Source organism: Anomalospiza imberbis, chromosome 3 (assembly GCF_031753505.1).
Source record: "Anomalospiza imberbis isolate Cuckoo-Finch-1a 21T00152 chromosome 3, ASM3175350v1, whole genome shotgun sequence".
Taxonomy (NCBI): domain Eukaryota; kingdom Metazoa; phylum Chordata; class Aves; order Passeriformes; family Viduidae; genus Anomalospiza; species Anomalospiza imberbis.
The window spans coordinates 112627897-112772075 of record NC_089683.1 but is presented as its reverse complement, the minus strand read 5'-3'; the positions used below and the strand labels follow the sequence as shown (position 1 = coordinate 112772075).

The 144179-nt window shown below is 41.3% G+C and overlaps 1 protein-coding gene and 1 long non-coding RNA gene across 15 annotated transcripts in view; one reads left to right on the top strand and one right to left on the bottom strand.

Moving 5' to 3' along the window:
• LOC137470002 (uncharacterized) overlaps window positions 1-2686 on the bottom strand; it is a 13885-nt gene extending 11199 nt beyond the window's left edge. The window contains exon 1 of the long non-coding RNA XR_010996866.1: window positions 2313-2686. This is a non-coding gene — a long non-coding RNA (uncharacterized lncRNA). The remainder of the gene's footprint in view (window positions 1-2312) is intronic.
• A 49435-nt stretch (window positions 2687-52121) lies between these two features.
• On the top strand, window positions 52122-132092 carry FSHR (follicle stimulating hormone receptor). 14 transcript variants are annotated; one of them, XM_068186553.1, is made up of 10 exons: window positions 52128-52427; window positions 81595-81666; window positions 105087-105161; window positions 105552-105626; window positions 113332-113403; window positions 115533-115634; window positions 119077-119145; window positions 119254-119328; window positions 124141-124326; window positions 130090-132092. In XM_068186553.1, exons 1-10 carry the CDS (start codon window positions 52165-52167, stop codon window positions 131315-131317), a joined length of 2217 nt encoding a protein of 738 aa, XP_068042654.1. In that variant the 5' UTR covers window positions 52128-52164; the 3' UTR covers window positions 131318-132092. The 14 variants fall into 14 exon arrangements, with proteins under 14 accessions (XP_068042662.1, XP_068042656.1, XP_068042659.1 ...); XM_068186554.1 differs by having other exon boundaries at window positions 52134-52427; window positions 115557-115634; XM_068186564.1 differs by lacking the exon at window positions 52128-52427 and adding an exon at window positions 53421-53711.
• Window positions 132093-144179: the final 12087 nt, after the last annotated feature.

Here is a 144179-nt window from a genome sequence, read left to right as displayed (position 1 = left end):
AAAAAATTTGGAAAACTATTGTTTTTTTTGAAGTGCTGTAGTGGTGCTGTGGGGTCAGCGGACGCCTGCAGAGCTGGTGCACACAGAGAGGTTTCTCTGCAACCAGGAGGAGCCTGGAGCACATGAGATCCTCAAAAGACTTTCAGGCAATCTCACCAGGGTGGTTTCCTCACCGCTGCACACCTGTTCCTAGTCCAGGGAATGCTCCACATCAGTAGAGACTTGCTGCTATTCACAGGATTTCTTTAGAAAGCAGGAAAGAAAAACATTCCTGTCAAATGTGCTACTCCTTTAGGGCTGAAACCATATTCAGCTGCTGTAGCTTTCCCCATCTCCTGCTTGTTTGATGTCAGATATTTCACCTGCACTTTCTGATCAGAGGGAAATGATGTATTCAATCGAGGTTTTGAAGAGCATCCTTCTTCCCATTCCCCTCAAGAGGTCTCATCTGAGCCTGGCTGTCTCTGCACTTTTGAAACCATGAATGTTCTTAGGAGCCCCACTAATGTGAGGTTCATTGGTGCACCCCATGTTTCTAGTAATTTTTTTTATGGTAAATTAGACTTCCTTTGTAATCATAGTGAAAGAGGGAAGGAATGAACTGCAACATGGGCAAGGTTTTCTGTGCCGGTTTTTGTGTCTGGATAGCTTTGCAGATGGTACGGGGTTTAAAAAGATCAAGAAAATTGATCTTCATTCTAAGCCCCTGAAAAAAATAAATCTGATTTGTGCCTTGTGGAAATCTCCCAAGACAAATAACACAGAAATAAAGGGAGAACTGCTGCAGTTTCTGCAGCCTTATTTTCCTGAAAGAAAGCATGGTAGCATTTTTTGAGGGTTATTTCTTGGTTGGTTTGTCTTTCTTAGCTTTGTCTTGCATTTACAAAACTGTTGGGACGGATTGCTGTAATGTGTTTTATCTTCTCATCTACATGATAAATTTCATGCCAGCCAAACTCAGATAACAGAAAAGTGATAGCAGATTAGACCTGCTTGTTAGTTTCTACTTGATTCTAGTAACTGAGAAATACTTGGGACAAATTGTGTTAAGATAACTTGCCTTTGCATTTTAAATTAATATATTATCCATACTGGAAATGTTAGCACCCTCCAGCAATGCTGAGAAGGGCAGTGCCAGCACTGCAGGTGGTTCAAGGGACATTATTTTTTTTATGTTAATGGAATTAAATTTTATTGTTGAGAGGAATCTGATGGATAAAAAAGCCCCTTGTTAAAATGGCATTGAAGAAAGCAGTGCTGAACATAACAATTTATTTCTGCATAGCTAGGGGGGGATTAATGTATTTGCCTTGAGCTCTTGCATTAGTATTCCCAGCTACTGAAAAACAAAAATCATAGGGCTACAGTTTGGTTTGGTTTTTTTTTTTTTTTCTTTTAAGCAGTTTGCCTATCCCTGGGTGATATGCTTACTAGTTAGAATTAAAAAAGCCATTAATTTTTACCTAATTTATTTCTACCCCTCTAGGCTCTTACTTTCTCACAGGAAAAAAGAAGGGCTCTTAGCAGCCTTTATTTGGATGTATTATACATATTTTCTTTTTTTTTTTTTTTGTTCCCTAAGCATGCAGAAGCTGTAGTGGCTGGGCACAGATCCTGACTCTGAACCCAGACCGACTCATTTATTACCACAGACTCATGTAGGTCTCAAAAGCCTTTTCTTTGTTCTGATACATGTATCAGTAATGCAGAGATTTTGGCATTACTACAGGGTGAAACCAGGTGAACAAAATCTTTTTTTCTTTTTCCAGTAAAGCATGTGACCAAGAAAACAGAGACTCAGGTCTCTTCTGAGCACTTCTTTCTCCCCTCTCCATAACAATTGCAGCATTTGCTCCCTGAATTACTTGGGGGACGTTTTATCACAAACTGCTGCTGCTTCCCGATGCCAAAATGTGAGTAACTCAGAGAAGGCTGAAGAGAAAATATTTCACACACAATATACAAGATTTTGGGCTAGCCCAGTATTTGGACTCCCACTTGAGACAAAAGGCAGAGACTTTAACAGGAAGAAAAGTGCTCGTTGTGTCTCCCTGTATGCTTGTGTTTGTCATGATACACGTAACTCCTACTAGGTTTTTCCTTTCTTTCTTATTATTTTGGCTAGGGGAACATGAGAGCAGAGCATTTGAGAAGGCGTGCACAAAGATGATGGCCCGTGTCTCTTGCAGGCAGTGATCTGGGGTCTGCTGTTACCCTCTCGTGATCACTGCAGGTGTGATGGTGGGAGCCCTGCTCCCACCCAGGCATAAGAATCCAGAGAGAACACGGTGAGAAAGGGGCTTAGCAGTGACCTTTGCAGGTGGCAAAGAGACAGGCTGAAACACCCACTGCCTGCTCCTCTGGGGAGCATCAAAATTCGCCTGGGCACAAATAGTTCAGATGAGTGAGGATGGAGCTGGGGAGCTGTTCCAGTTTTGCTGCTTCAGCACAGCAAGGAGGTGTGAAAACAAGGGCACAGCTTAGCCCAGCCTGCTCAGCAGTGCCAGGATAACCCCCTGCAGGAGCTGCAAGGCCAGTGGCAGGTTGCTCGTGGGCTGGGGTTGGTTTTGGGAGCGTGCTGGTGGTGCAGCCGTACCCTTGGGAAGCACCTCTGCCAGAGGATCCTGCTGTGAACTGCATTTTCCACAGATGTGCATGAGCACCTGGCCTTTGGTTAGAGAGTCTGAGCTGTGTTTATTCCCTTCTTGGGAATCAACAGGCACTTTTCCTGGAGAAATTTGTAAAAATGGGTGACACAAATTCATAGGGCCAGCTCCCTCCCTTCTTCTCTGCCTGACTCCAGTAGCAGTTCCAATCTGGATTCCTTTGGAGAGACATTTTTGGCAGTATGCAATACCAGAAGCTCTTGCTTGTACTGGGTAAAATCCATCCAACGTGCTTTGCAACCATGGATTTGATGGTTGTCTGAGTCTGAAATGCTCAGGGAAGTGGATATTGGTGGACGCTGATTGCTGCTTGGCAACCACAGCGTGTCCACACCCTGGAACACAGGAGGGACACTTTCCAAAGATAAAATGGTGTCCCCCCATAGTGGCTTGCATTTGTGACATCGGGTTCTTGGGCATGAGGCATTACAGGTGCCTCTCATGTCCTAGGAGACAGTTATGGCACAAGAATTGTACATCCTGAAGGATGCCAATCTGCTAAGAGAAATATTGCCTTTAAATATAAGGGTTAAAGTGAAAGACATGAATTCCTAAATTCTTGTAACACAGTTAATAAGAAAATTGTGGCTGTTTATTTGTATTTTTAAGAGGCAGCAGGTACTTTGGATGTATTTTATTTCAGGATATGGTGCATATAAACTGAATAACTTTGTGGTCTCTGTTAAATCTAATTCACATTATATTCATTTTGCTTTCCATTAGAAACTCAATTCATAAAAATGTAAACAAGTTAAACAATTAGACATATTTATGCATTTATTCTACCTCATTTACTCAGACCTACTCAGGTTCCTTTTGGTGCTGCCCTGAGATCCACCTGCCTTCACCAAAAACCCACCAGAAGAAAACTTTAACCAGGCTCTGACCTTGAACATTATTGTTTAAGTTCAAGGAGGAGCAGCCTCTGCTATGATTTAAATGTTCCGTTGCTGTAAGGGTTTCCAATCAGGAAGGGAAAGGAGCCCATCTGGAGAGTTTTGTGTGGGAGGCAGTCAGTGACAATGGCATACACCTGGTGGCCCCTCAGGTGCATCACTGCTTCACCAAATCAACTCCTTGTACCAAATCCAAGCCAAAGAATTATCAGTCCCTTTCCTGCCTGGACTGCCATACACAAATAATGCTACAATCCAGCACACTGCTCTCATCCAAATGCAGTTGTACTTACTTTCTAGAAGCAGAGCTTCTACTTGCTGTCAGATTGCCTCTCACTAAATTGTCTCAGCTGCCTCTGAGTAGCCAGCAAGCAAAACCGTCTCTCCTACCAATTGAAGGGCATTGCTTGTGAACCTACTCATTGAGAGCTGGGTCAAAAAGTGCTGATGTTTGACACTCTTGTAGCATATTGCCTTTTTTTTTTTTCCTTTTGTGATTGTAGCTGTTGTAACTGTTCCATTTTCCTGGTAAATGATTAAGCATGTACTTGTTCTAATTTTCAGTGCCTGCAGGTGGTAGTGAGCAGAGCTGTCTCCAGCCCTGCTCTGTAAACAATACAAGTATTATTCTTCATGAAAATCACAGTGTAGCTTTCTATAGCACAGAAAGTAGCTCTAGGCACTAGGCTTTGAATTGTGAAATAACTTTATAATTTAAATGTGGGCTCATGTTTACAAAAAGAAATACCACAGTCAAAGTGGCTACTATGGCACAAATTGTTCATTCTGGCCAAGAAATCATCTGTAACTTGTATTTTTATGAGCTGATAAATTCAGACTGGAGCTGGTGAATACCTGGAAAAGGTACTTGAACCAGCAAGTCTTTTCCTGCATGTCTGCTATGAACCCCCGTTTCTGGCCTTGTAGGGGATGGCTTTTGGTTGCTGAGCTGGTTCTGCTCACCAGCTTTCATCCAAAGGAAAAGGCTTCACAGCTGTGCCATGTACACTTCAGGATTGCACTGCTGTACTTTGAGTTGGAAACAAAGGAGGAAAATGTATTTGAGCCTGGGACTAGCTTTCAAATGCTTTATAGGCTTGCATGGTTGGTTATAATTAAATTGTCTCATCATTTCGGCAATTAAATATAGTGGTGGTAAAAATAACTGAATCCAAGGCGTGTTTGTTGTCTTCACAAATGGTTTTGAAAACTGCAGCTCCAGAGTTGGCACAACAGCCTTTCAGCAGTTAAAGATGAGTATAAAACACACCCCCTAGACTATGAATTAAACTAAACAGGGGTAGTTTGCTGGGCAACAAGCAGATGATGAGATAAGTGTAATCTTGCCTGTAACAGCCCTTCTGTATTTTCTAGCTAAGGATTGATAAGTACTTAAAGGTGAGATTTGTTTTGATGAGAGGGACGATATTACAATTTTGTCTGTAGATAAACAAGTAACAGTAAAAAAGGAAATTCAGCAGCTGTATGCATCAATTCTGCCCAAACTGAGAGGTGTGTGGTCTGAATTCTGTTTCTGTTCATACACTTCTGATCAAGGTTTGTAACCACAGTGTCACTATCACACAGAAGTGGAAGTCTGAGTGAGAGGACAGTGCAGAGCCTTTCTAAAAAAAAAAAAAAAACAAAAAAAAAACAACCAAAGCAACAGTGCTTAAGTCAATTATAATTGTCCTTTCTCTACAACAAAATATTAGGCATCACTAGAGAAATTCTGCTCTTGTAAAAACATTAAAATATTAATCTCTTTTTACCTTTCAAGGGACTGTGGGAGGGAGAGAATGAAAACCAACCTTTTAATAGAATGGGATCTTGTCTTTGTATTTACTGTAGTAACTTTAGACTGAGCCCTTGCTTCAGTTAATGTTCATTAATCCATACGCTAATTGCTGTGTCCGGCAGTGGAGATGTGTAAATAGTGAATGCAAAGTGTGGACAGATAAAAGTGGAGCTATCAGTGGTGCATTTTCAGGTGAGTAATAATTGATTATGAGATTAACAGGCTTAGCTTTCCACAAGGTGTCAAAAATGGGGCAAAAGTGATACTTATCACAGGGTGTTAGAGACTAACTGGTGTAGAGCAAATTTCCTCTTTCAAGAGGAATTTGCTCTGACATTGAGATAACAAAGCAGCAAATTATTAGAAGCAAACAATGTAAATTCATTGACATATTTGCAATTCTTTGCAAACTCAGCAGTAACTTCTGAGCACAAAGTTATCTCCACACATCTTTTTGACATTAAGTATCTCTAATGACAAACATAAAGAAAACATGCAGTCTTAAGTCAATTTTTTGTGACTTTGTGCAGACTAGTGCAATGCATTTTCTACCCAGTGAATTACTTTTTTTGTGCTACATATATCCACAGTGTAATGGTTACAAATAACAGAGATTTTTCTTATGGTAGCTGGTCTGAGAATTCCACCTTGATATGCTTTGTTCCTTTATTCAGTTGGGAAAAGGAGATGGGAATTAAAAAGGGTGCATTTTCATCACTTGCACATTGCACACTCACTCTGCAGGAGCACTGCCTCTCCCATCCAGGGCTGGTGGCAGAAAAGAGCCCACAAGTCCTCTCCATTGCTTCAGCAACTTTATGACAGAAATAAGATTTTTAAACCCTGCTTTCTGTTTTAAAAGCCATAACATGTCTAATAACAAATGCAGGTCAGGTATATTTTGTGACCAAGAAATTAAGAAATGCCCTATAATCCAAAAGGATAAAAATTGTGAGGAAGTCAAAGTTTGTGTATTCCCCTTCTCAACAAACTGCTTCCTTGGGATGGGATAAAGTATTACATTTCTCTAGGAGTGAATAAGACTTTTCTCTGTTAATCCCAAAATGCATAAAAAGTTTAAATCCTTTTGGGGTAGGGGTAAGGTAGAGGAGGCTCGATAGTATCAGAAAATGGCAAGCAACATAAAATGAGGTTAGAACAGAAATTCTGAAAGCACTGTGAAACCCAAGCAATGTTTATAATTCATCTAATAAGTCTGAATAGTTCTTTTTTTATAAAATATGATGGGGTTTTTCCTCCTCTGTGCCCTTTAGTTACCTGGAATGGCAATACCTCACTCCTATCCACAGCCCAGCAGGCAGCTGCCAAAATGCAGCTTTTTCTGAGATGTGTTGCAGTCACTCCTTCAAGAAATTAAATGTTACTTAAGAAACACTGAGTAAAGGTAAGGGCTCTCACCAGGCTTCAGGAAGCTTTTGAATATCTTTATTTGACAGAACACCCGACTACACAGAAAACATGCTCGAGCTTACAAGGTGCAGGAATGAGGATTAAAAATTACAAGAGGGATTATCCCTCTGAGACAACAGATGAAAGTAACATGGGACTTCAAGTAATGATTTTTCAAAATCTACTGCTACTAATGGATTGTTGATGTGTGGCTCCTAATAGTCCTGGCAGTTCAGCAGAGGTATTGACACTGTTTGGTTTGCATTGAAGTCATTACATTCAATCTCACTTTCCCCCCCCTCCCTTATCTGTTTCTTTTTTCTTCTTCTTCTTCTTATTGCATTAGCAAGTGGCAGTTTATTGAGTTCTTTATTTTCTTCAGACACTCACTAGACCTAGGCATACTGATAGAAGAAAGAGCCATGGAGTTTCACAGTGGTGAGCCATCTCCAGCTGCTGCACCTTTAGAGTAATGAGTGGATGGTTAGTAACTTGCCCCTACATAGCTTTGGCAGGCAGCACGATTTGGATTTGTGCTGCACTGTGCTGGACTATATCAGAACTCACTGCCTTTTTCTTTAAGGCCAAAACATGCCAAGCAGATGACAGTGCTAGTGTTCTTGAAGCTGACAAAGGAAAAGAGTGGTAAATACCCTGTTCTGTGTAGGCTGTGCATCATTTTTCATCAGTGGCAGGCACTAAAGAGACTGGATGTGGCACTCAGTGCCCTGGTTTAGTTGAGGTGTTTGGGCATGGGCTGGATTTGATGTTCTTGAAGGTCTCTTCCAACCTGGTCATTCTATGAATTCTGTGATTGCTGTATTTAAATACAGAATATATGGTGTATGGGTATGACCAGGCTCCTTGCTTTGTTCCACTGTGAGGACAGACAGCAGTTGCACTCCAGCTCTTATCAGACAGCTATCAGCTGGGTCAGCACTGGGTTCCCGTGGCCCAGCCCTTGAACAGCGGGATGGACCCACAGCAGGGGCTTCAATCACAAAAGCACAGGAGCTTGCACCTTTCTGTGAGGACAATAATTGTGATAAATACCTGTGTGAAGGCTCCATGTAACTCCCTGGGCTGGTGGCTTATAGCAAAATGCAGCGATCTCTGGATGTGGGAAGAAATGATGATGTCTGGCTCCAGATCAGGAGGCTGAAGGATAGCTTTAGTAAAACTATACTATATTACATTTATATACTGTTTAAAGAGAACTATACTATTTTACATACTTATTTCTTACTTACCTATCAACTAGCAGCTCTCACTAGTTTGGTAAGAGTAGCTCTCCTATAAAAAGGCGTCCAAGCTGAATGCTCCGCGTTTGGGTGTCTGATTCACTGAGGGTGATTCTTCCCTGAAGGTTTGGTCCATATCAGAACAAACACCACCAAATCAGCACACAACATTTACAATTAAAATTCAAATGTCTCACATTCAGACTCTCTCTAACGTCAAGATTTTTTTTCTTTAAATCACATGATCAGCTGCAACTTTAATTATTGTCAGCTGAGGACTAACATAAAAAATGCTCTTGTTCTTTCTTCAGCATTCTTGTTTTGAATAAGCTGTAAGGACACAAAAAACTGAAGAACAAAATAAAAAAAGTTTGAACTCGTGACTCTCTGCTGGAAGCTGTGGCTCAGGCTCTCAGCAGAGAGTCACGAGTTCAAACTTTTTTTGTCCCATTGGTGACTGACCCCAAACAACCTTCACCAGAATCCAACCCAGCAATCACTGCAGGTAAACAATCTCCACACCACGTTCCACATGGGGAAAACAAAGGAGCAGAGGTAAAGATTGTTTTCTCTTCTCTCTGTGCTCCTCCAAGAAATCCCAAGAGACAGAATTACATCTCTCTGTCCAGGGAATGTGAGTGCCACTGTGGCTCACACCTCCTGTGAGTGTAACACGGTCTCACTTGCAAGAGGCTCCGAAGATGAAAGGGAACCTTCATGGGGCTGAGCATGGCACTCTCCCCACGATCAGGAATCTGCAGTGGAATAAATGCCTGGCTCTGTACGAGCCACTCGTGCAACTGCACTATTGTGGTAGCCCCCAGTGGGTATTTTTAGAATTAACACAGCATTTTTAAAGGTCTGCTCTCTATGAAGCAACCTTTCTTTATCCCAGACATGCTATTTTTTTTTTTTTCTTTCTTCTGGATGTCAATCTCTCATTCCCCAGAGTGCAAGCTCTTCTCTCCAGCACAGCATATGCTACAGTAGCCGAAATCTTCTGACCTCTGAAAGGCCCATGTGTGATATATAATGCCATGAACCTGCCGTGGTATTTTCATTATTTGGATAAAAATCCCTCTAGTCCAGTGAGACTTATGCTTCAATAGGAATCCAGGAACAGAGAAGTTCCCATCAGCTCCCAGAGCACACAGGACATCTGAGGGAGGAGTAAAGGCACAGTCAGCATCTGTAGTTAATTCTGTAACTTTTTGTAAACATCACAGCACCTCCCGGCTTGCAGCTGGGCTCACCTCTCCTTCTTCTAGACCAGCATTAGAAGAGAATTCATTAGTAGGAAAGCTAAAAGAAAATAAGAAAAAAAAATTTAAAAACACCCAAAAACCCCCACAACTAAGGGGAAAGGAGAGGGGAGTAAAGGGATTTATCAGATGGGAAGTAATGTCATGGATCACATCTTCATTGCAAAACGGAGCCTTCCCAAGGTTAGCAGCTGGAGCCTGGGGTCAGAGGTAGCCCTACTGCTCATCACACCTACCTGCTTTCTGGAAGGGGTGTATTGGAAGGTCTACATTGGTTGATACCTTAAAAGACAGGAGAAAAAGTAAATTCCTGGACCAGCCAGCTCCTCCATTTTCTATGGCACATAACTTACCAAAACTCAATTTACTGATCCTCAAATTTCCAGAGTCACTGAGGGCTCATTTCACCACAGCATCTGTGCCAAAAAGAAACATCAGATTTTTGGTAAGGCAGTACTTACCTTCTATTCTGTAAATATTCTCTGAAGTGGATAAATCGGGAGACAGCTGCATTGAATGATATAAAAGCAGCAATGTAAATGTCTTTTGAACGATGTCCTTGCAGTTTCAGTAATAAAGAAACTGGCCTAGAAGAAAGGATGGGAAAGAAGGAATGCTGCTGTTTATATGCAGACCTGTAGGCTTCATTAGCAGCATCAATTTTATGCAAACCCGTCAACCATCCTGAAAATTCACCAACTCTGCAGTTCCACTGAAACCTAAGCTGTAGGTGCAGTTTTGATTTGAGGTTTTTTTTTCAGCTATGCACACTTCAGACAGATTAAAACTCACCCATGTCAAACAAACATGAACAGGCTATGACAACAAAAGCCTGCATCTTTTAGAAATAGAGCCAGTTTTCTCTCAGCTATACTTTGAACCTCTCAGTATAAATGCAGAAGAGTGGTGAAAACATCCTGACAAACTTGGCTCACCAGGACAGGATTTAACACCCTAGACACTGTTTTTAAAAGGTGTTCATCTCAAATTGCGTGGCTTAAAGAGGAAAATGTAATGATATGTGGAAAAAGTAATTTAGCAAAAGCTTCTGTTAGTCCTCTGTGCATTTCTTTGTTGTCTGTTTGCTTTTGGCTGTTAAGACAAATGAGTAGTTAAATCACTCTCTGGGTCAAGTTGTCTTTTGAAAGCTTTTCCTCTGGGTAAAGACTGCGTGTGCTGGCTTGGTCAGTTCTAGACACCAGACAAACAATCAAGAAAAGGGTATAAAGAGCCTGTCCTGGTGTGTGGTGAGTGACGGCCAACAAGGAGGAGCACGCTGGAATGGAGGCAGTGGGCTGAATTTGTGTCTGTCTATGACAGGGTACCTAATGGGTGATGGATGACGACAGCTGATAAGTGCAGCCTATAGGGGGATTTTTGGGGGGTTTATGATTTACTTTTTCATCTAACTCTTTGTCTGTAATACACAGAGTGACACAGAGCTTTCTGAAAGCTAATGGGGGTCCAGTTTCTCATCCCTGCTGCCCCTTGAAAGAACACAAAGGCAAGTACTTGTGCCAAGGTCAGCTCTTTGGGGGCAATCCCAGTGAGTCACCATGGACTAGGAAGGCAAAATCTCAGTCCTGGGGTAAAGGAAAGAGGTGATCCTGGCAAGAGAGGTGTGGGTTTATACATGGAGGCACAAATAGGAGGCAGGCAAAAATTTTAACTGTAAATTATGGCACTCGGGTTTTCTTTTAAAACCATGGTGAGTTGCAGTTTTACCCTGATATCAAAGATTATGAAAGGAAGCCTATAATAATAATTAGTTTGACTCAAAGCATGGTAATTTACGTGAAATGAGCATAAAATTTCAACACTGAATCACACCTACAATTCAGTATGAGAGGATGGTTCATTAAGTCAGGGCAATCCCATCCATAAGTTGATAGAGCCCAAAATATTCATTTTTAAGAAGATATCTCATCTTTTCCATGGCTCAGCAGCACATGTTTACCAAAGAGCAGAAGCTGGTCACAAGAAGGGGAACATCTCCACCTGATACTTCACCCCTTAGAGGCTACTGGCTCTCTGCTTATAATTAACACCTCCCTGGTGTGTTAAACACAACGGCACAAGTGTGGGGTCAAGCATTCAGCTTCTAGCAGCTCATCTTATTATCACCCTTATGTGCAGCATCTCAAGCCACGTGAAAAAGCGCCAAGACCACATGGCCCGAGGCAGAGCGCTTTGCTGCAGATGGGCTTCACAGTCCCTGGGCTTGTGCTGCCAGAAACAAAGCAGCATGAAATTCCCTTAACCTCTCCACTTCTGAGACTGAAGGGATGAATGGGCTGAAACAGCTCTCACTAGTTTGGTAAGGGTAGCTCTCCTGTAAAAAGGCGTCCAAGCCGAATGCTCCGCGTTTGGGTGTCTGATTCACTGAGGGTGATTCTTCCCTGAAGGCTTGGTCCATATCAGAACAAACACCACCAAATCAGCACACAACATTTACAATTAAAATTCAAATGTCTCACATCCAGACTCTCTTTAATGTCAAGATTTATTTTTTAAATCACCTGATCAGCTGCTACTTTAATTATTGTCGGCTGAGGACTAACATAAAAAATGCTCTTGTTCTTTCTTCAGCATCCTTGTTTTGAATCAGCTGCAAGGACACAAAAAACTGAAGAACAAAACATGAATAGAAATTTAATGTCCTCAACTAGAGAACATGCAGTACAAAATTGAAACAGAACAAAGAAGAGAATAAACATTGGAAGGCAAATTATTTTCTTCACCTTAATAAGGCAAAAATATACATAAAAATATATATACATATATAAATATAGAATATTTTTGGACTAAATGCAAATACATGTCAAGAAAAAAATTTTACTTATCTGCTAAAAAGCATGTGTTTAAATGAAAGGTATGTTAGATTGTTTCTACACCATTTCTCCTGTCAAGTATATTGGGTTTTACTTGGCCAATTTAGAGACTTCCTGACTTCCACTGCTTTCCAGCAGAGGAGGTTCTGACATCTGTAAGTCTCTATTAATTCCTCAAAGGAATTAATCTCTTTTTAAAACAAAATGCAATAAAACTAATAAAAAAAAATGTGTGAAGGCAGGCAAATATTTCTAGACAAAATGTGTCAGCAAAACGACACCGTCTCATCTGTGACCAGACACATGGCTGATGCTTTATTTTGTGTTGTGTGCTTGAACTTAGAAAAATATTGCAGTGGAAAAGAATGGCCTATTCTGAAATCAAAAGTAATTAGGAAAATTGCAGATTGTGTCTTCACACATGGTAAAGTACTGCTTTAAGTACCTCAAATACCAGGAAGAGTAAAAAATTAACAATTTCAGGACTTCAGGCTCAATGCTATCATTGTGTCATCTCTCCTCAGATAGAATATCATGGTTGTCCTATTAGTGGGCCTCAAAGTTTCTGTTTAAACAGAACTGGAATCTGATTCTCTTCTCTCCTGGTAATGGGCTCTGGCTGATAATTTCTTATAAAATGCTTGGTCTAATTTGAGTTTTCAGTACAGGGCTCTTGCCAGCTTGTCTGGTCTAATTAGCCCCTTCTGAAAATCTAGTCAAGAAAAAGCATGTGCCTTTTATTATGTTGAACTGGTTGATTTAAATCCTTGTAAGGAGGGAACAGTCATCTTCAACTCTGCTGTGTGATAAATTCATGCATGTTCCTTAGTGGAAGCAAAACTTTTCAGCAGGCAGCCAACAGCCCTCTGTTCAGATGACCTGTGCTGCATGGAGTGTGTTTGTTGTGGGGCAGGGGGTGATGTGGCACAGCCCGTAAGTCTCACATAACTCACTGCCGAGTCCTAGAGAGAACAAATAGCTCTCATTTTTAACGAGGACACAGCGGGATGAGGAGAGCCACAAGTACTCTTCACTTGATCTCCCTGTCTCCAGATAAGCTCCACAAGGCACTCTTTTGCCATTAGGGTTTCGTGGAGGTGGCTAAGATGCACTTGTGCTGGGAAGAACCAACTGCCCTTTTACAGCGAAGCCGAAAGCATCTCTCTGCTGAGGGAGAATTGCATACAGCTGAGTTTTACCCTTCAGATCTGGTCTCTCACATCCAAGAGCAGATGGCTGCTCCTGCTCTCCCAGTAAAACGGGACTGTCTCCTTGAAACACCCTGACAGGGCAGCACAAACCTATTGCTACATGCCCAAAGGGGAGGAGGAGGATGAGGAGGACAATGCTCACAGTGCAGCACTGGTTCTGCTAAATGAGGGGACAAAGTCAAAGTCTCAATTTTGTGTCTTGCTTAATCTGGGCTAGCGACCCCAACACAGTGAGTACTGCAAGTCTCTTTGCATGAAGGGACTTGCCAGACCCTGAGGAAGGAGAGCTGTGAGAGTCTGAGCTCCCTCTCCCACTGTTACCCAGTGTTAGCCCCCCAGCTGGCAAGCTCCCCACCTCAGGAGGATTTCTGTGTCTATCTCTGCCTACTGATATCAAGTGGAAACTCAGAGGAGCAGACACCCAAGAAGGGTATGTCTGATAGCTTGGTTGCAACTCAGCAAACTGCCCAGTAAGTCTGCCTACCCATGGGAGCAGGACATTTAACTATAAATGGTTAAAGACCTCGGTCTCAAGGTGTTCTTTCCCTTCAAGGGCAACAGAATCTCTCTGAGAATGGGCTGAATTTCACCAAGAGTAGAGAAAAGAGTTGCCTCAGAGAGTTGGTTCTTGTTTCTTCTGTTTCTCAGCTTCTTCACTGGCCTCCCTTGAAGGGATACCTCAATACTTGTGTTCCTTGGTTTTCAGTTCCCCACCCCAACTTTTCCTGATGCTCCCTCAGCTCCTTCCAGTGCTGGCATGTTTGGAAAGATCTTCCAGCCCTGACTGTGCACTGGCTGATTCTGCCACCACTTCCTGCTCGTAGCTGCTTCCACTTACTGGAGCCTCCTGTGCGCCAGAGTTGTCCTGGAGATTAGCAAAGTGACAGGTTTTGTCTTCTCTTGGCCAGGAACCTTCTGTCTCTCTCTCTGTTTGCTGAATGTCAGTGCTGGTGATGCCCAGCATGCAAAGATGGGTCTGTACCCTCAGTGTATTGACATGAGCCATGACTTCGGTGCCCCTGGGATTTTGGGAATTCCTACCAGTGCTGCAGTGTTTAATTGACATGGGGACAGAAGCCAGCAACATGCTCTCCACAAAAGCTCCTCCCCAGCTAGCGCTGATCCCAAATGCAAATCTGATGCTTCAAAGCAAAGACTGGGAAAGGATGGATCTTTTTTTGCCCAGTTTTGTGACAAAATTGTATATATATACACTAAGTGAACTGAATTTTGCTCTACCAGCACACATCATACTCTTCTCTGGAGAGAGATACATGTTTTCAACCAGCCCAAGTGTTGATTCAGGGCTCTGAAACTCGAGGTACTCTGATTCTAGGGCCAATGATTTCTGCCTAGTAATACTACACCGAGCCATTGGTTTTTTTCAGTATTTTTGGCTTTTTCTCCTGAGGTCTCTGTCAAGTGGTACAGGAAGGGATATGAGCTGTTTCTGCTGCTGATGCCAAGTAAAACACTGAATAAATGTCAAAATATTTGCATCCCAAATAAGCTGCCCATCCTTATTTTTCCTGTAGAGCATAATCATCTTTATTCCAGACAGGTTCTCTCACTCCATCAAGATCAACCTGGCCTACTTTATATGTAAACTTAAGTTTGCCTAGCTAGATGCTAACACATTTTTATTTCAAAACCAAATTGGATCCATGAACATCCAGGAGGAGTGAATATTGCAGAATCTGATTCTCCTCTTCTCCTATGGACACTTCCTTTGTCCTGTACAAAGCAGGCTTGAGTTTTGCCAGTCTGGGATTCTCTGGGAGAATTTACAGCCACACAGGGAAACAATCACACAAGTCACAGGCAAAACAAGCTGTCGTCTTTAGCAAGGAATTACCAGTGCGCTTTAATCCCCATAGAATGTTGCCTTGCTCCCCAGATATGATCAATTCACTCTCTTGTAATTGTTAAATGCAACCATGGCTGTTATTGTGCTCAGAATGATTTCTGTATTTTCATTATTTTGTTGCTATTACTAATGCAGATTCACTTGTTCCTGTGGAATTGCTCTTGGCTTCTATGCAAATGCCTGTCATCTTTGTGTCTCAATCAATCTCATTAGAAAGAGAAGGTAAAAAAAAATTGCTTTTTTTAATCTTTTTTTTTTTTTCTTTTTTTTTTTGACCAGCAGATGCTACATTTCAGCTACTGTTCTTTGGTAACTAAATGTTATAAAAATGATCAAAGAGATGGTGAAATATTAAGCAGTTACTTTCATTGCCTCAAGGACAAACCCAATGAAGCTTTAGTGAGCCGCTGGAGTGAGTTATGCTACTTGATATGCAGTTTAGTGTTTACCAGTTACTATTCAATCAGATATCTTTATGAGAGGCAGCCTGCAAACCCTAAAAATATTGCTGGGTCCAAATGAATTCCTGCATGACATCATGCAATAATTTTCATTGGACTCGTTGCCAGATGAGGAGAAAAATGAAATAAGACCAACTGATGAAATAAGCTAAGAATGGGGATTTAGATTAATGGCAAAAAAAAAAAAAAAAATCAGGCACAGGTGGGAAATGATGAATCCCGCAATTTTTCAGCATTAAGACAAGGAATCGGAAGAATCCTTCGAGAGGATGTACATGATGTTTATTTGTGCAAAGTGACCTTGCGAGCCCAAAGCCATTAATTTGATAGCACAGAACACCATCGCCACCCTGTGGTTGCTGGGAAAGTTAGGCAGATGTAACGCACTGCCTAATTAAAAAAGGCAATTAATCCTACCTGCCGTCTGAAGCGAAGGGGTTTGCATGCGCTTTTTGGGAGCTTGGAGGGGATGGAACAGTGCTGCCTGCTCCCTTGGGAATGGAGGTTGAGAGGTAAGGTTCTAACGTGGCTGGGAAGAGAGGATTTAGTCTGAAGGTGGAAGAGTTTTATCTCTGTGTGTGAGCTATATGTTTTATAGGTTCCTGAGTTGACAGAATTTGGCTTGATTTTTGCAAGATGATGAAAGACATGTCCCAGACAAAAGCCATATGGGAAAACTGTATTTCTTTCTGTAATTCTATGTCAAAAATTCCCCAAACTTTTTTTCTTAAAATTTCCCCTGAAAATATAAGCATACTATAGTGCCTAGAAGGACTATTAACAACATTGGTCATAGCTTAATAAGAAAGTAGCCTTACACTTAATTTTCTGAGAGAAAGCCCTGCCTCCCAAAGGCAGTATTATTCATGAGGCTGTCTGTATTGTAAGCTACTTTACCTGGGAATTCTTTTTTTCTGTAGAGGAAGAGTGAGGAGATTGTGCTCCCACCCTGGGAGTGCTCCTGGCCAGACTAGATGAGTCTCTGAGCAACCTGGTCTAGTGGAAGGTGTCCCTGCCTGTGGCAGGGGTTCGGAATTAGATGGTCTTCAAGGTCCCTTCCAAACCATCCCATGATGCACATGTTAACGTTCAGTGGATAAACATCCTATCTTTAAGCTTCAGATCGGTTTAACAAAATTATAAGCAACATGAAAGAAAATTCTCCAGTAGGAAGTGTTGGGTGATGTTTTCAATGGAGCTGGATTCCAGTACTATCTGTATTTTTGTGAATGCTTGTTGCTCATGTGAGAGACCCACTATTATAGGCCAATAAAGCCAGGTGCAGTGCAGACAGGTGGGAAATTAATTTTCCACAGAGCAGCAGCACATGAACAGTTTGAGCTGCACGGGGGACAATTGGGCTTTCTGAGGCTGTGGACAATCTCCACATCTTGTGGTCCTAATCTGCAGGAAACTTCTGCAGTGTGGACAGCAGCTTCAATGAAGGACAAGGTTTCATGTTTGATGCTGCTGGATTGGCTTTCTCCGCCTTTGTGTTGGATGATAAATGTCTCGTCTCTCGGAGGAGCTGGAGTTGGTCTCTTTTCAGAACACCTCTCTAGTGCCATACTGTTCCTAAGCTCCTCAGACAGGCAACTCAGGGGTGACCAGCACAAACTTTACTCGCCTGTAGTTTAATTTAATTTAGAACTGAAAGACTTTAAAAGTTAAGTGTCTGCATTTAACCCACTGCACACTTGACCTTCAGCACAAATTAGCCACTGTGGGCTCCCCACTTTACACTGGGAGCTTATGCTAACATTTTTCTTCTACCAAATGCTTTTCCATCACACTGAGATCCTGTAAAGGACAGGAATAAATATAGCCACTCACCTCAAAATCAAGATTGGAGGTGAAGAAATATAACAGCAGTGCAGTGTTACCATAGTAACAAAAGCTCTAAAGTGATCTAATCTACTGTTAAATTCCAGCTCAGAGATGAACAAAAATCAACATAACAGAATAAACGTTATATTAAAAAGGGGACGAGGATATTTTGAGACTGATATTATATTTGTGTCCCAAAATATAACATGAAAAACATATTTTAAAGGAGAGGAAATTTTTAGCCATTAGAGTTGCACATTTGCCATATTTGTTTCTAATTTGGACAGTAATTAATCTCTGGTGAGGTTGGCTGTCAGATGACTTTTTGCCATACTGCCCAAGTTTACTCACACAGATATATTGCTTTCCAGAATATTCCCCTCCTGTCACTCCTGTAACGCAGATGGTGAACGATGGCCCATACGCTTTATGTCCCAGATTTTTCCAGCCATTAAAGCCTCACACCCATCAGTGCTGCAGGATCTAAATGAGTGCGAGCACAGAATCTCTTCAAAAATTGGTTTAGAGCAGGAGGAGCCTCTGAAGGGTCTTGCATTGCAAGGCAGAGCTGTTGTCAGTGTGTGTTTCTCTTTCTGGTGAATGTTGATATGTCAATAGGTGTTTTCATTCTGTTAAAAAAAAAAAAAAAAGCAAAAAAAGAACATTATTAAAATTTCCCTTGAGGTTCATTACCTCCCTCCCCCAGATAAAAAGTCACTTTTGAAAAAACAAAGTAGAAGCTCTAAAATATGGCTATTTCCTGCATCTTTTCATGGCATACCACTCTGAGCATTGACACCAAGAACAGGGTGAAGTTACAATTTTCTTTCAAGCTTTGTTTTAATATCCTTAAGGACACTGTATCTTCAGCTGCTAGTGAAGATTCAGTCATTTTGGTCTGGGGAAATGAAAGTAGAGGTTTTTTTTATGTTAAGCTATCTCTATTTGTGCTGCATGTTTGAAATTTTAAATACCTGCTATTTAAGCATTTCCAGAGTAGATAAGATAAGAAATTCATATGAGTAGTCTAGCTGAGTTTGATGTAATTTTGACATATGCATAACAATGGGAAAATAAAAAGAAATATATCTGAACCAGCACCAATACATTTGAAATAATTTCTGAAGGAATTTGATAACAAGGTATGTTTTAAAATGTCCAAGCTAAAGAAAATATATTCTAGTGACAGAGTTTGACCCAAAAAAACCAGTCCCTCTTAATCTAAGCACCTGGCATGTATTTCATAATGAGATATGTCTTCATGATCAAACACACCCCAGAATCTCTCTCTGCTTCATACAGAAGAATAAATTAACTTTGTGTATGTTTTAAAAGTAGGTCTTTGAGAGTATTTCAGCAGCAAGAAACAGATTAAAATAGAGTTTGCACAGCATCACTTTCAGTCTACCTTAATAGCTTACAAACAGCATGCGAACAGCATGCTTTTCAGTTAAGTTTTCCTTTTCTAATGGGAGGAGATGTGATCTTAGAAAATGACAACTCATTTGCATGCAATTTGCACACTGCTTTTTTGCAGGAATACATTTGACTTTTTGCATTTTTCTCTGGTGGTTGCATTTCATTTTCTCAGTGCAGAACAGAAGTGTTAAGATCAGATTTTACCTTAAGAGCATTATTTGAAAAGACAAGAGGCTGCTCTTTCCAGCTCTCTCTTGCAAGCTGTGTAAAATCCAATATTTTTTTTTCCTGGTATCAAATCATGTATGTGTTTCTTTCTCCTTTATACCATGCACCAGACACTGTCAAATCTTCCATAAAGTTCTTGCCTCGTTATTGAGAGATAGGGAAAGTAGAGCTATTTCTGAGGCAATAATCTTTGCTTTTATGGTCTATTCTCCTTCACATTGATTGCTTGAATTTGAAACTCTCATGGCATTTTGGAGGCAATAAAAACCAGAGAAAGAATATGTTTCTTTTTGCCAGTGTATTATTATTAAGCCAGGCCGATCTGCTTACAAACTTGGTGCAGTCACTGCCACCAAATTCAGGAAAATGAGGAAAAAAGAGTAATTTCCATGGAGGATGGAGCTGGAGCTTCCTTCAGCTGATACACAAGTACCCTTTGCTGCTTTTTTTTTTTTTTTTTTAGCTCAATTTGCCCTCATTCTGTTTAAGTGGACTTGAAAGCATGAAATTCACTTGGAAGTAAAAATGAGATCATTCTCTTCTCTCAAGCTGGCCACTGAACCAATGTTCTCAAGTCCAGTGCAGTTTCCGAAGGGACAGGGAAGGCTAGAAAATCTCTGCCCCTCTATGTGCATCGGGATATGTTACCCTCTAATGGACATTTCTGAGGTTTTGCTGTATTCTTCACACTAGTGCAGCCAAGTAGAGTGCAAGATGATCTATACTGATCAGAGGAGCAGAGTCAAATTTATGGTTCAGTTTTCAGGCATGTTTCCTCAACAGGGTTAAGATTGGTATTGCATGTGGGAGTCACAGAAGGATGCAAAGAAACCAGTTATCCTGCTTCTTTATATGTATATCTATACATATATATATATATATATATATATATATATATATATATATATATATATATAGTGTGGATTCAGGTAAATGCAGCAACATGAAAAGAATCTTCTGGGTGAGCACCACCTTGACATCTTTTTCTCATCAAATTTTAATCAATATTTTAGTTACCTTTAAGGATTACAGCTAATATTTTAACCCCTATGCTTCCCATATTTTGAAATCATATTTTAAATAGAATAGTCAAAATTTGTCAACTGGGAAAGGCAAGATCTCAGTGAGAGCAAAGTGATCTGGGTTCACTACAGAAGAATCAAATGAGTTTATGATGCCATGGCAGGCTACAGATCAAGCCTGTTCTTTCAGTCACACCTTTCAGGCCCTCATAGGTCCTTCCTTTCATTAATTTATCTTTTGTTTATGTGGTGCTGGCTTGCCTGTTTAGATTCTGGTTCCCCCAGTGTCTTTGGAAATTAATATTGACATTTTAGTTCTAGATTGTGGTCAAAAAGATAAATCTGCTCTTTTTCCTAGATTTAATGTGCTGCCTGATAATGTTTAAATTAAGAAGCATCAAATCAAACTGGGACATAACTTGTTCTCTAAACTCCTTTGCAATGATATTCCTTATTTTTACAGAAATCCCTCCTACCTTTCCTTGACCACTGCTTTCCAAGTTTAAAAAACATTAGTCTGTGTGATCCTTCTTTGTATGGATACTGTATTTTTTCTGGGATTTTTTGATTGTTTTTATCTCTTTTCTTCTGCTGCTCTATCCTGTTAGAGGTGGGGTGCCTAGAAAGACATGCAGAATTCAAGCTGTGGGAACACCAAGGGTTTATAAAGTGGCATAATGATGTTTTTGCTCTTGTTTTTCATCCTTCATTAATATGATTCTTGCTGATCTGTTTTCCTTCCTCACTGCTCCTGATCCATGAACTAACATTTTCAAAGAACTATCAATAATGACTCCAAGAGCTTTCCTGAATGCTGGGGGGTAATTTAGGGTACATTTTTATATATATTTAGACTATTTTCCCCTCAAGTGTTATTCTTTAAATTTCACCTGACATTGATTGATTGTCCCATCATTCAGCATTGTGAGATCATTCTGCTGCTTCTCGTAATCAGTTTTCATTTTTAGTGCCCTGAATAATTTTGAATCATAAAGAAATTCTGTCACCTCACTATTTATTCCTTTCCTGAGCTTTAAATGCATTGGGGGCGATTCATATGAGCTCACAGTTTCATTTCCCTACATTATGAAAATTACTCTTTATTTTCATTCTCTACATTCTGCCTTTTAATTAGTCATTTATCCTGGAAAGGACCTTCCTTGTAGTTCCATGCAGTTTAATTTTTTTTTAAACCCTTTTATGAGAAAACTTGTCAAAACCTCATTGGAAATCCAAGTATAGAAGATCAATCGACATGGCCTCATCCCCATTTATCATTTCATTCAGAGAGCCTGAATACCCTTGTGAGACATGGCTTTGTGTCCTGGCTTTGCTGTGTTGCATTTATTTGTCTGTGTGTTGCTTATTTCTTTATTAAAATTTTTATTAGTTCATTTAGTATAAAAAGTGAGATTTGCTGGTATAGGTTTCCACTGATCTGTAAGGGATTACTCAGGATTCTCTATGTATGAAACCTGTTTAAGCTAGGAGTACTTCCCCGTGTGATTTCTTTCAGGACTCTTACTGAAATACCACTAACTTACTCTTTTCTGATCTAAAACCTTGCTTGTTTACATTTTGGTTTGAGGCAGTTGCTCTGGCTTTTCTCCTGTAGAAAAGCTATATTTCATCTCTCAATTATTTCCTAACAGCCACTGTCTGCATTGATTTCACTCCTCTAATAAAGCACAAGCCTTTTGACTAATTGCTGCTTCTAGAAACTCTTTGGCAGACATGCTTCTATTGATACATCATTTTGGAAGAAAATCTTTGCTTTTTGTAAATTGATCCTTGACATCTCTTTTGCCTGTCCATACTATGATTTTCAGATTTGACTCCCTAACATGCCCTTTACCATTTTTTTCAGCTGAGTATAGCTTCCAGTTCTTGATTTGTTGAGTTTGCTGGAAGCTCGAAACTAGATTCCAATGTGATTTGTTATCGTCCTTCCCTCCCTTCATAAGAAAAAATGAAATGGTTAACAGTATTGACGTGTGAATTATCTCTGCAAGACACTCAAATCAATCCTGTGCTGAGGGATTTCACATCCCCCCACCACTCTCTGGAGACTTGATGAAACATGAGGATAAATGAAGACACAGCAGCGTGGGCTTCAGTCTGTTGCTAATGCGCTGCTGGCTGAAGCCAGTGCTGCTGGATCTTCAGTGCTGCCACTGCTGGAGATGTTTAGATTAAAGCCCAGCAGCTCTGCTGCCTCCTCTCCTGCCTGCAGTGCAGGCATTGCTCCAGCATTTCCTACAACAGCACCTCTTGCCACCCCAGTTGCCAGAGACATGTCACCTCAGAGGGTCACTAACTCCAAACCCAGACATCGTATTCAAAGTTCACTTTGTGTGTGTCGTTTCTACCAAATATCTGAGTGTGCTCTGAAATCAGTATCATGAAAGCAGCTCCATGAAAGCACTTGTTATTAGTGTGCCTCGTTTCTTTCGCTGTTAATATGCCCAGTCCTGCTACTGGCATCAGTAAAACACCTTGCAAAGAAAATGCCCCTTGAAAAGGAGGCTCTGCATGCTGGCTCACCACCTCAGAAATACCAAGGGAGAAAGCTGCAGGTACACATTCTCTGGCTCTACAGGTCTCTTGCTCCTCAGTTTTGAGAAGGGGAGACTTTATTAGTATCTTGGTCAGAGCATGCAAGGGCAATGACAGGTGGTGGAAGTAAGGGAATGTTTCTATAGAAAAAGGTTTTCCTGGCAGCAATCAGATTTGAGTTTTCACCTTAAGCCAGTTCATGGAAAAAAAAAAAAAATAAACCAACCCCAAACCAAAGAGAAACTCAAAAAAGCTCCTTCCCAAACCAGGTTTCATCAAGGAAATATTTAAGGATTGACCCCATATCGAGCTTCTGTGACAGAGATACTCTCTTTGCATGTATTTAAGGTTTGTTTCCTCTCCTGAAAGATCTAGCAACTGCTTTTTAGATAGACTATTCTGCTGAGTGTCATGGCATCTTTGTGATGAGGCACCCTGCTGCCTGCCACGTCAGCAAACCTTGACCTCGGAGCATTTAAACTTCAGTTTCATATCCTAAATGCAGGTACTATATCCACATAGCTAAATTTGCCTCAGATTTACAAGACACAGGAGTTTCTAAGGTCGTGAAGGAACATCCAGCATGTTCACTCAACTCTGTGAAAATGCCTTTCCAAGAAGACATCTAGTTCAAGAATCTTGCAAAGTTGAATAAGTTATTTAGGAAATAACACTGCAAAATTTTAAGAATGCAATGTATGAGTGAATTAGGAGTTTATGATAAAGACTTATTATATAACTGCCTGGATGCTAATAAATGCAGTATTTCAGTTTTCAAGATCATGTTCTGTGAATATACTCAGTATTTAGGGACTGTAAGTTTGGAGTTTTCCAAAACTTTTTATGAGTTTGTCTTGTACTTTCTGTTTGACACTAATATCAGTTGCTTTTAAAATGATTAAACAGTCCTTACTAACTGAGTATGGTTTCTGAAGTCTAAACTTGCACCAGCATTGGTACCTTTCCATGTTATATTATTGATATTTGTTAGCTACATGTCATTCTTTATCAGTTCTTCCTATTCACTTCAGCTCCACTTCTGCATGTGAAAGACTATTAGGATTGGAAGAAATCTCCAATGGCTTATTTAATCTCCTTTTAACTCTAATAAAAGTAACTTCCCCACTGCAGACCTTCTCTAATCCATGGATATCCCAGTCTAGGATATTGCCAGGATATTACTAATTTGCAGGATAACTTATTCACAGTGCTATGTGTTGCTGTCTGTATTCCACTGTATCTCTTCACAATTTTGATGACAAAGTGGGTATGGGTGCTTAGACATCTGGTCATACATTTTCTCATGGACAAGCAGGGTGCAATTTAATAATTTCCACAGTGTTTTAGGCTTTTTTTTTTCTATTTTTTTTCGTTCATCAGACAGCTCTAGTCTAGTCTTTGGATTGGAACACTGGTTTGCATTTGCTGTTGGCCTTGAAAGTAACTTTTATTCCTTATCCTACTTGCACCCTCAAAATCTGCTCCACCTATTCAGGACATGCATTCATTTCTCATAGTTTTTAAGATCTGTAGGGCAAACCTTGAGTATGGAATAAGAAAAAGAGGATTATTTTTTACCTTAAACATTCTTTTCAAATATCTTTTCTTTAAACTCCATTTCTGCTGGTCTTTTACATATTTATACACAAGAATCAAATACGTTTTTGAAATGTAAAATATTTTCACATAACTTTGAAATTATTTCCTTTTCCACTAAGATATCTGGAACAGCTGCCTCTTGTCTTTTACTCAGCCAGGGTCCTTCTCACGTCTCAAAGGCAGAACTTTGATACTCTGCTTTTGCTACATCCAAAGTAGCTCCCTGTCCATGCACCAGTAGATAAGTAGAATATAAATGTTGAGATCTGTGATGCAAATGTCACAGAAAAGGTTGCACTAAAAGCTAGTAGGGAAACTACTGGAGCTCTATAAAATTTCCAGCAATTTATATTAAAAATCTGACTTTGTGGGTAATTAAGCTGTTACCCTGTCAGCTCAACATGAAACTTTTTTAGCAATTTGCATGTCGACCCTTATCCACAAACCATGTAACACAAGTAATGATCTAAAGGCCTGTCTTAAAATGATAATGTTTTGACTACTGCACCCTTTTTCACAAAGTTAACAGGAATTTTTATGGATCTGGAGTTTCCTCAAGTAACTCAATCATAGCACAGATTAGCATGTGATTCAATCCCATTCAGGGAGAGAAAAACAGGTTATGCTTGCACTTTTTTCTCTGTTGGGAATACAGAGCAGGTTGGTTGCACTTTTTTTTTCCCTAAAATAAGCCCAAATTTCTGTGTAATGCAGAATTCAACTCAGAGCATTCGCATACAACAGAACCAGCACCGTGTGCTTCAGAAAGCTGTAAATCCTAGTGCTGGGCTGAAACACAGCCCGGGGGAATGCAGCCTCAGCTGGCAGTGCCTCTTCAGGCTGACAGCTCCTCTTCTCAGAGAGGAGCAAGCACCTTCCCCTGCTTCTCCTCCGGTAAACTGGTGTGAGTTAGTATGCTGCAGCTGTGCAGATTTTCATTTCTGATAAAACTTAGCCTGAGAGGTATTTGTTGATGATTGTCAACAATCAGATGAATTATAGATGATGTTGGTAAACAAAATGCTGCCTTGATGAATGATGACTTGGCTATACTATGACACGACTGCTAAGTCATTCAAAGCACTGATTAAACCCATTACAGTAAAATAATCACCATCCATTACCTTTAATGTCGTGAACTGACAACCTAGTTAAGGCAGCTGATGGTGTCAGCAAAATGATTTGTTGGTCCTCATGTCCAATGACAATAAATCACTTCGATAAATCAATGAACAGTAGCAATAAAACAATATATTTTCATTTTTCTTGACATTCAATTACAGAGTGTGTATACAGACTTATTCTTAAACATTCAGTGATATGGCAGGATTCAGCATCCACCAGTAACTAATACATACAGTTCTTGAGATCTTGTTTTGTCCAATCGTGTTTTACCCTTGGTTTTGTTTTCTGCTGCATCTGCTGCTGTGACACATCACTTGTCTTACAGTGCCAGATTCATTCTCAGGTATAAAGGCAGAATTTTTATATTCCTTTTCACTTTGTCTGAAGAAGTTTCTTCTTCTAAATTGGTTTCTCTAAGTATTGCATCTTATGCAAGACTTCAAGGATAATGGTCATATTCCTCTTTTTTCACCTTTCTGGTTTCACCTCTAGGCAAATAAAGTCTGTCATTTGGCTTGCAGGTTAAACAAAAAGTGAACTTAATCCTTTGATCAACCTGTCCTGGGCTGAGGCTCCTGTGCTGCTCATGAATAAGCAGTGGATGAACACTGCTAAAAGCCCATTCAGCCAACAGGCATTATCTCCTCCCTGTTCTGCTGTCACTGGGGCTGTGCTGAACGCCAGTCCTGGCACACAGACAAACAGATTTGGGAGCACCGGATTTTATCCTAAAAGTATACATCTGTATCTACCCATTTCTCTCTCTTGTCACAGATATGTTCATGAGGGGATGTGTGAGCAAATTTTGGGCAGGCAGAGAAGTAGCAAACCCTAAAACCAATCCTACACTCACCAGAAATTGTGAAAGGCAAGACACTTCCCAGATACTTGATTCATGCTTACCTCAAGATTGACAATTGTCAAAATCTATATTTATTCTTTTTGGCTAAAGAAAATGAAAAATAATTTTTTTTCTCTGGGTTCCTTCCTCTTCCCCACGTATGTGCACACACTCCCCCAGACTGTAAAAATACCCTGAGGAATTCACAGGGCATAACTTTTTAAAATAATTCAGGTTACCAATTACCCAGGAGGGTCATAAGAAGGCAGAGATGGAAAACAAGATGGCTCTGGATTCAGTGGATTGTCTTTTCTGAGCCATCCCACCATTCATGTGGCCTGAGTCTCTACCTGCTTGGACTCGTTTGTTCCATACTTGCATTGTAAGAAGTTTGCTGCTCATCAAGAGCAGGTGTTTTCCACATTTGTGCAAAGAGAAGATTTGTTTTGGTTTCTCTAGTGACTTAACATGGGATCTGTTTCCTTGAGCACTTGCCTGCTGCAGACAGAAAGAGCATCGAGATGAAACTTTTCCATGTGGCTACGTTGCAAGGCATACGAAAGATTTTTTCTCATTTCTTTCTAAAAATGGATCTGTCAGTGGAGAATGATTGGTCTCGGTGGACATATGGGCAGTTAGAACTAGGAAAGCTGAATGTCACTACGGGAAGGTAAAAATGAAATGTTTGACTGTAAATTATGTTTTATGTCATATTTAGATTACAATATAAAAAATGCAAGTAGTCAATATGAGTTATGTAGCAGACATGAGAAGGTGTCAAGAAATGCTCCATTTTTGATGAAAGTGAACTGTAATGGAGACTTGCAGTGACTTTGCAGGAGACATAAGTTGATCCTTATTCCAAAGGTAGTTTGTGCAGCAAACACTTCTGAAATGGTGACTTTCAGAACTTTGTGGGCTATGTGCTGCGTAAGAGTTATTAAGAGGTCATTTGAGATAACAATCATCATTTTGGCTCTGCAAAACCTCAGCAGTTGCTCAGAAGAGAGGCAGTAAAACAGACTGCTGTCCGGTACTGAATTGTCTGTCTGTGAGGTCTGTACAGGCAGTTAAAGCTTGTAAAAGGAAGGATGCAAGGATCTTTTGTGGAAAACTTGAGTGTTTTCAAAGCTTCTATTAAATGCAAGAGATTATCTGTGCTACCATGGGTGAGTACTGCATTTTTTTCCTGTAACAGTGATTCATTTAGTTGATGATATCCCACCCTCCAAACTCTACACATATCTGTATGTTCAACCTCGTGGCCTTTTCCAGGAGCTTCTTGACACTGAAGCCTTGCCTTGCAAAGCAGAGCCAGTGCCTTTAATCACTAGGTGTGCTTTCATCTAGAAATTTGTGCTTTTGGGGCCTGTTTTGGCTGGTTCATACTTTCATACTTCATCTTAGTTTATCATCTTGGCTTCAGAATGGTCAGAACAGAGCTGGGAGCATAGCCTGGAGACTGAGATTCCTTCCCTGCTGTCAGAGGTCCACTTGGGCATCACGGATCAGTCAGTGCTCCCTCTCCATGTCATGATGCTGTCACTCCTGCTGTTGGTAGGATAGGAAGGGAGCAGGCCCTCCACAGACCCTCTGTTCTCTTGACTCAAGCTTGAACCAAAGCCTGCAGAACAGCAGGCTCAGGTGTTCCCTCATGCCAGCTTTACCTGAAACATGATGCCAGTGGCTTCTGGCAAGGTAGCTCATATTCAAGCTGAAATCAAATTACCCCACAAACGTTGAGATGAGCGTGGTGCTTTAGAGTCCTCACCAGAGACTGACAGCACCAGCTTCTGCAGCTCTGGAGAAAAGTTAAGATGGAATTTCATTTTAACCTGGGTCAGCCTGGCCAGCTCTTACGTTTGACTAGGCTAGGTGGTATTTCTGCTGGTGTAGACAATTTATTAGACAGTCTGCCCGTGGGGAACGAGAGGATCTAGAGAGCAATTTTCAGGATGTGCTGTTCTGTACCTTGTTAAAACTGCAAAGGACAACAAGAAAATGTGTGATGCACAGTAGATGAGCTTTGAAAATAACATTCATCTGATGATTCTTTATAGGGTCCTAGCTCTCTCTGGGGAGTTGTGTCATGCTTTTTTTTTAAAGCGAAGTGATCGTGTTTTGTACCGTCAATAGCTAAATTATGAGATTCTTGTAAAATGGTGGTACTTACTGTACCTTTGGAAAACGTTCAGCACTGTGTACTGGCTCTGTCTGAGAACATATACCCCAAAAGTGTTGTTTCAATGAGGAAAAGAGGCAAGTTGTTATGAAATTTGCTTTCCTACATTCGTTTTAAACTTCCGAGAGATCACACTTCAATATTCCTGTTATCATCACCTTGAGATTAACTGGATTATAGCAAAAAAATATTGATTTAAAATGTGTATTTTACTTAGGTATTAACATTTGATATAGTTTTAAAGTTTTCTATAAAACTACTTTTACTCAGTATATATATGAAGACAGCCTATTATATGATGGTCTGTGGTCCCCCTTAGCTCAAAATAAGATGAATGCATTAACCTTTTTCAAATGTCACCTATAAAATCCATGCAATGGAATAGTTAAGCACATAAGCCTCAACACAATCAATATTTCTTGGTGAAACTGGCTCTGCAGCATATCTTTGCCATCTCTATAAACATTTGTATAGCAACTTTAACAGTTGTGTCTGTTTCCTTTCAAAGCTGATGCAGAATTCCTGAAGGTGTCCTAGCTTGTTAATAGCATCAAATATTGAAAGCTGACCCCAAAGTTTCCTTCCCAAAGTCCTTCAGGTCTTGCTCATGGCTGCAAGAAATGAAAAATTAAACACTGAGAACACACAGATTCTGTTATTCAGCTTGAAAGCTCTAACAAACCCTGGTGATCCCTGCAGTGCAACATTCAGTATTGCTGCCTGTGGCACTGAAGAGACTGGGCAGATTTGGCTCATTAGGGCAAGTACAATTTAAAGGCTTGTCCTAAAATGGGAGGAGAAAGAAAAATAATGCAACCACCATCAACAGATTGACAGGGGATTTAAAAAAAAATGCAGTGAACAGCATCTGAAATGTAGCTGGTACTAGCTTTTTGGTCATATTTTATCTCTCCATGGGCCACTGTCACCATCAGAGCAGCAGCATGTGGAGTGACTTGTGCCACAGCTGGCAGCCAGCAGGGGCTCTGGGCACTGAAGCACCCCCAGAAAATGAGCATCTCCACGGACTGGAACAAACACCAGGATAAGGGCAGAGAGGGGAGCAAGTACATCCAATTTTTACAACTCTCCCAGTGCTTTTCCTTTCTCTTTGACACCTGCTCCGGAATACACACAGTACACTGCTGATTCACATCTTGTCACCAAGACCAAAGCAATGATTACATTCTGATAAGAAGGCAATTTTATTTCACTCTCGTCTAATAACTTACAGCAAGTAACTGCATGGTAAAGATGATTTTCTGTTGAGAGAATGAGAGGTTCATTAAATTGTCCAGGTTTTTTTAATACCTTCCCATTGAAGCCTCCAGAGTGCCATACTATAGTCCTCTAATAATATATTTAAAAAAAAAAAAGGGCAAAACAACAGAAAAGCCCTCCTCCCCCACCTCCCCCACCTCCCCCCGTTCTCTTTTCTACTTTGTCAGGTCAGCATAGGATGCTCAAAACCTGATTTTTTTTGTTTGTTAATTCTGGTAGGGGCTGGGGTGGAAAGATGTAAACAGATTTTAAAAGCATTCATCCCATGACTTGCTGGGAAAAAGAAGTGAAACTTACATTTCATCACTAAGTTTGCTCTTTTGACTAAAATGTAAAAGTTGTTCATTTTATTACCTTGTAAGGCTCCCCCATTTGCCAATAATCTCAATTTATTCATTTCTCCCATAAGAGGAATGTATTCAGGACTGGAAATATGGTATACAATGAGGCTATATTTGTATTTGAATTCTGAATTGGTAAATTGCAAATATTTCCCAAAATATTGGCAAGATTCAGAGCAATTTAATGATCATCTGGAAACGCAGGGTTAAGCAACTATCTGTTTATATACAACCTACCTTGCAGAATGTCTTGCAGAATAGCTTTTCTATTAGATCTGTATTGGAATATCTCTGGTAATGGAGTTTAAGAGCACATTTACCTTTCTCACAGCTGTAGCCAATTGGTGACCCATAGTCCCCGTGAAGTAAATTATGTTCTCGTTATTTGCGCTGCTTCTGGCAGCGAGACATCATTTACTTTAGAGGCAGGAGGGGGAAGGAGGAGAGCTTCAGAGTAAATGGTGAGTGAGCTCTGAAAAACATCCTCCAGCAGATCCAGCTGCACCTGGGCAAGATGCTCCTGGCTGATTCTGGGTACATGGGGTGCTTGGGCAATGGGACTTGGAAATCCCACTTTCATTTCTCGAGCCTCTTGACTCTTGTTGATGCTGGGAGTTTAAACTCATCAGTAAGTTAGTGTTGCTGTGGCACAGACACCTGTCCCACTGAGCCATCCTTGGTTCTGGCTGGCCATTTTGGTGGGAAGGGCACTTGTGTGACAGCTTTTTAGCAGAGCCTGGAGCCTGTCTTGGCTCTGGCTCAGTCCTCAGGAATGTGGCACCTGTGAGCAGCTGTTACCGGTGTGGCTGCACACGAGGCTCCCCTTACAACCTGTTGGTACAGAAAGATTTTTGCTGGCATTAAACAAACTGATGAAATGAAAAGGCTGATAACCATTTTGTTGGCTCCAGGAAGGGATCTGGTTCCCCTTGTCTGAAAAAAGTGGTGATTGTTAGAAGGTTTTATCAATATGAAGAAGTCCACCAGTAAATTCTCTATTTTTACACTATCCAGAAAACAAAAAATATTTGTTATTTGTTAGGATTTTTTCCTGCTATCTGATTTTCCAGTGGTGCCTAAATAATCAGCACAAGTCACAGTATTTGTGCCATTACATCATTCCCTGCACAGCCTTGTCCAGTAGAAAGATTAACAAATGTTATAAAATACAGGGACTCTCAAGCCAAATGTTCATTTATACAGGGAGCCACATTATCTGTCTCAATTCACACAGGTTATGTTTTCCTTTTCCTGGTGGCCATTCTGCCATGCCACTCCCACAGCAGGAAGCAGCCAACAGTCAAAGCGAACGGCTCACAGATCAAGCATGGGTCCTTTAATAACATATTTTCTTCCAGATTACCTGAAAAATATTTGCAGACACACTCAAGGACGGTCAGGCTTGATTAGGGAAACCATTTGTGTCCAGACTCTGACATGCCATGATTGAGGGCTGGCAAATGCAATACAGATGTGGCCAGGTGTCCAGCAGGTGTGTTTGGGGATTAAAACCTTTAGGTTTTTCTTTCTTTTCTTGTTTTTCTTTAATGATTATGAACTCCATTAGCACAAAGAGACATTAATTGTAATCCCTTCACTCCACCTGACCTGTTTTTGTAATAATTGAAATTTCAGATAAGGAATTATGTGCATTCATGGCAGAAAAGAAGCATAGTGGTTGAGGAAAGTCAAGGAGTTTGATGTTCTTTGGTTTTTTTTAGTGGATAATATGGATTATTCATTACATCCTTTGCTTTGATGGTTAACAAGACACATTGAGCTCCAAGGAAGAGCATGGGATTAAATGGCTTTGTCAGAGGCATGGGATTAAATGGCTTTGTCATGTTAGTTCTCATGAACCAGAAGTCCATAGGTCTCCATGCAGAACACCTCCACAGGCACTAGAATTTCATTGTTTTTCACATATATTTGTTTCATTTTGTTGTGCCATAGATATTTGAATTCCTCATTGTCCTAGAGCACAGTTACAGAGGTTTGCTGTGTTGAGCAAGGGTGGAGAGCTCTGGGGAACTGAATTTTGAAGATGTTTCTGCTGCAGCTACCAGGAACAAGTTACTGCATAGCAAAGAGAATGGCAGGTTCCACCGTGAGGAGGAGTCCAAATTCAGTGCAGAGTGAAGCAGATTTCAGCAAGCCTGCCAGCTTCACATTGCCCTCTGGTGTCCCTCCTGCCACACAAAAGGAAGGCAGCACTGCTTCATTGTGGTGGTGTCATGGTTTAATACAGGAGTCTGAGATTTGGTAAACTGGTTAAAACCAATCTGTAGCCTGCAAACAAAGCCAAAGTAAAATGGTTTTTAATTCAAACACATACCCTCAAAGTAAACTCATGAATATTCAGATTGAAAGTACTTATCCAGCTGTCTTGAAAGGTTCCTGAGAGTTTATGAACTATTCCAACAGTGACACCAGAACGGGCTGAATCCTACAAATCCTATTTCAGAAAATGAAAAGATGCTGTAGCAAACTGGTAGCATTATTTATTCTTGGTCTTATGAGATTATGGTTACACATCCTTTATCATTGCTTTTAAGTTCTGTAGTCTCTTTAAACTATCACTGAAGTACTTTCACCATCCTCTTTCTATGACTCCATGCTAGGTCTCACATGCATTTGAAATTGAATGCATGGTTCCCTTAGTTAATCATTCTGTGAAAGGCCTGTGGTTTGTTTGTTTCTTAGGTATGCAGTTCCTGTGGTTCTTAATCAACAAAGAGATAAATCTGAAAAAAAAAATAGAAAAAGCCCCAAAATCCTACAATTACAAGGTTTAAGTGAGGCAGTTAAAAAGCCAATGAATGCTGGAAGAAACTTTATTATATATTGTCAATAAATATAACAAAAAAACTTTTTAAATCTCTGGAATCCTACTAAGATAACATCCTCTTGCATAATAAAAGAGATTTGGGGTTAGGGTTACCAGTGTAAGATACACTGCAAAATGATGCTGCCTTCGTGCAAGATGGATGTGCAGTGAGCACTCCTGCACTATTTAGGTGTCTAAATATTGGTCCTGTTACCATTATGGTCTCTAATACTATTATGGTCCCTAGGCACATAAAATTAAATGGGCTGTTTGCGAAGAAATCTGTTTGTAAAGGTGCCACAGCTGGAGCAAGTCAGCCTGGGAATGGCTCTGATGCCTCTCCTGGTGCCTCCGGGAAAGTTCTGCAGTGAGCAGTTGTTCCACCCTCCTTACTGTGCTACATCTTTGTTTTCACCATGATAATCTTTGTGCATTTGGGGCCAGTTTTTGCCTGCCTTTTATTAATTGCTGACGTGAACATTACTAGTTCCTCCACCGTGGGCACAGCCTTTTTTGGCACAGCTTCACATCCTGGAGTCTCTTAATTCTGTGATGGCAGCAGGTACTTCTGTACAGCAAGTGGGTAGGAGCAGTGCCTTGTCCTCTGGCAGAGTCTTGTTGGTCCTCTGGACCATTCACATCCTTTCGTAGCAATTCTTCTATCCAAGTTTAAGCTCTGCCATGTTTTCTTGCCACTGGTGACGTTCACTCAATTTTTTTAGCTAAGGAGCACTGGGATTCTAAAGCCTTCACTGCTGCCCAAAGTCCATATCTGCCTCATATAGACCAGTCCCTTGGTAGTTTTCCTTTTGCCTTTGTTTTGAGCAGCTATTTGGACCAGACCTGAGCTCTGCCCAGGGTCCCCAGTCATTGACACCTCTGCAGAAAGCTGCTTGCTTCATACAATACTTCTGTAGGCAAGCGTAAACCCTAAACAAGATCAGATTTCATTTTTGTGCAGCTTTTAACCACAGCCTGCTGCTGCCAGCTGGCCTCAGAAGACTTATTTTCCATCACCTGCAGTTGGTCACGCTTGCCCAGCCTAAGATTGCTGCTTATCACTGTTGTTTTAACAGTATTACATCTGGCAGCACAGCCCAGCTGGAATCAAAACATTCATTTAATAGTACAGCTGCAAATATGGCAGCGGAGTGGCAGGTGCCTGGCCTTGGCTGTGCATGCACTCCTGGCTTTTCCTGGAATTGCACTGCAGACATCATCCTCTGAACTAAAGCCCTCTGCATCCTTGGGCTGTGCATGCACTGCTCACTCCTTTCTTCCTGAAATAGCTGCAGCACTGGGGATTACAGATGGCTCTATTTCACATTCTCCTTGCACCTCTCCCTTTCTCACGCCTCACGGCTTTCTCTAACTTAAACCTCTTTCTTTGTGTGTGTGTGAAGTTTTTTGGTTGGTTTTTTTTTATTATTATTGTGTGGTTTTGGAGGGGGTTTTTTGCCCCCAAACTGTGATTTTGCTGTTTTTTTTCTAATCACTTGTGTGGTCCAAATGGGGCAGTAATATTTGGATGTGCCTCTCTTGAGAGAAAGCACTGCTCTCTCAGCAAACTCTCCTCTGGCTGGGATCCTAGGTTGGTAGGGAGTCACCTTGAAAATTACAGGTAAATAAAGTTTAAAATTCTTGCTGCTTATTTTTTTGTAAGTACATAATAGGTCTCTTCTGGCTTATTTTTTTGGGGGGGATCATAATGCTTATGCAGCATCTCTGTTAGATGTCTGGTGTTTCTGTTATTGTTCTTAGCAACGTTTTTCATCTTAATTTTCTTTTTTCTTCCCTATGTGATGGCTAATACACATCTCCCTTCTGGCTTTCTGTTCTTTATCTTTATTGCATCTATCACCAGATCTGTATACAGACTTTGCTTTCCCTGCATTTCTCTTTGTGCCAGATTCTCTTTGTTAGAAATTCAGCATGGCAAATGATCTCAGTCACTCTGTGCTAATAACTTTCCCTGCCTTCCTGAGCATCTCCCTGGCCTGCCTTCCCCACATTTCACACACCACACGTTGGCTCATAAAGCAAGAGGGCTTCATGCTGGCAAACCTAAGAGGCTCTTTCTCTGGCAGCTTATTTCAGGGGTGCTGCAAATGCAGCGCAGACTCCTCCTGCAATAAATAGATCAATGTCATGGTTCTTCCCTCAGCCTTTCTCCTTTTTTACACTTCAGGTCTGAACAGGGAGGATATCTCTAGGGCACAGACAGTGGTTTAAGCTTTGATTTCCATGAGTGCTTAGCACTTTTGCAAGCAGCATGCTTACTCTTTCTAGAAAAGGCAGCTCACTGTGCAGCCAACAGTCTGTGCCAGACAGGCAGTCATGTGGAGCTGTGTGTGCATCATTTTCCTCTTCTGGGAAAAAAATTCCCACTTTTTTTCCACCCACTGGAAAAACTCCACCTTTTTAACAGGAAATGGGTTTTTAAATCTGTTGGGTTTGTTGGGTTTCTTTAAGTAAATGGTGAATTTAGTTACACTGCATGCACAGTTTTTTAATTGTAGTTGTAGAGTTTATGTATATCTTAAAATGAGAAGCTTAAAAGAGGATCAAGAAAATAGCAGAGTTGTTGGCCTTCTGACTATTCTTATATATATTCTGTGTTCAGTGAAGTTTTTTGTGTTTAGCTATTTGCATCTTTTATTTCCTGGAGAATTCTCATATCTTATTCAACCTTTTACACTAGGTTGTTTTTATTTTTTTTAATTTTGGTTATTAAAAAAACTTTTGACACTGCCATCACAGAAATGGGTGTAATATAGCAATCTATAAAATTATAAATTTTTGTGCCAAAGTAGCACAACCTGTCAGACCTGGCAACAGGTGTGACAAAGACAAGGGGGTGGGTGTAGCCATACATAGAGAGCTGCCAGGGATTCATCATCCTCAACCATTCAAATCATTATTCCTCACTGTGGATAATCAAGGGTGGGGGGAATTAAGTATGCAGTTTTATTTAACAGAAATGTTTTCAAGATGTATGGAATTCTTTGTGAATAATTCATGTTCTTTAAGATCAGAAGAACTAAAACAAAAAAAAAAAAAAAAAAAAAAAAAAAAGTGGGCAATTCTGCTGGGATGTGCCAGTTTAGAAACAAAGCAGCACTCTTGCCACATGTGAATGCAGCTGAACCAGGATGGCTGTAACTTCAGGGAAAAAAGTTCTTTCCTAAAAAGTCTGTAGCAATATAGATGATCTCCTCTTCAGAAAGTAAATTATTCATTTTGTCCTTGATCAATTGCAGCTAACATGTATTTGTGGCTCACAACTGTTTCTTCATAATGTAAAAGTGGCTCACAGGGGAAAAGAAAAGTCATGCTTGGGGAAAAGAGCATCAAGAAAACCCTGCCCCAATGAAGCCTTCTCCATCTTATGCCCCTACCAGGCATCTCTCATTAATCAACCCTTTCAATGACTTTGGCACTAAGAAGTTATTTAAATTTTCCTTGCCTCTCCCAGTGCATTGCTCTACTTTTTTTCTACAATATTAGACACAGAATGGAAACCAAAAAGAAATATTGGAATATGCTTTTGATTTAGGACAGCAGGAGAGCAGCAGATGTAGTGTGGGCTGTTAGGGTGAAGCCTGTGAGGGACAGGTGACAGCTCTGCCACTTCATATGAACTTCCATGTGCTCCCTTCTGTGAGCCTGCACCAGCAGAGTAATATAGGTATTAATTAATTATTATTTTTTTTAATATTTCCACATCGAGTCCCCGGCTTTGCAGTCCAAACTGAAGTCAATGGGTGTTTGCTGGTGCCTAAAAATCGTTGCTTCTTGTTTGAAGAACTGGGACTTTGTGGCACAGGCAAATTGTCCCCCAGTTGGTCACTGCAGGGTCTGCTGGGCAGCAGGGCAGTGCTGGGGTGCCCCTGTCAGAGGACAGCCTTGGAGCTTTCTTCCATTTGTGACATTCCAGCAACACCTTCTGTCCTTCCCATTACAGGGAATGCATGAAGCAAAGTGTTCTCCAGGACTGATATTTCTGTCTGATTTTCCCAGCACTTCGAGGACTTCTGTAGATCCATTTTATCTAGCATTTTAAACCTCTTTGGGAAACTGGATGCAAACTGTTTGTGCAGCATTCAAAAGCTGAAATACCTCCATAAATGTTCCTATGTACAAGCAAATCCTTCTTTCCCCGTGTGTGCTGGCCATGAGCATATCTCCTCCTCTTCTCAGGGATGAGAAGAAGACACTCAGGAGAGAACACCTTTGGCTACACAGACACGGGGTTAGGTAGAAGCACAATATGCCCAGTTACACCCCAATGTCAGGACATTTTCATTGCCTTGGGTACAAAAGATACTTGTCTGGAGAAGACAGACAGAATGCACCAATCTTTTGAAACACTCCTTTTCCATCTCTTTGCTATTTTTTTCCAAGCAGAGACAAATAAAACTGTAGTTTGGTGGTGGGGTTCAGCCAAATCAAACTGTCTGAACACCGAGCTGTTTTTGGAACTGCTGCAGTGTGCCCTGCACCGCTTCTTTTCCATTTTACATGCATGCAGAGAAGGTCAAGCAATGAATTAGCAGACACCTTTGATGGTGCCAAAGACAACAACCTGCTTCAATACATTATCAAATAATAGACCATAAATTATGTAAGCACTGAAATGCCAAGCAGCGAACAGCATTTTCAGTGCTAAATAGAATCAACCAAAATCACTAGAAACTGCTAACCCCAATGATGCAATTTTTTTTGAGGACTCTTAACATTAACTCTTTGTCACCATCTTTCCTTTTCCTTCTGCCTCTCTGTCAAATGCGATCTTTTTTTGATCACAGTCCCTTGTTATGCGATTCTGTGACACTGGGCTTCAATTCATGATCAAACCAACTGCATGAGCTGACAGAATTCAAAGGCAGCTCAGGAGGGGCACCACTATGAATAAAAATGTTGAGTATGCAAAGCTAGGGAATAAAATGCCTGAAAATGGAGCTGACAACATGGAGCTCTGATCCTTCGTGTGCTGTTTAGCTCCATGCTTTCCATAAGCAGAAGATGGAGAGCTAAAAAGTCCAGAGGCTGTGCATGCATCAGTGTGGTGCCTCCTGAGATAGATCCTGCAGCCTCTGGGAGATGAGAATTGCCTCTGGCCAGGGCTTTCAGCATCCATGGTAGTGAGAAATCAGAAAAAATTTGAAAATGTAAAAGACATATTTTATTAGAAATTTAATTATGGTTTGGGGTTTGATGGGTTTTTGGTGTTTGGTTTGGCAGTTTGTTGGTTTTTATCAACAGAGAAACATCAAAATAAATAGGATAGATAGAAAAGTATTGAGCACCTTGGTTTCAGGGAACACAAAAACCTTCTTACTAAGAGCTTGATGTATCCAAGTCAAGGGATTCTTCTACTAGAAGCATCCTTGGAAAGGGAAATATTTTATCTGCAAACTTGTTTTCACAGAGTTTCCCAGGGGCTGTGGGCAGATAGTGTTCTGCTAATGCAGTTTTTTAGACACACAATGGCAAGGAGTGCCACATGTGCAAAATACCAATATCATTTATTGACAAAATGTCTCACAGACTCAAAGTACCTGAGTAAAAATTAGGTTAACCAAATCCAAAACCTAAGGTAAATATTAATGTACAAAAACCCATAGTCTAGCATGGTGCTCAGTCCATATTTAAGCACAGCTAAAATGTCATGGTTGTTGGGTACATAGCAGGACTTGGGCAAGTGCTGGGGTCTGTAGGGAAATGTAGTAGTTCACAAACTCCCTCTATACAGGCTGCTATCAATGCATCATTTTGGAAATCCACTAAAATCCACGGAATCGTTATCAAAGGAGAAAGAACATTAAGTTAAAATACATCAGAAGTTCCAAAGCAAGGCACTTGCCACTGAGCATTTTACTTGCTAAGGCTTTTTCTTTCAGAGAATTCTGCAATTCCTAAAAACAGCTCTTTCTTTTGCATCATCACATATAGCTTTTAGGACCAAAAAAAGAAAAAGCATCTTTCTTTGTGTTTTATATTGATATTTCACTGAACAGTGAATTTTTTTTAAAGCCTGCAAAGCAAAGACAATTTGCAAAATAATTTCTCTACCACTTTGAAAAAAGAAATCATCAAAAGATCATGCCATGTCCTGTGTTTCTGTGAGACAACCTAGGGTAAGGAACACACATAATTAGGTGTTTCACAGCTGAATTGTGCTCTGATTTCTGTACTTGTGATAATTTGGTAGTAATGCTGCTTAAGGCAGGGCTGCAGTTGTTCTACCTCTTAGTTCAGGTGCTCTTTGTTCCTTCTTCTGCAAGCAAATTTGAAGTCAATGATTAGAGAAACATCTTTTCTCCTTTATTTACTCCATGCAACAAAAGACCAGAGGTCTGATGGCTATAAGTGCCCAGAATGAAATTACTTTAACAGAGAAGCAAAAAAGGAATACTTTGCTGCACCTCTTCAGAACAGGGCAAGCTGTCCCTTGCCAGTGGGAGTCCCTAACCCAGGAATATTCTCCAAGTTTAAGCATGAGTTGTGATTTTGGTATGTATTTCTAATTCATAAAATTCGACATCTACTTGACAAGCAATGATTTCAACTCTTAGTAAAGTACCACTGTCCTCACATGAATCTGGAGGCAGTAGAGATCTATGACTCAAGAGCTCACTACTAGGAAGTGTCTCCCATTTCCAGAATTGTCAGTTCCAGAATATTTCACTGTTACAACGTCTATACAAAACAGAGAGAATGTTGAAGAGAAAACTTTGGAGACTAACATAAATGAAGTATTCCTATTATTATAGTAGAAGGTCTTCAGCTACTTCAGCTACTGTAGAAAGCTAATTCTCTTTAAGCCAGGGCTGGCTGTTGTGGAGTCTTAATGCTGGTGACAAGATTCAAACCATGGATTTGTCATTCTGTCTCCAGAAGTGCTCATGAATGGACACCTAAAGCAGGAAAACTTATGTAATACCTTCCCCTCATGCTCTCTCAGCCTCCAATTTCATAATTTTCTGGTGATTTCCTAAGTCTCTTGTGGCTTGTTCATTTGAACCCTAAATCATGTCTTTTTCAGGTAATCCTACAATTTTTCCTTGAATCGTTGTCCACTCTTGCACCCACAATAACAAGGAATTGCACAGATCTGCTCTCTGCTGTGTTCAAAATGAGCTCTCCTGGCTTCATGTGATATCTCATAGCTCTTGGAATGAAAGAGATGGCAAAAAAATTATTCCAATCCTTTACTTCCATGCCAGCCCTTATTTTGCAGACTTGTACTAAATTCTTTCAGATCAGCTCTTTTTTTCAGCCTCTTCATTTTGACTCTAGCTATTTTTTTTTGTTAGAACCCAGTCAGAACTTTTCCTTTTCTCCCTTAGCTTTTTGACTTTGGTGAAGAATTTTGTCAAAAACCTTTTGGAAATGGAAATATAAGATAATACAATCTCTCTTTTCTGCAAGGACCTGCAAGGCAGGATTTCCCTTAGCAGTTTCTCACAGCTCTGGCAGATTTCCACACTCTGTAGATGCATCTTTTATTACAGTTTCTGCTAATCTGCCCAGTGTGGTCATGATTACAGGCCTGTGATTCCTCAGTTCTCCCTGGAACCTTACCCTAAGGATTGATATTGCACCCATTCTTTAGATGGAGGATATTTTAAGTGGTTGGTCTGCTTGCAAATTGCCATTAGTAACTCAACTGCTTGATCTGAGTTCTCTTACACCCCCTGGGTGACTGCCATTGTTTTTTGCAAAGGTTACTGGTCATGTGGAGCTGAGGTTAACCAGTGTGATTGGATTATCTGCCCTCTGATTCCTCTCAGCACAGAGCAGTCACTGCCAGCAGCTTCCTAAGGGACATCCTTACCACTACCTGGATGTGGTTCAGCGTGGTCTTCCTGTTCTAATGATGCTTCTGGAGCTACCCCTCCTCTGCAATCCTCTCCCTATCCTCTTCCTGGGAAGATGCACTTAAAAATAAATGGAAGAAAAGTTGAATACTGGACCTTTCTCTGCTTCCAGCCTGCTCCTGGCCCCTGCTGTGCCATAGTCACTTCTCTTTGTAGGTGGCATCTGGCTTCAGCGTTAGGGTTGAGCAGAGAAATCAAGTACAGCTGGGACTGTGGGATCTATTGTTCCAAGCTTTTTGCAGAATGGGGTGGATTCAGAGTTTAGTGTCTGAGAAATGTTTGATTTTTCTGTAATGAATCTGGAGCTCTAATCTCCTCACAAGATCAGAAAACTAAGTAGGATCAAATAGTATTTACTCTTCTGCTGCTGTCAGAAATGTGCCACATTTCTGACACTGACAGATCAGTTGAAGACAAAGAAGGAAAGAGATGAAATAGGAGCTATTTACAGATGCTTAACTCTGGTGCTGTCACCTTCATACATGGCAGAAATGTCACCTTCTCCTACACACATTGGAGAATTCTCCCTCCAACAGCTGTGGTCTGTCAGTGATGAAAACCAGGGTTTGTGGTAGGATGGGAAAGTGTGAATATTGGCCATGATCAGCCTTGGGAACTTTTTCTTGTTGCTGCTGCTGGCAAGCTTTCTGCCCAGAAGCTGGATGACTTTCTGGTGTTCTGTCACCATTGTAGCTTTAGATTTGGACAAATATCCTATCTGAAGGGCATATTTGGTCTGGGTTTCTGTTTCCCCAAAAGCTTTATTGACCTTTGTAGTGGCTTGACTTGTGTACCTTGACTGCTACTCATTCTTTTTTTCTTTATGCACGAGCGTGCATACTGTTAATGCCAGGATGACAAGCATGCATAACATGCAGAGGCTAAATATTTTAATTCTCTTTTTTCTCCAAAGACAGTCTAAGTCATTTTATTCCTCATTCAAAATTCAGTCCTCTTCCCACAGTTCAGTGTCACTGCTAGCATTTGGTAAAATCACTCCTATAATGAATTTGAATTGAGATGTATGAGGGTGACCAGTGGCTTAATGGCACAACTGTAACTACTCCTTGAATCAGCTCCTGGGTAATAAGTGAGGTAAGAATAGCTCCTCATCTTGTGTGCTGCACTACCTGAGGTTCCTGCAGGCAATCATTATTACCTGCTACTTCATACTCTGTTTGGCCAGATAATGTCTTGCAATTAGGCCTTAAGAGCAAGCGATGGAAAGCTCTCCATAAAAGCTGATTATATTTGGGCCCAGCAGCACATCCCTACCACCATTCTCCGAGATTTATGACCTTTTTGATGTCTCTCTGCTGCTGCTCTGATACAGAGGCAAGCTGTTTATCCAGTCTGCTGCAGTCCAAACCTTCAACAGTGCTGCTCTGGCATAGCTGCACTGAAGTCAAGGACAGCATGGCCTGGCTCCTTCTCACTTACATCCCTTCATATTCTGTATTGAGAGCTGTATCCTGCTGGCACTTTTTCATTTCTTTTACTGTCACACTCATTTTCAGCAGGTATAAACACCATGTCCACATGTACTCAATGGATCCACCGCTGGAATCAACCTTGCTTCATGGTTTTTCCGTGATGATGCTGAAATGGTTTTGGGGGCTGTGGGAGATAGGACAAACATAGAAAACCCTGAAAGTCTGGTGAATGTCAATAGAGTTTGGAAATGAATCTTCCCTGATATTGGCACTCATGGTGCCACGCATGGAAGGGATGGATGGTTAAACTGGCCCCAACAGCAGCCCCACATCCCAAGGGCATACAAACTCCTTTGCTCCTGCAGAGCAGCAAGCACAACTATCTGCAAGCCCAGGCCTAGCAGATAATTCAGCTGGGAATCTGTAAGGGAATTTTCAGCCCTCCTGCATTCCGCAGAGGGCATGTGCCTTCTTTCCCCTTCCCAGAGCTGCTGTGGTTTGGCAGGATGCACAGCAATATTCTCTTGCGTTGTATTTGGACAAACAACGTTGATGTCCCCGGGGCTGACAATGCAGCCTCTGCATGTTACTCTGTGAGCAAAGGCCACATCACTTTACCCCCAGGCCGGGCCAGTCAGGAGTTATATCAGGAGAAACACTGGTTAGCACTGAGCGTGAGCTAATGAGCCCTAATGAGATTTCTGTTCAGCTTGGAGCAGGTGCGGAACAGACTTGTAAAATATAATCATATCCCTTTCTAAGAGACAGTACAAAAACCTCACCTCTGAGAGCTTTTGGGTCTCCAAGCACTTTGAATTTCATCTCGGCAAGCAAAAATTAGTCACGGTCTGGTCTTCATTTGACAGTGTTTAACAGATTGTGTTTCACCTTTGTGGTCCACCTTAAAAACACCAAAGGAAGGTGGCCATGAAAGGTAAAACGGTCTTGCAGTTTGGTTTCAGGTTATTATGCCTAAACTGTGGTCAGCTTAGTCCCAAAAGTACTTGTTTTTTTTCATCTGATACAACAGGATGTGTCAATTGTTGATAAATTATATCATGCTAAACCATGTCACTTGAGTGAAAACTGTAGTAAGAGATAAGAAAAAAGAAATATATTGAGGTAAGAAAAGTGAAATCTGTGGTGGAGTATGTCCCTTTTTTCTGCTTTTAGCTTACAGCACTCAAGAGATTTAAATGTCTTTTTAATATCTAAGACTTTTTTTCTCTAACCCATCACTGAACGACATCCCAGCATTGTCACAAGGGTGGTAGCAGCCACAGGAGCCCTTCTGAGTGAAAGACATGCAATCTGTCAGGGTGGGCAGGCTAACACAAATCTGTTAGCACTTGCTTTTCCTACACAGGTCAGAGTCTTCGGAACACTGGCCAGATTTCAATTTGGGTAGCTGTACATCTGTTAGGACTTCAACTGTGGCTTGTAAAGTTTGCTTGAATCCTTTGAAGAGCAAGTAAATCCTGTGGAAATGTCAGGTGCAATGAGGTTTGAGAGACAAGGGAAATTTGAGATCTTGGCTGGGATGTGAGGAATAACCACAGTGCTTCTCCGTCCTTCCTCAGCTTCCCAAGGAGGATGCCAGTGAATCCCTGCAGGCAGCAGGGATGCTTCTACATTGCCAGGTCACAGAGAAGGATGTGCAGAGAAGCACAGTGCAGATGCCAAAAGTGGCTGCAGGTGGGTCAGGGGGAAGTCACAAGTCCCATGTGTGTGTCTGCAGCTCAGGACCCCAAAGCCCAGCTTCCCAGCTTGGGCATGTCTCTTTGGGGTTATACTTGTGCACAAATCTGCACCTCTCTGGCGTCTGGCTGCACCCCAGGGGACCTACCCACCACCAGGCAGTAGATATTAGTTTCCCTGACATCATCTGCAAAATGATGCTGCAGGCCTTTCTTTGCTACAGAAGTGGGGACAAAAATGGGCATTAGAGCTGCAGAGCACTTGGATAACATGGTAATGAGGGCTCTAAAGCACCTCAGTGATATGGAGAAGCGTCTTTTTCATCATCTGCAGAATCTCATTAGCCTACCTGCCACTCCATTCTGTGCCTTAAGAGTAGTGTCAGGACCTTATTCTTCTCCTCTTGCAGAGAGCTGTGCCTGACCTGCTCCCTCTGCACTGAGGGCAATTGCAGGCAGATCAAGGATTGGAGGCTCCTCCTTGTCACCTTCCACACAATAACCTGCTTCCTGACAGAAAAAGTGTCAAAGGACAACTATTCCAAGGATGAATATATCACTGGACAGTCTTACAGCACTAATGTGAGCTTTCTGAAGCAACTTGGAGCTGTTCTTTTTAATTTTTTTTCTCCAGGGCTACAGCTGAGTAAAGACTTAGACATGCCCATCTTTCCTTTCAATGCTCATTTGCTTGCTTTTAAGTGCATGTGTCATTTTTCATTATTTTATATGATAAGGGGAAGATCCTGATTTTTTTAGCCATGTTTGGCAGAACCTTGTTCCATAAGTAATCTTATTAACTCCAGTGGATCTTTTTGTGGAAAACAGTACTGTTCAGCCCCAGCTGAGGAGTCCCAGCAGGAAGCTCAGGGAAGAGAGAAAGAGGAAAATGGCTGCCAGAGATTGGAACAATATTTAGGTTTTAACGTTGCTCCACATCAGCCACTGAGTGAAGTAAAATAATTTATTTTTTCTTTGCTGTAAAATCTGCAGCAAAAGTAGGAAAAACCTTGGATGACCTTCAAGGATGCTTTAAAACAAATGTGCAGTATTCATTCTCACTGTGCTAAAAAAAGACTCAGTGACTCTTTGGCTCCTAATTGTCACCTCAGGCAGCTTATTTAGCCTACCTGTCATGAAGGTAAAAGTATACAAAACACTATTCCTGCAAAGAAATTGGGCCACTTTTTTTAACCTCCGTCTATCAATATTAATAACCTACTCTAATTGCACAATGCTTCTTTTTTTTTTTCTTTTCTCCTTCTTCTTCAATCTGCTATAGGGATTAGTTAGTCATCTGCATCTTCTTTAGAGGCCTTAACAAGTGTTAATTTTTCAGTCTTGCCTTTTTTTTTTTATCAAGTGTCAGAATGAAATTAATTTCCCGGAAGGATATTTAGTGTCTTTCATGCATCAATCACAGCTGAGTTCTTCCTTTTCTTATGCAGAGATCGTTTCTCTTAGGCTGTATGAGGTCAAAAAATAGAAGATAGGTATATTGTAAATGTATTTCCATTTCAGACCTCTTTAATGTATTTTAATGCTGGAAATGCTCATCCAACCTGAGTGAATTTAAGGAAATTTGGTTTTCAAATGGCCAAACAACAGGTTGTTAGCACTGTCTATGGGCCCATTTTAAGTATGAGAGGAATTAAGCAAATTTTCTCTTTACAGATATCTCTGCACTTCAATCTTTGAAACTTCTCGTGTATGCTCTTCCAGGCAGCTCTCCTTCTTTAATATGAGATTATAATTATGGCATGTGGCGGAGGCATCATTAAAGTTTCTTTAATTCATTTGATGTCATAATAAATTGTACTTGAAAGAATTAATAGCCTCTTGAATTCTAATGAGTAAGGACTTCAGGTTTGTCACTAAACTGTCCTGAATGGCAGGTTTGTGAACTTTGAATTTTTTCCTGGACAGAAAGCATTGCCAGCCTATTTTGTTCATGCTGACGAACATTTCTCCTTTCTTTAGGGATTAAAGGCTAATAGCTGTGTAGTATATTGTAACCACGCTCAAAAGCAAGTGGCAGTGTAGGTTTGAGAAAAAGCATGAAGATTCAGTCTCTCTTTTAAGCATCCTAGGGAGATTTTTTCCTCCCTGAGCCATAAATAGAACCACAAAAGCATTCAGGTGAAAGAGGGACCTGGGGAGGTCCCACGTGTTTTTCAATGTGTGGTCAAACTGGGCTGCTCAGGGACTTATTCTGTCTGGTCTTTTAAACTTCTATGGAAGGAGAGAACATGACATTTCTAACAGCCTGTGCCCTGCTTCATTGTCCTCAAGGTGAAAAATTATCTCCTTGTAGGCACTCTGAATGACACTTATTTCAACCCAAGTCTGTTACCTTTTGCTCTCCCACCCTTCACCTCTGCAATGAGCCTGGGTCCACTTGTAGATCACCATACTGTAGGCACTGGGGACTGTTTTTATGTGCCCACAGCCCATTCCTTCATAGGCACTGGGGGCTACTTTTAGATGCCCACAGGCCATTCCTTCCCTAGGCTGGACAAACCCTGTTCTCACAGCTTCAGCTCACAGAGCAAGGGCTCCTGCCCTGGCCATCTTGGTTCTTCCTTTCCCTCCCTCAGTTAAATGATGTCTGCCTTCTACTGCGCATCCCAGAATGGATGCAGTGCTGTCCATGTGGTCCAGAAGTCCTGAGTAAAGAGGAATAATCACATCTCTCAATTTAGCAGCAGATCTGCTCCCTGAACAGGCAGTGCCCAGCCTGCATCGCTGCAGGGAGTTTATCCTCCACAGGTCTGGGGCTTTGTGTGCGTCCCTGTTGGATTCCATGGGTTTCCCCTGGTGCTGACGTGAGCAGTGCATGGTTATTGATGCCCGTGGGCAGGGCTCCTTGCCTCCACAGTCAGGCAAGGCTTCCCTTGCCTCACATCTCTGACCTTCAGGTACCTTTTGCTGGCTGGCAAAGGCGTCAGAGGAGAATATGTGATGCAAAGTGTGATCCTAGGCAGGCTTTGGTGTCTCTTGTGCATTATTTTGGTCTAGTCAAACCCACTCATGGACAGTGCAAAGAAAAAGTACTTCTATAAGTGTGCTTCTACAGACATGTGATAGAAACCTAGCAGATGGGCTGCGTCTTTTATTATCGACTGGGGATGAACAGACCCGAACTCGAGGAGCAGCACTAGATGGAGTGACAAAGATTATTCTCTAACTTTACTCTTGTCTCTTGCATATGTCTCCTCTGCTATGAAAATACATGAGGTGCTTATATCCTCAGATTGCCTCGGAAAAAACACACAGATAAAGTGGAAGCTTGTTAGCCATCAAAGCCATAAAAGCATTGGGGCAGAGTGAAATATAGAAAGCCAAAACTCCCCTGCTCCCCCAGCCTATAGCACAAGCACAAGCTCACTGAGAAGTGTCAGCAGAACAATTAGAAGTTTCTCAGACACTTCCATGCTGGGCAATGTCCCTCCCGAGCTAAACAGACAGGTAGGACTGTTTCCACAAGATGCTAATTCATCTTCAAGCAGGAGGGAAGTAAGAGCCACAGTGCAGCTGCTTGCTGCTGCATTGGACACATGTGATGTGCAGCTCTGGCTCCTGCAGGGGTGCAGTTTAACTCATCACAGCCAAGCTGTAAAGTCAAGAGTCAGACAGACACGGGAAATCCTCATGAGCATAATTCCATGCAATTTCTAATCCTTTGCCTTACAAGTGTGTGTTCTATTCCCGAGTCAGTGCACTCCCTCTGGTGGCTGAGTTACTGTCTCAGCTTCACTCCGTTTGGGAGCTGAGGTTTCATTCGAGCAGATGGCTAAAGGAACTGAGAGAGCAATAATACTGCTTTTATTAGGCTACTTTATCGTTTTATGTCCTCGGCACCGAGGGCACAAATAAAGTCTGTCCATTCAAATGTATTTAAAAATAATCCCCATTCGCAGAAAAAGGTGATGCTAAAAATATTCTGTTCAGAACGGCTACTTCTGGAATAGCCTAAAACATTATATTTTTATCAGGTCAATGATCTGTTTGCCTCAATGATCTGCTGTTTTAAGACCCATTTTGGTCATTCACAAAAGGTAAATCAGTGATGTGTCTAAGTCCTTTTTAGTAATTTCCTCTAATTTCCTTTTAGGATCTGCTCCAGCTCCCATTTCCAGCTTTTCTGGATAGAAAACACCTTTTTCTTCTCATAGCATGGCAGTCAGGACAATAGAGGCTATTGCAGCTTGTAAAGCCACAGGGAGAAACTCTGTGCTGGAAATCCTCAAAAGAGAAAGAAATATCCACTCTGAAAGGATAAACCCCTTTTGGATGTGTTTTTTTCTGTCATCTGTTCATGCAGGAGATCGATTTGCCTACACATTTTTAGAGAATGCTTATTGTTAAGCAAAGCCACTGATAAAGAGGCTTTCAGTAATTAAACAGAGTTCTGAGGCTGGGAAACATCAGTAGAAACAGTATTTACTTAATTAGCTGTCATGCTGTGTTTCAGAGGAGAGAAACACAAGCAGATGCTGCTGTGAACTTGCTTGCCTGTAGGTTGATGCACTCCAGCACCTGGTGACCTTCCAGCCTTGAGGAAAAGAGCTGCTCCCACACATCCAACAGCTGGATTCAGGTGCTGACCTGGCCGCATGTACACTGCAGTGAAAGGGCTCAGAGCTGTCTTTGAAGCAAGTTTATTGACGGCAAGTGAGAGAGAGTTGGGTTGGCTCATTTTATTTCCCACTCTAACGTCACCCATCCAGGTGAGAGCAGGGCCCAGGACAGGCCCTGCTGCTTGGTCAGAGGATGAAGTCTGTAGATCCCCTTGGTTCCTCAGGCTCAGTGTTTGCAAAATTCAACCAGAGCTAATTTTAGAGGCCAGTGCTGACTTTAGAGGCCAGTCCTATCAACCAGACTCCCTAACTACCATCTTAAAAAAGATCCCCTGTTGACTACATAACCTTGAATTAACTGTTTGTCTCAGACACCATCTAATTTCATAATCTGCAGCACCATCATTGAATATCTGTCATAATTCACTTAATTGCATCTCTGTTGCTACAGTGCTTCAATTTGGGGAAATTTCTGTTTTCTTACTCAGGAAAACAGTTTACACTCTCAAGACCAATTTGCCAGCTGGAGCATAGTTCTTCTGCAAATGGATGCAAAGATAAGGCTCTCATAAATATCTGAAAGCACCATCATCTCTGCATTTACACATTCAACAGCATGAATCTCAATGACAGTGCATGCTTGCTCCTAGCACATGATGCTCTGATGGTGGTCCCCTGCAACAGGTCCTGTGGGTTTTCAGGCATGGCCATAGCTCCAATCTGGCTCTCAGGAATGAATTGGGAGTGCAAATTCCACAGAAAGATACCAGAAAGGCTTTCCCCCCCACCCCAGCCCCCTCTTTTACAAGAACTTTCTTCCCATGAGGAGATAACTGTGCTCCTGAACTGGGAGTGAGAGCATCACCAGCTGATTAATCCATGCAGGGGACTGTGCTGATGTGGCTGTGTGCCATTTGACAGTCATGTGCAGAAATAGGACAGAGTTTCCCAGTTCAAAACATTAATAGACACCAGAATCTATTCTTTGAGAGCTTGGATTGTATGTTTAAAACAACTCAGAGATCCTTCTGAATGTTCATGTATCCTCAGGGAGTTTTGGTGTGGTCTTGATTTAGTGCTTGTTCCAATATGAATGAAATGTCAGTTCTGTTTAGCATACTAGCCTGATTTTATTGAATGTAATGATACTTGCATATTTCCATCAAAATCTTATCTGTGCAGTATTACAAGAGAAGCTTGCAGTCTGGATAAGGGGTTTATATTATTTAATAATTGCCATCTCATTCTTAACTGATGTAAGTGAAAGTGGAGCAGTGTGTATTCTACTGATAAAATGGTCTCACCAGACAAAAATGGAAAAGAGACAACCTCCCTCCAATTTTTATTCATTATGTTCACGATTTGCTACTGAGCCTGACCTGATGTTTTAAAATATCTCTGTTTTACTAGTCGTACTAAAATCAAACATACTTATTATAGTTTTGGTTTCCACTAATTAATTCGAAAAATGCCTTGTAATTGTTGTGATATTTTTTGATCTCCTGACTTTTGTATATAGAAGAATTATTGCTATCATCTGAAACAGCTTTCGTGCTTTGATATATGAAACCCAAAGTTAATCAAATTGTCATGTCTTCATATGAGTGAAAATTGTTTTGACATTCAGAGAGTGTTACCACTTTTTCAACCATGTCATAAATATTACTATCCATTTCATCAGTATAACATGACCATTTAACTGATGTATGAAGAGATACAGCTTAAATTACTTTTTATCCAAATACTCTTGTACCTTTATATTCCTCAAACTTCAAATTTTGTATTTTGGAGATTTTCTCAGCCTGTTTTTAGTTTATGACTGCAGGAGTTAAGGACTTTTTATGGAAAAGACAAAACCCCAAAAGCCTCAAATGATTTGTCTTCCTGGCATTTGTTTAAATCCTGAAGTGTGTCGTTATTCAAACTTTCAGGGGGCCACAGCAAAAATTTAACTAAATAGGAAATTGTTTGATCATAGGGTGCAATTCTGCAGTTTTCATCCCACTGAGGATGAAGGTGACTGAAGGTTTTACTCATTTCAGAAGACCTTGTAGGTTTAAGATCTTCCAAAGGAAAGGGAAGAGAGAGAGATAAGGAAAAAGTCAGTCAGTACAGTTTTAGAAATTCTTTTTTTTTCTGGCAGTCACTGTTATTCTCATGAAACTTAGAAAAATGGACTCTGTTTTACACATACAACTAAAAGAATACTCTTACAACTCATTATAAGCCTACCATTGTTAAAAAAAGATTGTCGTGATTTTTCCTTACTTTTTTCCCAATGTGAATATAAATTCTCATCTTGAGTAGGTTTTAATGACTGGGGGGAAAATAACAAATATTTGGTACAATTGGGGTAAGTCTTAGGTTTAAGAATTATTGTAATTATTTTTAAAATATTAATTAGTTCCCTTAAGAGAGATCTATATTATGAGGCTTGTTTTAAAATTGATAATGATGGAAATTTTTGGTCACACATCATTCATAGAAAAGATTCTGTCTTTTGTCTCATTAAATTTTTAATGCTTTTTGATTATGAAAGAAAATAAAAATCTTAACAATTAAAAAAACATGGCAAACAAGCTAACATCAGCTTTTAACAAGACTAAGAAATCCTTCGAAGCAATGGGAAGAAATAAATTTGAGTCAGGTTCAGCAGAATCACCCATGGTTCCCTCACTTATTTAAAATGCTCACGATTTATAAACTCTGCATGTCTGAAACAGCTATTTACAGTTTAAAAGAAAAACAAAAAAGCAAAACACTCAAAAAAAATTTTCAAAAAACCACCACAAAAAGCCTTTATGTCAAAATGCTCATTTCAGATGTCTTGCAGACAAGCTCTGGTTTTAGCTGATGGCCTGGTGCAGCTTGATTCAGTGACAGCAGAGAGTTCACAGGGCACCTCCCTCAGGGATTAATATTTGTAGTGAGATAATTTAGCTCAGTCAAAAAAGCAAAGAAAACAAATATGGACTCAAAGACAAGATTCAACATCCAAGCCTTCTGATGATATTCTTGAGGCTGTTTTCCTCCTGTTGTGTCACAAATAGTCATTTGGCAATATTTCTAGGATTTCTGTTCCACATGATGAAATTAGTTTACCAGTCCACAGGGATAATTTGGATTGTGGAGTTTTCTTCTGTTTGGATTCCAAAAAAGGTGCCAAAAGGAAAAAAGGAGATGTATTAGCAACTACATGAAAAATAATCATAGTTGTGGAAAAAAAGGCATTATTTAGCTCTGGCTTCAGGTCCATAGAGCTTTTATCCCATGAAGCAGACTATATAAAATAAGAACACCTTACTTTTGCCTAGGAGAAATACAAACGCAGGGGCCCTTGGATCCATGAGTGGGAGCATAAATAGTGCCATAAATAGAGTGCTTCTCCTGCAGGGACAAAAAGGGTCCGGGCTGTAGAAAGTAAAAATGTTTTGTTGTCCCTTGGTCTCACCAAGCAAGACATGAGAAATAGCGTAGCTGAGAAGGAAGAACCTTTTCCCAGCATATTAAAAGCGCCCTGGTTAGCACAGCTGGGCCCCCTGATTTCAACACCACTTGAAATACAAAATACTTGTGTCATGAAAAAATAAGCATTGCTCGTCTCTGTCCCCACTCCAACGTCGTAAGGAATCTGGGGTCACGAAGTGAAACTTGCTGAGAAGTCATCCCCTAAGAGCCACATGGTTTGTCCCAGCTTTTGGGGCGGATCTTCCACCCAGGGAGCTGGCCTGGGAGGTCTCCGCGTCCTTCCCTCTCCCATAAAGGGGACGGGCACAGATGTGGAGGCAGAGATGTCTCCAGCCCTCGCCTGCCTGCTGCTGTTCCTGGCGGGCTGCCTGGGATGCCAGCACCACGCCTGCCGCTGCCTGGGCAGGGTCTTCATCTGCCAGGAGAGCCAGGTGCTCCAGGTTCCCCGGGACATCCCTGCCAACACCACCGAGCTGTAAGTAGGGAAAGGGAGCAGTTGGGAGCAGCAGCTACTGTATACACAGTTGTACTGTTTCTTCCCATAACTGGAATGTGAGTTTGAATAATGCCACAGCAGTCTCATTCCTCGTTTCTAAGGTGTGTAGTGTGGGATCAGTATGAGGGAAAAGTTCAGGAAGAGTTAATATTGTATAAGATGCTACAGATCCAATCAGAGCCCATATGCGTGCCAAAAGTGTGTTAAACATTTTAAATGTATGGTTTGAAACAATGCCTTTTTTACCAGGAAAAGGCAGCTGGCTATCCAAAGGAGCTGCTGCTTGGCAAGGCAAAGGTCAGGTTTGCAGGGAGTCACTTGGGAGACTCCATGCCAGCTGCTTGCAGAGAACAGCCTTTACACCTGGAAACTCCTCTCCGTTTCTCTGATCGTGCTCATTGTAAGATCTCTCGTAAGAAAGGATTTTGCACGTTATAATGCAAAGTGCAGGCTAAATTTGAAACGAGCATCCTTGGTGCTGTGACAGTAATTTGAAGCATAAAGTCGAAGCTTTCTTTACAGCTTTGCTTTAGCGTTGTTGGAACGTGCAGAGCGATTTGTCTGCCCCAAACAACTCGATGATGAGTGTTTGTTTGTACTGCAGGAGCTTTCCAAAGGTTTGTACTTGTTTGCCAAGAAGCAACTCAGTGTTTTCCCTTTGAAATCTTAAAGGCATTGCAGAAAGGACTCTGATAAACATTCAGAGAGGGATCCTCCTCCACCAGAGGAGCGGCGTGGCTGTGGTTGGAGAGAGTGAGCAATGTGAAGATAGAGGAGGGGTTTTGTCTATCTTAAACTTCTCATTATTTTTCATAAAAGCAATGAAAGCTGTATGGCAGCTGTTTTCTGTGTCAGTAGCACAGGCAAGCAAACGAGCTTGCGCCATGGCAAGTATCTAACTGCAAGTGATTGTTTTCATTTTAATAGTTTTAAGGCAAATATCACCCTTTGCCAACACCCCCACGGACATCTGGCATTGTTACAACCCAAAGCAAAACCAAAAGGAGTAGTCCTGGATGAAGCCTTTGGTTAATAAGTGAAGTGGCAAGTCTGAAGGGAGGATACAATGAAGAATGATGTGTCAGTAGTTAGAAAAATATACCCCCATCCCAGTTTTACACACCACGGTACATCCCTGGTTATTATGCCACAGTTTTCCTAGGGCAGAAGTTCTGTTTTCTTCAGAAGGAGGAATTGTTATGCTCACTAACTAAGCAGACTGCAGTGAAAACTTGAGAGAAATGTCTGAATTAACAAGAAAAGGTCAGTAAAAGTTTAAATCATTCTCACTATTGGAGGAAAAACTAATCCATCTGTGATTTAGGTCATCTAAATCCTGAGTGAACTGTGCTCCAGGCATATACAGCTAATTTTGTTTAATTTTGCTTTGATTATTTCTTTAGATTACACAGTTAAGGTCTGCCTTCTAGGGATTAAGCAAAAGTATTTTTTAATTATTTCTGTAAAGAAGTAGAGTATCACTGAAAAACACCTGTTAGTAAAATGGGATTTGTTTTCTCCTTGTTAACTTCTCAAGAGTTTGTTGAGGATACTAATTTGTGGGTTCTTAGCATGAGTGCTATTCTCAGAAACAGGCAGAATATAACATTAGAGTGACTGGAAACAGCAAACAAATCCTTTCTTCTGCCAGCACTGTGCAAATACTGGATTTAGAATCTCTCAGCTTTCAACTTTAGAATCTCTCTTCTCACTTTTTCAAAATAAACCAGCTTTTGGTTTCTCAGGAAGTAATTCAGGTCCCATTCCATTAGTATAGCCCTGGGACTGATTTCAGCATGCCTTAAAAATTTGACAACTGCCTAGTGTAGCTTTGAATACACCAAACCTTAGCATTACCAAAGGCAGATACATTAGCTGAAGAGCTATCAAGTGCCAAATAAATCTTAGATTTTTTTCCTTCAGGATCAAAGGGGAACTCTAGAAAAGTGCTTTCCTCTGCATCTCTCCACTGAGTGCCCATTGGGGTGATTCAGGTGACTAAAATAGGTTTTACTGCTCCAGATGACACTGCAGGTATACTCCTGCTAGCAGGAAAATCTTGCTTTATGTTTTCTCAAAAAGTCTTAATGGGTGAAAAGAGTTTTTTTGATCAGTGTACCAACTTAGGCACAGAAGGCCATGGTGTCTAAGAACCCTGTACAGGACACAAGCAGAGACTTCTTGCTACGTAGAGCTCCTGCAAGGTACTTTTTTCACTTAAGAGCATATTCTGGGAGTCTGGATGCAGTCTGTTTTTTTTTTTTAATATGAAGGAGAGGGGTTCACTTCAGTACACGTACAGCTCTTCACCTTCCCTTATGTGATCTTGATAGCTTTCCTAAGTTATCTTAGAGTCCTTTCCTAGTGCCTTTAAAATGTTGACTAGCATGCTGGTGAATGCCTTAGAGTGCGAACAGGAGCCTGATCAGCCTCAAGCACTTCTCCCTTTGCTGTGTGTTTCTATTTCACTCCAGCTGTGTCTGAAGTTGGGACACTGGCATGTGGCAAGCAGGTCTGACACTTGGTAGGAAAACTCATGATAAAGGCAAAAATAGAGCCCTCCCTAACAGTTATCTCTTTGCCATGGCTGAATTTTTTAATTGTTATTATTTTTTAGTGTTTGAGTGTTGGTCCTGAACACGTGCTGCCGTGAGGGATTTCTATGTGGTTGGCTTCCCAACAGAGAGAGCTTAGGCTCCAAGGGAAACTTGAGCTCTGCAGTGTGGTGCATGAGACAGGAGCTTGATCCTGGCTGGATTAGCATCTGCTTTAGCAAGGGTGTTAGCCTCTTATGTGAGTGATTTCATTTTGTACTTACCTTGTGGAAACAGAGCAGGGATCAGAATCCACATGCTTCCATCACTCTAATTTCTGCCACATCTACTTTTTCACGTACAGGCCAAAATCTCATGAGAGGATAACAACAGCTTGGTTTGTCCATTGCATTTTTGCAGATTTCCAAGCACTCTGCAGCTGGCATGTTCCGGTGTTTACAGGGAGGCTGTGGTTATTAGCTGCTTTGCTTTGTAATCTTTGCCTGGACAGGTGAATTCTTGGTATTTTTTTATAGATACCAAAATGCCTGAGAGTTGTCTCTGACTTAGAACTTTGGAGTCAATCCATTAGAAACCAGAGACCAGCAGTTCAGATGGGAAATGCAGGCTCACCTGTGTCATGTATTAACAATTATTTGCCACGGGGGAAGAGAGGATGGAGTGACTCAGTAGCAACTGCAGGCAGTTTGCTCCTTGAAGGTCTATTCCAGCCTTAAAATCCAGTGTCAAGTTTTGTAATCCATCATAGGATTCAGTAGGATTTCATTTATTTATTAGAGGCCTTGCTTTCTAATGCAGACAAAAATAACATTCTCAGAAGGGATCCTTCTTAAGGTTTAACAAACTACTTTAAGCAGAAAAATTTAGATAGAACCAAGTAACAGGAAAACAGGAAATGGCCTCAAGCTCTGCCAGGGGCAGTTTTGGTTCAATATTAGGAAAAATTTCTTCCCTGAAAGGGTCATCAGGCATTGGGATAGGCTGCCCAGGGAAGTGGTGCAATCACCACCCCTGTAAGTGTTGTGGATGTGGCACTTAGGGACATGGTTGAGTGGTGAACAAGGTGTTGCTGGCTTCATAGTTGGACTCAGTTATCTGGGAGTTTTTTTCCAGCCATAATGATTCCATGATTCTAGGAGGCAGTTTAGCCATTGTCAGAGCAGTTTAGAGCTATGTTATATAGAGTGTTTTCTCCCAAGCATCTGCAAACTATAAACAGCAGGGGTTTTTTACTTACTCGCTGCATAGGTGTTTTCCTGCAATTGCTCAAGGATATTTACTTTAGACTATCAAGTCAAGGCTGAGTAGATGTCTGAGCACTAAAACATCAGCTGCCTAGAAATAGCAAGTCCTGTGTTGTGTACTGAGTGAGTCAGATGTGCTTCCCAGCGAAGGAAGCTGCAAATGATGTGAATTGTAGCTGCAACACTGTTACTGACAGCTGCAATTAGGATGTTTCTTTATTCTTTCACACTTAGAGTCGAAATTTCACTGAGACCTGCAAACAGCAACACTTCTTGCTTGGGTGTTTATACTGAGGGACTGACCTTAACCTAGGAAAGGCAAGGTGTGAGAGGATAAATAAACTAACGAAATTAAGAGCCATGAAGCTTTGAACTCTCTGTGTTGTGGTGGTTAATCATACAGTCAATCAATAAACCCACATTTTTTCGGGAATGAGGTGAGAATGTTTTCACAGCAGAGCATATTGAGAACGTATTACATGCTAAAGCCTTTTTAATTATTTTAGTTTTTAATTCAAACCAGCTTTGCATCTGTTAGGGTTACATTCTTCTCTTCTCTTCCTGAATTTATGATCAGTTCCTACTTTGAAACAGAAAGCAACAGAGCTGCTGTAAGATTGCTGTCTGTATATCAGTGCTGTGGTCCAAGGCTTAGGCTGGATTCTGTATTTGGCATTTTAATTGGGAGGATAAAAAGAAATAGGCAGATCATAAGAGAGAAAGAGAAAGAAACAAAAGAAAATTACACAAAAGGATAATAAACTCAGCAGGACAGATCTTTGACTGGTATAAATGACCAAATATATATATTTCCAGAAACATTCCATTTCTAAACCGTCAGGGGCTTTTGAACACAAGGAGTTATACTGCACACAATGGAAGCTGCTTTGCAGTGCAGCACTCTGCTGTCTTACTCCTGATGCTATAAAGAAATACTTGCACATGGCTCTCACCTTACTTATAGGGTCTGCAGCTTGATGCATGTGTGAGACAGGTATGGCCAAGCCTGAAGATGTATAATTATCTATATATATATATATGTACATACATGTATGCATGGATGGATAAAATATATCTTTGAAATGAAAGTGCATTCGCTTAAAATGTAATGACTTGCTAAATCACTGAGATTTTTGCAGGGAAACAGTGAAAGCCAGGACTTGATTTTGTTTGCATGCAACACTTGGAGGCTACCAAGTTGATGCCCTTCACTGGGGTCAGCTACAGAGAGATTCTCTCAATGTATAAATTCTGTTTTTTCCACGCACACACACACACACACACACAAAAACCAGCCTGTGTCACATCCCCACACATCTGAAACCAGGCAAAATGGGCTCCTGGGCTGATGAGCTCCACATCCTGAAATAAAGCCTCTCTGTTACATTTTAGATATGTTCTAGTTCAGTTCCTACAAAGAATCAAAATGTGCCTAGTAAATGAGATATTAATAAATGTTTTTCTAAAGGGTTTGGAAGATTAAAGTAGTCATTTGTAGGAGTTACATTTTCTTGTCTCAAATATGGTGTCTTCATCTTGTGTGTCTCCCCACTCAAGTCATGAATATAGTTAAAAACCCAGGAGAGTTTGACAGTAATGTTATTCATGAGGTGGGATCTGGTAAATACCAAAGTTAGTGTTGAGGCACAGCAGGAAAGAAAAGCCCTACTAAGATAAGAAGTTAGTAGTTTTAAACTAAAATGTGGTAAAAATGGAGAAGCTGGTAAGCCTGGGGGACATTGCAAAGTAGGTTGGAGGTCTGTCTTTTACTTCTCCAACAAGATCATGAATCACTAAGCAGATTTGAGGAGTCATGAATCCACTGTTGTCATGTAGCAGTTAATTTCCTTTGCTCTGAATGGTATGTTAGGCTAAACACTTCAGCAATATGGATGATTTCCTGGCTTCATTTACTCCCCTTACGACAGTTTCTCACAACTCATCAGTTCTCACTCTGCAGAAGCAAAACACTGCATTTCAGACTTTGTTGCCTTCTCCTGTCTGATACTACAATGTATTAACTCCATCTGTCATCCCATGCAGGGACACTTTGGCACAGGGAATCCTACTGAGTATCACTCAAAGATGACTACTGCTAGCTGGGAGAGCAGAGCATAGTCAGAGCTCCAGGGAGATGCTTTCAGGAGTTTGAGTGACATTAAAGTGCTTATGTGGTTCAGTCTCAGCTTCAATGAGCTGCCTTCCCACCCCTCACATAGGGAGCTCATGGTATTTATGAAGAGAGGGATGCAGACAGGGGTATGTGTGTGGGTGCCACTCGTGCTCTGAGCCAGCAGGGTGCAAGCTGCTGTACTGTAAGAGCTACCAAATTCATCTGTTATCCCTGTATTTGTCCATGCAGTTGTGCTTTCAGCTCCTCAGTCAGGTTTATACATGGTGTCTTGGGAACTTGAGTTAAGAATTTTATAGAACAGACACTTAGCAGATTCATATCAGCATTGCAGTCTTGAAGAGTAAAGCTTATTATCTCCCTCAATATCCCAGACCATGCTACTTAAATTAAAAAAAATAAAATTAAAAAAAAAAAAAAGCTTCTCAAATACTTGATAATCCCAGATAAATTTCTGAGATGATTTCTGGAGAAGAGATCCCCAGTGGGATGTGTCTTTGAAAGCTGCAAATCACATTCCTCTGGAAGAGTATCACACATAAAATGTGTCGCCTGATAAGCCAGCAGGAGCAAGTCTGCTGTGCACCTCCAGGGTTTTCTTTGCAGATGCTGAGGAGGTCTCATCAGGCTGACATGTCACTGGAAACACTGCTTGTGTGAGAGTTTAACAAGGGTGACAGAAGGGAGTGGATGAGGAATGCCACAAAAACAGGAAAAGAGTTGCCAAGAGGAGAGATACTGAGTAAGAATATACATCCCAAAGGGAGAGCTGCTCTAACTGCCAGCAGTTTATGTGCAGGAGGGAGTCCTGCAGAGGCAAGCAGAGTCATCTGCCAAAGAAAAATAAGCAAACCTGTGAGACACCCAACTGAGGAGCCAAAGAAACCCATGCAGAGTTCAACATGCCTCACTGTCCCCTCTCTTGTTGGCAGTTTAGTTAGTTCTGCTTAACTTTCCCAAGTCCTTGTGCAAGCAAGTTAACAGATAGGCTCACAGCTAATTTAACTTGTCATAGCTTCATTAACTTCAGTGGAAAGAACTCTGTTCCTTTTCACCATCTGGCAATGGGGAGCTCTCTCAGCCATGTGTTGTTCATTTTGGCAGCAGCTGATTGGGAATGAGTGTGTGTGTGTGTGTGTGTGTGTGTGTCCAGTAAACAAGATAGTTTGGGCACAAAAGACAGGTATTATTTTTCATAGCAGTCTATTAGTTTTACACAGTGAGGGGCGAGCACTCTGGTAGGAAAAGCCACTGTTCTTTGTTTAAGACCTTGACCTTTTCAGAAAAAATGTGTAAATTACTTCACACACTTTGCCTGTAGTTTGATTGGGCTGCTCTTATTAGCAGTGAAATTTAAGTCATTAAAATGAAGCTTATTTCAAATTATAGGTCAGACCAAGCATGGATTTCACGTAAGAGTATAGAAAATTATTTCTTCTAATTGTCTCACATACACTATAATAAGGAGCCCAATTTCTGCCTTTTGCTCAAGTGTAATTTCTTTGATCTTGAGGGTCTAGGGTCAGAAAAGCTTGTGGTTTATTCACTTTTGCTCAATGTTTTCCTCCAACTATCCTTAGGTCTTTCAGGAGCTCAGCCTGGAAGGTAGGGATGCTTTTTATCTCCCATTACCTTATCAAGCCACCTACAATCATTTGCTCCTGAGTAGCTAGAGGAGAACTTACAGACTGTTATTATATACAGAGGGAGATATGTGTCTGAGTGAAATGAAAACAGCCTCCAACCCAAATCAGCTGACTGAATCCTTGCTTTTCATAAGTATATTGAGCTTGCTGAGCCTCCCTCTTTGCCTGGACTAACTAAATAATGCTGTGTCCTTAAATGTAACATACTCAGATCTTCCTATAGAAAGGGCAGCCTCAATTTTGAGCATATACCCACTGGGTGAGCTGCAGGCTGAAGCTTTCAGCTCTGCTCACTCTCTTATCTATTCAAGAACGCTATTACTAGTCAGTTTTTTAACATATTTGTCTGGAAATTCTGTTCTGTGAATGCCTATGGAGCATGATCCTTTGACTGGTCCTATTGACATAAAGTTTCCCCACATGCACATACATGAGGACGTACTTTCTGATATGAATCCTTGTCCAAATACAGCCAGTTAATTGGAATTTATTTGTAAATGTTTATTAGTCAGGAATCTGTGAATCTTCAGTGATTTTCCAAAAACACTGTGTGCATAAACATGCTGTGGGGAAAAATTCCAAGTTCTTAGTGTTCCATTCATCTTTTTTTCGAGAGTGGAGCAAGAGGGGAATACACTTTCAAATGAAGATCAGAAGATTTCTTTTTATTATTATTTGAAATAGTGGCATGCAATGAAGAAGTGGATGGACTGTGTGAAGATTGGAAAAGAAAGTGGTGTTTGATTTCTCAGGAGATTTTTCTGGTGTCCTATATTTATGTTCCAAAACTTTGGAATACCATGGGATACTTATAGACATCTTCCCTCCCTCTTACCCCAAAAGCAGATCCTACCCCAAGAAGTGTGCCCACACACCTGTGTATGTGCACAGGGTGTCTGTGTTTAACTTCTTCCTACGCCAGTTTGGCCCCAGGCAAAGGCAAAGAGGACGAGGTTGGAAAACAGTGGTGTGGATCTATAGCTGTAACTCCTGAAATGGCCCAGGCCGAGGTGAGAGAGTAATGATGGTAGGAGGAACCCTCTGCCTGTCCCTTTTTCCCAAAACCAGGAGGATGGGATGGGAAGAAGTGATATGTGGTTATCTGAGGTTGGTTTTCGTCACTGAAAAGGAGGCAGGCTAAGAATTATAATGGTTTTCTTTTGAACACACCTTTGGAAGCCTTTTTAATGGTTTCATATTCTGTGCTATGTCTTGTGCTTAGAAATAATCTCAGGTGTAACAGACCTGCCTGCACTTGGCTTTGAGAGGTTTGGATTTCAGTGCTTACCTTCAGGGTAAGCTTTGATTTCTTTTTTTTCACTTGTACCATCACATGGTATAAACACATTAGGCTGTTGCCCTTAGCCCAGTAGGCATTTTTGAGGGCCAGATGCTTCGTAAAAGGGGATCCTATTCTGTGGGAAACATTCACACCCGTGAGAGCCACAGACATTTACTGAGGGAAGAAAGCACATCTGTCTCCAGCAGTGGAAGCACCACCTGTGCTGCTTTCTCTGGCATCTCCAGCCTCTCCACAACTTTTAAAAAAGGAGTGCACAGATCAGCCAAATCCATTTTTTCCTTCTTGATGACTACTGGGAAGCAATCAGTTCTGAAGTGTCGTTCCTTGGAGTCCAGTCTCCCAGCAAGAATATTTATAGACACACATAAATTTCTGAACAAGGAAGGTATAAGTAGAGGAGCTATAAACCCATGGAAAGACAGTGGGTTGGTGCTAAAAAAATTCTGTTGTCCCATAAGTTTTCTTTGGCCAACAGCACTGCTATGGAAATTTTTGCTTTTCCTTTTTTGCAAGTGAGGAGTCATAAAAGAAGCACAGGCTGTGCTAGGAAATGACAGCAGACCAAGAACTGCCTTGGCAGAACAACTTTCTAGGTGGAATTACTGGTTTGGGGAAATACTCGCTGCGTCTGAATCCCACGAGCTGCAATTTCCTATCTGCAGTATATTGTTGCCATGGCAGATGAAGCCCAGACCTCATCCCCCAGTCCTTTGAAATCAGCATTAGTGGCCCCTGTGAGAGAATACCCTACAAGAAAATCCAGGGTCTGATTCCACAGGCATTCATACACATCCTAATTGCTTGCCCAGGCAGCTCCAGTGCTTCCCAGTGGGACAAATCACAGGTGCAGAAGTACCTGTCTGCACTGATTTGCAGATTCAGGACTTTGTTCCACTGCAATAGACAGGAAACCACTGTGGGGAAAAATAAAATGGGCTTTGGAAGCACAAATGAAATAGGTAAAAAAAAAAGTTTGCATTTATTTTAAATTACTTGGGGAGATTTTTATTGTTTTAATGGGCCACATGGAATTGATAAAACTATCTTAGGGCTCACAAAGTTTTCTATCTTAACAGATTTCACAACATTCCTGGTAAGTATGTAAATGTAATTTTATCCATTACAGTAACAGCAAAGCAATGGGTTGCAAGAGACGAGCAATTTCCCAAGAGTACAGGGTTTAACCCAGTGGCTTAACCTCACCTTATTCACCAGACTGTTCTCCTATGGCAAAATGCTTCCCTTTTCCAAATAGCAAACAAAAACATTTACCTCTTGCATATTTGTATTTCCTTCTAATAACTATTTCTCAACAGAGAAAGTTATAATCTACCATTTCTAATGTCAAGTGAGGTGTAAAGTTGCAGGGCTTTTTCCCTCAAATGCATTTTTATTGACTTGGTACATCTGCATCATCACCTTTTCCACTTTCTTCCTTTCTGTACTTTTCTTGTATCAGTTTCTGTCAGTGTATTAGAAGAGCAGCATTTCACAGCAGTGTTACAGTCAGTAATTTAAAGACAGCTGAGGTGGAGATTTTGTGAGTATTTCAATTATGGCTAACGGTTGGCTCCGTTATGGTCAGTAGGGCTGCCTATGGAGCACTAATTGGAAGGTTTACACCCTTTTATGAGTATAATTGCTCTCTGTATATTTCTCCTTAGCTAAAGATCCTCATAAATGCATGAATGTTGCATCTACAGGAAATTTTTAGCATATATTTACAGTATTCATATAGCAAACAATATTTCTTTGACTTACTTCATTTCTCTACATGTTATTGCTGTGTCGTGTCAGTGTGGCTGAGCGCACTGCCTGGGCCCACACCCCAGAAATCCTGTTGGTTTTTGAACACTTTACCCTAGAAATTGGAGCATGTCCATCCTGAGCTTAACAGAGCACTGTGCAAGCTGGACAAGGAGCCAGTAAGTTTCCATGAAGCTCCCACTGAGGAGTGCTTGCCCTTGCAGGTACTGATGCCCTGGTCTGGTGGGGACACCTTGTAGCCTCAGGGCTGTGGACCAGCACCAGCTCAGGCTTTGCCATTTTGTTTGTCTGTTGAGAGGCGTGGACGCTGTCTGGAAGAGATGCTCTGGCGGCACTGGAAATCAGGGAGACTGGGTCTTTGTTCAAGGCTTTGAAAGACTTTGCCTTTTTTTTGCTCTCTGTGTCAGGCTGGCAGGAGCTGGCCTTGGTTCTAGGTGTGGAGTCATCTCTTTAGTGTCCCCCAGGCTGAGCGCACGCGGGGCTTATCAGCTGAAATAGGCAATGAGGCAACTTCTGCTGTGCCTCAGAAGTTCCTGCTTGCGTCTCCTTGAGGATTTTCTGCATTCCACAGAAAGCTTGTTAACCTCTGATCTGGTGGGGTGGCAGACTGCTATTTTTATTAGCCTGACTTGCCAGCTAGAGTACATCTTTACAATGTCCGCTGTGTAAAGGAGTTAATAGGTTTCTGTAAAACATCACATGCTGGTATCCTACTTTCATGAAGAGCTTTGGGCTTCAGCCTATGTTGCATAGCAACACTCAGGGCTTTGTTAGTGTGAACTCAAGTGATTCAGAATGGCTCTCAATCCTAGAAACCCAAAAGTCCCAGAAGCCTTGAGCTTCAATAAGATGCCAACCACTTTTCTAAAAATGGCCTAAAAAAGGAGAAAGGTGCACCCAGACTACCTGGAGGTCCAAATTTGACCTTCGACATCAAGTATAGCATCAGTGTAGAAGTTTCCCTGGTTTTGAGTTCCTCCTAGTTGGGAGGTCTTTTTCCGACCTCAGTACCTGTATTTCAGCAGCTGCCTAATAGAAGCTGCTGCCCATGTTTCCTCTGCCAGCCTGTCTAGGAGCACACTTTCCAAGCCATGCTTAACTTGAATGCTCTTTGCCCTTGCTGGTCTTATTGAAGAAGTGGTGATGGAAAATACTGTCCAGAAAGAAAACAGTGTCAAACCAATCACCAATCATTCCCTGCTATCTCCATGCTGAAATAGCAATACTCACTGAGAGGCTACTTCTGCTAGATAAAGGATAATCACCTAAAACATCTGTGTGCCTTGGGAGATTACCCTTGAGTGAAGGAGATGAAAATCAAAAAGCGTAGGCAAAGGCAGAATATGTTTTGGTTGTGGCTTTCTATACTTTCAATGCTTGCTATATAGGATGAAGAAGAGGCTGTGATGTTTAATTTCTTTTTTCCCTCTTTGTCAGTAAGACCAGTTTTCCTCAGGGTAACAAGCCCCCTGAGCTGGTAGACCGAGGTGGAGAGAAAATGGACTCCCTGTAATCCAGGAGGAAGTAATTAATGATATGCTGGGCCACCTGAAAACTCGCAACTCTATGGCACCAGATGTGATTCACCCAAAGGCATCAATGGAGCTGGTGGAAGGGCTCACCAAGCCACTCTCCCTCATTTACCATCAGTCCTGCTTATCCAGGGAAGTCCCAGACAGCTGGAGGTTGGACAGTGTCACATCCATCCACAAGAAGGGCTGGAAGAAGCATTCAGGAAACTATAGGCCTGTCAGCCTAATCTTGGTGCCAGGGGAGGTTATGGAACAGATCACCCTGAGTGTGATCACAGGTGCTCACGGTGTGAGCACATACAGGATAACTAAGGAATCAGTCGGCAGGGGTTTAGGAAAGGCATGTCCTGTCTGACCAGTCTGCCTATGACCAGGTGACCCTCATCCCCAGTGGGTGAGGGAAAGCCTGTGGATACAGTCTGCCTGGACTTCAGTACAGTCTTTAATGCTGTCCCCCCCGCATTCTTCTGGAGAAGCTGGCAGCCCATGGCTTGGACGGGTGCACTCTTGGCTGGGTTAAGACCTGGCTGGATGGCTGGATCCAGGGAGTGATGGTGAATGGTGCCACACCCAGTAGGTGCCTAGTGGTGTCCCCCAGGGCTCAGTCTAGGGCCAGTCCTGTTCGATATCTTTATTGATGATCTGGATGAGGGTATCAAGGGCACCCTCGAGCACAGATGACACCAAGCTGGGTGGGAGTGTTGATCTGCTGGAGGGCAGGAAGTTCTGCAGAGGGATCTGTACAGGCAGGATAGGTGGCCTGAGACCAACAGTATGACCAAGTGCTGGTCCTGCTCTTAGACCACAACAACCCCAAGAAGTACTAAAGACTGGGGGCAGAGTGCCTGGAAAGCTGCCCAGCAGAAAAGGACCTGGGGGTGCTGGTTGGCAGCACTGAACATGAGCCAGCGTGTGCCCAGGTGGCCAAGAAGGCCAATGGCACCTGGCCTGTCTCAGGAATAGTATGGCCAGCAGGACCAGGGCAGTGATTGTCGCCCTGTACTTGGCACTGCTGAGGCCACACCTGAAATGCTGTGTCCAGTTCTGAGCCCCACACAGCAAGAAGACATTGAGGGGGTGGAGAGACTCCAGAGAAGGGCAATGGAGCTGGGGAAGGAGCTGGAGAGGGAGTCCAAAAGCAGCAGAGAATATTTTTTTAAACAATGCAGCCTTGTAAACAAAGCCCTGGGAAATAAACATCCTTTACAACTGTCAGACTAAGAGCAAATGTTCATTTTCTCATTGCCAGAAGCATTCCTTAATCTGAGAAAGTGAAAGAGAATGACTGCGATCATACCTACTCTTTGAACAATCTATTTGCAAGAATAGATATGAATGTCACACTAAAAAAAAAAAAAATCTGTTGGCTGTTGAGAAGAAATAATCAAAAGGGTTGAAATAACAAGCACTGAATCTAACCCACCAGGTCAAGGGGTATAAATTAGCAGCACATTTTCTTGACAAAGTAATCAGCTACAAAATCCATGCATTCTCACTTTTTTTTTTGCAAGGCCAGCTTGTCTTTGAAACTTAAAAAGACTTTTTGCCATGTAAAACAGAGGAAAAAGATAGGAGATTCTGCAAGGAAGCTGCAATTAGAGTAAAGTAATGTTGCAGACCTTTGAAATAAATCTGCGGGAACACGTAATGATTCTCGAAGGGTAAGTGTGAAACTTCACAGGGACATTTCAGGTTCAGTGGTTGATGCTGACTGTCATTTTTTTCTTGCCCTTAAGCTAAACCAAACATGGTTAACCAAGCCTCTTGCAGCAAATCCTATCAGCTAGATAAGATGTGCAGCACTTAATGTACGGAACGCTGGCTGATTGTGGATGTCGCCAGAGAAGAATGTGGGGCCAACTCATTTTTTTTGTTAGAAACTCTGACTGGGACAATTCCATCTCAGCATGAAGAGATTATCACTGCACCACTGACTGGCTAACCTCTGTTCCCATTATTCAGGTTTCTGCATGCAACAAATTGTCTGTCCAATGCATATTGAAAAATCGGTGGAAGAATTCCTATTGATTTCCCTTAGATTGTGTCGTAATACTGGGCCCAGTCTTTTACTGCATTGCTTTAGCACTTGGTCATCAGCACAGAAGTGTCAGCTAACAGAAGCCAAGGAGTTGTGGCAATTTTTTGACAAGTCGTGGTTTTCCTCATGTGACTCATGAATGGATGTTTAGAATAAAATGAGAGCATTAGAAATAGCCAAGTTCTTATTCAACTTATACCCTTTAATTACCTTCTGTCACAGCAAGTTATCATTGTTTTTAATTTAGCAGATGCCCTCAAACTGGCACGGTATGCTGTTTCATCCCTGCTGGCAATGTTGATTTGGTTTTTTTTTGTTTTGTTTTCTTTTTTTTTTTTTAATTTTAATATGAGACATCAAGGAGGTGGAAGGAGAACAGGGGTTTCAAGCACCCTGACATCCAGTACTGTATCTTGTGTTTCCCTAACTCTCTCTTCAAGGTGAGCAGCCAAGATAAGCCAATGATCTGCAGCCCATCTAATTTCTTTTCCCATCATTTTCTTAAGTTGTCTTATGTGCAATAATCATTACAGTGTAAGTGACACTGCTGGGAAAATCAATTCTTCCTCACTGAATAGAAAATAAATTACACTACGCTTGAATCATAATTGGCATTTTGTTTATTTTGTTGGACTTGAAGTTAACCACTGGGTACTTTGCCCAGGAAAGTTCTGTTTCTTCTGGCAAAGGCACCACTTGCTATAACCATTAAGGAATTTACTTCTGATCGAAATGCAATAAAAAAATGTTCATGGATCTACACTGAATTTTCTGTCAGATGTTCAATATTACGTCCTTGAAGACTATAAAGTCTCTGAATATTTATTAGCAAGATGGAAGTCTATTCCAGATAGGCTTTGAACCACGCTCACTACTGGAGCATGTGAATGACTTTCAGTAGTACATCTGTCATATATTCTATTATTACAAGATTGCTATTCCTCTTCTGCTGTTTATCTATAATTCAACCACAACAATGAAAAAGACTCTTATGTGCTATTCATGAGCACAAAGCCCACATAACTGATGCCAGCTTTTCAACCTGAGGATGAATGGGAGTTAGCAGAGGTTATCAGCACCTTGCATTGTTCTTACACATCTAGGGTGTTATCCCATGGTGTGCCAAAAACCTCTTCAGTTTTACTCTATTTGATAAAATAAATTCAGGACTGGTAGTTTGTACTTGGCTTAAATTTAACAAAAAGTTTCATTGGAGGGGAAAAAAGGGGGGGCTGGGGTTGTTTAAGTGCTTTAATTTTCTGTGTGGCACTTATTCCTCAGAGCAGGTGCTCGGGGTGTTGAGGATAAAAGCCCTGTGAGGAAAGGGGAGCTCCTCAGTGACCAGGTCCTCCCGTTAGTAAGACACTGCAGCTTCCCGGGAGCAAAGTCCCTTTGGGAAAAACAATCCAACAAAAGACACAAAAAGGATAAAGGGGAAAACAAGGTGCCTGTGTGCACCTATCCCCTCCCATTGCCCAAAGCCTGATTGAAGTTAACGACACCTCCCTTGTTGCCCTCCAGTGGATAAGCCTTGGCTGAGCACTGGGGTTAGAGAGAACTTCTGAGTGTTGTCAACACCCTTTCCTAACCTACTCTGTGGAAATACACTTTTCCTGTGATCTGACCAAGAATCTCTTCACCTGAGCATTAAATCCTGTATATAATGCAGGATACTTGGTGCTTGCTTATTTATTTAGTGCTGCCCTCCTTGTAAATTCCTGCATTTATCTTCAGGGGGAAAAAAAGTATTATTTTTGGGTTTTATTTATTATTTGGTTTTTTTTTTCCTTCTGGGGAAAAGGAAAGGGAGTCTCTGTTTATGTTTGGATAACCTGGAGTATTTTCAGTATCCAGTTCTGTGTACAGCTGTTCTGGGGGAGATACTGAAAAGCTGCAAGTGGATTCTTTTGCCATCTTATCACATTCAGACAAGAGAAGACACCCCTTGGCTTATAATGATAAGCTACAGCCTTGATCAATTTGATCTGTGCTTTTGTTCTTCTTCATAATCTGAGCTATTGATTCTATTTATTAAAACTAATTTAAAAAACACAGGCCCTGAGTGCTCTGCTGTTCCAGACCAGGCTGCTCCAGGCAGTCTGATCTGAAGCTAATCCATTCATTGCTGATTTATTTTCACTTTGTTTTCAAGCAGAGTTCTCTTCTGTGTTTCTTTTTTTTTTTTTGGTCCTCTGTTTCTCTCTGAGAAAAAAGCATTTGGTTTCACACCTCCAGTGCAAGCAGGGATGTTTAGATTCCTTTTTCTGATATATGAAGTGAACTCAGGAAAGTTTACCTGACTTTTTCACGCAGGTTTTTGTTCAGAAGTGGCCCACTGTGTATTGTTCTCTGTTGTCTTAAATCAAAGCACTATATTTATGCTAGAAAAAAAAGAGTATTTGCTTAAATGCACTCAATCTTTCCATCTTAGAGTTCATGGGAGTCACGATGTTCCTAAACTAAGGGCCAGCAGAGGAAATCTTTTCCCTGTACTTCCTGGGAAGCGCAAGTTTGTCTAAGGGCTGGTTGATTGTTCTCTAAAAATAAATACCTTTATTCAAACTTAGATAAATAGAATGAAGCTTTTATTTTTCCAAACAGATTAAAAGAGGAACTTTAAGGAGATAGACACTTTTCAGCACCAAACTGGCTTTGAGTTTCTGGGCAAAACTGGCTATGAGTTTCAGCATTTAGTGACTTAGTGGTATTTTATTTACTGTGGATGCATTTTGTTAGTGATGCTAATGGGCCTCCTTTCCCCCAGTTTAACACAATTATTTAAATCTTTAACCTCCAAATTGTTTGGCTGGTTCAAAGCTCTCTGAGTGTCCTGCTTGTGCAGGGACTGCATATTGTGCCTACTGCATCTTTCAGTGTTTGCTGCTGTAATGTATTCTTTCCACAGTGAAAAAAACAACCTTACAGACAGTTCTTAATTCATGCTGAGGTCTGCTTGGTCATCCTCACAGTCTAAAGCCTGCAATTTCTTTTGCAGCATGTCAGGACTATCAGCTGGAATCAATCAGGCAAAACATAATCCTTGATATTGTCATGAAGTAAACAGGCACAAGGTAATATAGAGTAATATCCTCTGAAGCCTTGGTCTGGCTTTGAAAACACTGTGCTTTACTTCAGAATCAATATGGGCACAGCAAGATGGAGTCAGTGCTGCTGAATATTTCTTTGTAGGTTAGAAATGCCTTATGTAGTGCATCAGGAAGATATCTTTGTTTTGACTTGAGGGCCACAGGTGGATTATTGATGGGATACTTGCTATAACCAACATTTGAGCAAAACCACAGTTGTTCAGATGCAGTAAGAAAGAAACTCCCCACAGCTTGTTTACAAGGTGATCTTTCCCCAAACCTTCACAGAGATGTTGTATAGCCCAGAGAGTATATTCTGCAAGGGGTCAGCAACTCAAATTTGACCCATCAGCTCCAGCTAAGGCCATGCTATTCCCTGTTTCCACTTCCTTGCCCCCGAGTCTCCAGGCAGGGTTACAGCCCAGCAAAGGCAGATCATGTTTTTTTCCTTCTGTAGGAAAGGACACCTTCCTTTGCTTTTTCTCTCCCTAAAATATAAGCTGTGGCTGTAAGTGAATCAAGCATCCTATGCAGGGAATCTTAGGGGCTGCTAAGGGTCGCTTCAGAATCAGACAAGCATTCAAGATACGTTAGCACAACACTCCTCCAACCTCCAAATAATTCCAGCCCAGGGGATTGCCTGGAATTTGTGTTGAAGCATCAGTTCTTGCCCACCCTCTCCAGGACTTCTGTGGACCTCTAGCATCCCTTTAAACTTTCCATGCCAAAAAGTCAAATTGGTTATTCCTCTTAATTAGTGCCCTCCTCTTTACCTTTCCCAATACTCAAATACCCTTTTTGAGATGGAAGGGATCAGAACTGCATCCTCTGTTTTTACAGCAGAGAAGGGAGAGGAAGATTTTAGAAAAGGAGTGCAGCAAAGTAGTGACACAAAACCCTTAAGCATTTAGAGTATTATGAGCCTAAATTTGCCTTCCAGTCCACCTCCCAAAGAGAGCCTGGGAGAAGAGTAAGGGACAACTTGAGACTTTGCACTGGCAGTTCAACTGGCCTGATTTTACAAAGATTATCAAAATTACCTAGGAAAAGAATTTGTGGCGAGCTGAAACATTCTTTTAATATTTTCATTATTAAGGTATACCAAACTGTTCTTGTCACATTTATTTTTGGTAGTGTCTTGTGCAGCCAGTTCTGTGCAATGAAATAGGAGTCGGAATGAGGTGCTGAAAGCATTAAATCATATCAGCAAATGCCACATCCACATGCCTTTTTTTACCCTGTTTTATGCAAGGAGATGCCTATCACAGTCATTTAGAGAGCTGATATCACAGTCAAATCAAGAAATATGATGGAAGGGTGTGTAGGAAGGGGGCAGAAGTCTCATCCATTGAGGTTAGATGTTGCAAAGAATATATTTTCCCAGGCATAACTGCTAAACTCTTTCTTAAAGGTCTCCCATAATCTGCAGCTGTGCCATGAGCAGGTCAAGTTTCTCCCATCTCTGTTTCACTCTTCTGTCACCCATTTTAGGAGGACCATGTATGTTTATTATTTTTAAGTGCTCCGTGTTTGAGAAGCACTCTGAAGGTGAAAGCATGAAAAACATCTTTACTCTGAACTCAGCCTAGCATTTCAGTTGCCAGGGTGGTCAAGGTGGCCTCCTTCTAAAACAATAGGACTCACTTTCAAATGCAATAAAGATCCATGCTTGACAGCAGTGCAGGCTTTGTCCTGTGTATTACTGAGAAGAGACCTGTCAGTCTTAAAGGAAATAGTACAGTTAGTATTTTTAAGGATAATGGCACACTAGCTGCCATGCTATATTTAGTCAGGAGCATCATTTTAATATGTGAAAATAAATCCATGGCTAATGGAAGGTAGATAGATAAATTCAGCTTTTTGCAGTGGCAAGGTACTTCCTGCTAAAATAATAGGAAAATGTAATTATTTATTTTGTTTTGTACAAGGAGAAGTAAGGAAAATTCCTTGCTTTTTCATTCCCTGTCAAACTGGTGATGTCTATGGGGAAGGGACCTCAATAACAGAGACAGACAGTGAGGGAGAGGAGATACTCTCAGGAGAGTGCAGGACAATATTGGAAGAGTCCAGGCACCTGCACTTGATATCCCTGTGAGTGTTTCCCTCAGCTATCTCCAAGACATGAGCTGAGAAAAGCTCTTGGCATGGGAGCTCTGTGACTGGGAAGAGGACCAGTGACAGGGGAGTGTGTGGTGAGCAGTGGCAGTGAACAGGAGTGTTTACAGGACTTGAATAAAATATGCAAAGTGCATTGAAGTGTGAGGACTGAGAGCTCTTCCACAATTACAGGAACCTGTTGCTCACTTTAATCTCCTGGGTACTCCCATTCTAAGTGTGCTTTTTGGCTCACCCCCTTTCACATGCAGCAGCAATTCCAGTCCCTGAAAGAGTCGGCAGAGACATTCAAATTAGGTATTAGGTATATCTTCAGAGGAAGGTATGACTAGAGGAGATTTCCTTTTTTGCATGCTTCTGGAGTGACCAAAGCTGGGGATTTTTTCTGCTTTGTCACTTTTAGTTTTATTTCAAAACTTAAGCATTTAAAATTTAAATGTGTGCTTCAGTAGTTAAAAAGAAGTAAATTCTCCACTTGCCATGGTGCCAGTGAAGCAGGAGCATGGGGCACAGGCCCAGTACATTTCTGTATTTCAGGATGGCTGTGTCAGCACAAGTCTGGCTGGTGCCCTGGCAAGAGCAGAGTAGGGGCTGTTTGCCTCTGGGACCCCTCCTTCCAGAGAGGCTGTTTTCCCAAGAATTCCAGTTGAGTTTGTTGTGTTTGACACTCACGCTGCTTTTTGGAAAAAACAGCACGCAGTAGATAGCAGAGAGAATATTTACTTTTGCAAAGCTTATATTCAGATAGGAAAGAGGAGTACAGTGGAGTCTCTCAGTGATGTTTCTTGAATGGTTTCTGACTGCTCTGGCACTGGGAGTATCTGATATCTCATTACAACTTCAAACAAGCCTTTGCATGTATCCAAATTAATCCAAATATTTGGTGGGGGCCCTGTTGCTTATTAGACTGTTTGCTAAGTAGGAAATATAACAGTGATTGTCATTCTTTTTATTTCATTAATATTCTGAGATATTTCAGCTGTGTCCCACGAAACAGCATAGGTATAGTTCCTATGAAGATATAGATGGGAAAGGAGATAAAGGCACTCTAGCTGTTTCTAATGGATTTATCAAGATAAAGTGACACAGTTACAAATAATTAATTTGGTGTTTTGCTATCCAGTGATGGTTCAGCAAGAAGTTCTGCAGAAAAGCTTCCTTTTCTCTTTTACCTTTCCTAAGGCACCCAACTCGGAACTGAAGGGATTTTGTCCCTGGAGGATTTGTCTCAGTCCACAAAAATAACATCATGTATGGTGGGCCTGCCAACATAGAAAGTCCCAAAGTCTTAGAGGCAGAAACACTACCCACAAAGAACACTTGTCACCTTTCAGGTACAACCTCAGACAATGAACTAACCCCAGTTCTCTCCCTGCTGTGAAGTAAGACCTTTTTTGACTCATTTTTGGGACAGGAAGAGTCTAAGTGACTGGCTGTGTGTGAGCAGGATGGCTATTCTTGCACTGCATCAAAAGAGGGGAAGAAAGTTGTGAAGACAATACCTAAAAAGCCTCCCATCTGACTGGACTGTGGACATTTTCCAGAACTGTATTTGCCTTGACAAGTTGCCCATGGGAAAGAACACAAAGTGAAACATTGTTTTTGCAAGAACAAAATATCCAGTACTTGTCCAATGCTCCTTTTGTTAGGAAAATATGCAGAGATATTAATTTAGAGCTATTAATATAAATAGATGTAACACCAAGAATGTTGCTCAAAGAGAATGAATTTTAATGGCTCCTCCTCACCATAAAGATGGTTGCAGATATCAAGGTCAGGTTTTAAGGAAGCTGTACATTCATCACATGCTGTACATTTCTCAAAGGCCCCTGTGAGTAAGCTGTGAGGAGCAAGGATGTGCTCTTCTAAAAGTAGCACAGTGTCTTTCAGGATGATCAATACTAATAAAAGTATAGCTATTTGTAAAAATAAAGCAATCACTATTTCCTGCCTCTCTATAACCAAGATGGGATAACTTCATTCACTTGTGTTATTTATCTTGCACAGAACACTTTTCACAGCGTGCCTTTGACATTAATAGAAGCAATTTTAACTGTTTTCAAGCTTACTGCTGGCCTTTTTCGTGGTAACTCATTCCAAGCAGTTAAACTCTTCCCAGATGCGAACATGATAACTGTGATTCTGCTCAGAGGCCTAAAGAGAACTTGTTTGTTGCAATTTGTGCTCGGCAGCAAACCCTTTTTTTCTGTATGTGAATTTACTGTAGAGGAATCCAGAGCTCCAGCTTTGCTTTGCTACAGCTCTGGGTAAACTGCCAAGACAGCATTGCTTTGCCTGCTTTACCTGATGTCATTGTGTAGCTACTGCTGCTTGCACCTAAATCTTCAACAAAATTGATTGTCAGGGACTTTACAAAAATCAGTTAACACACACAGGCAGCTGGTCTGAATAATCACAACTCTTGTGCATCTCCAGCTTTGCCTCAGTGTAAATCAACCCTACCTAAACACATTGAAATAACTACAATAAATGTAGACCATTAAATATCTCAGAACGAGTAAAAGCCTTGGCGTTGCATTCCTTTTTCTGATTGGGAGTTTTGGCATCTTCACTTTCTTTTTTTTTTCTGTTCCTTCATATCCAGATTCCTCCCATCCTATTTGAGCAGAGCTATTTAAAAGCATCTTGGAGCTTTATTTTTAACTGGCTGCACGTGTGACCTCAGAAGAAAGCTATCTGCTGTGCTGTGGGGGCATGAGACAGTGCCACTGAGGACAGTGTGTGCTTTGTCCAGAAATGAAAAGGCTATCAGTGCTGAGACTAAACATGCCATGGCTTTGGAAAACTAACTCAGGGAGGAGAGAGAGTAAGCTTTACAAGCCCATTGCTTGGGCACTTTTACAGTCTTTTAGATGCTTGGTTGTTTTGTTGGTTTTGGGGTTTTTTTTCCCTCGACAGTTTTCTGTTTCCTTCTCTCTCCTTATCAGCTGTTAGCTGCCTACTGGCACTGTGGGCAATTAATTAGCTGACCTAAGCAAGGTCCTCGGGGAAAAAAAAAATCCCACAGCAAATTTGCTGTGTTCCTGTGGGAGCAGCATCACAGCTGTGCTGAGAAAACAGGCATGTTGTTATCCATGCTATGGTGGTGTGGGCACTCTGCAAGTGAAAAGCCTACAGGGCATTGGGGGTGTGATCTAGAAATGCTTCCCTGCAGCTTTTTGTGGCTGGGGGGCATTATTACACTGGGTAAGTGTTAACTAAATTTAGAATAGGAATGCGATCAGTACCATTAATTATCCTTTTAATCTAATTCCAAAAAAGAAAAGGAAATTGATTTTTATGCAAGGTCACTGATAAAGATTAAGGAGTGATTTTTCATCAGCTGCTGCTCTTATTCCTTTTAGATTCAGACCTGCAAAGCAGACGGACATCACTAATAACTTTATAATCAAAATTCTAATTGTATTTACTTTGTCTGTACAATACTTTATTTAATAGCTCACAAACAAAAATATTTTCTTTCTCATAGATGCCCTTCACATCACTCCCAGACCTGAAGAGATTCCCAAGTAGCCTTCCTGAAAGGAGGACACGTTTCCTCCCAGATTAACCCTACATTTTCTGTCTTCTTCATAAAATGTGCATTGCCTCGATTTCCCTTGGAATACTCACCTTTACCAGCTTTTATTATCCCACAAGAGATAAACCAGCAGCACTGTCTGGATAACTTATTTCCCAAGCATTTAAAAGGGATGAGGAGCTGACTTAAGCACATTAGGTGGATGCAGCGATCAGATGTTTCAATCCAGATTGTGCATGCTAGCAAGGGATTATGCTCTTTCTCTCATAAACCCATTTACATGTGTGTGAAGTAGGGCCTCTCAGACACTGAAATCCATGGATCATGTCTCAGTTGAACAAAAGAAGCGCAAAGCTCTTCCTCCACTATTCAAGTGTGCCTGCGCTATCAGGGTCCGCTCTGAAATGAATCTGTAGTTACGTGAATAGTCATTATTAGAGAAATATTCTGCTTGGCTTTGGGTTTCTCTTAAGATAATGCCATATCTCTCTGAAAAGATGAGACAGCAGGATGGTGGGAGATGTTTTTTGTCACTGCCTGTGCCATTCCTCATGATCCTGCTTTACTCAGCTTTACAAAGTCCCTACTTCAGGATCCCATGGAATTGAGGTGACTAATACAAATCTTTTCCCATTCTTAAATTAAAGCCTCATGAGTGTTGAAAATAGCTTAGCAGCATGATATGAATGCACTCTAAAGACTTTAAAACCAAAAAGCAAATAAACCCAAGCTTTTTGCATTTAGCTTGATGGGTTTTGAAGTCTGATGTTTAGCATCCAATTTATGACTTTTGTACTCCTCTCTGCCTGCTGTTAGGAAAGGGAAAACAGAGCTTTGTCTGAAAGCACCTACAACCTACTTAATAGATTCCAGAGATTTTCCACCTAGGCAGCTGAGTAGGTGAAATACTTTAATGTTCATATATGCCTACATATGCCCCTTCCCAGTGAGATGTTCACTGGAACCAACCCTAGTCACAGTGAAGTCATATGACAGTGTGAACCCATTTCAGTGAGCTGGAGGCTTACAAATGTTCTTCATAAATTTAAATTAAATCGCATTTAGCTCTAAGGAATCTCATGATTCATTCTGGTAAGAATTAGGACAGAAGTTTAGGGCCAAAGTGACACAGATCAATTGATTTACACCATCTGCGATGTGGTCTGCAGTATCTATTTGTCTCCTATTACAGCATGAAAAGCAAAATAGACTACACTGTTGTATTGACTAATCAAGGAAAAACAGGAAAAAAAAAAAAACCACCAGGATGCAGGATCTTGTTGATTTGTGCATTTAATCAAGAGCACATTAAATAGATCATAGAATCATTCTGTCTTCCCCTGATGTAAAGCAAAAATTCATCTGTTGCTTGTGCAGGAACCTCCAAAGCAAGAAACAAAAAAAAAAGAGACAACAAAAAAACAACCAGAATGAATTTCAGAGAGTAAATTAAATTTCACTGTAAATCTGTGTTTGACAAAATGCACATTGCTGCAGAGGATTAGAAGGTGATAGCATCAGTCTATTAGTTCAGAGATTAAAGTAAAAATGTTCTTCAAAATCTTATCACATTTACTTCTTTGGAACCAAAGTTGGTGATTTAGCATTATGGTCACTGAATCTTTTTGGCTTTTTATTTTATTTTCCTCTGGTCTTTAAGTTATAAAGTTTATAGTATCTGCTAGATATAGTTCATTTTAACGTCAAGAATTTGCAATTTACATGAGGCAGGGAAGATAATTCTACAATGCACACACTTTTCTGATTAACTGTGTGTGACTTAAGTAGAACTAAGAAATGTGTTTTAACGAGTGTTTTGAAAGGCCTAAATTCAGCCAGGCTTTATGATGCAGAATTTTTTTTTTTTTTTTTTCACCCAGTCTAATGTCTGATAATCAGTGCAGTTCTTTGTTGTGCAAGGTTATTGCCAGTGGCAGGGGGAGGCCTTTGCCAAGGAAGGGGGCTGGGAGGAGGGAACACAAAAACAGTGTGGGAGCAAGTTCTGGTGGAAAATTTATGCCAAAGAGCACCTTATTAATTGTTCAAGAAAAACTTGTGGGACCAGGATCTGAGAATTCTTTTGATGAATATGTAAAATGCACCATTCTGAACACAAATGTCTAACCTCACAAACACATTGGCTTAGCTTCATGGGTTTCCTTTGCACTTTTTCTTCCAAGACAATTAGCAGAAATGACCTGTATAGGTCCACTTTTTTTATCTTCTAATTTAACAAGCCTTTTTAATCACCCATACCTTGAGCATCAGATATTTGAATAATGACATCCAGTCCTCCATCCTTTTGTGATGAGGTCAGTCTCCTTTCTGTCACTGGAATCATGTGGGGCTGCATGAGAGAGCATTAATTTTTCTGAAGTTTTTTTCTCCTTCGTGTCTTATGCTCTGTCTGAACTACTTCAGCTGAAGAAGACTCTATTTTCAAGAAAAGATCAATAAATCTCTTCATAACTGGAAATGTTAGGGGATTATTCCAGAACATTTTAGCAGTATCTGCTAATTTCTGATCTTTGCATCATGTTCTCTATAGGCTTTGAGATTAACTTGTCCTTGATATTTCCGTGATACTGGACACAGCCATACAGAAACAAGATGCATTTCTATTGTTTGTTCTTCATAGTGGTATAAAGTGCAAGTCATCTGTGTCAGTGGCTTCATATTAACTAAAATGCTACTGTTTTAAACATCAGGTTTAAATATCCTATATAAAAAAAAAAAAAAAAAAAACAAATCTGTATGAGATAGTTCTGTCCTCATCTTGACAGGTCTAGATTTAGGTACTAACATTTTTTAGTAGCTTCATGACAGAAGAGTTAACTCACACCCATTCATGAGACAAACAAAAATGATACAATAAAGAGAAATGTAAAGCAATTAAAAATGAGAAATGGAAAAAAGCTGTGGGAGTTTTGTATGTTCGGTCCAGAGAAATATAGAAGGTATGAGTGTGATTGCAAAACTGGGGCAGAGAGCTTCAGTCCCTACCAATGAACTCCTCAAGAATCACTTTCAATAGATATTTGAGTCAGGATTTAGAAACCTCTCCTGGATATCATGGCATGTATTGAAGCAGTGGGCCAGACTTAAATCTATCCTTTTACATAGTAAATAACAGTAGTTAATATTGCCATTTTTCTATTTCCAGCTATGGATATCGCCTTCCCACAATACAGGATAACCCTGTAAGCATCTGAGGCTTGTTTCCTTTTCCATGCTTCCTGCCCTGTCATTTGTTACGTTTTTGGTGGCTCCAACACTGGAGTCCTTTCTGGGGCTTTCTCATGCCTTGTGTTGGGCACCTGGCTCTGGGTTTGCAATTCCACACCATTCACTGAATGTTTAGGCCTTTCAATGCTTTCCTTGCTGGTACCTAAGTGCCAACATAAATTTTTAGGACCAAACACTGCATCTCTCTCTTAAGTGCATGTTTTTTAAAGGACGCTTTTCTTTCTTTGCTTTTCTTGACATGAAACATGCTTGAGCGAAGGTGGGCTGTATTCATTTATTTGACCCTAAAAGAGTGCCAGAAACAAAACCTAGGAAATGCTTTCTATTTATTTTCTCCATGTACCTCAGAAAGAACTGGTACTGAACAGCCTCATGTTAAGTACAGATTGATTCTTGGAGACTAATTGGTGAGATTTATTGACACTAGGGAATTTGGCTAGTTATAATAGGTTCTATTCATTATACAGTTGATAATTCAATGAGTAGCTGATTCTAATTTTCACTGTTAGTTATGCCTTTAAGTCTGACTTTCTATATCTCATTCAGAGATGTTTAAAAACAATTAACCTTAATTTTTTTTTAAGTGAAATATGAGATTTCAGCTATTAAACTTCAATTCTGTTTTAACTGCTTCAGGGCATTAGACACGTGGATCCAGAATTCAGGCACCTTATTAACAGAGGATATCAGGATCTTCAACAAAGAAACTCAAGGTCTGATTTTTAGTTTTATGTAGATGAGGCTTTTCTCATATTGATAACCCCATCTATGAACGAGGTTTCCTTTTTTCCATTAATTTCTGTATCAGCCTGTAATTTCTTGTTGTGGTGAAGCACAGCATAGGCCAGTGTTTAATTAAAAATTGCAAATGTCCCGATGACCTGCGCCTGCAGAGAGAGGATTCATTTTAGCACATTGCCATAAAAAAATTATAGGTGGCTTTTCAGACAAAGCCCTTTTTTAGGGCTCAGAAATTAGGCGCGCATTTCTACAAAGCAGAGTTTGAGAGAGATTTCAAAGCAGATCAAAGTTAAAGGGTTTCCTGATGGTTCAGCTTTGTAGCACTAAGCCTGCTGGGCGTTCTGCAAGGATCCATTGTACCCATCCCTCTGAAAGCACAGCCACAGCTTTGCATGCATTACCCAGCCCCGTTTTCAGTTGGGTTTTACAAATTGCCTAATCCAGGTTAGGCCTTTTCTGGAAGCTCTTTTATCCTTCTAACATTTGCATAATGATCTCAATACTGTAATTCTTATGTGACAGTGTGTTGAAGCTCTTTCTGATTTACATTAACGATAGCACAAGAATAATGAAATGCCAAATTGACTTCATCGTCTTTCACAACTGAGAATACCATAAATTTCAATGTTTAAAAAAAGTGTGGGACCAAGTTCATTCCTGGTGTAATCACTATGACATCTCTGGAACTAGGTGAGGTGTGCATTGACTTTTTCCTGCTTAAGTAAATATTAACTCATGAGGGGGTAGGTTCTATTAAAGACCTACAATTAAAAAATCTGAACTTGTCACACTGGTACTCTCACAGAATAATAGTTTTTTTCCCCTAAAATTTTGATTAAAACATGATGATCCCCCATGAAAATTCTCAGCTAATCATCTGAAATAAAACATAGATGAGGATTGCATGAATACTTTATGTGAACGGTAAGGAAGTCTCTAGTTTTGAGGCATTTTGTTAAAATTTTCAGGACTGCACAGCAGGTAATAGCAGGCTGAGTTCCCATTCCTGTCCTCCTGCAGATCTTACAATGAGACAGCATATGAGCTGAAAGGTGATCCCAAACAGCCATGCAAAACCAGTCCTGAAATGATGAAAATAAGGGGTGGTCTGGCAGATATGTTCACTGGAAAAAAGTTCCATGGTAATGCAGAAAGAAATTCATCTCTACTTCCACAGAAAAATAGACTAAGAAACTGAATCACAGGGTGTGATGTATGTACGTAATGTGTTCATGTGTGTCACTTGGGGGGATGTTTTGTTTTTTTTTTAATAGGAAAAAAAACCTTTTAACAACTGTCTCTCAATGCAACCAATGTTATCTGATGTCTTGTGATGAGCAGGTCGTGTTAATATATGCATTTGTTTGCGCTAGCTTCTTATCAATGATTAAATGTGTGAAAGAAAACAATCATGCAGATAACACCTTATTTCTCTGAGGAGTTGTAGAAACCCTGTATATCATTTGCTGAGTTCTATCAGAAGTTTTCTAGTCCTTTTTGTTCATTGCAGTTAAAGGAGACTACTCTAGGTTAACAAAAAGGCTTACACTTCAAATATTTCAAATGGATATTTCAAATGGGTTTTCTTCATAAATCATATTCTGTGACTTTTAAAAATGATACAAATGTTGTCCTGGCACATGTGTTATTGAGTATTCCAAAATCCCAATTTTGTGGCACATTATGAACTAATTAGAAGAGAGTCTGTGAGAAGCCATAAAGTTATTAAAGTTGCAATGATGGGAGATATCCTCAAATATCTGACTCCTCAAATTATCTGTGCAGCAAGCAGGTTAAGGAATTTTCCTGCTTGAGCATGGATGTAGCCCTTTACAGCCTTGAGTAAGCACCTCATCTCAGTCTGGCTCCACAGGGGTGCTTCATCCTGTGCTTGAGCATCACTCAAAAGTGCAGTTGAGATGAGAAAGATGCTGCTCCCTCTCAGCAAACAGAGAAGCTACAAGTCTGGATTTCTACCTGAAGCAAACAAGGAAATGGCACCTACTGAGGGATGCTTTTTCCCTGAGGAGCCCCAGTGCTGTGCTGTAATTTTGGATGTTACAGCTGTATTTAGATGCCAAAGCCTTCAGCCAGGAGACCATCCTTGTGCCTGTGAGAAAGGCCTCTCCTGTGCTGGCAAGGCTACTGAGCAGTCTTGTGTTGTGAATAGTAAATTATCACCCTGTTTTCTCTATTTTCAGGAGATTTGTCCTCACCAAGATGAGAGTCATTCCCAAAGGAGCTTTCACAGGACTTGTTGACCTAGAGAAAATGTATGTACTGTGTTAATATTTACTAGGAAACAACTATTTTACTCCAAGCAGCACTTTCTGATTGCAGCTCCTTTTACAGCCAGTGAGCAAGTCCCTGTCACTGAGCTTCATATAGATTTATCTTTCTGTTTAAAGAAAAAATTGTATGCTTTTTTTTATTGACGCCTTCCAGAACAATGTTGTCATGAATGCATTTTCAGATCAGCAATCAGGCAGTCTTCAGTCAAAGGGCTGGTTGAGCATGGAGTGTCATTGCAGTGAATAAATAACAGTGCCATAGCAGAAGATCACAGGAAACTGAATATTTTGTGGGTTTTGGAATGAAACAGTTGGAAAGATTAGGAAGGAAAGAACTCCTGTTAATAATACGTGAGTTAATTCTCTTTTCGCTAATGAATTAACTAAAGAGGATTGTTTAGTGCATGTCCAGAGGCAGCTGGCAGGATGTGTGAGAGAATTTTCTTACAGGTGATAGATCCAAAAGTCTTAGTATACAAAGAGTGTAAGCAGCTCATTTCTGTGAATTTTAGTGATCAGCCTGGAGGTACAATTATGAGCACCTTTGATGAACAGATGTGTCTTACATTCATTAGTATGCTATTGTGGAGGTATTGCAGCTCCACCACTAGAAGGGAAAACCCTTAACATGTTTCCTACTTCTCTTTAACAACAGAAAATCTATGGCTTAGCTGGTGCTAGCACCAGAAATTATAACCCTCACTGTCCAACCTGAACTATTCTGCCTCGTGTAGGATTTTTCTGAAATATTTCATATATGGGCAAATCACATTTTGCTGAGAAACAGAACAGCACTTGCACCCTGACAGGAGGGGATCACAAACAGGCTGTTCACCCAAGAGCAGGCTGAGTGGGAGTGGGGAAATGTACTTAGAATGCAGTGCCTTTTTCAGTGCTGTTTGTGCAATGACAGAACTCCAAAGGACATTTCTCTGCATCACTTCCACCCTTCTCCCTCGTACTCTTGCATGAATAAGGGATTTAGCAAGAAGGTGGTGAGGGTTCGTTTTAGCCTCATCCTTATGGAAAATCATTGAGCACTTTGGACTGTGAAGTGGGTTGCAAAGTGCATTGTGAACTGCTTCTGTTATCTTTAATTACTCTGAAACCATATGTCAGATGTGTATGAAGGCATTCAATGGGATGTTTCTAAGTGGTGACTTATTGTTAACAAAAAAAACATTATATATGGAAATGGGCTCAGTTTGAAAATACATCCATCTACTAGTAGTAGACAGAGGAGAAATTGGGACAGTCAGTTTATAGCAAAATTTCCTTGAAAATAAAAGCGTGATAAATATGTAAATGAGGCCAATCAACATCAACAAAACTCTGGTATTTGCAGATGATAGAGCAAACAGATAAAATTTGAAATAGCTCACAAATCCTAAACCTAACCCATAAAACATTCATTAGAAATATTCATGATAATGTAGGGACAAAAAAAGTGGGTAATCAAATAATAGATTTGCATATAGAAACACAGCCTTTGTATGAAAGCCTTTTTACTCTTGCAAGATCATGCACAGAAGGAAAGATTAAGCAAACTGTAGCCTATTTAAGGAAAACAGCTATTAATAATGTGATACCTCCATATGGTAAAATGTGGATGGCCTGATGTATACAAATGAGCCACTTCAATGTAGTGTATGTGTGTGCTCCCCTAGAACTGAGTAGGCTAAAAATGAAGAGTGACAACATTTCCTGAATGTGTCACTGAAGAAAAACTGCATCTTCTGCAGTCCAGCATAGCTACGCTCGTGATTTTCATCACTAATACATCGTTCTTAGGTGTGTTTCTGAGAACAGGGTGGGTGTTAAAGCCTAGAATTTGGAGGGAAGTGGTGGTCTTTGGAATCATCCATAGGGGATGAGGCAGCTGATCACAAGCTGGAAATGTGATGCTCAGAGATCATCTTGGGCATAGCAGACTTTGGCCTATTTAGGATACTGGTTCAGACAGTCCTTTGGGAAAGAGTCCTAAATAACAAAGAAGTTCAGAAAGGCTTCAAGAAGGAGATCTTAAAGGCACAGAAGTAGTGTCTTTATGTGCTGAAAGAAGAGCTGTTGGGGAAGAATACCAACCTGGCTAACATGGAGCTTTCGCAGCAGCCCAGGGAAAAAATAGTTTATGACCTTTGGAAAGGTCAGGCAACTCAGGGAGAATACAAGAATGTCATTAGGTCATGTAGAGAGAAAATTAGAAAGGCAAAAGCTCGGTTAGAATTTAATCTGACCACTGCTGTGAAAGGAAATAAAAGGGATTTTATAAATATATTAATGAAAAAAGAAGGGCCAAGAAAAATCTCATTCCTTTAGTGGACCCAAGGGGAAACATTGGCACCAAGGATGAGGAAAACACTGAGGTACTTAATGCTTTTTTTTGCCTCAGCCTTTAACAGAAAGACTGGTTATCCTCAGAACATCTCCTGAAAGGAGGTTGTAGCCAGGTGGGGCTTGGCCTCTTCTCCCAGGCAAATAGCATAAGAGGAAATGGCCTCAAGCTGTGCCAGTGGAGGTCAGGGTTGGACCAGGGAGAATGTCAGAATTTCCAGAAAGTGTTTTAAGGCATTGGAACAGGCTGCCCATGGAAGTGGTAGAGTCACCACCCCTGGAGGTGTTCAAGAACCGACTGGACATCACAGGTTTACTTGACGTGGTGGTGTTTGGTCAAAGGTTGGACTTGATGATTTTGGAGGTCTCAATGATCCTTGAGGGGCCCTTCCATCCTGTGAAATATCTGTTTTTTTCAACCTTAATGATTCTATGATTCTAGGTTAAATCAGAAATGAGTCCTCCCTAAGAATCCTAACTCTACTACATTTCCCTTCAAAGTGAATGAAGGCTTTTGAATTTTCTGGTTTTCAAAGAAAAATAATTCCTTGATATTTTCCTGCTATGAATTTTAGTATCTTCCTAAACATTCAAGCTGCTGAGACCTTTAAATATATGTGTTTTGCCAGAAAATGTCAAATACTTTTCAGTCAGTGTATCCAGACAAGGTCCCTTTTTCTTTTTCTATTTGGACTGTCCAAGGACTTTCAAGAATGGACACTAATGACCATGATTCATAATGGAAAAACTAGTGTGATTTGGAAATGTTGGTATGGAGGTGTTGATCTGACCTCCCTGGTGAAGCTCTAGTTTTAGTTACCAACACAAAATCTTTTGGGTTTCACCTGACTTTTTTTTTTTTTTTTTTTTTTTTTTAATTTGGCAATATTGTCATTGGAATACTTTTCCCATGGTGGTTTTTTTTGTTTTGTTTTGTTTTTTTTTTTTTAAGACTGAGAGCCCATTTGAACCATTTTCTAGTTTGTCATTATCTCCTCAACCATCTAAATTCCTTCAGTTGCTGACAAAACATGAAATTACCATTCTGCAGACTGTCATATGGTTCAACAACTTTCCTGAAGTATGTTCTGGGAGAAGAATCTTTTCTTCTTAAATAAAATGTTTAAAGTTATGAAATAAACTTACAGGCTCTATTTATCAGAGACTTCTCTTAAAAAACATGCAGCTTGAATTTTCCTACAGAAAACCCTTTCAGAATCCCACAGGTCTGAGGAACAACCTTGCCATCTTGTTGCCAGCAGCTCTCCGACTTCTGCACCACTCTGGGTTCATTTTAATTTAGCAAATAGATGTTCAGGAAAGCAGATTGGTTATTTTTGCTACATGTTTAGTCTACTTCTAGGTCTTAGTCAACTGGAACGTGGCAGTTCTTCTGGACTTCTGCTTAACCAACTTGTTTACACTCCCAGAACTAATTAACTCTCCAGTTACTAAATTAAAAAGCAGTCCCATGCAGGCACATACCTGCCAAAATCAATCTGACATGCTCAGCAGCAGCTGTGTCATCCTCAACCTGCACAGAAAGAGCTTAATTTGGAGTAGAGACAGAAGCAACACTAAGTCTTTCTCTGTTGCTGAGTTTCCTGCTGTTACTATGAGGTGGCAAAGCAGATTTATGAATCTTGATCTAACAAGGCCTGATTTGGGCACTATATTTATAGGAAGTTTGGTCTGATTGCATTACCCTGTGCAAGCAAAGGAGGCTTCATGTCTGTACCCTGAGGCACAATCCCCTTGAAAATTCATCATCAGTTATTTGTCCTTTTTGAAGGGTTTAAGCTAAAACATAATGCTTTGGTTCATCATTTGCTCTCAAACTCGACCTGTGTGCAGCCTAAGGAAACTCAGCTGTGAGGGTGAGGTACTTCTTGAACTGGAAGATGCCACAGAGGGAAAAAAACACCATTACTGGCCCTGTTTATTTTGGAGTAATTAGAGGGAAGCTTTTCTTTAACAGATGCTGGCAAAGACGCATTTTAAGAGCATGAACCATGGTATGGATAACGGAGTTTGATGAGCTAAACCCATAACGAGCCCTGCAGATCATGGAAAGCTAAGGCTTTTAGGGTTAAGGGAAAGCTTTTAGGGTTGAGGGAATCCACCAGAGCTGACACTCCTGGAAGCAAAAGGCTTCTGTCCATGGAAGACAGCAGCTATCTACTGCTTCCTCATGAATTTGTAGAGAAAAATAGCCCCGAATCATGTATTTACTCAATTACTTAATGCACTCAAGATTTTCTGGTTTTCTCCTTGTTGAGACTGTGGGTCCAGTGACAGTTCCTAAGGACAAATATTGCTGCTCTGTGACCTAGACACACAAGCACCAGCTTATTTCATAAACAGCAACCAAGCTGATGGATGATGCTAAAACCTCTCCTGTTTGCCCCTCTAGGCTAGAAGGCAAGTCCCCCACTCCTTTGACTCAGTTGGATCACACTGAGATCACCTTTTATGTTTTATCTCAACTCAGAGGTGTTACTTGTGGACAACAGAGACCAGAAGAGAGAATTTTGAATCAGGGAGTATCTTTCTTTCTGTGGCTGGGGAAGGACCAAAATTCTTGGCTTGATTGTAAGTCTCACCTAGAAAATTTGGCGGAATGCGAAGGCTTCACTTTCTTTAGCGAGTTATAACAACCTGGCAAATTGATTCACCATCCAGACCTTCTTCAGCAGTAGCCATCAGGCTGCCTGGGCTAGCAAGTGGCTAACCCATCCCATGTGCTCCTAAAATCAGCTTCATTAAGCTCCTGCACGTGACTCTGTGACAGTTGTCAGCATGGAGCCCAAAGACGTGGGAGGGAAGGGAGGGAGGCAGGAATCACAGGATCACCTAAGGACGAGCAGTCTGTGTCTTCTGCTACCAAGAAAGCTCTTCAGCATTTCACAGCTTCTCCTGTTTTTCATGTATGGTGTGCTGATATGCAAAAGACCGGGCTTAAATGAGTTCATTAAAGCTATTTTGAAAACATGGTTACGATTCAGTGTAGCCAAAGCATTTGGAAATTGTATCTAGACAGGAGTTGCTTTCTACCTTTGGTTGCATCATTTGGATTAACCTGCTTTTTTTTTTTTTTTTTTTTTGGAAGTGGAAAAATATAGATTTTTAGGATCTGTTGTGATATATAAGTTAAATAGTGCACTCTTATAAAAGTATTTATTTACATGCCTTAGGTGAAAGTGGTACACAGACCATTCTGAGTACCAAAATGCCTACTGAATAAGGTAAAAGTCATCCTTTGGTAGCAAATACTCCAGGGTATATTCTCAAGGTGCAACTCTATGGATATTAAATTCTAATTTACATTACAGGAACTTCTGTGTAACTTTCTGCATCTTAAGGGCAGGCCGTGAAAATAAGTATGCTGCTTAATGCATTTAAATTAGTCTGTGCCTTTTCTCTCAGGGAACAGAGGACTACTGTTCAAAACCATGAAGGCAGGTAACCAACATAGGCAAAGAAATTCAAAATTCAGGCTGTTATCCCAAAGAATAAGTGTTTGAATGGGGCCATTACTGTGATGTGGGGCTTTCCCTGCAGCCCTGGGCAAGTCAGCAGGCTGGTGGTCAGGCAAGGAGCTATCACAGGAGGCTTCCTGGCCCCTGCAGCTGGACTTGCAAGTCCCAGACGTCCCCACCCCAGCTGACAGTCTGTGTCTGATGGTGACCAGTGGGTTGGAACAAGGCTTTTCCTCAGAGCAGGGGGTGGTGGCACTTCAGGCCTCCGGTCCATTCCAAAAAGGATCCTGCAAAATCACGTAAGAAAGCTTGTCCTCAGCCAGACTTGCATTTCAGGGTGTGTCAGTCTTCTTTTGCCCCCTCTGCCCTTGAGGTGGGCTCCCACAAATGGCATGTGCAAGGCAAGCAGCCACAGGAGCTTCTCCCTGGGGTCCTGTGTCCGTGGTGGTGGAGGAGCTGGGTGGAGCAGTGCCGGTGCCGGTGTCTCTCCGTCAGCTGCCCGGGCACTTCTCCTTCTCCAGGCAGTGCCAACCCTCCATTGCTGCAGCCTTTGGAAACATCACCCCCTGGACAGCAAACTTTTGTGTTTGGTGTGAAAATATAGGAAGCCTGGTGCTCTAAATTCAGTTTATCTCATGCCAGGAGAAGCTATGCCTTGCATTCTGAACACAATAAGCAATGAACGAAGAGTGGGTGGCTTTATTATAATCTGTAAACCTTTTGCTGCATCAGCACTTGGTATTCTGCTTTTCCCTGCCGAAGCTTATCTGTGGAAGAGATCTCCCACTTGCAGTTACTGTTGTCATCCCTTGCACAGTTAAAAAAACTGAAGGAGAAATTTATTATCCATGTCAGTTACTCACTGCCGATGTCAAAGAGCAGAGATTTAATTACAGTTTTGCTACATTTCAGGGAAACATAATCTGATCTCGGGATTTTTCTAATGCTTGGGTGGAACAAAATTACAAATAAAGTAAAAACCCTTAGAAGAAGAAGCTAGGAAATGTAAAATCAATTAATAGTGTCCACATCAACATATTCTAAATTTCCTATTCAAAAAGTCACATAAAAAACCACTAATATTTGCATATTTTAATTGAAACACATCAGAGCACAAGAAAGAACTATTCCATAATTCTTTCTATGTGGTTTACTATCTTGATGCTTGCTTTCTTTGATAAAATAAATTTGGAAAGAAAATACATTTTGTCATTACTTGCTTTTTGTTGAGCAAGAATGAGCTTTGTGGTAATGAACTGCTAGCAGAATCTTTATTTGTTAACTGCATTGGTGTGAAGCAGCATTAAAGACTGGAGTATTTAATGAGAGAGTCATTTTGCACATCATCTCAGGTCCCTGTTTTACAGCTGTCTAGACAGAGAGAGAAAAAAAAGAAGGGAACCAACTTGTCTGAATGTATGCTAAATGCTTTAATGCCTCTCCCCAGTGACATACTGTTCAGATTACCTGAATTCATAAAACATGAAACGTGGGCAAAGGCTTGTGTGAGTTCCCACTCTGTTTCAGGAGGAAACTTTGATCCAGTGTTCTTCTGCCTTTCTCCATGCTAACAAAACAGATAAAACTAAGTGCATGCTAAATTCAGATAGCCTTTTTGCATATATAAATGTAGGCTCTCAAGTAGCCTCATTCATCCAAAATTAGATTTGGGGGTGAAATGCACAGTTCTTTAAGAAGCTCTCAGCCCAGTGGGGGAAAAAGAAATTCCAACCAAAAAAACAAACCAAACAAACACCACCTCTGCAATTGAAAATGTTGTGAATTATCAAGTTTTGTTTCTCAGTTGGTAAGATTATTTCTCAGTTGGCTTGCACTGCTCTTGGACAGTTTGCTGGGCTTCCCCTGCCACCACTAGAGCAAGAAGCTGTGTCAGACAGGCTGGAGGTTCAGCATCACACAGAGACGTTTCCTCGCCCTGCACCATTAGGTTTTGCAAGGCAGCCCCAGTCCAGGTCCTTGCATTAGAGGCATGAAGATGATTGTTGTGACTGGCAAGCCTCAGAACTGCTGGTCATGCTGTGGTGCAGAATTCATCCCATCCTCTTTCTTCTTTTCTCCCGTGGGGATGGTCACTGCATGCTGAGGAGGCTGCTTTCTGGCCAGCTTTTTGACATTCATCTCAGGTGCTTTTGGGTGGGCTTTTTGTTCCAAGAGGGAAGGATGGATGCTGGCAATATCAGAAATTTTTCCCCAAAATCTGGCACTTCTTCAGTTTTCTTCTCTTTCCTCCAGAAGATTCGGCCTATTTGGAAAGAAAGGAAGTTTCAAGTTGTAATTTATTATGAGATTCATGTGTTTCAAGGTAGAATAAATGACCGTCTTTAGAATAAATGACCAGTGACTTTGTAAGTATAAAAATACATATTTATTCATTAACTTGAAATAATTCTTAAGGTGGCTCAGTGGTACATTTATTGAATTTATTTGCATATACCACAGAGCTAAGAACTCAGAATTGCCTGGTTCTATTTATATTTTACATTTTCAAATATAATTCATGACTCATATATGGCAAAATATATGTTTTTTCCTCATGCGATGTGTCAGAATATTGTCCTGAATGAAGTAATTCTCTTTTTCCTGATAAAATCAGTATATTCATTGTAATATCCCTAAGTAATTTGCAAAAAAATGTTCCTTTTTGTTTGTTAGATACATATTAACTCCCGAATTTCTTGATAAAATTCAGAATTAAAATGTACTGACTTGTAAACAGAACTCTAAATACGAAATTACGTTTTCTTAAGAAAAAAAAGATAAATATAGGTATTTTCTAACTATTAAAAATGTTTTTATAGGCTTTTTTTCTATTAATCTTGTTGAGTGTATTGTAACTGTACCAGTGAGTGAATGCAAAAGGTGTGACCTCGTTGAAATTGTGCCCAATTTGCTCTAAATGGGATTTGCCTCAATTTTTATTGTTGCCACTGCTAAATATTGTTTGTAGAAAGAAGAAATCTGGCACCAGATTGGAAATGGCAATTCCATTTCAGGAGGATTTCAGAAACACCTTGCCATATTAATTTTATCCAGCTTTTCTGTTTATATTAGGAATAATGCTGGTGGAATTGACATGCTGCAATGAAGGAGTGTTTCCCATTGCCATACAAATGCTGATATAAACCTCAGCATTTATGGAAAACAAATGTTGAGATGAAGTCAAGGCATTTATTTTCTAAGCAGGAGATGTTGATTCTCTGACAACATTATATTGCACAGCCTTTATTTTTATTATGCCAAATGATTGATGCGGATTTAATCATTAGTTTGATGGCTCCTTTGCTCAGTGGAGAGGCAACTGGGCATTTTATCATTATTAGTGAGCTGCATTTTGATTTTTCTATCAAAGGCTCTGCTGGCCCTAATTCATCCCAGGTGTAAAACCAGAGATTCATTTTGCCCATTGTTTGTGTTGTGACCAAGCCAAGAACAACTTGCTCACAAAACACTGCGAATATTTGTTTTGATTTCTAGAGCAGGAACCCGGTTTGGATGGAGAGTTCCATATATGTGTGCGATTCTTTAAAAATAAGTAAGAGTGGTGTACCTTTTGTGACTGAACTACTCACCACACGGCAGAATATATATACTTATGTACTTAAATGCATGCACGTGTGCTGGTGTATACATAGAGAGTAGTCTGGGAAACATTTAAATTGCTAGGATTTAGAATGGTAGACAGATTCTAAGCCAGAAAATATTTTGAATGCTTGGGGAGCCAACACCACAGATGGAAATTACAAATGGTTGTGAGAGAAATGCAGAAAGCTGGAGAAGTCTTGGTGTCTGTAAGTTTTCCAGAATAGTCAGCAGAAGACTGGGAGCTGGGGGACAGGGACAGGCTTTTGACTTTCCCACTTCAGAACCTCATCCTTGAGAGCTGATGTCGCTTTCTGAAGGAGGACATTCAAGAGAAAATTTCTGGAACAACTGTGGGATAGTTCATCCACGTGGAGAATATATTTTGTCCACCACAAATATATTTTGTGCTTCCTCCTCTGAGGAGAAGAAATGCACTTAATAAATAGGGGTTTCTCAGCACAAAGGCCAGGAACAGTCTCTCCATTTTGTCTTGTGCTTGGAAGTTTCTTCACTAAAAGCAGGAATAATGCAGAATTTCATGTGGGGACAGAATTAGACCAGTTTTTGTTATTTGGAAGCATTGTTTACTTCTGTCTTGCTTTTCTGCTCAAGAGCACAAAGATTTACATCTTTATCTGGAAGTGTTTATCCTTCCTAGTGTAATTATGAAGTGAAGGTGCTCATTAGACGTGTCTAATCCCTTTGTCAATCTTATCTTTTATTTGGAATGAGGTTTTTATAGTGATCTGTTTTTCATCTTTATTCTCCACATTTTTAAGGCTTCTTGTGCTGGAATTTAAGATTTATGCTTTTCCCATCTGTGCTGTGAGAAGGGGTGAGCACGACGCAGTGAAAAGAACGTGCTTATTTATTATTTCTGTTTCCAATTAGATGAGGCTCTTCAGGAGAGCTGGCAGCAGCAGAGCTCCCTGGAGGAAGGGCTGTTGGCTATTTCCTTTATGGGATAAAGGGGCTTTGCAGCTTTGAGGGGTTGCAAGGGGTAGGAGAGTTAGAGGCCAGAGGTGAATATGTGTCACTCAAGGTCTGCCCTGGGGAGCAGGGAGCAGCCCAGGGGTGATGGACAGGATTTACAGGAGGTCTGAGCAGAGCTTGCCATTGAGGAATTAGTCCCATCAGTGTTTAGAGATGGACTGCACATAAGAGGGGGACAAACTTTCCAGCAGGGCCTGTTGCAACAGGACAAGGAGTAGTGGTTTTAAACTAAAAGAAGGTCGATTTAGATTACATATAAAGAAGAAGGTTTTTGCTGTTTGGGTGCTGAACCACTGGAATATGTTGCCCAGAGAGGTGGTGGATGAGCCAACCCTGGCAATATTTAAGGTCAGGTTGTTCTGGTCTCTGAGCCACCTGGTCTCATAGATGTCCCTCCGGGAAGGTGGACTGGATGACCTTGAAAAGTCCCTTCCAACCTGTACTATTCTATGATTCTATGAAGTCCAAACCTCCAAAGGCATTGGATGTCAGGGTAGGGAGGATATAAAATCTTCCTAGTTCTCTTCCAAAATCCTGTAAGGTTTTTCTGCTTTGAAGTTAATTATCCTAGTTGATATTCTAATAAAAGCTGCCGTTTTGGAGCTTAAAACCCTCTCATCCTTCTTTGAGACATCCTGTGCAGAGGAAGGTCAAGACACATTGCCTCAAAACTCATGAAGGGCCCTCACTGTCCAGACTGTTCTGTCATTACATTTTCACCATGTGCCACATCCTGGCTCCTCTATTCCCTGATCCTGACCCTCTGTGGACAGACCCAGTGCCAAGAGCTGAGGCTGGAGGCACATTTGCAGCAGAGGAGTAACCTCCAGGGAGGAACAGAGGACAGAGCCAAGAGGCGATGATTTTCTACAGAGGAAAGTAAAAGGATTTCAGTTCATCTGCGACAGCCATGTGCCCAGGCATAATTGACAGCACAAACTGTTTATTTAAAAATAAGCTTGGTTTTGCCTGTGTTTCTTGGTAGCAGACCTAAACACACTAACAAGTGAAGTGGTTTTTCACAAGCCTTCATCTGTCAATATCAAGGATCCTGTTTTGTATTCCCAGGACCCAGAGCAGCTCTGAACAGCACATTATATTTCCACCCTACTGTGCTGCCAGGCACTGTGCTTTCAGGGTAACAGATAACATGTTAACGACTGAAACAGGCTATAAAAATGAGGGGGGAATTGTGTCAGCAGTGGGCAATCACTCAGGTCTCCAGACAGAGGGCCTCCTAATGGGATCTCAGCTAAGCACTGTACAGGCTTAACTCCCAGGCAGCACCTTCCTGTGAACTGGACAGTCTCCAGATTTCAGGCACCTTTCCCACACAGGGAGATTGATTTCATATTGATAAAATTCTAGGACATAATTGCTCTTGATTTTGGTGATGTGCAGTCAGCGTCAGTCCCAGCAATGTGACAGTAAGGTATCTTTTCATCTGCACACATCGGGATGCTTCTATTCCCCATATTTTGTGAATCTGTTGGCAGGCTGAAAGCTCTCTGCACTCAAGTGGCAAATCTCTCATTTGCCACAACTCCTTTGGTTCACAGGAGAGTGGGTAATGGCAGAGCAATAATTGTTCTTTGGGGAAGACCACCCTTCTTTGAAGAAGACCATCCAGGAGCCTTCTCTTCCTCTTCTTGCTGTTTTTCACTCTCAGGAGCCTTTTTTAAAAATCTGTGGAGCTTACTCCAGCACTGACCTTGTCTAATCGTATTGATTGTTAGGAACTGAAGACTAATTAGGAAGCAAGTTGCTATGGCAATTCTTGAGTCATACATATATAGAGAAAATACTGCTAAAACCACTAGTGCATGGTGGCTATTAGCATAGTTAAACAAATTAAAAAATATAATTCATTCAGATGTATGCTGGAATTCAAATGAAGACCTAATATGCAACAAGGAAGTTTTTCCCTTGCTACCACATTTTCCTCTTCGTGGCAGGTTTTTTGGTTTTTTTTTTCCTTTTATTAGTATGTTGAATGAGTTATACATAATTTTAGGACTAAATGACAAAGTAGGCTTTGGGTTGTTCTCCACCCCCACCCGGCAGCCCACACAAAATATGTCACAACCAGTTTCGTGTGACAGGGGAACAGCTCAGGCAGAGGGTAATAGGACTTGGAACCCCCCAGATTTCTGGGTCATTTGTTCATATCCAATCTGCACGTGTGTGATGAATGTTTTATTTTCACTTGGGTAGGCTGATGGCTGGCATGCCATGAGAGGGTGATCTCAGCCTGTGCCCTCAGGAGATGGTGATTCATTGTGAGCTAAGGCTGCCGCAGCTGGCTGGCAGCAGCAGCAGCCTCTCTTGGCCAGGCTTTGAAATGGGGTCTCAGTGGGTGTCCACACTGCTTTGTGGGGTGCTCTGGGAAGGTTTGATTGCTTTGGCCGTGCTGTGCCTCATCTGTGGATAAATGGAAGATTTTTGCCATCCACATCAATAAAGTCTTTTTACCTCACTTTTTAACTAAATGTGACCTAAAGGAAAGTCAAGTGCATGCTCCCTGTTTAATGGGGGCCTTGCTTCTTCTCCTTTGGCACCTTCCTAAGCAGTCATGTCACCGAGACATCTGGGCTCCCCTAACAGCTCCGTCTGTGCATCTCTAAGGAGGAGGATATGAGAGCATGGATCCTGGTGCCACCCTTCTGGACTCTTTGAATGATGAGGCAGAATGGATCTAGGAGAGTCACAGGTCCAGATGGGAGGGAGTCGTGTCCTGAGTTCAGCTCATACCCTGAACTCCAGGGCAGGTTCTCTTCCCCTCTCAGTCTTCAGTGGGTGAATGTCCTTAACTTGACTTTAGCAGCACACAGAGAAAAAAGTAAGCAGAAGTGGAATCATTTTTGCAGCATTAATCTCTTTTAACAGGTCTTACAGATAAATATTCTCTGTGTGGCTTCCTGGGACTTGCATGCTCACAGAGGTTCATTCGTTTAACTGAAAATAAGTTATAAAATTGATTAGAAGCGTGTGCCAGCTGAAAAAAGATGAAAGCAACAACACACACACATGAGAAAACACACCCCCCAAAAAAAAATCAAAATATACAAGTATGTTTGAATTCATTAGGATCAACTAAAACAAAAACATCTGACGTGGGGCTTAGTGTGCTCCTGAAGTTAAACGGGCGCCACTGTCCTGACCCTGCCATTTTGAAGTACCAGTTGCATGGTTTCAGTAACTCAGCCCCCAGGGCACAGACAAAAATTAAAACCCCACATTCTTAAGCTGCTGCATAATCTGTCCTCACCAAAGGCTTTCACGTGGAGCACAGGGGATTCACTTGGGGAATCTCTTAGCCAGAGCCAAACTCTTTGTGGGGCGCTCTGGGAAGGTTTGATTGCTTTGGCCGTGCTGTGCCTCATCTGTAGATAAATGTAAGATTTTTGCCATGCACACCAATAAAGTCTTTTTACCATCTTGGAACTGGTGGAAAGAGTATAATGCAACCCTATTACCCTTGTGTAGAAGGACATGGTGTGTGCTGGTGCTGCTGGTTGCTTTCATTTTGCTGGAGCATTCTGCATGTAAGAAAAATGCTCTTCTCTCCAGGCATCTGGTCCGAATTTGAGTAATTTCAAGATAAAGTATCTTTCAGAGGGAATTCTGATCATGTTCCATAATATTATATTTGTTTCTTCATTCTGCTCTTAAAAAAATTCAAAAATGCATGGGTTTTTCCCCATCTGGTGGAAAAATAAACAGTATATCATTTTTATTTTACTTTTAATTCAGTACTTAACTTTCCTTTAAATCTGAGCTAATTTGCTGTCACAGGATTGCCTTTAAGTTTGTGTACTTCTGTGTTCTGTGTACTGAGCTGTGTGCTTTCTAGAGAAAACACTTATTCAAAATTGCAGGAAAATATGCACTCCTCTAAAATGTAGAATGCTAATGTAAATACATATCCACTATTAAAATCAATGGATTTTCATTCCTTCTGCTGCAGGGTCTGAAATCATCTTCAGTCTCAACTAAAGCAATATTTATTAGAAATTACATTTATCAGAAATGATGGATTTAATCTTCTTTATTTATTTTTAAAGTGTGTTTCATCCGCATGACTTTTCCAAATGGTGATTTTTGTGGTTTGGGATCTCTTCAGGAATTGTTTTTTCCCCTTATCAGTAGTATTTTCTCAAAGGGTTTTACTGGAAATACTGAAAAAAAAGGTTTTGCCAGGCTTGAGTGCTGTGAAAACACTGCAAGCTCAATTTTATTTACAACAGTACAGGAAGTCAGACAGAAAAAATATCAGAAGTGTATTCAATACTGTTGAGCAAAGGAATAGACCCAGCAACTTCTAAGGAAAATATAATTTTTTTTTATTCAAACCACATTTCTTTTTCAGCCTCCTTCTTTAGTGCTGTTGGCTAGGGAGGAAGATCCCTCTTTTCCCTTGATGAAGAAGGAAGAGCTAATTCCAGTAAGGCCTTTTGCATCATCTCTAGGTCAAACTTCCTCCTGTGCCCCAGCTGTACATGAGCCGGGATAGAGAGGAGGAGAATGGTTCCCAGGTAGATCAAAGTACTCTGGCACAGGAGGAGCAGGCTGTTCCCAAGTGGCTGAGAGTTGCCTCTGGGTTCTCAGGTTTTGCCTCATTCCTATGGAATGGTTCTTCCTGAGGGCTGCCCATCAAAGGGCTGGGTCCAGCCTGAGGATTTCCTTGTGAAAGCCCCACAAGAGCAGAAAGCCTTTGTTGGTTTAGTGCTTCTCCAGGGTGGGGTGCAGAGCAGTGCTGGCAGCAGCCTCCTTGGAAATGGGGTGAGGGGTCCAGAAAGGCAGCTGCTGCCTGCTTTCAGTGAGGAAGAACCATCCTGTGGCCACGGATTTGTTATTTTTATTGCTTTTATTGGAATATTGTGTGTATACACACACAAACACAGAAACATATTATTATAGTGAATTTTGGCCCAAGCTTTATGACATCTTTCCTTCCCCCTGTTAAGACTTTCTTATCTGTGTGCAGTGTTTCCTGATAAGGGTTGTAACTCAGGTGGAAGCATATGATTTTCCAAGGTTTCATAGTGGACAGCTGCTCAGTTATTTGTAAAATAAGATTCTAGGCATTTTGACTCAGGCTCCTCTTTGCTGCCACTTGGCAAAAGGGTTAGGGATTGTGTACAATTCCCATGTTTGCATGTCATCTCTGCATCCTCCAATACAGAACCTGCACATTCAGGGTTAACAGTAATTTTTTCTGTTCTTGATGATATCATAATTAGATAAATCAGTCTCGTTGCACACTTGTTTTGTAAAGCTTTTGATTTAGTAGCTTCTTGGTGGTGCATGTTTTTTCTCTGGCTGTCTGCTGCAAAGCAGATTTTTGGATTTAGATTTGGAAGCATAAAAGAGTATCCTTTTCCCTGGTTAGGCTATATGTAGTCATGCAAACATTTATGCAGTACCATCTTAGCTGAGCCCGGTGCCAAAGCTCCAGGATTAGAGTTTGTAGGGTCAAGGCTTCAGTTAGACACAAAACATAAGAATAGTAAGTTGCTTTTATGGAAGAGAAGAATGAATGCAAATAGAAAAGAGGAGTCAAGGAAATCTCTGCACTGGAAAAGAATATTTCACAGAGAGAACTCTTAACACCGAATAAGAGAAACCTAAATCCTTTCAGGAGAACATTTGAAAGATGTAGTGCATGGCGCTGGCAGTTGTTGGATGATGTCTGTATTCATAATTGGGCTTAACATTAGGCAATGCTAATATTTTTCTTATAATGGGTCAAGTCATGGAGATTTATTTTCTCTGAAGTGAATGTATGTACTATATGATTTGCTCTGCTGAATAATACTCAGTGTTCTGGGAGGATCTTTAATTCAAAAAATTGAGAGGTAAGAACAAATATTTTTTAGAATTTCCTATCTTAGCTAAAATGTTTAATTGTGCCTATCTGAGGCACTTGCTATTCTGGATATTCCTGTTTCTGTAACATATTTGAATTAGTAATGAACTGTCCTCCAGAGGCCTCTCATGAATGTGAGCTTCCTTTAAGCATTTCTAAACTGTCTGCTGAAGTATCTGGGAGCATCAGCTTCAGGATGATCTCTTTGGAAAGGCTATCACTAGACTTTGGGTTCTGGAAGCCGCATGTTCTCCCAGGCCAAGACAGTCTGCCTACTGATTTTTCCCAGAAATTATTTGCTGCAGTTCCTCGTTCAGCTGCTCTCCTGAATGATTGCCTCCAATGTAATTTCTTCATCTCCCCAGGTCATCTTAATAAACTATTCATCATTAGCTGGCTACTAAAGCCAAGGGAAGAGTAATAAAAGATAAGTGGCAGTAAATGCTGCTTGCCCATTTCCATGGAAGGAGTTACAACTTAGGAATATCAGCATCTCTGAAAGAGAAGATCCCTTCCTCAGCTGAACACCCATCTTTGCCAGCATGGTCTCAACATCCTTTGGAGCCCATCATGCCTGAAGGGAAGAAGTGCCATTGACTGAGTGGGTGTTTCTATCTTACACACATTTTTTCTGTCTTCTCTGTAAGCTTTCATAGCCAAATATAAAATTTAGTAATTCCTGAAGCAGGGAGCAGCGGATATGTCTGCCCAGGGGCTGGAGGGCACTGAGTTCTGAGCCCCATCTCTCTGGACTGCCTGTGTGGAGCCAGATTTCTGTGGAAAGTTGCCATTTTCTCCGAAGACCCTTTTTCTTGTTTGATCCTACAAAGTTTCGTGCATTTCCAGCATTGCTGGCAATAAACTGAAAGGACTATAATGCACTCCCTTAGTCCTGGAGTATGAGGAGATGCTTGTCCCCCGCAAACTGTACTGATTATAAAATCAATTCTTACAGTGATGTAGCTTCGTCTGTTGGATCTGGTTGTTATCAGTCCCAATTCTGCAGACTAATCGTGTGCTTTTTCAGATTAGAGAGACCAATTTAAAACCTTTACATGGACAATTAATTTGATGCAACCAAACTCTCCACAGACTTTCATCTGGATTGCTGGCATGGTGCTAAAGCACAGATAGAAATAAAATCTCCTTTGCTTCTGTCTTCTGTGGAGAAATTTACCTTTTTTTTTTTCCCATGCCTGCAGGGATTTTTTTGAGGACATGGTTTCATGCCCTCTGGAGAAGACAGGAAGGCAAGCACTGGCACCTCCTGATAATCACCCTCAAAGACTGATGCACTATCTGACTCCAAGTGTGGAGCTGCTATTAGTGTTCAGTCGGTTAAATGGGTTTTCCACTTATTTAGTAAGGCCAGTCCAACGTGTGTGTGTATCTTCAACAAAGTAAAGAGATGATGAGAAGAGTCAGTCCTTGATTTCATTTCCAAAACATCAATATCTGCTAAGAGATATTACCCTGTAACTCCCTGGTGTTCAATAAATCATGACAGGGAGACAAGTTTTTCATGTTCACAAGGAAAAGTGACAGGAGAAAGTGTCAACTATCTATTTTTTAAAGGTCAAAAGTCTCTAATATTTTTAAGAAAAATGGCTTTTCTTTTGTAACCTGTTTAAATCAATGTAGTAGCGTTTTGCTGTCACTTCAGAAGGAAGTTTTCAAAAGTAGATTTTAGACCGGCTTGTTTCTGATGCGGCTGAAGAAATAGGAGCCACTCCATCCAAGACAGAGATACAGAGGAGACAGAGGTAGCCAGGTGTTTAATTTTTCAGTTCAGACACGTCTCAGGCTGGTCCTGTGGGGGCTCACCCAGTGAATGCTGGGCAGGATTGCCTGGGCAGCACCACATTTACTTGTGAAGCTTGACATAAATTGTGGCTTCAGTCAAGCACTGAGTAAAACTGACCTGGAAAATTGCTCTAAAGAGTATTTCTATTTATAGAAAGGGGGGGAAATAAGCATTGCTGGCCTTTATCCCGTCTCCTTTCCCTTAAATGAACACAGTGCTGTTGATTTGTAACAGTACAGAGAGCACAGTGAGGCCACCTGCTCTGGGAATCTACCTCCAGTATCACTGCTGATTGCAGGTACCTACAGAGTGAAAGAAAAGCATTCATGGGAATCCACAGGATGGCTGTGCCACAAAAAAAAAAAAAACTGCATCAAAGGTGAAGGATAATAGCCAATAAATACCCAGTTATAATGTATCACAGGAAATACCAGGTGAACAGATCAAGTGTATAGCCTGTGTACATGCCTGCTCTGGAAGGGAATTTGAGGAAGGCTGTAGGAGTTACAGGGATGGAGTCACCACAGAGTAGGTCCTGTGTGCCTGGAGAGGGGTGAAATCCCTTCTTCACAACACGTGCCCCAGCCGTGTGCAAGGTGTACAAGGTGTACAAGGTGTACAAGGTGCCTTGTACAAGGTGTACAAGGACCAGAGACAGACAAGGCAGTCCCCTCTGCTAGTCCACCACGGGGAGAAGAAATGCAGGAATCCATAAATCCCGCCTCTACTGTGGCCATCAGACAGCCAAACTCACCAGGTGGGCAGCAGTTTCTCTCTGTCATTCCTGCTGCTGGGACTACAAGGTCTTCATGCTAGAAATCACACATCCCTGGGCATCGTGTGAGGGGCTAATGCTGGTCCAAGCTGCTCTTCTGCCTCGTGTATGCTCTGCTCTTCTTTTGACACAACTTCCCACTTACTGATCTCTGTTAACCTTCTGTATCTGTATGTAGGGACACAAACATAAGCACACATTTTCTTAAAACAGTCATATTTCCAAGCAGGAGAAGAAATTACCTTATACCCTATCACTGCGTGCTCCACTCTGATCCTGAAAGGAATTCCTATCATAAAAGACATAAACTTCCAATCTATTATTATTTTGTTGGTTTGAAACTTTAGACCACTTGTCCCCAAGACCATTGGTTTGTGAATTTAATATAGTCTTTTTTTTTTCTGTAAGACTTTGGTTAGCCTAAGAGACTTTTCTTTCAGTGGACTACAGAGAAACTCTAAGTCCCTTGCTAACAGAATTGTTTAAAAAGCCATTTTGATGTATCTTGATTTTTACAGGCTGCACCCTGGGTGCAGCTGGTTTGAAGAGGAACCCTTCCTCTGGATCACACTGGGCTCTGCCACAGATGTCATGAAGTGGTACCCCCGGCCTTGCCTAAGGGCAGCTTTGCAGGCAGATTAAATTATTGTCCATCTCTCTCTCTTCTGACACACGTGGAAATTATCCACTGCACTCGGTTGCTGGGGAACGGGCAATAATGATTCCAGTTTGCTGCTTTAGTGGCAAATTAGAGGAGATCCCTTAATCATGTGATGTCACATCTTAGAGTCTTACATTCTCTCTGTAGAAAAATAAAAGCAGTTGTCCTTTGTGCCTTTGGAAAATGCGTTTACTGAATGCTTTTTTCATCTTTTAGGTTGTATTTGAGTAAAAAATTTATGCTTTCAAGGATCACTGGTGATTTCAGTACAACTCTGCATGCAGTGAAAACTAAGCTCAGGCAGATGCCTAAGCACTTTTAAACCACTGGGTGGTTTGGATATTTGGGGGTTTTGTAATAAATTGCCCCTGACTGTTTTGCACACCATCTATTCCAAGGCTTGTCTGTTTCAGAAGTGATGCTGGGATTGCTGGCTGGGTTTCCTGCCATGGCTACCAGTAGCACTAATAGTGTCATTCATTCCAAACAAACAACGTAATAACAGCCCTATCTTCTCTCTTGATGACATATAATCAGGTCTGCATTATGAGCAATCATCTGTTTGTGTGTATTTATACAGCAAGACAAAACACTTGCACAAACACTAGCCAGCAATCCATTTTTTCTCTTTGTAGCTGCTGCCTCAGGTGTTATTTGCTCTCCTCTGCAGAAGATCTGAGTCTGCTGAGTTGGTTGTTTGATGTGAGCAGCAGTGGTTTGCACTTTTAATGTCATGGAAGCCTGTATCCAAGACAGTGTTGTTTGGGATTTCCAGGAGCAGGTGTGCACTTTTTGCTAGATATGAATAAATAGTTCACACAAATTATGCAACCAAAACCCAGATTAGTGCTGCCTATTGTTCACAGTGTGTGCCTGATCTCCTAAACAGAATGTTTTTATTTTATTTATCCTTCTTACCTGAACGATAGCCCTGTCAGGTTTATGTGCAGCCCAAAACTGGGATTCATCTGCAAAGAGCAACGAAGAGCAAGGTCATCACACCAGGATTTCCTGGAGAGAATATAGCAGAGGATGCAGTTCATTGCAAGGGACAGAGGGTCTTTTCCCTCACCACTGCAATCCCCTGAACACAGAGGATGCAGCCCAGCACCAGAAGGGTTGCTGCCCTCTGCCACTGACAGTTTTCCCTTCTATTCCTTTTACTGGTCTGGAGATGCTCATAACTTCAACAACTGAAAAAGATGTTTGCTCCGACTGGAAGACAAAAAAATGTCATTATAAATGGACATATTTATATATTTCCATATTTTCATTGCCTGTTTAAAAAAACCAAGACTGTTGCCTATGTACCTGCGAATATTAGAATGAAAGCCGGTGCATTTCCCACATCTCTGAAAGGCCCCTCACACAGCTGTTATTTAATTCTGTTTAAAAAGCAGTCTCGAAAAAACTTACTATTTTAAAAACCTAATCTTGCAAACACAGTTTAGAGATTCCTATCTTCCTACCTCTCTTCATCCCTTTCCTTCACCGTGCATTCTCCAAGCCTTCCAGAGTGTCACGGCCCGCTTGTGCCCCACCTTAATCAGATCTGTATCTTCCATTGCTTGAGCTGAAACAAAGCCAATACCCTACCACACTCTTCGGAAGCCAAAACACTCTTCTGATGCAGAAACATTCATTTTTAAGCAATCCATTAAAAAAGCTGTGTCATCCAAGTTGTTCCAAAGTTAGATAGCAGATTGGATCATAAAAAATTATTACCCTCAGCAGCACTATCTGCTGGGTGAGGTCACAACTGTATTACAGTTTCTTAATAACACTTTTTTCCCTGTATAAGGCCAACACATCTGCAACATTTTTTTTCCCTGAACTTCTTAGTGGCATGAAGTGTCCTCTGGCTAAATGTATTTGTTGGTATTAAACATGCTGCTTTTTCTGAAGGTTTTCTTTTTTCTAGACAAGTGATTTTTAGATTGTGAGGAATGGAAAATATACACCTGACCACCCAAAAAGAGCACGAGGAAAACCAAACCAAACCTTAAAAGTGTAAGGCACCTCCCACATTGTTAAATCTTTGAGACTGTAGTTAGGCAAGTGAATTTTATACTGTCATATAAATACCTCATAGGGAGTGTTTGCTTCTATTCTATTCTATTCTATTCTATTCTATTCTATTCTATTCTATTCTTCTATTCTATTCTTCTGGGTATTTCTACTTATATCTTGTAATTATTTTTAAACAAAACAGGGAGATGATAAAAAAATCTTTGGAGCATCCCTTGCAATGGCTGTGTATCTCACGTGGCATGGGGGAATCCCTGTCTCCATTGAAACATTTTGTTGCTGCTGAAAATTAAGTAATAAAGAGGAACACACTCATATGTGAGCTAGTGGTTCAGCCCTGCTAAACAAACCCAGTCCTCAATGCATCCTGCCAAGCACCTATTGTCAGTCCTCATGTACTTTTATTTTCTTATTCTCCTGCCAGTTTAGAGCTCCTGGAGCAGAGCAGAGTTGGATTTCTTCCATCAAAAAAATCCTGAGGAGACAGAAGGGAAACCTTCTTGTTGAACTGAAAAATATTAAACCACTAAGGCATTTTTTTAAAATTGAAAAGGTCAGGTGAAAAACACGTCTTCTTTTGCAAGAGTTTTGTTTGTCTTAAATGGGCAGGTAATCTGTCAGGTATGGTTGAGCTGTTACTTAGAAGAGAGTGGAATACATTTATATTCCTCTGATTCATCTTTGTGATTATTTTTTGGCTGTGCACCTGAGATTACAATCTCTTGTTTTACCTCAGGCCTATTTGAATATATTTGCAACCATCATAATTTCAAAAGAACAAGATATCCAGGAACAAGTGTCATCCAGTTTCCAATCTATTTATCCAAGGTTTCATTCCAAACACGTGTGCAGTTACCTTATGATTAAAATGCAATAGACCATGACACTATCACTGGATTACAACTGTATTACAAATTTTACTTCCTACAGCTGACCTCAGCCTGAGAAAAAAACATTTTGGCATCATTTCCAAAAAAAATGGCAGTGAGGAATCTTTTAGCATGGCTGTCTTTACCTCAACCTTCCCGGTCAGTGCCAGGATAAGTGATGTGACTGGGACAGGGGACACTGCAGAAATGCCCACTTGATTCACATGGGGAAATTCCTGAGCTCTAAATTACACCAGAACCTGAGCCCTTGTCTTTGCCATCCCACAGATTAAGGAAGCAAAGAAATATGTGCTCTTGGGTAGCAGGAGATGCATTCTGATGTGGTGATAGCAGTAAAACTGGCCATTTGTATTCTGCAGTTCTCTGGCTGTAAGTGGGCATTAACCCTGTACAGACCATGTCAAATTGGGTTTGCTCCAAGATGTGGAAGACTTCTCCACTTCTGTGGTCTCCAGCAGCTGCTAACAATCTGCTGGTGGCTTAATTTTAATCTCTGTTCTTCCCATTGGGTCAAGACAGCAGTGTCCTGTTGCTGAAGCTGTGTCATATTTCTTGGGAACTTTTTTGTTTTCAGTCACCTTCACCCCCTGAGTGGGTGAAACCCCCTGAGTGGGTGAAACTCTTCACTGAGTTAAAAGGTTTCATTAAATTTCTATCAGTAATTAGTAATGTCAGAAGTCCAGTAGCCCATGATGGATAGACCCTGACTTCTAATGCACAGGGAATGGTGGCAGCAGGACATGCAGGGCTGATGCTGCACATACAAACTCCAGCCTCAGATCTCTGTTCTTGACTGTTGTTGTTGCTTGCCACAGCAGTAGTCGTCAGTGTTTCTGTTTTCTTATCTGATATCCTCCTTGTTTTCAAAACTCATCAGTAATCTGAGAAGTTCTTGTGAATTTTTCACTTCTCCATTTCCTGCTTCACCATGACTTGAAATATCTTGACTTCTAAATTGTTTTTCAGAGAGATCTCACAGAATGATGCCTTGGAGGTCATAGAAGCAAATGTGTTTTCCAACCTTCCCAAACTACATGAAATGTAAGTAATGAGCAATCTAAATGCAAAGGAGACAATTATAAAGATTCATTATAGACAAGTATCAAAGGTTTTGCAGTTTGGTTCAGGTAAGCACTGAAGAATTTGTAACATTATAGGAGCATTTGAAATCTCCCTTTGTCTTTTCCATCTTCTTATCTAGCTGTCCCTTTGTTTACCTGCTCAGGCGAAAATTTATCCTCAGATCACTGCCAGGATCAAAAGGTGATGGGGTCTGCCTGTCCATGGTAGGCTGCCCCCTGAAATCATCCAGATCTTCTGCTGTCAAAAAGAAAATCTCAGCATATTGTTCCACTGCATCATGGGACAAACACAATTTTAAGATCAATATATTGATATATTTTTCTCTGATGTTTCATTTCCTCTTTGCAGAAGAATTGAGAAAGCCAACAACCTCGTGTACATCGATAAAGATGCCTTCCAACACCTTCCGAGCCTCAGATATTTGTAAGATCTTTTGCTCTTCACAAGTCCTAGAGTCACTTTGAATTACACACCTGTGTATTTGTCCAGCTGGTGCTGAGCACTTTGGGTGATAAGACAGGATGATTCCCTCTCCTCACTACCAGCTGCACAGTATCAACACACATTTTCATGTCTGCACAGTCCTCAGAAAAGCTGAAGATAAAGCTTCCACAGAGGAGTCCCACACACAAGTTCCTCGAGCCTTTCTGAGCAACAGGTTGAAAATGAGTGATGAGAAGAGGAGCTGGAGCTTTTTTACATTTATATAAACAAATTTAGGTTGATTACCCCCTTCAAATTTAGGTTGAAGCTCCCCCCCTTCCCAGGAGCTTAGGGACAAAAATAAAATTTCTCATCTGTCTTGGCTCTGGTGCTGCCTTCTGTTATATGTCACATACATGATGTTAAGCATTCAAATTATTTTTTCTTTGGCAAAGGTGGTGTTATAGCCATGATCTTCATAAATGCCTGATGTGAGATGATTAGATCCCCAAAATACAAACATAAAGCTGTATACAGATACAAAATAATTGTATACAAGAAGCTTTATTTCCTCAGCCAGCCTCATCAAGAATGTGATTTGCACTGCTGTGGTTGCCACATCTGCCTCTGTGGAGTTGCCATCAAAATTCAGTGGTAACTGGATGCATCCTTACAGTAAGCTGGTTACTCAAATATATTTTCACAGCTTTTAGCACATGGTTTTAACGTGACTGATAATCTCTCCTCTGCATTAAATCCCCAATGAAGTCCAATGAACTCCATTTAACACTAGCTGGTTTTAATGGTGCCAGTTTACACAGCTCAAATGGTGCCCTGTGGTGAGCAGGATACCAGTTTATTCACCCAGCAGGGTACCAGCTTAACTTTTGTATGTCCATCCACCTGAGCACATAAACCCCATCTGATTTTCCTGACTGACACAAGAAACCTTACCCATACAAGAAGCCTTGTTTTCCTTACTCATGCGAGAAGCCTGGTCATGGTTTCTACATTTCGGTACCTAAAAGGAAACATTTAATTGTCTGGTCAGAGATTTCATAAAGGCAGTATGAAATCAGGTCAGTGGTCTGATAAACGTAGCTCCCAGTAAGCCTAGGAGTGTTTGAAGTCTCTGAAAATCGCTCGTATCTGACAGGTTCCGGGCTCAAAAATGCCAGGGGGCATTGCTTTGAATTTTTACTTTAAGATTTGAGATTTAAGATTTGGACTTTAGGAGATAAGGTGTATTTAGCACTACAGAAGCCATTACAGTTTACACCCTCATTGAACTGGAATATGTGTCTAGATTTGGAATAGGATTTTCGCTCTTCCCAGTATTTTGACTGATTCCCACTTTATCAAATTCATCAGGCAGCTTGGTAAACTTTAACTTTTGTGTTTGCATAACTGGAACACAGGTTTTCTCTTGACAGTAGGGAAATAAAGCTCCAAGTTTGCATTGTCATGAGGAGATATCATGTGCCTTTTTCCTCCCGTTCCAAGCCTGAGTCATCCAGCAGTGACTGCTGTCTTCGAGTAGCTCTGGCCACCTAAGAACAAAACCACAGCATTTGTTTATCCCATGTAAAATCCCCAGAACAAGCTGCCATGGGGAGTACAGTTGTCAGATGCACAGATGGGTAGAAAGAATGAGAGCACATTTATCTCACATGAAATTGAAGAAGAAATGTGAACATACTAATTTCAGTGAGCATTTAAATATGGGACACGGAAATCATAGGTGAAGGTAAATTCACACTTTAAATATCTGAAAGAGTGTAAGTTTTTCTCTTGGCACTACTGGATGTTGCCTCTTCTGAACAGTTCTCATGCCACGCTCTCATGCATGTTGACTCAAACATTTAGAGGTTCCACCTATGTAAAAATTCAGCTGCAGCAGCAATCCTATGACTTATACAAGCAACAGGTTGAAAATACAGAGGCTTGATTGTCTACCTGACCATTCCCCTGTCCCCTTCAGCTAGTTTTACTTGCTAGTTGATATCAGAGGAACCTGCATTTTGACGTTTTTTAAGGTTTTTTTCTCTTGTGAGCATGGAGGGCTAGAAGACACTCTCCAGCTGCTGTATCCTATTTCTTCCCAGATCCACTTCATATATCCCATTAATTAAGTGCTTTATTGAAATTCCTGATGCTCTTCACTGTTTCCTGTTTCCTTCCATTTTCCAGGAGAGGCTTTTCTAGAAACTTAATGATTTGGTAACTAGAAGATTTCCTCTAGTTTATTCACAGCCCCTTAATTCATGTTCATTCCTGTGCCAAAGCTTTTCTCTGGTTTATGTTCATAAAATCCATTTTTGGTGTTTACTCCACTGGTGGATTGATGCTGCACCCCCTCTGTGCCTTCATTTTAAGGAGGTAAAACCCCCCAGTCTTGCATGAAACCCCAATGAAGTCCCTTTAAAACTAATTGGTTTTAATGGTGGCAGCTTAATAGAGAGCACAAAAGGTGCAGGTTTCGTGGCTGGGAGCTTCTGAACAGATGAATGTGGGGTTTGTTTTAATAACAAGGGTTGAGGAAGACGTGCTGGGGGTATAAATCTGTGCAATATTGTTGGCTTCAGTGGAGCTACATCATTTCCCAACACAGGGCCTGGGAGCAGGACACGAAGTTCTTGTTGGGGACTTTCTGCATCCAGTGAGTCGTGATGCTGAGTAACACCCTGCTCAGATCACCTCTCAAAGTGCAGCCACACCTTCGTGTTCTCCCCTACATTTCTGGAGGAAAGATTCCATTTTCTCCATCCCCTGGCCTCACTGACTGGTGCTTGCCCTTGTGCAAACTGAACAGGCAGAAAGCTTTGCTGTTTAAAAGGGTAGGATAGTTCATTTAATGAGAAAGCAGAAACCTTGATGGAAGGCTGTAAAAAACCATCTGATAAAGGTAACCCAGTCCTCATATTCACCTTCCTGCGACATGGAAGGAAGAGGCAATACTGAAAATACAAGGTAAGATGCCGAAGAGGTTAATTGATTGATGGTTTTTCAGTTCAGTTAGGGGGGATTTTGTGGTGGTTGTTCAGGGTTTTTTATACAATACACAAGCAAAAGGTTGTAAACATGTGGGACTATAGTTTAAAATAATGCATAAAAGGGTAAAGCATCTATGTGGAACAGCTATTGCAGAAATGATAAAAATTTTAAGGCCATGAAAGGCAACTTGTAAAATCTGGAAACTTGTAAAACATGGAAACCTGTAAACCTGTACATCACTGCCTAATTTTTGCATTAATTGTAAGTTAGGAAGGAATAGCACATGGTTTTGTCAATATCTTGTCACGTAACAGATTAGGTGATTCTGTCTGACTCTGTAAGGAGGTACAGAGAGACCAAGTTGCAACCAGCACCTCAAAGCACAAGGACTTGGGTACCTGCCCATCCTTGGATCATTGTGGTTCTTCTGAAGATGGCAGCTATGGGGACAGTCTGGCAGGGTACAAGACACATGCTCTGATTCCTTACACATTTCTGTGGCTGTAGCAAAACTCTTAAAACACAGTGCAGAAAATCTTTCAGAAAAAAAATATATTTACTGGTGGTTTTCATTCAGAAAACACTGAGAAAAAAAAATTAATCAGTCCCAATGTCCAAAATTGAGCCCAGGTACTACAGCCCATTAGTTTAATGACCTTTGCAACACATTGTTTGCAAGGCTTCCTCTGTGTTTCTACAAAAATAGTTTTATAGCCACTGGGTCATGTTTATGGGCAGGCAAGAAGCTCTAGCTCTAGCCTTGTCAGCCTCCTCATTGGCTTCATGGGCTCATTATGGCCACCAGCTGTTGAATATTAATATGCTTTTATCTCTGTCAGCTTGGAGACAAATACATTTCCTCCTCAGCCCCTCTGTCACTCCCTTTGTCTCCTGCATCATCATTACCAGAATGGCAAAAAAACACAAAGGAGAGGAAAATGCTGAAAAAAAACACAGTGCTGAAAAGCCTAAACCTTCTAGAAACAGGCAACCTTAACTTTCTCACCAGTGAAGAGAAGCAGTGAAGAGAATTGCTAATTGGTTTGCTCGGATATATGACAGAGAGACAGACTGCTTCAAAATCGTAACTTACTGACCTTTTCATGGATACAAGATTATTTATCTGGCTCTCATTAGGGAGACCTGTGGCACAGTCTCTTTAATAATGTACTGATGGCTTTGCAAACTCATTTTCTTTCCAAAATTAGTTCTCATATGTCCTTTGGTTAATTTTTGAGGGATGTCCATGTCCTGTATTAAGCAATCTCAGCTTACAATACAAAGATTTGAATGTAACACTCCTTTCAGGTTAATTTTGAGGGCATACAGCTGAATTGTTGGAGAGGAGGGAAAATGTAGGTCCCAAAACTATGGGTTTTGCCTGCAGAAGGAGCAGAGCCCAGCTCCAAAGTCTTTCAGCAACTTGTACCTGTCTGGTGCTTCCTAAACACAAATCTGCATTTGCTGCAGGTGCAGCAAACCTCACCGAATTCCGGACCCTTTTCTTGGAGCTGACTCTTCAATAAAAAGAAGTGAAGGTCCAATCCATCCTTTGGCGTGGCAGCCTCACAGTCAAAGACCTTTTCCCCAGGAGCGGGGGCTGCAGATTTAAGAAGCCTGGGATACCTGAATCAGAGGAATGTCCCGCTGGAATCAGGCTCACAAGCACCATCAAGTGACCAGTGTGATTAAGGGACACAAAGATAATGCTTCCTGAGGGAAGTTGTGTTTATCTCTGCCTACCTTGAGTCTGCAATTTAACAAATACCCGCAGTAAATTGATGAGGTAAACCGCGTTCCCAGATTTGTCAGAATAGCTCCTACAATTTGGCACAAAGAAACCAGACATGTTGCTATATCTGGAGATAAGCAGCCAGAATCTTCCAGGAATTAGTTTCAGAAATATTTTTTTTTTCTCTGCTGATTGTGGTGCTCTGTTTTCTTAAGTGCTGAGTCCAGCAAGCCTTTTCAGAAAGACAATTAATACCTTGGAAAGCAGCCATCAACCATCTGAAAAAAAAGGGTTCTCACCAAGCTGTTTATGCATGGCAAGGAGGGACTCAGTTATAACACAGATTAAAGAGGACACTTGTTTAAAGTGAGGTTACTAAAGATGTATACATTGTATGGTAAATATATTGACAAAGCTGTCCTGCAGGAAAGATATTCAGTAAATTGGATTATCTACATTCTAAAAAGATTATCCACTTAAAGGCCTCTGGAGATTTGCTGGTGGAATAAAAAGAGAGGGAAGATCTAGGCTGCAGCCTAGCTAAATATTTTTTCAGTTCTTTTTCTCTGTTTAATTAAAAGAACATCCTCTCCTGCTCCTAATCACCATTCTGTGCCTGTGTGCAATCAGTGCCTTGTACCACCTGTAGATTTACTTCAATATGGAATGATTTGCCAAAGATGCTTTCCTCTTCATCTCATGCTGCTCAGTTGGCACTAGTGAAAATTGAGCCCTGAACACTTTGGAATTACTGGAAAGATCAGAACTAACCCAAGGCATTGGAGATGTTTTTTCTCACATGTATGGTGAAAGCCCTGATAACCAATGTGGAATTTTGATATGCTGGGATTAAGTTGCCCTTGGGAGCAGTGTTTGAATAGCAGATGTCACCTTTCATTGCTGCACCATGAGGACTGAGATTTTCTCGGGAAAAAGACTGTAGAAAGAAAAGCTTCTTATGTCTTCTCTGCCCTGCAGTAGCCACTCACTACTTGGCAGCAGTCTCCTCCTTCATTTTCCTATTAAGGGAAATGTATGCCATAATTTGTGTTTAAAGGGGGCATGTAAAAGAGGATTGCACAAATTTTTAGCATATGACTCATTTAAAATTAAAGGCAGCTTTCCACTAAAACCCTGAATATCTCCAGTAATTTAGAGTGTATTTTAAAATATTGTAAGGGGGAGTTACAGGTTCTTCTCCTATTGCTTCTCTTTTTTTTTTTTTGGCGAAGTCCTTTTACGAAGTGTAAGTGCAGAAATTTTTTAAGTAGCCTTCTATAATCCACCTGCCTCATTAATCATGCTTTCTATTTAACTATATGTAATAGTCTTTCAAAGGCATTTTTGTGGAGCTTTCTTGGTCACACGTGACAGCTGCTATTTTTAAGTTTAATGCAATGTCAGACCACTCTGAATCCCGAGACGAAACAGTCTGGACATTTCAGCAACTTTCCCAAATTGGATTCTTGAATATTCACTAATACTACTTTAATTTTTCCCTGCATATGAACTATTGCTTTCTGTTACAAGATGAGACAGATCAAAGTCAGCTTTTCGGCATCTGAGGATACTCAGATACCATCTCAGGGATCTCAGAGCAGTATTTATGCAAGTGAATGGATTTTTTATGGACTTATGTGTCATCTTGAGTTCCCAAATGTAAGATTTGGTTGTCACATGGAGGTGTTCAGTTTCAATTCAAATTATGAAACCTGAAAGACTGCAACTCTCCTGAAATAACCTAGGTTCATAAAAAAACATCATATGAACAATGTTGCCTTTTTCCAGTCTCAACCAGTCATTTGATCACAATTCAGCTATTCAGGAATAATTCTGTTTAAAAAATAAATAAATAAAAGAAAAAAAAAAATCACATCTAATAATGAAAGAATATTGTTCTAAGTGCCAGGATTTAAAAAAAAAAAAAAAAAAAAAAAAAAAACACTTTGCATATCCTGTGTTCCTTAAGAAACCAATATTCTCAGTGAAAGGTTACCTTCTTTACCATCTCATATATTAAAACCACAAAGATATAATCAAACTTTCAAGAATCCAAAATTTCTCTTTGTGTGGTGGGGTAAACATGAGACTTTTTGGTGTCTGAAAAAAGATCCCAAATGTTCAGAGGCCAATCCAGTTCAGCTCCTCCCTCCAGCACTCAGCCCTCCTTCCAGCCATCAGCGGCCACCAGTCATCTCCTACTGCATGGCAACATCATATTTTCCCTGTCCTGTTATCCTCTGGACAAAAAAATTTGACTAAATTAGATCTGGTCCATCTCTGTGGACACCTGTGACCTCACTGGCTGTGAGCACAGGGTTTTCCTTCAGGGTCAGTTCTGAACATCACCCCAGCAGTTCTGGGGTGGTGTTTCACAGACAGGAACCACAGTGCAGAGGCCAGTGATGGACAGTGCAGAGGGAGGGTGGAGGTATCTAAGGACAAAGGCTTGGGTCCATTTCCAGCTGCACAAACTGCTGAAATGTTCCCGTGCTTTTGGCTCCTCAGTATCAAAGGTGCTGGGGACTAAAATGTCCTAATTCTCTCCTAATTTCATCACTTAATTTCCCCTGGAATAATGTGTCCTCTGTTATAGTAGAAGGTTAAAATTGTGGTGGGTTAATACTTTTGTCTTAAAACAGCTACCATGAAAATAATTATCCCTTGTCAGTGCAGCTGATTTCTTAGAATATTGTTAGGAAATTACTATGGACAATTTACTGAGATCATCAGGAGGGACTGTCTTATCATCTAAGGTAGGTTTTCTCCATTTACCTCTGTTGGAAGAATTCAGCTTGTACTTTGGACAAGAACCTTTTTAAATTACAATATCAAGTTTCCTACTGGGAAACCCCACTTTTGTGGCTAAACTCTGCCTTTTGTGACAACCATTCTAAGCCCAATGTCCTTTCTTCTTCGTTAATTGCTGCCTTCTTTCCAAGAGCAGACTGAATAATCTTCATCTTCTCTTCCCCTCAGGTTAATATCAAACACTGGCCTTCGGTTTTTACCTGCTGTCCACAAGGTTCACTCTTTCCAGAAGGTTTTGCTGTAAGTTTGAACATTTGCTTTTCATGTTTTGAAAGCTGTCTTTGAGTGTTCTTCTGCCCCAGCAAAGCCTTTCAAGGCACGATTCCCCAAGTGTTCATTCACCCGCTCCACAGCAGCGTGTTGATTGTGATTTTGCAGGCATTGTTGGTCAGAAGGTCTCAGTTCTCTCCAGGTCTCCCTTCTACAAAGCATTGGAACTTGCACTTTACAGACCACCCTTCCTTTAACTGCAGTGTGAGCACGTTTCTGGGTGGCCCAGGGGACAGACAACAGCCTTTAACTCCTCTTTCAGAAGTTGAAATCCAAACCAGGATGGTGGCAGTGGAACTTTGTTGTTACCTGGTGAAAATAAGTCACTGATCTCAGAGCTGAGCTCCATCAGAAGTGGCCACATCGCAAAGAAAAGAAAAATAACAACAACAACAACAACAAACCACACCAAAACCCAGACTCAGGGAATTATCTACCATACCCTTTTCTGTTTTCCCCTGTCAGTAACACTGTCCAGAAAATGAAATTTTTTTACTGTGGAAAACTCCAGTGCCAATGAGGAAAAAAAAGATTTGTGCAAAATTTTGTATGAAAACAGACTTCTAATTTCCTAAAGCACTTCTTTCTCTGCAGAAAAAATGCATATCAGAAAAACTTGGTTTCTTTTTCACTGAAAAGTATTTTGACATACATTTCTCAATCAGTTCTTAGTATAACTGAAAACATTCTTCTGGAGATTTATTGTTAATTCACATACAAATTTCTGCATCTTCAGATCTTTGATTAGAAGATTTCAACCTGCAGAAACATTAATTCTGCAATTATTAACGGCTATCTTACTAATACCCATTAATATCAATAAAAATGCATATAAAACATAGAGAGGCTTGACTGAATATAGTATGTAGACATATAAGAAATCCATTTCAGGAATACATTTGATGTATGTAATTCTGAGAACTTCAGTTCATTGCTCCTCAAAACCATCAAGAAAATGCAACAGCTATGGCATTACAGGGATTTTCACCTGTACACCCATGTGTTTATCATCAGGAATTACTGCATCCTGTACCAGCAAGAGTTTTTAATCTTTTAGGTGCAACTCCTCACTTCCCTGTAAGAATAAATAGACCTTGATATTGATTGAGTCCCAAACTAGACCTCGGTTCAAACCTTGGACCCTCTGAGGTCAATAAGAGAATTCTCAGCTCAAGCTGTGCCAATATTTAAGTCCCAAAGACAGGTCTTGAAATTTATAAAGGGCAGAGCTTTAGTAGAGGGATACAGTTGACTTGCATGGGTGCTGTGTTCCCTCCCTGTTCCTGCCCCTGCTGCCCTCAGTTTGCTGAATGAAGCCTCTGTGTATGTGTCACTCTGTGCAGAGTTGTGGCTGAATGGAGCTATCAGCATGAGACAATTTTGGAACCGTACTTAATTTCAAGCTTTGCAGATAATTAATTTTGTTCCCTGCTTTCCAACAGAAACAGCATGGGAACAGCAGTATCCCAAGTCTGAATTATGAGTAACACTATTTAACTTCTCTGAGGCCTATATTGAGCCAACAAGAGAACGTTCCTTTTTTTTTTTTTTTTTCTTTTTGTGTATCAGTCACAACTGAGAAAAGAAAGAAATTCTTATTTGTCCATTCAGCAAATGAGTCCTGCATTTAAGTTCTTAAGCACATGCAAAGCTTATAAGCAACCCCGTTGACATCAGCTGGGGAATGATTCATGGGCTGGTAGGTACCCTGCTGAATCAGGCCAAAAAGGCTAATGGCTTTCCTCCTTCTGGTTGGGAGGCTGGGAGAAGGGATGGCCTCGCAGCCCCTCCGATTGCATTTTCTGGGGAGTATGTTTGCTGGAGGAGCTATTTCATCCACCTCAGGGTTATAGAGCTGAGCTTATATGCATTTTAATGTCTTCAGCCTATTTGGGAGGAAAGTATGGGGGTGTCGGAAATGCTTTGCTCCAGCCTTTTTTATCAGGAAGGTTTGTGCTCTGCGGGAAAAAAAGTGTCTTGGAAACTTTGGATATTACCCTCTGTCTGTAGTACTTCCTCAGACTGAATATAAAGGAAAAATACTGTGCTTGAAGCAGCATATTGTATTGAAAGGCTCGTAGAAGTACAGAAAGGTGTAGTTTCTATTGTATTTTATTTTTCAGAGATATTCAAGACAATATCAATATACGTACAATTGAAAGAAATTCATTCATGGGCCTGAGTTCTGAAAGTGTGATTCTGTGAGTAGACATAGCAAACTCATTATTCTCCTTGTTAGCTCATTTCTTTTCCAGAACAGGGTCAAGGACAGCAGGAGTTGGGCACTTTTTCATACACTTCCAAATTCAGTTTGAGAGTTTACATTTCTCCTTGCCCCTGAGATCTCTGTATTCTGTTTCCCTGCCATGAAACGAATGCTTTTGGTTTTTTTGTTGTGCTCTAGTCCTGCTCTTTATTTTAGAAGCACATCAGAGAGCGGATTTAGTAATTACCGATGCCAGGGTTAAACACCCACAGCTACATTCCCTGAGATACAAATTGTGTTCAAAAGGATGGCACGACTCATAAATATTTACAGTCAGACACATCACTCAAAGATGTTTATTAGTTGGGCAGAATGTATGAAGATGTTGTGGAAATGTGGTTTATTTGTACACAATGTTAATGCATTGGTACGGGTGGGTTCACAATGCAGTTTGGAGCTGCATGGTTAGATGGCTCTACATTTGATTTGAACAGTCGTGTATTTTAATGAACTAGCTGGCTTCTTTGATCCTTTCTCTCTGTATATCAAAACATACTGTTTGCTTGCTAACAAGCTGCCTTCCTTTCACCTAGCCAGTGGCCAGATTGGAAAAAATTCCTACCATGTGGTTTACCTGGCCCACTGAGAGAGAAAAGCGAGGTTTGAATCGACTGAGCTCATGTCGATACTGGGGGCAGCAAGGTCAGACCATCAATACTGAAGAGAGGCCAGAAACAAGTCATTTAGCTTTATCTCTCCCTTTTCCCTATCAGTTACGCACAACCTCTCTATACTTCAATATCTGAAGTTTTAAACACACACGCACACAAATATACACACAGACTTTTCTCAAGTATGTGTTTCCAAAGCACTGCACAACAAATACTATGTCTGTTTTCATAACACCACTGGAGAGTAAGATTAATACCCCAGAGTTTTGCTGTGTTTGAATCTCTCTGTGGCACTTGAGCAGCTTGAAGTTGGCTTTCCCCTCTCTCCCAAAACGTTTCATTGCTTATTATCAGGAAGAAATTCTTTACTGTGAGGGGGTAAGGCAGAAGAACAGGTTGCCCAGAGAAGTTGTGAGTGCCCCATCCCTGGCAGTGCAAAAGGCCAGGTTGGATGGAGCTTTGTGCAGGCTGGTCTAGTGGAAGCTGTTGCTGTCCATGGCAGGGGCTTTGGAACTCAGTGATCTTTCTTGTCCCTTCCAGCCCAAATTTTCTATGATTCTACAATTGTCACGGGCTCCCACACCCACCAGTGTGTGCAGGAGCAGCAAGAGCCATGTGAGCAGACCTGGCCTCCAGCAGCCTGGTCAGACCATGTCCTGACCTTACTCTAGTTCTCCCTAGAGCAACTCGGGACAGAGGCCCTGCATGCACCCTTTGAGAGTCCCTGATTAGGCTTTCCTTGTGCTGTGGCGATCTTTGTTCATTTTAGCCACAAATTTGCCATTTTTTCTATACAAAACTAAAGTCCCAGCAACTCAACAGAGTCACAGCAACATCCTTTAGCAAAAGCAGGCATATCAAGATGATTAAAATCACTCAGGACCCACTGAACCCCCACATTCTAGGGAGGAAACATTTTAATAGGCTTAGCTGTGGAAGGCTTCAAGCATATTTCCACCAGTAATTTGGATTTGATCTTACACTATACATGGGATCAGCACAGGTGGGAACTGAAGAGACATTTGGAAATGAAGTGCTAGAAATTTATGGAAGAAATCCACCTTGCTGCCAGGTCTGCATGCAACTTGGGCTCTAAGATAGATTTTTCCAGTCCTGAAATAGGGTGCAAATGGTACCTCAGGGACAGTGACCTCTTGCACTGGGTGAATTTTAGAGTTTTAAAAATCTGCTCTAGCCATGAAATGATGGGGAAAAGCCTCCACGGCCAAGCTCTGATCTCTGCCTTCATTGTCACCTTGCTAATGCAAGAGTTAGTGGAGTCAGTAAGGATGCTGGTTGAAGTGAGGGGAAAATTTGTTTCCACAGGAATTCATCTATGTGTACTCTAATGAGGTCTAGGGATTTGGGTAATTTTTTTTGCTCTTTTTACTACTCAGATGCTATTAGCCAGGTGACAGGACCATATAGTCCACACTGTGTGGCTACAGTGACTGTTTTACAGCCTTAGTATCTCATTGCATTAACATCATGTTCAGTGAGAGAATGCAGTAAGTGCTAATAGTGTGATTAAAAACGTATCTATCAGCCTGGAAGCTACAAATTTATAAGATCAATGTAATATAATAAATGTTTCAAATGTAAGCAGGGACCTGTCTCTCCTCCGTGCCTGCTGACTCATGTCTAATAGTGCTGGCAAGTGAAGGGGACGGTGACAGTTCTCCTGACCCAGCCTGACAGACATTATAGACACAGAGCCATGTGCATCTGCCTGTCATGGTCAAAAGAGCAATCCTTTCAGCCAGACCCATGGCTGATTTCCATGCTGACCTTAGCTCACCACCTCAGACCTCAGATAAGTGGGTCACATGTATGCTCAGCTTTCAAAGGGAACTAGAAAAGAGTCCAGGCTTGCTGACAGTTTAATTAAATCAGGCCATTTCTGCCATCAATCAGACCTGCCGCTGCCTGTCAGACAGGGCGTGAGCTGCAAAGTGACGTTTAAGGCGAGATGAAAGATTGCACCGTAAAGATGATAAATATAACTGACCTAAATGTAAATTTTTAGCACCAAGAAGGGACAGAAGGAAGGTCGTTAAATGTTAATTAGGTAACGCACCGGAGTAAAGTCTGGCAGAGAGCCCCAGGAGCTTCAATTGCCAGGTTCACTACCTGTGGCCTCCTCCTGGGGAAAGGAGCCTGGGGAGGTAGGGCTGGGCAGCAGAGCAGACAGGGAGTGTAATTTGTCAAGGCAGCGGTGTAGGAGGAATCACCTGCTTTCTGGGCAGTTTGGCTGCCCCCTCCTGCCCTCCTGCCCGGCTCAGTGACCGTCAGCCCCCCTCCTCCACCTGCCTGGCTGTGGATGTCAGCCCATGGCACACAGACTTTTTTCCCTAACAGCTGGCAGTGGTGAACTAGTGGCGCAGTGTTTCAAAAGCATCTTGCTAAAAGTAAAACTGAGGGGCGCTGACAGCACCAACAGGAAAGATTCTGGTCTCCCTGGCTCCTCTGCTGCCTTCCCAGTGGAGCCATGAGCAGCACCAGCATCTTCAGCAGCTCTGACCTTGCTTCAGGAACTTACTCCAGCTGCCATCTCTGATGGTAGCACTCATCCACCCTATTCATGTCCGCCCCTTCCAAAGCCTTCCTCCAACTACTGGCATCTTACCTAAGATTTGTAGAAATTTCACCATTTCAATGTCCATTTAACAATTTTATTTGTTTGAGATTCCCTGTTTTGAATTGCATACATTTTAGTCATGAAGCGTAAATAAGAACACAACTCTCTTTTCCTTTTCTCTGTTGCAGATGGCTCAATAAAAATGGAATTCAGGATATTGAGGATCATGCATTTAATGGAACATACCTGGATGAGCTGTAACTATTTCTGTTGTTTGCAATTCTGAAAAATGAAGATAGTAACTTCTGCAAGATATTTTTTATTTAGTATCAGATTGCTTCAGCATAAAATATTGTGTTTTTCAGAAATCTAAGTGATAATCACCACCTAGAAAAATTACCAAATGAGGTCTTCCAGGGAGCCAATGGACCCATTGTTTTGTAAGTAGTAGTTGGATAACAATTTTCTCATTACTGACTCCTTAGAAAAGGTCTGAGAAGAACATATGAATGCCAGTCTGGATTTCAACATCTTGCAAACCTTGGAGGTCAAGACCAGAGGTCTAGTTCTGAATTTAAAAAAAAAAAAAGAAGGCATAACTGAAATTTCAGTCTAGAGCTTTATTTTCACTTTGTCCTCAAGTTTTTAAGAGTATTGAGGGTGAGAGATTTAGACCCAGGGTCCTCTCCACGGTTTATTAAACTGTGCAAGACAGGAGTAATCCTGCTTTGTTTTTTCCACTAAAAAAAAAAATTTGCTTTTGGTTTTCTGTTTGAGCAAAATCAAGATCGGGTGAGTGGCTCTTAGTGCTGAAATCTGAATTACTTGCCACTGAAGATCTGCCCCTGCATCTGTGCAGCTTAATTCTGAAGCAAAATTCCTATCCTGGGATGGGGATAGGTGTGAGATACATCCCACACAGTTGCAGCAGGATGTCCTGGGTGGGTGATGAACTGGGAATTGAGAACTCAGCAGTAGAAAATTCAGCAGCAGGTTGCTCAGCCACCATTACCTCAAGCCACAGTTTGCCACAGGCTCCAAAAATGTATGAGTTTGAACAGCTGCCTGTGTTTCTGAGCACAAGCCACCACACGTAAGGGCTGCAAGAGAGATGTGAGGCTCTTTTTTCATCCCACTGATTCATTGGAACCTTTCTCTCTTTGCATATACCCTGGTTGTCCAGAGAGGGTTAAAAGTCAACAAAAGAGAGGGGTCATTGGAGCTATTGGAAGATTTTGGACAGATGATAGAATGGTTACAAATCTGAAAAGGAGGGAGAAAACATGTCTGATTAACCTTGAGTCCAGAGCTCCTCTGAAGGCCTCATTTTCCACTGTGTGATGGTCAGTGCACCTATGATATAAAGAGCTGGGCTTATTGCATTCTGCTCCACTTCCATTGTTTCCTCAAAGCATCTTCTTTTTTTGGAAAAGACTGACACTGGAGCATCTTTGAATCAGTAATGTCATAGGCGTTTCTCTGAGAAATCATTGTTTCCTGTAGCGAAAAGCAAGTGCATTTTCTTTGCAAGCTGTACTTGATACAATCATATTCTGCAGGTTTATCAAATTGATTTGCCTGTAGTTGAGATTCATTTGATAGTTCAACTTCTAACACTGAGTTATTTGTATAAAAAGTTTTCTGTTTCATTACCAATACATCCACTATTCCGTGGATGGGAAATTACCTTTTTATCCCGGGTGAGATCATGGAAGAAGAGCCTTCTTACTCATCCATCACCAGGGATGTGCTTTCACTTGTGGAAATGATTGACCCATAATCATATCTTTGCTGGGACAAATCTTATTTCTGCTGTTGCTGCAATCAAATCCATGTTGCAGACTGCAGTGTTCTAATAGAATGAATATCAAGGTGGTTTAACCCTTGAACTTCCTGAACCAGTGTTAAGGAGTCAATTAATGCCAACTTCTATGTTGTAATTCATCATATTAATGTGAAAGAAACACAAACACAAATAGCACCAATCATAGGCCTTGTGCAGGCTACAGAGTTTCACAAATTAATTCCTCTCTCAGACTTACAGGTCTTGGCTGAATTAGAATCTCTCTTTGGGAAAGACATCAAATTTTGAGTTAAAGGATTTTGGCATTGACAGTAGGCCAGTAAATCAAATAGCTAATAAATCCCACAACTATACATATTCCTTCTATACAGATATACGCTCTGTCTCCAGCTTGGAGTTTCATAGCTTCAATTTTCAGCTGCACTGTTTCATTTCATTGTCTGCTGCTCCTCTCAGAGCTGTAGTGGCTTGCACCAGCCTTTGCTGGTGTCCTTAGTTCTCTGGCTGCATCCTGGATCGATGCAGGGCGAGGCGTGGCTGTGGCCCATCCCACCCTTGCAATTTTTCTTCATGGGCAATCCCACACATGGAGGCTGCAGGAGAGCTCCTGTAGATCCCCAGCTCCACAGCTGAGCCCCTGAAGTGCAGCCAGAGATCAGTTTAAATACAAGCACAAAGAAAATTGTTCTCTCCAGTCTGCCTATCCTGCTCTGATTTCTGCTCCAGGAGCTATTTTTTGCCATTTCTGTAGGTGTCTTTCAGACCTCATCAGCCGGTCAGTTCTTCTGCTAATCCAACAGAGACTCCCAGTGGGAAAGGGAAGTGATTGGAAGAGAAGGTTTTTCATTTTGCTGTTCCTGTACTGGCTGCTGTCAAGGCTGATGACTCAGAGCCAAGCAACGATAACACAAGAACATGTATTTCAATTGCTGATGCCTTCTGGTTTGATTTCCTACTGCCACTTTATAATCTTGTTCATCAGGCTTATTTAATTTATCAAGGCTCTAACTAGAGAACAGCATCCCAAAGAAGCCCTGCGCTGAGGCGTGTGTGTGTGGTAACTCAGTGCAGTCATTTACTAAACCACCTGCACAATGTCTGTGTTTGCTTTTCAGGGCTTGTCAGTGGTGTATCCATAGCTATCCCTCATAGACATACTGAAAAAAAAACCCACAGGGGTATGCAAAACACCTTCCCTAACTTGCTTCTGTTTGTGTGTGATAATGAGCATAAAAAGAAAAGTTTCTTAAATAAGAAGAAATTTTTTTTTTGTGGAAAATCTATTTAATATCTTTGAAACTATTTTGAGATGAGGAAAGATTCAGAAAACTTTTAGATGTTTTTAAGTGCTATCCCTATTCATATTTATTTCCACACAGTGTAACACCAGTTTGGATGCAGTAACGCTTTTTAGCTAACAAGCCAAAGAAAACATTCTTTTTTTCTGTGCTCTTGTTCAGAACTATGAAGTTACACATCCTCTGAATGATGCTGTCTGTGGATTTAAGCAGCAACCTGCTGTTTAGTTTTTGAGTCATGAGCACATAGTCTGGGTGACAGTTTTCATTAGGCAGAGCACTGAGGGCAGTAGTCAGCACGAGTGAGAATTGAGGCTGCTCATTGCAGCCTAATTACCTCTTCAAGCATCCCAGGTAGAAATCAATAGCCTAAAATTTCTCATCAGCTGCCGGGTTTAGCTCCTGTAGAAACAGGTCCAGGAGCTCAGGACCTCTTCTGTGAGAGGTGTGGCTTCTCTCAGCCTGCCCTGCAGAAGTTCACAGCACTTTGGATTACACCAGTCTGTCTTCCAGTAAAAGTCACGGTCCCAGGCTGGGGTAGCGGAGTGGAGTTTGTGTTTGCTCCTCTGCTGCCACAGCCCATTGTCCAGCTGTTGAAGGTGGCACATTCCTTCAGAGCCTGGATGTAAAGCCTCAGCTGTGGGCACAGCATGGACACAGAGATCATCTTCACCAATTTTACAAACTGCTTTTTTATCATCTGCCTATGAACTTCTTAGGCTTGGCTGGCACTCAAGCAGAGCCCTTTCCTGGTGTTAATTTTGCTTTCTGGACCAGAGAACAGAGGTACAAATGTGCAAATGTGTGTGTGGTACATAGCAACTGTCTAAACTTTATTACATGCTGCTAAAACCTGGTCTCCCCCTCACATGGCACCAATCTCCTGTATTAATGCAGTAATAAAAACAATTTGTGCATGTTGGGTGATAGAGATCAAATAAAATGTCCTGACATCACACTGTCAAAGATGAATTGGAAACTGTACCTTTGAGGGGAAATGGAGAAAACTGTAAATATTGTCAGTCCAATTCCTTGATTAGGGAGAAACCTTTTCTTTTCCTGGAAAATAAAGAGCAGAGCAGCCTCAACAAACACTGCATCCTGGACCAGTCTCAGGCTGTGTGAGCACAGGGCTTAAAGGAGGAAGGGTGATTTTGTGCAGTTTTGCTCTTCAGAGAAAGGAGTTGATCTCAGGCTGTCATGATCTGAGGGACATGGTTTGTGTCCCAGCAAAGGAAATGCAGAGATGTTTTGCCCCAGCTGTTACAGTCTGGAGCTATGGGGATGGATTTCCAAGTATCTCTTAGGCTGGAGATAGAGCACCCTTGGTCCTTCTTCCCTTCTTCCTTTGCATGGCACAAGTCAAGATTTAAGTGTATGCAGAGCTTGTTTCCTTTTAAAAGCCCCTCTAATGCTCTCTTTAGTTCATTCATGGCTGCAGATTCCATCACTGCCTCTCAGAGCCTGTCCCACAGTAATTGCCTTCACATAAACACATCTTTCCCAACCTCCTGCAGTCATGCCCCTTTCTTTGCTTCTGTCTGTGCTATATTTGTTTTCTAAACCTCCAAGAAGGTCTTGTTGGGATTTTTTTGTTCCTAACAGCCTGAACAATGCCACCCCTGTCTCTCTTTAATGGTTTTCTTCCTAATGAGTACAAAACCCGATATCCCCAACCTGTACCCACATGTGAACTTCTCTCTTTGTGTTTATTGCTTTTTCCACAGCAGCCTTCCCATGATGTGATGTTCTTATAGCAAACTTCTATTTTGATTTCATCAGCCTTTTTTTTTTCATCCTTTAACAGTATTATGGGATGATTGCTGCAGTTTCTGGGTGTTTAGTAAACCCAGCATCATATTGCAGTAATAGTTTATATGTCTGCTAATTTTTATCCAGAACATTATGGGATGTTTTTCTTTTGCTCTCACAGACTAACATCACTTGATTGTTGTTTGCCATGGATATTAGCTCAATTTGCTGGAGGAACACCCAATTTAGCACTGGATCGTCTTTTCAGTGTAGATTTCCAGCTGATCTGTTTCCAGTCACTACTCTGAGAATGAGTAGGACAGTCTAAAACACATATCCATTGTTGAGCAGAAGTTAATTTGCTTTTTTTACCAAGATTTTCATATGTTTTCTTAAAGGGATATTTCCAGCACGAAAATCAGTTTCCTGCCAAGTCATGGATTAGAACTCATTAAGAAGCTAAGAGCAAGGTCTACATACAATTTAAAAAAGCTTCCTGACTTAAGCAAATTTAGATCTTTGATTGAGGCAAACTTCACGTATCCTAGCCATTGCTGTGCATTTACAAACTGGAAAAGACAAAAGTAAGTGGTTTAATTTGTTTTTCTTTTTGGTGCTTTTCAGCAGTTGATAGTGAATTAAATAAAATTCCTCAAAATGTGGATAGAAAAGGTCTCTTCAGTGCGGGTAAGTAAATGGATGGAAATAAATTAACACACAATACATACAGGTTTATGCATGCTACACAGTGCACTGCCTCTCCATTTCAGGGAATTATTAAATTTTGATAGCATCAGCACTTTCCCCAGACACAACTCACCTCTCATAAATCCATCTTTCACTGGGACCAGTCTGGAGCCACACCGAAGACATTAAACAGAAAACTTTTGATAACTTTTTCAGAAGGTAACTGGAGGGCAGGCTGTGTTTGCAGAGAAGCTGATCAATACTCGTTCATCAGTCCAGGAGGGCAACAGGACCACTGAGTGATCCCAAACTCTTCTCTCAGAAAGCCTCATTGGTGTTGGAGCACTGCCCAGCCAAGCATCACAGATACATTATCTCTTGAGCCCATATTCACAGCATTCTGGGACATGTTTTCTGAGCAGATCCATTTCACACAACAGAGCAGGGCGGGAGGTTAAGGTGCTTTTTAGACTCCAAAGGCAATTTTCCGTGCTGTTTCTAATTTTCCATTGGCAAGTTGCAGTGAGGCTTTAGGTATCAGTGATTCTCATTGAGTATTTCCACCTCAGTCATACAGTCTTGAAAAGTTCACGTTTAGTAGTGGACGAGCCTCCTGAATCTGTGCCACTGGAAAGCATGAGGAACTGGAACCTACATAAACCCTTGGTATTGTTTGAAATTCTTCCTTTACTGGAAGTTCTGAAAGGCTTGGACTTATGGCAGGAAAAAAAAAAAAAACCATTGTTACAATTCAAGACATCATCTTCAGAAGTGGGAAAAAACTTCAAAGAAAAGTAAAACCACGCAGAGAAAGCATAAACTGTTAGTAGCTTCTATTTTAATACTTATAATAGCCCTTTGTTTTACTTCTAGCATTGTACGGTCACCAGACAAGGGAAGGTAACTGAGTTTGCTGATAGCCAATAAATATCATCTACATGTGTTCTCAAAACTGTGTAAAGAGTGCAAGTGTGATGGTGGAGACTGTAGTGATGACAGAAATTTTTGATTCAAAATGCTAAGTTTTCACTAGAACAGTTGGTCAGCAGGCAATGTTTTCACACACTTGTGCAGTCTTATGTAGACACAGTGCCTGGTGCCTTCTGGGCAGAAATGGGTCCAGTCCTTCCAGAACTGGTGGCAAAGTGTTGTTTTCCAATGAGTCCGGTGAAAGCGTGTGTAGTTCTGGATCCGCAAAGGAACACTGGTATCACTGCGACTCATATTTTTGAAGGTATTTATCTTCTAGGCTGCTTGGGCCTAATCAGGACCCAAATCCCAGAATCCACCCCTTAAATCAGGCAACTGGACTTTTCAAAAACATTGTTATTGAAGGGAAGCTACAGGAGGAAATAGTCCTGACCCCGTGGTAAGCTCTCAGTATCTAGTCCCCTCACTTGGGCTTTGAAAATCTTCCATGCCACACACTCGCTACACGGAATTGAAGTCCACAGCACTCACTTCCCCCTTAGTACACTTCTGGAAGCCTTTCCCTGGCTAGCAAGAAGGCAAGGAGAACATAACACAGCCCTTTCCACAGCCTGGGTAAGTGCAATTTTGCAAAGAAATGCCAAGAAACCTGTGAAGAGCTCACATAGCCCCAGTGCGGATGTTGGAGGCTGGGCTGGAACACCGTGCCATGGTGGGGCTGCTTCTGGAGCAAGTCTGGTCTCAACTCTACCTCCCTGTTCAACAGAACAAAATTGAACATATTTATCCATGCCTTTAATAGTTACCACGTGTATTTTCTACCAAACATTAGGCATAAATGCAAAATTATGAGAACCTATTATTTAGATGAGCCATCCTGTCAGCTTCTTTTTTAACATAATTAAAAATTGCCGTTTCTTTCATGCAGTCATGTCTCTTGTACTGAAATTGGTGTGAAAGTGAGATCCTCTCTCCAGATTAAAGAGAGAAAGTGGGTGCATGTGTTTGGTTTGAAGACTGAAAGTATTACCATACACTTCAGCAGAGATTAGTCACACATACAGTAGCTACACCCTCTTTCATTTCAAAGCAGTTTTCATGACAGCTGGCACAAGCTGCGTGTGCAATGAAGGCTGCTCAGGCTGTTTAGAAGTTATTAATAGTTTGCATAGTGCTTGATCACACAGTGTGTAATATTCCTTGGGTGAGAGCTGTGCTTGGCTCAGAGCAGCAGGCGTTGCTTGTGGTGGTGGGGACCCTGGTGTGACCGGGCTTGTCCTGCACCTTCGCAGGAGACAGCCATTCCTTGTGGCCTTTCGGCTCACAAAATACTTCCAGGTTGTCCAGGGAGTATAAAAAGGGTGCCTCATCACCCCCAGAAGTGCATTTCTAAGGATCACAGCAGCAGCTGGTGTTTACATGAGAATTCTGGGAAGGAATTAAGACAGGGATGTGCAGCCCCTTTCTGGCTGCCTGTTCATGTTTGATTTCCTCTTTTTGAGACTTCTGAGGCATTCAAAACCCTAGATAAAATAAGTTTCCATAGTGGATCATGCTCAGTCACCTCTCTAAAATCTGTCTACAGCAGCAAACAGGTGCTGTTGTGATAATAGAAAGCTGAAATCTGTTACAGCAACAGTGCTTTCTAAGTTTTGGAGGATGCCACATCAAGCACAGCCCTGCCAGTCTGAGAAACACATTAAAACATGAGACAGTTTTGATGGTTTTTCTCATTCCAATAAGGATTTCATGCTAAATATTTATCTGTAATTTGAATAATGTGGTGCTGGCCTAAGAAAAGGTAAGCTGCATTCTTAAGACAAGTCTAGTACAGTATGTTGATCTCCCCTCACGTTTTTCTGTGACTGGAAAATAATATCCTTGAAGTATGGATAGGGCAGAGGCCGGATGTTAAAACCCTCAACTTGACATAGACCATTACGAACTTCAGCAAGATTTTGGCTTTCTTTGACATAAAGATCACCTTCTGCCCAAAAGAATGGCATTGATATGACTCTGTCCTTACACTTGATAGTTATTCTTTGGAGGAGCTGTCATTTGAAATCCTACTTCTTCAAAAAATGTGGCAGCATCAGGAATGGTGTTTGGGCCTCACCTCTCAAGAACGTACTATCAGTTGCTCACAACTCACTCAAGGACTTTTGAGGAGGATGATTGGCTTGAGATAGGACTTATCACAGAACACAGGTCAAGACTGCTTATTCTGCTGAGCATGTTTCTCAGCACACACAATCCTGCTGCCACCAGATCCAGATGAGGCACACAAAATAACAACTTAAATAACAACTTGTACGAAGGTAGCAATTTTTGTTTATTTTTGTCAGAGCACTCTGCCAATTTCAATTTTGTTCTCAAAGTTGCCCTTTCTGCAGTTTGTTTTTCTAGTTTACTTGAGCAAATTAATGTTAAACAGTAAGAAAAGTTTACAAAGAGAGGGAATGAATTAACTGTATCGTGACATCCACGGTTGCAACAGGAAGCAAGGACCCAGACATCCCTTGGGAAATAATGTTTTAACTTGTTGCTCTGAGTGCACTGCACAGCCCAAAGGGTGAGAAACACAGGGCAAAGATATGACAGACAGTCAGTGTCACAGGATGGCTCTTCCTTCCCTTGGGAGTTTCATCTTACCTGCCCCCAGTGCAGAGGACCAGCAGGACACTCCCCGTTACTCTTCCTTGGAGCAAACACCTTACTCCTTGGGATCCTGCTTTTATTTGGGACACTGGCTGTAAAAATAAGGCAAGAATTAACGGATCGTGATAATCAGAAATATTTAATTGTCCTTACTAATCACTCTTGCCTGGGTATATATTTAGGTCCAGGCAGTGCTTCCAAAATTTTAGAAAACGTTTATTTTTACTTCATGCTGAGAAATGATTGGCTACAAACATTTCCTTCAGCTCATTTTCAAAGAACCACCAATTGCTGTAGATTTCAGTGCCCCCAAGTGCCTGTTGCACTAAAAAATGAGGGACTTTTTCTCCTGTTATTGCTTCTAGGAAGCCTATCTTCCCTCTCAGCCAGAGAACTGTTGATATATTGATCAATACCCTGGACCCTTCACTCATCCTTATGCGAGTAGAACACAGGAGAGCAAAATGTAATGCCTTGTTATTGCTACTGTGACCTTCATAGTGAATATTTGACCTCACAGAAAATCAGTTTTCTGACTCCGTTGACAGGCAAGATAAAAAATATTGATAATAGTAGAGGATGTTCAGAATCTCATAGGAAATGTCCCTCACCTTCTGATGCTGGACCTTCATTAGTTTTCCTTTCTTGCAGACTCTTTAAACTCAATTTTCAGAAGATGTAGTGAGTGCAGAAAGTCAAAAGGTAAAATTAGGTTACAAAGAAGAATTCTCCCTTTTAGGCTGCTACCAGTTGTTCAAAATTTTAACTTTACTTGCCTAGAGAGTTCTTCTCTCAACTGTACTCAGAGTCAGGGTGGAAAATAAGCTGGGGTCCTGTCCTAGAAATTACACACCTAAACTGTAGTCTGGGTTGTAGCTGAATGTAGGCAGAGCTGAACTGAGTTGGTTTTACAATAAAATGTCACCTGTTTTATTCCATAACTCAGTTTAGGTCTGCATCCAAAACTCTGGAGGCAAGTTCATGGGACAGCCAAATTCTAAGGCAGCCGAAGAGCTGTTGTAAAAAAGTCACCATTCATTTAATGTTTATATTTGATATTTCTTGATGTTTATGATCTTGTTGGAGCTGATCATCTTTCTATCATCAGCCAAAATATTTGTTTCTTCTGTAGGTCTATGCATGGAGAAGGGTACAGAGGTAATATTCTACAAAATAAAGCCAAACACAAAACTATGAAAAATGCTAGTATTTACTTGTGCTACTAAAAAATCTTAAAATGTTTAAAAAATACTTTCTGACAGAAACAGAAGCAACTACTGTTTCCATTAAAACGTTCAGTTTGGTTTGGTTTGGTTTGCTTTGCTTTGCTTTGCTTTGCTTTGATTTGGTCTGGTTCGGTTTGGTTCGGTCTGGTTTGGTTTGGTTTGATTTTGCTTCACTTCACTTGATTTCTAATTGACTTCTTTTAAAAAAGTTTTCAAGCAAAAATGGCTTCCTGTGCCTTGTGTTTCTGTTGGCATCTGTCCTCTAGAGATTATCTGGAATACTGCATGAATTTATTTGTGCTATTTGCTTGTGTTACTGGCTAATCACTAATACAATATGAGGTACTAAAAATGAACAGCACAAAATGGAGTTTTGTGCCCTGGCAGAGTTACAAGATGGTGATGGTCAAAACGTTTAGGAAAAAGGGAATTTGAGCATTCCCAGCTGGCTTGACTCATTCCTCAAAGCCCAGTCTTACAGTGGTGTTCATTGTCATGCATTTCCCCCATGCTTTGGTGAGAGATTCATTTCAAATGAGGGAGGCTTCTTACAGACTGTGTTATCCAGGTGGATAACTGCATCGTGAGCATTAGGCAAACATTAGGTTTTCCTTTCCTGTGCAGTTTATGATGTTTCCAAGTCATTTACATGTTCTTGCAGTATTTTATAAATAGGGACCAGCCACACTATTAATTTCAGGCTCCAGGGTAATCTATATAATCAGCTAACCAGAAAAACTGAGCTGTTAATGGAAACTGGAGAATTTTGTGGGTTTTTTTTTTTTTTTTTTTTTTGCCTCATACTGTGTCTCTTAGCTTCCAACTCTACTCTTTTTACAATTTCAGGAGTGAATTACATCCGATATGTAGCATATCTCACGTGAAGCAAGACTTTGAGGAGAAACCTGGCAAAAAACTACAGAGAAGGTCTGCAGCTGAAGATTACATTTCCAACTACGGCATAGGATTTGACCCAGCAGAGAATGAATTTGACTATGGTTTATGCAATGAAGTAGTTAATGTAGCCTGCTCTCCTAAACCTGATGCTTTCAACCCGTGTGAAGATATCATGGGATACAACATTCTGAGAGTCCTGATATGGTTCATCAACATCTTAGCTATTACTGGGAACACTGTTGTCCTCATCATTTTAATAAGCAGTCAATACAAACTCACCGTTCCTCGCTTTCTAATGTGCAATCTCGCCTTTGCAGACCTCTGCATAGGGATCTACCTGCTGTTTATCGCCTCTGTGGACATCCAGACCAAAAGCCAGTACTACAACTACGCCATAGACTGGCAGACTGGGGCAGGGTGCAACGCTGCAGGGTTTTTCACAGTGTTTGCGAGCGAGCTCTCAGTCTACACGCTGACGGTGATCACCGTGGAGCGCTGGCACACCATCACCTACGCCATGCAGCTGCACCGCAAGTTGCGCTTGCGTCATGCCGTGATCGTCATGATTTTTGGCTGGGTGTTTGCCTTCACAGTAGCGCTCCTTCCCATATTTGGGGTCAGCAGCTACATGAAGGTCAGCATCTGTCTGCCCATGGATATAGAGACACCGTTTGCCCAGGCTTACGTTATGTTTCTCTTAGTGCTCAATGTACTCGCGTTCGTCGTGATTTGCGTCTGCTACACCTGCATCTACTTCACCGTGCGCAACCCCAACGTCGTCTCTTCCAACAGTGACACCAAGATTGCCAAGCGCATGGCCATACTGATCTTCACCGACTTCCTCTGCATGGCACCAATATCTTTCTTTGCCATATCGGCCTCGCTCAAGGTTCCTCTTATCACAGTGTCCAACTCCAAGATCCTCCTGGTTTTGTTTTACCCCATCAACTCCTGCGCAAACCCTTTCCTCTACGCCATTTTCACCAAGACTTTCCGCAGGGATTTCTTCATTCTCTTGAGCAAGTTTGGTTGCTGTGAAATGCAAGCCCAGATTTACAGAACAGAGATCTCCTCATCTGCTCATACTTTCCACACAAGAAATGGCCATTGCCCTCCTGTATCAAAAAACGGTGATGGCACTATTTATTCTTTGGTTCCCCTGAATCACTTAAACTGAAATGCTTGCATAAATTTGTGTCTGAGGCAGTGTGATAATCACTTGCAAGCATGTGAATTTGAATAATGACTTCAGCATAACATGCAAACTTATTTTGTATGAAAAAGAAATTCTTTTATGATAAAAAATCCCTATTTTTGTTCAATGAACAGCCATCAGTGATGACATATCATGTTCATCAGTTCTTGAAGAGCAAAGTGCCAAAGTGTTCATGTAGAACTGTCTCAAGAAATAAATGAGATCATAAACTGGTATCTCCCACCATGCAGGCAGAGATTCCCTTCATCCGAGGAAGATGTTAGCTGCTTGCTGAGAATTAAGTATGGTTATATACAGTTTCAAAAAACATGTAGAATTAATTTCTTTTCCTGTGAATTGTGTTATAGCAATACAGATAATTAGCTTTTTTCATTAATCAAATCTCCTGGGGTTACAGGAGACAGAAGGCCAATTTAAGCCCTCCTCCAGCACAGGCTTGCCAGGAATGAGAATATCTTGTGATGTTTCCATTTCTGTTGAGCACAGCAGGGAGGCAGGAGGCATCTCCAGCTGTGCTGGATCTTTGCTGCTCTACACTGCGTGGACCTGCCTTACCCTGCACAGAGTGTCACTTTGGGTGGTTTTTGTGTTGGTGTAGATTGGCAGGCTCAGAGAAACCTGTTTCGTCTGAGTTTGTATTAAAGAGTTGGTTTGGTTTAGGGTTTCTTTTCAAGGTAAGAAAGAGCAAGAATGAAGGCAAGAGAAACTCCTCATAATAAAAAGGGTGTGCTTTAAAGTTGTTTTCACAAAGTTGAATTCACTTGTGTGTCTGGGAGCCTTGGATATGCCAGCATGGGCCAATGGGCTGCTCCAGCAAGACGTGTGAGGCAGGTTTGCCATCCAACAGCATTTGTGTGTTGTACTGCCTGGGCTGCACAAAGAACAATGGCTCTAGACATGGCTTTTAAATCCCTGCACAAAAGTTCATGTGAAATCCTAATTTTTTGTATAATCCTTTTGGGATTTCTCCTTCCCGTCTAAAAAACAAAAACATCCTTCGCGCACACATTATTATGTGCTGGTCCAGATTGAAAGACCTGAAATAAATCATAAGCTGCATATGTTGAAATAACAACAACAATAACAAAAGAAGTCAAAAACACAAAACAAAAGAAAATTAATCAAGATTTCCTGATTTTACAGGGTTTTTTACTAACATTTCAATGAATGTACTGACTTTTTACATGATTTGAATATCTAATTTTTGAATGGTTCATCATTCCAAATTGCAACGACGATTCATGGATGGGTAGGGTTTTCTCATGCTGATTACATGTCTGTGTGTGGATATGTGGGCATAAAGAAGACACCAGGAGAGCAGTCTGGGCTTCATTCCCATCTCACAAAAAACTCACAGTTCTGCCCCATGAAATTATAAAAGCCTGGAGTCTCCATGGTTAAATGTGATGTGCTTTAAATATTTCCTACCTACAGCTCATAAAATTTCAGTAGCAAATCTTGATGCTTCTATCCATAATTTCCCCTGTCATCAGCTTCACATTTCAGCATCTGAATCTTATGTGAATAACAACAGGAGGTGATTATTCATTCAGACCTAGCCAGGGAAGGAACTATCAGCTCCCTAGTGCATTAAACAGGGGAGATCAAAGACAGTGTGTTTTGGCGGGGGAAATTTCATTACTCAACACAAGTAACACTCCCTCCAAGATCCAGGAAAAGGAAGAATGAAAGAGAAAAGTGGGAAAGACACTTCATCTCTAGGAAGATCATCTGACTACTCAGAGGAATCTTTTTTTTTTTTTCACAAATGCTCTATGTCATATACAGCGGGCTGGTGTGAAGCCATTAAATCCCATCCCGATGGAAGTGACTGAATGATGATGTTCCAAAATGACAAATAATCTAGTTATATTTTTAAAAGGGACCTGAATCTATTATTTGGCTAAAAATGAGGGATGTTCTTTGGCAAACACTACCCCACATTTGATGATAAATAGGGAAAATTCTTGCGGCATGTCATATCACGCTGTTTGCCTGAGCTCTGACCATTTACCAGGAATGAGACCTGGCAGCCCAGGAAAACATAGGCATAGTAGTCTGGAAACCAGTCTAGTAAATCCTGTCACAGATACATCAGGCACATGAGCTTGATACAGACCATCTGCTTCATGCAAACCCATTGCCCAGGCATTTGCAGAATCAGGACTCAGTTAAATGTGTTTTTCTAATTAACATCCCTGAAAAGAGACCTCGCAGGGCTGTGTCTTGTACCCAGAGTCAGCCCAGGGCCTGGGATTGAGCCACCTAGCCCATGGGCTTTCCTCCAGCGGACACATGAGTTGACACGTGAGGAACAGGTAAAGCCTGTAAAATTGGACACCTTGCCTCATGGAGGACATATCATCCTGCCCACACATGCTGCTCAGGAGCTCTGGTGGCAGCTCCAAAGGTGAGAGACTGACTGTGCAGCTACCAAGACAAAATTCTCCCTCTTCTAGTCCTTAGATCTCCTTGGCTTTAGCTGTTCTTTTGATTTTAATTTTAATAATTTTACAGATTTTGAGGGACACTGTGGGACCTGTGGCTTTCCCTGTGTGAGATATTGCTCTTTTTGTATCAAATTTTTTTTTAGTAGTGTTTTTATTTGAATAAAGCAGTATAAGAAAAAAGACCTCAGGATACATTTTGTCCATACTTGTAATGTACAAAAAAGCCTGCTGGTGTTTGGTGTGGGTTTCCTCAGCTCTTGAACAACATGTTTATGTTGCAATCTCTAAATTATTTTACATTTCCCTTTCTGAAATCTATTTTAATAAAACCAATATCAAAAGAGAGTGCCTTGAGAACAAGTGTGCGGCCAGAGATATGTTGACAAAGTACGCAATAAATGCTGCTTCTTATCTGGAGAGCTCCATTTATGCAGTGCAGCCCCCACCGTCAGGTCACTGTGACCTACGGATGAGAGACTCTGCAGAGAAAACCCTCCTGCACCCTCCTGGAGAGTTAACAAAGCACAGAAAGGTGTGCTTGAAACCTCTTCAGCAAATAACACCGAAAGACTGACCTGTCTTTGTTTTAACAAATCTCTTGTATTAACCCATATTTCTTAGGAAATAAGATGTTAACCACTGACAGAACTCAGACAGGCATATTTTTCCTCTTTAATTCATATGAACAGCTCTTCTTATGTGATGCATTCTAATTTTTTCCCCCCTCATTTTTAGAGCCAGGGCTTGTCATTCTCTTTTGTTTAGTATTTTGCTCAAACAAATAACTGTGTGTCTGTGTGTGCACATATGCTCACGTGAGCAGGAGACACAGGCCAAAGGTAACGAGGAAACTGAGTCAAAGCCTAGCTCTGATACACAGGAAAAACCTGGGAATTTGGCTATTATGGGTAGAATTGCCATTCATTGTGGCCATTCATTGCATTTTAGCCTTCACCAAGACCCCAAAAATGCTGAGTTAAAGAGTTATGATTCTCTTTGCCCTTCTGATGCCATCACCAGAGAGACACAAAGAATTGTGCTGGCAGTGAGGACACAAAAACAACTTCTTGATCTTTTTGATAGAAGCATCATCTTTTCAGGCATGTACCTTTTGGAGAACCCAAACCTGACCTACCCAAGAAACATTCATCAGGTGTTGTGATGGGAAATGAGAAATGGGGCCACTTCAGCTTGGCAGACTAAAAGCAGCATCACAAAAATTGCCACCACGGGTAAAGGTAATAGGAGCACCAGGAGTGCCTGGTCAAAAGTGCCAATAAAAACAAACTCCTGACTCGGTAGAGAAAATGAACCATTATCCATTTTCTTTACAACTTTGCTCTGGGGGTTACACAGATATGCCAAGCAGAGTTTGCTCATTAGAAGGCAGGTCTGTGTTTGAGCTTGTTAAGAATTCAAGATGAGATTTGCATCCCATTTAGCAAGTCTTCAAATCATTTGACCACATTTCTTTCCTGTAGATTCCCTCCTAATCATTCCACTGAGGACACAGCAGATAATCTTACATTTAATTTATGCAGCTTTGTTGTTAAGAAGAGTTAATAATGTGAAATGATTTATCCTCAAGGAATAATTTAACCATCCCTCCTCTCCCTGAATGAAAGAACAGAAAAGAAAGGTAGGTCTGGTTCAAATGGTCAAGTAAGCACATACAAACCTCCTCACAGATTTGCATCTTTAATATGGGCATATGCAATCTCCCATTGTGTATTCAAATGGGAATTGCACATACACACTCTTCTTCCCTGAGAGCTTTGGTTAGAGTACTTGGATACAAGAACATATTTGAAAATCTGGGCATTGTTCCTTTAAAATATTCAAGCACAGGAGTAGGATTTTATAGCTGTCATCTGGATAATTAAACTCTTCATTAACAGTTGTTCACAATCCAGTGGGTGACCTTTAATTAGGGATAAAAGTACTCAGGAATGGATTTCAAACATTAAGAAATTGCAGAGGAGCCCTTTTTCCTCCGTTTCTCCAAGTCCGTTGAAAATCTTTTGTAAAGCATTGGTTTTCCAACAGAAATTATGCTGGCTGAGACAAAAATATCTTTCCAGGCCCAACTCATCAGATATATGCTTTGTTTAACCTTGCTGTAACTAAAATATTGTATTTTCTGTTTTCTGTCTCATGCAGAGTTTGCCATGTGTTACCTGGGTCCTGGTACCCCCAGCCTGAGCACCTGCACCAAGTCATACCCCCACCAGAAAAGAACAGGAAAAATCAACAAGTTCACAATGAGAGCAGTGCACAGATGGGAACGTGCTGTATTTGTGAGTGGGTGGGAGATTGCAGGGCAGAATTGAGCAATATGGGCATTTCTGTTGAGGCATTTGAATATCCAGTGCTAAAATTCTGCATTAAAGAGGCAGTTTAGCTGAAGTATAGTTCCCAGGAAGAAAGCAATAGAAATTTGCATGGAAAAAAATCCTATGGAGAGATAAAATTTAAAGGTAAAGTCAGTGGGGTTTAAAAGCAAAAGATTGATATGAGAGAGTATGTGCTGTCTCTGGAAAAAGAGATAGCAGCTCCTTTAGGGGCCATCCAGTCACCCCACTGCACCAGTCACTTCTGCACTGCAGTTCTGCGGATTCATTGTGAGTTACCAATGCCTGATTAGCTTTAAAAGCTCACAGTTTCTTCTTTTCTTGGCTATGCTCTGTGGACAGGCATGCAACCCTTGGACATCTATACTCTTGCCTCTGCATTGCCTCAGCTTTATCCCATCTTGTCCCTTTCCACAATGATGGTTTGTGCTTGGAAGTGCTCTGCTTTTACCTGCTGTCACGTAAGGAACAGAATCCACATCCCTTAGAAACCCTTCTTCAAAAATCAGCAGTTGGAATAGCAGAATGCTGCTCGTAGAATTCTGTTCTGGGGTGAACAAATCTTCTTGTGCTGCCTTCCAGCTTCTCTGTCTCTCATTTTTGGTTATTTGAGAGTAACTGGCCCTTTGCCAAGCTTGAGACATTCTGCTTTGAAATAGTAATTGTTTGAGGCAGACAATTGCCAAAAATCAGAGTGATATGAATAGATCCCTCTCTCTGACTCTATATATTCCCTGGACTTTGCTGGGGGGGAAACCCCCTAATTTTTACATAGGTGATTCACAATTTTCTTCTCCCACATTGCCAGCTGCAGTTTTGTCTTGTCCCACAGATGTCATGGTGGCATGAGGCAACACTAAGTGCCCTGGGGAGGCTGTGGAAGGAGGAGGGAGGAAACATAAAGTGGGGACATCAAAAGTTAGAAAAGCACAGCCAAATTAGGGCAGTTTTTAAATGACACCCAAATGCTCCAAGAACTACCAGAACCCACATTCAAAGAAAAGCCCAAAGCCATTCTATTTTTTTTCATTCCTGCCACCAAGGCCCGCAGTCAGAGAAGATTCACTCTCATCCATGGGTTCTCTGAGTATAACCATGGGGTCTGTCTGTCAGGAGGCTGTGCCAAATACCAAGTTTAACAATGGCACCAGAAACAGTGATTTTGCTCAGTGCTGTACCTGTGCTGAAAGACTGTTTCTCTGCAGAGTTAAGAGCCTGCACTGGGAAAAAATTGCGTTGAACTAGGCTTTTTTCTAGAGGTGGCATATCCATGGTACTGTTTTCAACCACATCAATTTAACCAAGGTTTGGGTTTTTTTTTTTTCCCCAGGAACTTCTCCTGCTATCCAACATTATCTTTCTTTCAGAATGCTTGTCCTTCCTTCCTTCCGTTCCTTCCTTCCTTTCCTTCCTTCCTTCCTTCCTTCCTTCCTTCCTTCCTTCCTTCCTTCCTTCCTTCCTTCCTTTCCTTCCTTCCTTTCCTTCCTTCCTCCCTCCTTTCCTTTCCTTTCCTTTCCTTTCCTTTCCTTTCCTTTTCCTTTCCTTTCCTTTCCTTTCCTTTCTCCTTTCCTTTCCTTTCCTTTCCTTTCCTTTCCTTTCCTTTCCTTTCCTTTCCTTTCCTTTCCTTTCCTTTCCTTTCCTTTCCTTTCCTTTCCTTTCCTTTCCTTTCCTTTCCTTTCCTTTCCTTTCCTTTCCTTTCCTTTCCTTTCCTTTCCTTTCCTTTCCTTTCCTTTCCTTTCCTTTCCTTTCCTTTCCTTCCTTCCTTCACCACTGCTGCCCACAACCACCACTTTTAGTACCAGTTTTCCTTCCTTCTCTGGATGGTGGCATCTTTTCATGTGATTACACTGGAGTCAACCAAAACACTCATTAGTCACTGAAAAAGCCTTCAAGGCGTCAGTATTCTGTTTTCTCCCAGCAAGGTGGTTTTTTTCTTCATGGGAACACTCAGGATATTTTTTCCACACACTTAATACCATCATAACTAGTGCTCAGCTTCAGTGCCTGTCCTACAGGACACCATTATGCAGGCACAAACTTGATGGTGCTTTTGGTCTCAGTTTCACCCTCCTTTCTGCACTGGTGTAAACCAGACAAGTGTCATCATTCTCAGATCCTCACAAGAGACCTCCCAGTTTGACTGTCCGTACTCTAGGTGCTAGTCTTGTTTTGATGTTCACCAGAAGAGACCTGCCTTCATCCCTGAGGAGGGCGAGCTGTGTAGTCACGAGAAACTGAGGAGGAAATAGGTGACTTGTGTTCAGAACAGCCTCACTGTTGCACAAACGCCTCGAAAGGCACTTGAAGGGCAGTCAAATCTCACATGAAAACATACGTAATTACAATTTTGCCTCTCTCCTTGTTGCTGTGGATAAGCCTCCGTGTATCACACAGCAGCACCAGTGCTGTGTCCCAGAACTCACCGTGCTGGAGATGCAGTTTGTAAAGCACAGTGGGACCTCTCCTGTAAAACATGCATGCATGCATTTGTCACCACGAGTCAACAAAGGTCTCTAAGTGTTAACTAGTTAGGCAATCAGACAATTAATTATGCAACTAATTAGGACTGACCTAATTTCTGGAAAATAACCATCCAGGAATCCTTTGGTTCGCTTCCTCTCTCAGAATAATTCATCAGCAAATACATTTCCTTTCTGTGAAGAGTCCCCCTGTGAGCTGTAGCCCAAGTGGCTTCTGGTTTACTTCTTTCATAATTAAAGACCTTTTGTCACTTCTTTCAAGAGGTGAGAAACACCACCAGTGCTGTGCCTGGCGTCCCCTTGCCAACCAGGCACAGATGGCAGCGCCCGAGGCTGCGAGCGAGGAGCTGAGGCAGTTTGCATAATGCAATCTCCACACTTCCCTCACCGTGTCTGCAAGGCTCCAGTTAACACTTGCATGTAGACAACGGTGAACAAGGCAGGCAGAGAGCTCCAGAGGGACCTCAGTTGTCCAGGATTCATGGGGAGAACTCCTTAGAAGGCTGGGGGTTTTAGCATCCCTTTAGTCTCAGGAAGCTGTTTGAGGGAAGGGTTTTACATGAGACAAGATGATGACCTGCTCTATTTTAATTAGTACTTGCTGACACAAAGGCAGGTCTCTAGCAGTGCCCTTCTTACCCTCATGGTTTTCTTCGCCTCCCAAAAGACCAAAAGAATTAAAAAGGCTTTTGGAAGATAAGCCTGGAGAAGCACTCCCTGCTGCTAGGGTGAGGAGCATTGCAAATAAGGGAGGGAGGGAAGGAGAGAGAGGGGGCAGGAGGGAAATGGATGGATGGATGGATGGATGGATGGATGGATGGATGGATGGATGGAATCCAGGAGAACAAGGTGCACTTAACAGGAGCTTTTGGCATATTTCAGAAGTAGAATGATTTCCTTAAGGCTGTAACCAGAAACCAGGTGGTATGTAAGCAAAATCTTCCGTGTCCTGTGCTCTTCAGTGAGCAAAGGGAACATGGCTGTCTGAGGAGAGAGTCTTAGTGAGGCTTTCAACAGTTTTATACTTCTTTTTAATGTTGGCAAACTCTGAGGAACAAGTGTTGAGGAAGGAGGGAAGAGGATGACAAGGAGAATGAAATTTCTCTTACTTAACATAAAACTATAAAAATAATTCTTACAAGGGGAGTGAAAAGATTTGCACTGAGGTGGCTCATAAAAAAAAAAAAAACAAAAACAAACAAAAAAAAACAACAATGTTTAATTTTTTAAGCTGGGCCTCCTAGAGCAAGCAATGCTCTGCACAGAGACCAATATCCATCCCTGTTCAGAGAACCAGCACAAGAGCTATTTCCACAAAAAATGACCTTTTAAAGTGGGGCTGACAAGATGTGTAAGTTTTGTGCTGGCCCTCTGCACTGCAGCAAATTGCATGTTGAGGAGGGAAGGCTTGTCTCTCGCCTATGACAAATGTCCCTCGCCTGCCCCGTCACCCCCAGCCACTCCTAACACACATTTGTTTATGTGCACCTCGGGCTCCAGGGCTCTGCATCACGGAATAGCACCAGAGCTATTTAAAACACTCTGTTTTGAAGTAAAATGCGTGGTAAAATCCTCTCCCAAAAGACAGGTGACTCCTGCCTATTGCCTGGGATCAGGGCAGTCTTTTTTGAGCTGGAAATCACAGAAAGGAGGCTGACAGGCTACAGGAACACCTGAGCTCCTATCTGTTCAAGCTGTATGAAAAAAAAAAAAAAAAAGAAAAAGAAAAAGAAAAAGGAAAAAAAAAAAAAGCAGAGGGAAGAAAGCAAAGGGAAGGAATGTTTGATTTGAGTGTCTGAGCTCTCAGCCTCTTCAAGCCAACATCCTTCCCCCTGCAAGAGGGTGGTTTAAGGGCTGGAAGATCATGAGACCCCCACCAAGTCTATCTTGTGGACTTGTCATTGCTTCTGACATGGATTTGTATCTGCTTTTTTTTTTAGAAGCAAACCAAATCAACTCCTCTGCTGAATTACAGCCAAATTTACATGCATACACAAGAAATACCCTTATGTTTCATCACCAAGCACCACTTGCCCCATTACTACATGCAATTCTCTCACTGCCTCATCACTCTATGTTTCATCTCTATTTCCTTACAGTTTTCTTGAAAAAAAATATTTTCCTATTCGAGCCCTTCCTAGTGCCAGAAAGCCTGTCTGCAATAAACCACTCCTGCAGTCCTCCCATGTCTGCTCAGGGTGCTGATATCTCCAGAGAATGAACTCTCTTCCTGCCTCATTCCTGCACAGGACAGGCAGTGCAGGACCCCATCCCTCTCTGCCTCCTGGGCAATGATATCAAGCACCAGCAATCACAGCAGGGTCTGCAGACTGACTCAAGCCTCTGGTTCACCCCTCGGACGTCACCAGAGCTGTGCAGCCTGGCAAACCCAAAAATGTACATGCAAGGCGTGCTCTCCCCAGACAGAGTGGCAGGTGCTGCAAAATGAGAGCAAGACCTCGGTGCTTTTGCAGAATTGCTTTTGTTCACGCTCCCCGTCAGAGCAACTTGCAGAGAAAGGCATGTGAAATAAGTGAGCACATATTGTCCCACCTGCTGTGTGGGCATTAAAGTCAAGCAGACAGTGGGGGCTGCGTGGAGGAGAGCAGGCAGCAGGCTGGAGAGTCCCTGCCCTCCCCTCTGTTTCAATCAGGTCCCTTGTCCTAGTGAGAATTTTTTTTATACAGGTGTGTATGATGAGCGAGAGAGCAAGACTGGAGCTCAGGGAAGGAGGAAATGAGCATGTTGTGCTTTGCTAGGGCACTCTTCTTGCTCCTTGCTCCTTGCTGAGAGCCAGGACACCAAACTAAGGCGGTGCTTGAACACCATTAACTACTCAAGGGCGCGATGTGCAGGGTCCATGAGAGCAAGCTGAGCTCCACAGCTACTCAAGGGCCCTGGCTTTGGGTGGGGGGAGAGTTTTCCTCCCAGGTCTACATATTCTTTGTGCACAGCATTTTAAAAGCTAAAGCATGCACTTGTGCAGAGCAGGAGAAAGCACACAGTCAGTCTGGTTACAAGGAGCAGGCGGCCCTTGCAGCTCTGCTGCCATTACAGCTCTTCTTGTCTCCTCCATTGTTCGCCACATTTCTGTCATTCCCTTCTGTGTTCTCCTCCATCACCTTCCAAGGCATACCTGTCCTCTTTCCCTCTTTTTTGCTCAAGTGCTTTCTGTTTCTGCCCTTTCCCCCTCTGTTACATCTCTTTGAGCCAGCCTGGACGTTTCACTGCTGACAGGAATATTCTGTGCTCCTCAAGCATACAAGCAGCTGAGAGGGGAGATAGAGAGGCTCAAGGCAAAAAGCCTGAGCTTGATCAAGAGACTGATGGGTCCTTCTGAGCGACTTAGAAGAAGAAGAGGAAGGATAAACCTTGGCCTAGCCCAAAGGATCTGTCCTGATTTGGGATAGACCTTTGAAAGCAAAGACTGAACCCTTCAGAGGGACTAGGTTTATGTACGTTACGATGGAGAGGCAGAGATGCTAGCAGTTATGAAAACCCTGTCCCATTATTTACAGGACATTGGCATTTTCCAGCTAATAAGAGGAATAGTAAAGAAAGCTGCTGTGCTTTAAAACCACTGCCAGATAAAAAAAAAGCACTGCTAAGCAGCCTCCAGCCACAAAATCAAGCTGGCTGGATGTATAAACCCCACACTCCACAGGTGGCCCAGCCAAGCTCCTAGGATTGAGAAGCTGCTCCAGAGAGCAGCAATGCCAGTTGCTGGGAAATTGCTGTGAACACAAAATTCTCCCCTCTTCACATTCCTCTCTCTTAGCACATTTTCTTTCTGCCCGCTAAGCCCTGTGGGCAGAGAGCAAGGGAGCAGCATCCACAGATGGGGACCTGGCGATGGCTGGCCCCACCTCCTGGGTGAGCTGGGGCCAGAGGACAGGGCGAGCTTGGCAATGCACCTCAGCTCTCTGAGAGCACCCTGGGGCTTTGTGGCCACCTGCTATTTTTGTACCTGGAAAGTTTTGTCGTGGTTTCTTATCCATTCCCTTAATGGCATTAACTCACAGGTGCATAGAATACCCAGTCTCAACCATCCACATTAATCATTCAGAAGCTTCCTTTTCCTCTTAAAGTAGAAAGCAGCTGCCCTGGATTTCTACAGTATCCAGTGTTTAGCATATGAATGGGATGGCATTAGCTACCCTGCTGCTCAGTAGCTGTTTGTCCATCTAGACTCCACCTGTGCATCTGCCAGGAATGGACTTCAGGCTTTCCAGGAGCAGGGCAAATATCCTTCTCCTTTTTCGTGCCTCAGCCTCACCAAATTTTTCTGGACGGCTCATTTAACCCTTTCTCTTCCCATGACTGAGGGAGAAGCAGCTGCTGCCCTCTTCCTCCAAACTTCTCTTAGATCAAAATGATTCCTCCCAGAGTTTTTTCTATTTTATCTGGAAGAGGGATGTGACATTTTAGTGTAGCCTAATGAAAATGTGCACATGGTACTAAAAGAAAAACCAGGTCTGCCTTCTTGCTTTGAGGTTAGAGACCAACAGTCTTCACATAGCAACACACTCTATATTTGGTCAAGCTTCCATTGACCTCTGAGCCATTTTGGACAAATGGCATAAATTTTTCTGCAGAGACTTAAGGTCCTGACACATTTGAGATTGTTGCAAAGTAAAATGTAGTGACTTGTACAGCTGGCCAGGTCAAAAATCCATTTTGACCTCTCATTTATTTTTCTGTCCTAGAAAGTAAGGTTCTGCAGAGTTGTAGAGAGGGTTTTTTGTTTACTAAAGCAGTTCAGTTGGTAAAAATATTGTGGATTAGCAAATCCTATGCTTTCACACCCCAGGAAAATGTGCTCATTATACCAGAGAACTTCTGACCTTGCAAGGCTTTTAGGTGAGGCATATAAACAAAACAAACCACCACCTTTTTCATAGTAACGGGCATGTGCTGCCTGCCATCAGGACACTGCTGGGCACCTCTTTTTCTTCTCTGCTTCAGTCCTCGGGGACTCCAGCATTCCTGGCACACGTGCAGCAGCTGGGAATGCTCACTCACTGCTCTGCTTCCTGCACATCTTTGATCAGTTTCAGGCCGTCGCATCCCAGAGGAGTTTATCATGATGGACTTTCACAGCAGTCACTTTGTGCTAGTGAAACAGTAAAAATACTAATAAATTCTGGGCTTGCTTTGTGGCAATACAATAGGCTTTTATGCCCAAGGCTCAGGCTCAGAGAAGGACATGAAAACCAAGGCTGAGCAGCAGGAGCTGACAGAAGTTTCTGAGTAACTGAAAACTTTTGAACAGCATAAAAATCAGATGTTTTGCCTGTGGGAATATAGAAGAGCTTGCAGCCAGGAAAGCTGGCGTACGAATGATGGGCATGGCCCGTGGCAACATCGGGCTCCCAGGGCAATCCAGGCACAAACAGAGCAGGCACATAATCCCAAAGAGGTGGGTGAGCAGCACTCCAAAGGGCAGGTCCAACCTGCTTGGAATCATCAGGGTGCTTGGGTAGCTCCCCCTTATCCTGGTCTCTGGGAAGTGTTTCAAGCTGCTGAACATCGAGGGAAATTT

What these genes read in the sequence shown, in the direction of transcription:
- FSHR (XM_068186553.1), top strand. Translation starts at nt 52,165, where the DNA reads ATGGTTTGTCCCAGCTTTTGGGGCGGATCTTCCACCCAGGGAGCTGGC. An exon ending in CCTGCCAACACCACCGAGCT is followed by an intron (nt 52,428 to 81,594) that starts GTAAGTAGGGAA and finishes CTCTATTTTCAG; the next exon opens with GAGATTTGTCCTCACCAAGA. An exon ending in CTTGTTGACCTAGAGAAAAT is followed by an intron (nt 81,667 to 105,086) that starts GTATGTACTGTG and finishes ATTGTTTTTCAG; the next exon opens with AGAGATCTCACAGAATGATG.